At 45.4% G+C, this 125,131-nt stretch overlaps 1 protein-coding gene and 1 long non-coding RNA gene across 4 annotated transcripts; one reads left to right on the top strand and one right to left on the bottom strand.

Moving 5' to 3' along the window:
• Positions 1-22,366: 22,366 nt before the first annotated feature.
• LOC132655756 (uncharacterized) lies at positions 22,367-50,480 on the top strand. The gene is made up of 3 exons (XR_009593573.1): positions 22,367-22,773; positions 45,402-45,592; positions 47,537-50,480. It is a non-coding gene; the product is annotated as an uncharacterized LOC132655756 (long non-coding RNA).
• Positions 50,481-65,107: 14,627 nt separating this feature from the next.
• On the bottom strand, positions 65,108-122,931 carry Slc38a4 (solute carrier family 38 member 4). 3 transcript variants are annotated; one of them, XM_021632828.2, is made up of 16 exons: positions 122,780-122,931; positions 88,678-88,889; positions 85,265-85,355; positions 84,671-84,786; positions 81,892-81,965; positions 81,321-81,413; positions 78,929-79,010; positions 78,765-78,847; positions 78,595-78,653; positions 77,542-77,832; positions 77,339-77,418; positions 77,095-77,195; positions 74,568-74,692; positions 69,732-69,876; positions 68,783-68,880; positions 65,108-67,364 (listed from the first exon to the last, which is right to left on the bottom strand). In XM_021632828.2, exons 2-16 carry the CDS (start codon positions 88,800-88,802, stop codon positions 67,263-67,265), a joined length of 1,665 nt encoding a protein of 554 aa, XP_021488503.1. In that variant the 5' UTR covers positions 88,803-88,889; positions 122,780-122,931; the 3' UTR covers positions 65,108-67,262. The 3 variants fall into 3 exon arrangements, with proteins under 3 accessions (XP_021488503.1, XP_021488504.1, XP_021488502.1); XM_021632829.2 differs by lacking the exon at positions 122,780-122,931 and adding an exon at positions 119,551-119,707; XM_021632827.2 differs by lacking the exon at positions 122,780-122,931 and adding an exon at positions 98,436-98,558.
• Between the last annotated feature and the right edge of the window lie 2,200 nt (positions 122,932-125,131).

The raw sequence follows: 125,131 nt of genomic DNA, 5'->3' as shown, positions 1-125,131 counted from the left end.
GGAGCCTGTGCGGCAGCGCTATGCTCTGTACCCCCTGTGATGTCACCCTCCAAAACAAGAAACTTAAAACAACTGACATTTGTTGTCTCCGTTTCTATATACCCTGGTCCAGGGGTTGAAGTAAGCTGCTGGCTGAGGTGAAGCCATACAGCTCCACAGGCCGGGCTCACTCATAGCCAAAAAACTGACAAAGGATTGACCTCAGCTCCTAGACACACAGGCCTCTCCACATGCCTGCCTGTGCCTGTCTGTGCCTGCCTGTGCCTGTCTGTGCCTGCCTGTGCCTGTCTGTGCCTGTCTGTGCCTGTCTGTGCCTGCCTGTGCCTGTCTGTGCCTCTCTGTGCCTGTCTGTGCCTGTCCGTGCCTGTCTGTGCTCACGGTTTCTGGGCTTCTTCTAGAGTGAGGGGAGGGAGGAAAGAAAGGCTCGGGGGAAGATTACAGCAACTGCAATGTTCTTATGACTTACTTTCCGGAGTGACATTGACAAATTTTTTGATTGCCGGTGAACTCGTGGACATATCCTTAACAACGCAGTGTATGCCTTACAAAGAATTGCTGCACAGGTTTGCAGGGTAGAGTAACAATTCTGATGCCACACAAATATAAGAAGCCGACGCAAACCTTAAAAAGGTGCACTGGTGTCTAATAAATGTATCAAAGTGTGTTCAATATCACGGGTCACGGGCAGTCAGGGAAATCTAAAGGGGAACCAACATATTACTTACCAGGCTGGCTAAAATGGAAAGAACTAAAAATGTTATTAAGGGTTGTCAAGGCTGTGAAGCAACCAGAAATCAGTGTTGCTGGTGGCCAGATAAAACAATATGACAACTTTGTAAATTTCTTTAAAACGGTTCAACATATGCCTAACATATGATGTGGCCAAAAAGAACTTCACCCAAGAAAAGATGAAAATATAATAGTACAATGGTTTATACACATATGTTCATAGAAATTTGATTTACAATAGCTAAGAACTAAAAGTAACATGAACGTCTTTCAACAGATAATAGAGAAAAATGTGGTATATCCATTCAATGGAGCACTACTCAGCAATAAAAAGAACAAGCTACTAATAAGACAAAACAACAAAGGTGAGTCTCCTTGTTAACCAATATACAAAGAGGGACATGTTACATGGATCCAACTGTGTAGTTAAGAAATACATAAGCTTAATCGGAATGACCAAAGCAAATACACTCTGCCTTGGGCTACTGGTAGAGGGTTAAAAAAAAAGAATGCAAAAAATAATGATGATGATGAAGATAATAATCTTATTTATTTATTTATTTATTTATTTATTTAGTTAGTTAGTTAGTTAGTTAGTTATTTGAGATAGGAATTTCTCTATATAGTCCTGGGTGTCCTGGAACTCAATCTGTGGACCAGGCTGGCCTTGAACTCAGAGATTCACTTGACTCTACCTCCCAAGCACTGGAATTAAAGGCATGTGCCACCACTGCCTGGTGGTGATAATAATTAATAATAATAATAATAATAATAATAATAATAATACATTATCTTGGAAGATTGGTGAAAGTTGCCTCTGTCCTGGTTGCCAGGTTGCCTTTAAAAGTAAATCTGCTAAATCTTATTAATTTGTGCACCTTAAATGAATGGTATTTTCTGGAAAAAAAAAAAAAGGTGAGTGTCTTAGAGGCTGAAAGTCAGCTACTTTGCTGACTTTAAAACTTTAAAACTGCTGAATGTCACGTGGGGGGGGATGTTCACCATTTGTTTAACTTGTGGCATGGCAAAGCACTAAAACTGCCTAAAATTTTCCCTGGGTTCCTGTCTATGAACTGTGTGTGTTTGGCAGCGTCTTGAGCCAATGTGAGATGGGGAAGGACCGAAGGCATTTGATGGACATGAGTTATGAGAGAGGATACGAGTGAATTGTTTTTCTATTTCTAACCCTGTCATAGAGTTTTTTTCATCTTGGTGGAGGATAAGTACATAAAAATGCATTCGACAGGGAAAGGATGAAACCCAGTGTGAAGCCCCACAGCTTCTGTTCTGGATGGCCGCTCTCACTCTACAGATCACTGAGCTACACAGTCTTTGGGTCTGCTTAGTTTTGGTACGTAATTTTTTTTTTATTTACAAGGTTTTCTTAATAATAAAGTTTGTGAAATTGAAGATTATTTTAAAAATAAAAAAAGAAAATTAACAATAGTCCTGAGTGTTAGAACAGCAGAAACATCTGCCTGGGCAGACTGCATGGCGAGCTTTGCAGGCCAAACCGCTGCATAGATTCATAAAGAGAAAAATTCAGTAAGCGTTGTCCTTACTTTTGTTTTGAGCGAGTATTCCAGAGTCGAAAGGGACACGAATCACTTCCTCAGAATGTTCTGACAGTGCACTGAGCACAGACCATAAACATCACTTTGAAACAAGCAGAGCTTGGGACCTCCTCTAAGGTCGAGGAGGGTTAGAGAGCTGGTGTGTGAGGAAGTGTGTGAGGAAGCCCGGAGCCCACAGCCCTGCTGGGGGATCACAGCGGAGCCACTCTGGGCTGCTCAGCTCTTCGCTACATCCCCTCCAATGCTTCCAGGCTTTATTTATTTGTTTATTTGTTTATTTATTATGTTTTCCCCCTCTGTTTGACTTCCCAATGACTGCCATTGGGTCTTCCCAGTTCTGAACAGAACTCCACAAACCCGTAAGCCATGGTAATGCAAAAGCACGCAGTTCTCGTGGAGTGAGGAGGTAAGGCAACTAGTTTTAAGGTTAGGAAATTTTAAAAAGAACTTTGTCCTTTATTTAAGAGGACGTTAAAAAAGATGGCCTTCTGTTGTTTCAGTTAACTTTTGCTTTTGGCTAAGCTTGGAGGACTGTTTCCCTCCTGAATTTCAGCTGCCAATTCGTAGTGCTGCTCATTCATCAACACAGACAGGGGTTCTGGTTGGAGCAATAGCTTATTGTAAATCACATCAAATAACATTCGAGCCAAATAAATCGGAGTAAACAGTCCTTAGAACAAATTGAGCTTTCAGCAAGTCATCAGAGCAGGGAGTGGCTCCGAATGCTGCTCCTGCACCCCAGGTCCACTGTCCCTGTTCTGTGCAACCCCTCATGATCACTCATTTGCTTTTATTCTTTCTTTCTCAGAAAGCATGCTTCCTGGTGGTAGGGATTGAACTTACACAGCAATGGCTACCTTCCCTCCAAAGGTCTTGTGGTTCTCTATGGGGGAGCGGCAGCCAGCTAAAGCTCAGTTCTCTCCCACAGACAAGGTTTGCTGTATGACTTCTCTCACGTCCTGGGCCTTCCCATCCACACAGGAACGAGGTGTGGAAATGAATGCAGGGAGAGGTTGGGATGAGATCTGAGGTCAGGCAAGTGCATCCCGCAAAGGTCCAACTACTGATTTTTTTTTCCTGTGTTGGTAAGCACAGCCATCAGGTGAATGCCAGTGACCTAGGGCCCCTTGTAGGTCTCAAAGATTCATCTTCTCCAAAGTTCAGAACAACAAAAACATATGTTCACACCATACGACTCTTATTTTCCAGCAGTACAGGTATCCATTCCCTAAAACACTGAGGGAATTCAGTGGCTCTGTGAAGATATGCATTCAGGGGAGAAGCCTGAGCTCTCTGTTGCTTGCCTCAGCTCTGAGGAACACGCACTGACCCTTTCACTAATGAGAGCTGGACAGTTTGCTTTGTCTGGGTGGGCTAGGCACAGGTCTGCCTAGAAATTACAGAAGTAGACCAGATGGCCCTGGGAATGGCAGAACAGCCCAGCTTCTCCCAAATTGTCCCCGAACTAACCAAATTCATGAACCTCTTTCCTATATGTGAAGTTTCTGTTTCTCCCAAATTTATATTTTAATAATATGCTGTTCCTCAATTTTTAATGCATATATTTTCTTGTTTTTAAACTTATTTAACAAGTATTTGTAAAATATTATGGGCCTGCCTTGTCTGTTGGGAAACAGGGGGATGGGTCTGGGGGATAGGGGAGATGGAGTGGGCAGAAGAGAATAGGTTTAGAAGAGGGAGGGTAACTGTGCTTGGGATATAAGAGATGAGAGAATAATAAACAACTTATGGGCCTGGCAACGCTCTAGGTTTGTGGAATTCAACAGAAACACAAACAAATGACATTTCTTAATTTATGGAGTTGGAATTCCAGTGGAAGAAACAAAACAAAACAAAACAAGTGAATTAGATAGTATTTAGGACCAAGGAGAAGGTCTGACGTGACAGAGGTGATGTGACATCTTAGATAAGCGAGTCCAGACGACACCAAGGGTAGGGTGGTTTTGGGAAAAGACCTGAGGAAGACCCTGACATTTGCATCCTGCAGCGAGCCCATTGGAAGGGAGGGAGGAGGGAGTGTGAGGGTAGGGGTGGGGGGCTGTGAGGGGTGGAGTGTGGGTGTGTGTAGGGCCTGGGTTGTGGAGCCAATGAATCGAGAGTATGGGTGGGGGAGAGAGTGAGAGTGAGGATGGGGCTGGGGGTTGGGGACCTGGCCACACAGAGCCCCTGAGGTGGCAAGTCCTCAGGAAGCTCCTCAGGCAGGAGGTGTGTCTGTGCCCTGCCTCTGCCCTCCACACTGCCCGCTGGACAGACCCCCTGCCTTTTACACTGAACTTCCTGCAGGTGTCCTCTCTCCCCCTTCCTCCAAAAATTTTCTTCCTTCTTTAGTCTCTTCCCATTCCAGCTTCTTGAGGCCTCTTCTGGTTACCTGTTCTGTGGTGCTTGGAACAGGCTGCGGGATTTGTCGATCCGTGTGTAGGCCTGTGACAGTTCAACCTGCCAACATGCAAACCCATGAGGGGCTGCAGCATGTGCGGTCAGAACAGAGAGTGAAGAGACCGCAGCCCGTTTCCCCGCCCACCGCTGACATCAGCAGCCGGATGCGTACACCGGGATGGAGGCTTTTCCTTGCTCCTTGGCTCTCAGTCTTGGGCTCCATGATGCTGCAAAGGCAGCGATGGACCACATTCCCCACGGGATCTGGTGGGCTGACACTGCCTCATGATATCATAGTCATCTGTTGGTAAATGTATGCTCCAGTGTTTGCACAATGCCGACGAAACCGCCCCATGATACGTGGCTCAGAACAGTCTCTGTCATTAAGTGCTGACTGGCTGTAATTAGATTCTGTTGTGCTTCCCAGAATAAACACATCTAAGGCCCTGGATCATTCCCTTCGAAATGTTTTTCTTTATTGACACTTGGCAAACAGAGCAATGGCTGGAAGCTAAAATCTAGTGAATTCCACCTCTCACATAATTTTGAATTGGCTGTGATGGTCTGAAGAAATCTGAAAAAAAGTGCATTTTTATTTTATACACAGGCTTTCAATAAAACAGTATGTCAGTAGGTTTCATTCTTCTAGTTTACACGCCATTTTAGTTTCCCATGTGACTACAGGTGCCTATCTCTCTACGCACATGCATTTGCATTTACATCTGCTTGTATGTATAAATATTACATGTGGCGTAGCAAGATTCACTGGGAAAGGACAACATTGAAACGACTTGGTGGACTGTTTCTGATCGGCCTTATTTGATCCTAGAATTGGGGCAACACTTCCTTCCACACGAAGGGCGAGGGTTGTTCTGGTGGCCGGGTAGAGAGGGTTTGATGCATAGGCAGAGAAAAGTGGAGGAAAAGATCAGAAACCGCGCTGATGATTTCAAAGTTGCTTTCTGCACTCGGCGGTTAGAGTGCTTGACTGGTGTGTGAGGATTCGATTCCCAGCACTGCAGAAATATCACCACCAACAAGAGTGATGCTCTGGGTAAGGCAGAAGCCGCACCTTCCTTCCGTTGGTGTCTTGGGGGTGAGGATTAAGACCAGAGAACTTTGTTGTCCTGGGGACTGAACGGGAAGCTTGGCTGTGCTCTCTCTAATCCGCATTTCCTGGGACACTCAAAATGGCTTAGCTTGAGTTCAGGGAGGGGGATTTTAGCAGCAGAGACTTCATTTTGATTTCTAACCTCTCTTACTGGGGTCTAGTATAGAACCTTAGTCTAAAGCAGTGAGCTTTTCGGCTTTGGATTTAGTGATAGTATGATGTCACTATGTCCTAGTGATACAGAAATCTATCCAAGTCGGTAGTGAAAAGACTGAATTAGGGAGGTGCTGCTAGAGGAACTATTAAATCCTACAGGCCACCGCGACAGAGCTTTGGCTATATGTTAGAGAGTTTGATTTTCATTCAAGGAAGAAGGAAACTTTGGGTTTAAGAAGCACGCGGGGGGGGGGGGGCTGGGGCGGGATTAACAACAGAAACCTTGTCAAGGAGAGGTATTTGCTGCTGAAGTCTCAAGTCTGTCCTTGTCACTTTTCAGGTCAGCTTTGATCTTTCACTACGCGCATACATGTACCTACATGTGTGAGCCCGTGTGGTGGGGTGATGGTGGTGGTGGCGCCTCCGTGGGTGCACATGGAGGCCAGAGGTCACGATGGGGCACCTTCTTCAGTTGTTTCTCCACATTGCTTTGGAGACAGGGTCTCTCGCTGAACTTAAAAATCACCAACTGGCTACTGAGCCCCCTGTCTTTGCCCCAGATAAGCGAGGCACATAACCTGACTTTGTGTGAGTGTAGGGAATCCAAACTGAGGTTCTCCTGTTTCCTGTAGTGAGCTCTTTACCCAACAAGCCATCTCCTTTCCCCAGCCACTGCCTCTCAGTGACCTTTGAGAATGTAATCGTGAGGTTAGCTTTGAGCTAACTCTCCATCTGAACCCCTTCCAACTGCCTTCAGAAATTAATCTGATCAGCACTTTCAAGAAAACTTGTCATGGGCTGGGGGTGCAGCCCAGTGGTAGAGTACCTGCCTAGACAGAGGAAGGTCACTGGCTCCATTGCTGACACTGTAATGGAAACAAAAAAACAAACGAAAGCCGTGCCACAAAGGGCCCTGGGGTTCTTTGTTAGGGCTATAGAGACTTTTTGACCTTGTGATTCCTTGCTTGAAGATTTATGGTGGCGGCATGTCAGGAAATTCTTTAACTAAGGTTCCACCCTGAGCTTCGGGTCATAGCATTGTTTATACGCTGGCCACATATCGCTTCTCAGCCTTTGGTAGGATCCAGGGTGCGTTCGATTCACACCAGCTATGATGTCATCGCATCACAGTTCCTTCTCTAGTCTTGTATTTGTCTTTTCTGGAGTGAGGGGCATGCTCACTCACCTCTGTCACTCGCTCCCCCAATGCTCATCTCTCCTGTGATGCATCATGGGAGATGACAGAGATGAAATGACTCTTAAAAGCTTATGGCTCCAAGAGGGAAAGGCAGACAATTCCAGCCCTCTGTAAGAGCCTCACCGGAAGCGAGGAAGACCTGCCTGAAACCTGTGCAGGGGACCCTGGGGAAGGCTCTTGTAGAAGGAGATGAGGCTTAGCTAAAACTAAAAGAAGTTTTCCAAGTGAGAGGAGGGCTGGAGGCTCAGGCTGGCTTCCTTCGGGAGAAGCAGGCTGTGTGGACTGGCTGTGGTCTGGCGCATTGCAGGGGGAAGGATACAAGGTGAAGGAGAATGGGAGGGCACTAACCACTCCCCGGGAGGCAGCCCCTACACTCGATTATCAGTCTGCCTGGGTTTAAAACCTGGAAGGAGTCTTTGGGAGTGGTAGGATAGTTGTAGGGCAGTTCAGTTTTTTTTTTTTTTTTTTCCTTACTGCAGTTCTCTGTAAGGTTGGAAGAACATAGCCAACGGTGGCAGTCTCACGGCACGTATTTGTCTGGTTAAGTGGGTTGGTACAAGTTCTCACAGCGCCACTTGGCGTATAACTGTCCTTATATAAATGTTGGCAGCGGTCAAGGTGATCCTGACGCTGGTGAAGATAACGTGTCACTCACGAGGGTCCCCAAGGGAGGTAGCACAGGTGCAGATGACCCAGCACTCTCCGTTTCTGGGCTGCTGGGACTGAGGAGCTACTTTGGACAGAAAGGAGAGTCAGTTCTCAAGTTCTCCTGAGTGTCACCTTGACAGCATATTCGTATTGAGGTGTTCAGAACACTAGGCATGCCCCTGTCCAAAAGCAAGGGGAACAAAACAGGATCAAGGACAAGCCAGGCTTTCTCTGTAATGCGTTATCAGTCGTGACCCTACACCAGAAACACGTGAAGGCATTACTGCAGGCTCCTCTCCTGAATCTGCCATTCGCGGCGTCTGTAGAAGGGCCCATGACTCTGCCTTTTCTGACATGTTCAGGGCGGTGCTCTGGTCTGCCGTCCACACTGGGACACTGCCTGCTCCCTCACGGTAGACGGTGGGTCAGACCCAGAATTCTTGGCCTCCTGCTACATTCCCCATCCTCTCTCTGCTGAGCAGCCCGAATTCCCTCCCTGTTTGGGCAACACCAGCTCTGCAGGATCCCAGGGTGTCTGTGCTGCTTGGATCCCTTTTCTTTGTTTGTATAAACAGGAGATTGGACCAATCCCTGGGCCTTCTGAATCAGGATTCTGCATTTGTGTCCGGGTGGGAGAGAAGAGGACAGAAAAGCTGGTCTCCTGCCAGCCTGTCATTCAGTTCTCTAGTGCCCTCACGGGCACAGGAGTCATTTACTGTGTCTATAGCTCTGTTGGAGAAGGCGGGAGCACTCGCCTACATGTTAGGCTCTGACTTGGACTTTCCATCCCAGTTGACTAGTTGAGGTGATCACAAGACTAAGCAGTCAGCCTCATGAGTTAATCTGCTCCGTGAGTGCAGCAGGAAGTGTTTTGACAACCCACTGGTTCTCACAACAGTGGTCAGGCTGGGCATCATGGGTCTGTGTGTCACTCTCTAACTTTAATCTCCGGGATCTGGCGCCTACCACGAGGCTCTCGCTGGCTGCACCTGTCCGCAGCGCTGGGCTGCAGGATGAGTAGCTGGGATGGGAGCCTCGGAAGTGACTGGGCAGGTCTTGCGATGAAACAGGAGAGTCACAACCCTAGGCTTGGCAGGCGTCTGTCTCCAGCCCGTTTTGATGGTGAGGCAGGTAGGATTTCAGCGGCATGTTACATAATCACTCTCGGAAGGGACAGCCTGTCCGTTTCAGTGGCAGAAAAAGAAAGGCATCCTGTTCTACCATGGCTAAGTGTTGTTAATAATTTAAAGGCTGTTTTTATCAGATTACATATTCCCGCTTACTTCCCTTGCTTACATAAAGAAACCTTTAAACACTAGGCTTTTGGCTGATCTCTTTCTAGTCCATTCATCGACTTGCCTGTTCCACCAACAGGGATGCCTTGATTTTTGTAGCCTTTACAAGTGTCCTTGAAGCCCGACAGTTCTTATTCCCTTGCTCTCTTTGTCTCCTTCAATACGGCATCGACTCTTCAGGGTCTTTATAGAAACTTTAAAATCGGTTCATCTATACTCACAAAATAGCTTCTGAGAGTTTGACTGAGGCTGTATGGAATCCATGGATCCAACTGGGAAGAACTGACGCCTGTACACTATCAAGTGCTACTACCCACGAGCATAAAGCATCTTCCCATTTATTTTGTTCTCTGATTTATTCTACCAGGCGGTCCCCTCCTACGCATAGACTTGGTTAGATATAGGCCTAAACACTTTCTTGGAGTGGTGGGAGTTGTGTGCTACTGCAAACGTATTGTGTTTTTAACTTCAAACGCTACTCTTCCTGTTGCAGGTAAACCAAACTGCCGTCCTGAAACCCCACTAGAATGATCCCTTAATTAGTTCTAGGTGTTTTTTTGTTGTCGTTGTTGATTCTTCTACACAGGTCTTCTTCATAAACAATTGGGTAAATTTCTTGAACAAAAGTAGCTTTATTGCCTTTCCCCTCAGCAAATTCCTTTTATTTCTCTTTCTTACTGCATAGATAGGGACTTTTAATGCCACATTGAGAAGAAATGGTGAGATGGACAGAGGCCTTGCTTTATTTCTAGTCTCCATGAGAATCTTGGAGTTTCCCAGGCTTACGTGCGATGTCAACTGAAGGATATCGTTATTAGGTTGGCATGGTTATATTCCTTTTTTACAGAGAGATTTTTTTAAACATGCATTTGATTTTTGAACAGTGTTTTTTATGCACCTCTCAATATGCTCAGTGATCTTTTTTCATTATCTTTTTGATGTGGTGATTTATGCTGTGCGACACTTGATTATTAAACTATCATTCCATACCTAGGATAAAGCCTATTTGGTGGTGGCATAAAATTGATTATGTACAATACTGAAGTCATTTGCCAGTATTTTCTTGTGGATTTTTGTTTCAGTGTTCATGGGAGATACTGATCCATAATTGTTGTTTCTTACATATAAGATTTTTGTGTGGTTCTGATTGTAAGGCAATGGTGGCCCCATAGAATGAGGTAGAAAGCATACATTAGAAAGAAAGATTCAGCCTTAAGAAACTAGAACAAGAATGGGAAATTAACCCTAAGGTGATCATAGAAAAAGAGTGTGATAAAGATGATTGGACAAATCCATGAATTTTTTAAACAGGAGACCAATAAACAAAACTAATAAATCCCAAAGCCATTTCTTAAAAAAAAAGGGGGGGGGGGGTTAAATGAATTGTTTCTTTCCAGGCTAAAAAAGTGAAAGAAAACACAAATGCTGTTAACAGAAACAAAATAGAGGCCTGTGTGCTGATGATGTCCAATGAGATTGTTGAGAATACAGTTTCTATCTCAAATGGTTGGTAGCATTCACCAGTAAACCCATCTGTGCCCGATGCTGTTTTGAAATGATATTAAGCAGATTTAATTTCATAACAGAGATAAACTCTTCCAATTGTTCATGTCATCTTGTGTGAGTTCTGATAGCTTTTGCCTTGAAGGAAATGGGCCATTTAATCCAGGTTGTTTGTGGGCTTAGAGTCCTTCATAGTATTCATTTCTTATCTTAGCGTCAGTGGGATCTGTAATGATGTCTCTGTTTTATTTTTGACAGTAATTAGTGTTTTCTTCCTTTTTTTTTACAGTTAGTCTGGTAAAGGAAATATAATTTTTTAAAAAAATCTTTTCAAAGAATTAGCTTTTTATTTGATTGATTAAAAAAATCAATATCCTATGTTCAAAGTTTGATTAGTTTTTAATGTAATTTTTATTATTGGTTTTCTTTTTTTTTAATTATATTTTTCTCTTTACAGTTTCCTAAGGTGAAAACTTAATGAAGATTAGATTTTTCTTCTTTTATATCATATGCATTAAATTCCATAAACCTTCCTCTAAATATTACTTTTGTTGAACTCCACACATTTTGATAAATTATTTAAATTTTATTTAGTTCAAGATGTCTCACAATCTTTCATAGTTGTTTGACCCACATGTTATTTAACAGTTCATTGTTTAATCTCCAACTATTTTTTTTGCTATCCTAACTGCTTTCTATTATGTTTCTAATCTAATTTTATATTGTTTTGAAATAAATAAATTGCATGAGATCTCTGTTATTTCTAACATTAAGGCCTATTTTTGTCTCACAATATGTAGCCCATATTGAATGTTTCATGTGAGCTTGAAATTTTGTATGCTGCTGATGGTGGAGGAAGCCATGTGTACATTACAGACATGTAGCTGATTAAGGGTGCAGGTACGTTTGCCTCTGTTGCCAGTGAATTTATTCCCTGGTGTGTTTGGGGGGAGGTGTCTATCCATTTATGATTTTAGCAAATTCATTTCCTTGAAGTTCTGCCAGTTTTTGCTTCTACACTTTGTTGCTCTGCCTTGTCATCTTAAAGCACTCTGTCCTTATGTAATGTCCCTTCCATGCCAGACAACATCCTTGCTGCGAGCTCTCCTGTGTATGAAGTTAGCCTAACCACTGCACTCCCTTGAATTGATGTGACTGATCTTTCTCCACTCACCTCTAATCTACATGAGTTCTACCCAATGCACTTCCTGTAGGTTACTTATATTTCAGTATTGTTTTCTTTTACCGACCAGCAATCTGTGCTCTAACTGATACATGAAGCTGACACTATTGGTGTCCAACCTGTCTGCCCTGTTTGTTGCTGTTTACAGGTATACACACAGGAAAAAACAAATTCATTCATGTTATGAGTCTGAACAAAATATTTATGTGTTGGACCAACAATAATTTAAAAAAAAAGAGTTCTGCATTTTCTTTTCCTTTTTCATTCTCTGTGTCTTTCCCATTTGTGGACCTGAGTTTCAAACATATCATTTTCCATTTCTTGGAAGAATTTTTAAAAATAATTCTTGTGATACAGATCTAGTGGCCACACCTTTCCAATGTTGGCTTCTTCTTTTATTTTGAAGGAAAATTGTGCAATTGAAAAAGCCTAGCTTCACGGGATCCCTGTTTCTCTTTCCAGTTCCTTCAGGGTTTCTGAGATATCCCGAGTAACAACTTTAAAATCACATTTCACTTATTTTGTGCCTGGTAAAGGTCTGCATGACAGAGCAGATTTGTGGAAGTCAGAGGGCAGCTTTTCGGTGTCCGTTTCACCGTGTGAATCTTGAAAACTGAACTCAGGGCTGCAGGCTGGAATGGCAAGCAACTCCACCCACGAGCCGTCTCGTCTCCCTTCAGGTCTTCATCTTTGGTCTGTGATGGGTAAAACAGTTTCCCTCTTGCTTCTTCCAGACACTTCCCCTCGATCTGTGATATTCTGTGGCCCAACTGTGATTCATTTATGAGACAATTTCCTTCTCTTTTTCTTCGTTCCTTTCTTTCTTTCTTTTTCTTGGAACTTTCTGTAGCTTCATTAGCTGATTTGTTGATTGGCTTGTTTTATCTTTGGAGAGGGTGGGTGTTTAGGTTTTTGAGTTCTTCACAGATTCTTAGACATCCTCATTCAGATGTCACGAGAGCAAAGTTATGGAACCAGACTGCGTGTCCATCCACACATGAGTGGATAAAGAAATGTGGCATACACACAAAATGGAGTTGTATTTTTCTATAATAAAGAATAAAATGAAGTCATTTTCAGGGAAGCAGATGCAATTGAAGATCATAGTGTTAAGGAAAATATGCTCAACCCAGAAAGACAAACAACACACCTTCCCTCATACATGGGTCCTGGATTTTACATGTGTAACTCATACACATCTATAGCTATGTGCATTTACGTAATGACATGAAAACAAACGTGAGGCTGTCTGAGGTTTGGAGGTGAAACTGGCAAAATGAATGACATACTTGAGTGAAAACCTCTTTATGAAATCTATCACCATATCCAATGTATGTACACCAATATGGAGTTTAAAAACAAGTTACACAGAAAAAAAACAGTAGTTTTCACTGCTGCTGTAGTTTTCGATCTATAGCATTTTTCAGATTCTTTGTTGGAATTATTCTCTGCTTGCTCACAAGGGCTGTTTGCTCTTGGAGCTGTGAGAACCTTTAACGTTTCACTGAGAGTTGTTTTAATCCTCAGTCTGGTGAGACCATTGGTTCTGTGGATGCCCCAGCTTGCTCCCAGTGCTCGTCCTGACTCTTCAGAGGGGGTTTCCTTCTTTCAGTGTACCAAGCAGTCATTCGGGATTACCAAGTGTGAGTCTGGGTCAGGAATCACTGCCACACGCCTTCAGCATGTGTGGTAGGATGTGCCAGACATGTTTTCTTGTTCTGCAGTTGTGTCTGTCTTTAGTGAGCCTGTTCCCTTGGACTGTGAACTTCAAAATGCTGTTGAGTCTCCTACCCACCCCTTAGTGTGAGACAGGATGTCTTGAAGAAACTCAATTTGGGTATTTTTTTTTTCCTCTCAAGTATAAGGCTAGAACTAGCCAGAGTTGGCAAAAATAGGTTGGATGTATCCTACCCGTACCCGTAAGCAAGAGGAGACTTTTCTCCCAATAACCACCTTTATCGCAGGGCTGAACCCCACAGAGCTCCCACTCAGATCCCACAGAGGGGGTTCCCCCCACTGACAGTCCCCTGGATATTTTAACTCTCAGACTAGTCCACACTGAACTTTCTGAAATCCACCAGTTGTTTGGGTTTTCCAGAGCTAGTTCTCCTCCTGAGTGTGTCTGCGAGGGTGTCTCTGTTCACAAGCATCTGTTTCACTCTGTGCACACCCGTCTCCCTCTCCAATTTTGAAGGAGGCGGTTAGCATCACGCACTGACTTTGAACACAGAAACTCAGCTTGTCCAGGTTCTTTACTTGGCTTTAGGCTGAAGAAGTCACTTCTGAGCTCCTATCCCTGAACCGTGAATTGAAAGTCACTATTGGGTTTTTTCAGTTAACTTTATTTCAAAAGACAGGTTAATTTTAACTCAAGTATTCTTGAAGAAAACATAATTCTCTGACATTTTTTCATGTGTGACTTTGATTTCCACCCATGGTTAGTTAACATAAATGCTCATAAACCCAAGTCTATCAACATTACTTATCTCCTTGCTGGATGGGAAACTATTCTTGATAAATGAGTGATTCTTATGACAGCATAACTAAAAAAAGGGGGGGGGGGCTTTGGTCACTGGCCAGGAGATGGTCAATAACAAAGGGTCCAGTGGAGTAGAAATGAAAAGTATTTCCTACAAAAGAGCTATTCTTTAATTAATCAGTGCCTGGTTTTATATCAGTTCTCTTTGTTCTCAAAACAAAAATAATCTGGTTTTACAGTTTGCTCTGAAGAAAACAACTTAAGTTACCTATTTGGAAAAAAAATTCAGAGTTCTGTCCTGTTACCTAGATTTAACAGTCAAGTGAAATGTAATCCCAAAGCTCTCTCACACACACACACACACACACACACACACACACACACACACACACTGGTCCATCATTTATAATGTGTTGAAGGGAGAGTTGAGAAGCAGCTTGATATCATCCTCTCATTTCCCGGACTGTCACTGGTTGACAGTGGCCTGAGCCCTGGCACTTTTGCAGGCATTTGTGTTTAGCTAGTGAGAACCAGGGATAGAGATAGCATCATTCCCACGGCGCCTGATTTAACTTGGCCTTGGATGATAAAACAGACCGGTTGAAACCTGCCATAGCAGATTACATTGATTTAACCATCATTTCAAGATTTTTATCTTTTTGTTTGGATAGGTTAGCTCCAGAAGATTCACTTGATGGATCTTCTTCTAAAGGAAAGTTACTGTCCTGTGGGCCTACCCTACCAACTCTCCCATCGACTGTGGCTTTCCCTGTGACACTCACTCTGGATTGTGTCTTTCCTGACCTTCTCCGGGTTCTTTGTGAGAGACCCACGACCACCAGTGAAATTTCTGACTCTTAGCTATTGATTTCATCTGTGCCAGGCAAATCATAGCAGAGAGGGAGGAAGACTGACAGAAATTCCTTGCCACTGAGCAAGACTGTGCCACCGAGTCCTGGCGGAGGCTGTGTGAGGACTATTAATGTACCTACAGGGCTGAAGCTGTTGTTGGCATCTGGTCCCCATGGCGAGGTCAACACCAACACTGTTTGTATGTGATAAACTCTCCAAAGTCATGTCTGAAGCATAGGCAAGTGATAAAACAGCCTTGGTTGGCCCTTTTGGGCAGATCTCAGCAAGCGTCTGAGGTCAAGGCTGCAATAGGCCGTGACACTGTCCCAACTTCCGCATCACGAAGATTTTGTTCATTCTCTACTTTTAATTTGGTATTAAAAACAACAAAACAATGAAAAACAATCCTATTGGTACAACTGAACCACAGAGATTTCAAAAGTCAAAATTTAATATATTTAGATGGAGAAAGGAGAGCCAGTCTAGACAAGTGAAGCACAGAGAATATTTTCTTTGAATATAGGCTGTCCAAGAAGACTCAGGTTCTGCTCACGCCTATGCTATTGTTTTGGCTGGCTGGCCTGTAGGTTCTGGCGTTTTTCTCTACTCCCCAAAGTAAAATATTGACATGAGTTAATTCAATGAGCTGAAGAGGAGAGAGTACAGGGTGGGTCGCTGGTGAGTAGATTCTGATTCCATCCTGCTGTTTGGGGGAGGATCCAGAACCTTCTAAAGGGGAAGTGAAGCATTCTGGGAGGCTGGCAGAGTGTTTTAGGTTGCTGCACTCTTACTGCCTTTGTTTGAGAGCTCAGGATATACCTGTGTCCCTTCCCATGAACTGACACCTGTGTGCATTCTGGCTCTCATGTGGGGGCCTCTTCCCTGCCATGCTAACTAGGATTTAACATTGCATCGCTCCTCCAGCATTGGGAAGTCATGCCAGGTTTTCCTGGTCCTCTAATCACCTGGTTCAATCTTATATAAAGGTCTAAACAGAGGAGGGTGGTTGTGCTCTGTGACCCACAGATCATTCACCGGATACGGGAGCTAAGACAACCAAGTTCCCCTCCCAAACCTGCTTTGGATTGAGGTTCTCCCATTCAGCATCTAGTTAATAAGTGTTACATTACATAACCAGCTGTAAAACTAAGCTTTATCTTTCCCCTTCTACCCAGTTAACACAAGAACACTGAACTCCAGGAACCCAGGCTAGGGGAGGCAGCTGCTCCCTGCTCAGTGTGGGCTCCTGGCCATAAGATGTGTGGTGTCACTCTCCACCTGCCCTCTACCTCACAACACTGAGGTAAGAGCGGGCAGCTTGAGTTCTCCCCACCCCTCCCTCCCTCTTCCGGGCCCCCCACGCTGAGCTGAGGTCCAGGTTCTTCTTAGAACCATCCTTCCGAGAGGCCCTGCCACAGGAACCCGTGGGTCCTCCACCCTGAGCTGCCTCCCCTCCCTGGCCTTGCTCGGGAACAAGGCTGATGGTTTTTGTTCTTTCTGTCAACATCTGCCAGGTTTGGATGCACACAGAGAGGAAGGGGAGCATAGAAGGAAGAGGGGAACACCCCCGTGAAAAACACAGACGGGGACTAGTGAGCCCGCTGCTCTCCTCCGTCCATCTCTGATATGACACTGGTAGTTGGTATCTTGGTTAGGTAACTATGACGTTTGCACAAAATGACTATGTAAATGTAACTAAGACATTCACATAGTTTATTCCACTATGTCCTCAGAAACTCGGTCGTCTTAAAGTTGTGTATAAGCACATAGCATTAGTGTGTGCTCCTGTGGAGGCCTGAGGCTGACAGTGCGTGTCTTTCTCCGTCCCTCTCGCCGTACTTTTAAAGAGAGGGTCTTTCACTGAACCTGGAGCTCCTCTCTCTCTCTCTCTCTGTCTCTCTCCCCTCTGCAGTCCTGAAATTGCAGGTATGTACACCATCACACCCCAATCTTCACGTGGATACTGAGATCTAAACTCAAGCCTGGCAACTCATTGAGCCAGGTCACCCGTCCCAGAGAGACACCCTTTCTGAGGTGGCTCTTGGTGTTCTGACCCTGTTCTTGGTTTTCTGGAACATCAGTGCCTTCGTAGCAGAAAAAAAGAAGAATCCTCCTTATGAAAACGCATAGCTAGCTGGCAACGCATGGCCACATCTCTCCCCAGACTCCTTAGCTGTCTTTTCTGGTGCCACCAACATCCGCCTTGCCCTTTCTACATGCTGTTCCGTGTACGGTCACCCTCCTACACTTTCACAGCACTTTTTGCTTCCCACAGGCCTCTGCCAAAGTGGCCTCACGGCAGGAACATTCCCGGATTCCCTTCTCCAGTGGGAACCCCATCACTCCTTCATCTTTGCTATTCTTCAAGACCCAACCGACATCTAACAGGATGCACAGTCACACCTCTGCCTCATTACCATCTTCCGTCTGAGGCTTCCTGTTATGGAAGCAGCCCTTGAGAGGAATCAGAAGTACAACTTGGAGAGTGAAGGCGGGAGGAGGGCGCTGGTGAAATAGCCAGGCCAGGATGTGTTTCAAGAGGGTCTGGGCTGAGAGAATATCAGCTGGAGGCAGGCGGGCGCCCTGCGAACCCTCACACAATCAGCACGTGGGGTGTCACTGTGTGGCCAGCTCCACCTGGTAGCCTGTCTTCCCTTGGAGGGATGCGGCTGTCCTCCCCAAGTTTTGCCAGTTTGTTCTATTCTCCCATAGATCAGATTGCACACATGCTGTAAGATGGTCCATAGCATGGGTGTGTGCTCTGTGGAGGGAGCTGTGCTCTCTAGTGCGAGTGTGTGCCCACACGTGAGCTTGCGGACATTCGGCTGGGGGAAAGGCCAAAAGAGTTGGTCTGGGAGGCGCCTTCAACTCAATGTGACTTTTAATGTTTAATAGTCGTAGGCCTTTAGTTTAGACATTTTCATAACTCACCTTGGAAAACAAATCAAAATAAGTTCTGGTAAAATATAAAAAGGCCATTGAAATGTCACCGAGTGGTTACCTAACAGCGTGTTATGTAATACCTGAGGGCTGGGGCAGGAGAGGGGACTGTGCTCAGTAACCTGAAGACATTCAAAACACCAGCGTTCCCAGGCGCCGGTGTGTGCTCGCTGCTTTCATCACTGCTGCTCCGAGGATTTTCAGCCCTTCCGAGCCCAGGCAGTCACTCTGAGCTCAGGGTGGGTCTCTGGCTCGGCTTGTCTCACCTCTGCCCCACTCTTCTGCTGGTTTCGCCCTCGAATGGGCACCGCTGATTGGCTGCTCGCTCAGCCACCCCTCGGAGCCACCCCACAGGCGCTGCCATGTTTAATGGGTTCCATCTGTTAACGGGAGGTGTTTTAGGATGACAGAAAATCAAGTGATTTGATTTATAAAGTATTATTTTTCACAAGATATTTCTTTAGAAGAAGCTATTTCCTAGATGTTTTATTTGGCGGGGGAGGGGTCGCTGAACGTTGGAATATTTGTGAAGGCCGTGGAGCCGCCCACCGCAGTGGTTCACAGAAGTAAACACAGCACAGCCTGACAGCAAAAGCCTGGGACCCAAGGCAGGGGAATGGGTTTTAGTATAGCTGGCTTATGACCTTTGACATGGAGTACGACCTGTCTTGGCCTCAGTTTCCCAACAGCCTAGAAAATCTTTCAGGCTCTTTGTGATTCCGTGAGCAAGTTCCCAAAGTCTGTGGATCTGAAAAGCTGGGCCAAGTCGGTAATGATATCTGTTTTCATTTGAGGGACTATCGGGCGCTGGCCTCTTCAGAACGTTGGGTCAAATTTGGGCATGTGAAAAACTAAACCGAATGGTAAAGCTTCCAGCTTATCAAACACTTAACTTAATTTCGATCTAATGTTGTTGTTTCATGGAATACGTTACTAAGATAAGCATGTGCCGGGTGGTGGGTATTGGCCCTGGACGGAGGGATTGCTTTTCAGCTTGGTCAGTTCTCATGAGGGAAAGCTGACACTCTCATCGGAACCGGGGTACCATCCCCCCGCCCCCCACCCCGGCCCCTGGGAAAGCTCAGCGTCTGATGAGCCATACCTTGCTCTTGGGCTTGACAGGAACTCTGTGTGGAGACAGCTAGAGGCTCACACCTTTCCCTTTTCCTTGAGTCAGCAAGTTTGGAGGGGGCCATATCTGAGCAGCTCTCCTTCAGAAGTGTGTGTAGCTCTGCATAAAGGGAGGAAGACCCTTCCAGGGCATGTTCTGTCGTGTTTTGGTAGAAAAGAACCCATTTTAGGGCCCAACGGTCATAAAACGTCATTTCTAATGTTATTTAGCCCATAGACAGGGCTGGCCCTTGCAGACAGGCCTGTCAAGCCATGGTCTTTGCGCGATGACCCATTGCAGGGAGAGGCAAATGGCAGTACAGTTTGTTAGTTGTTAGCTACACTGGCAGAATAGAGAGGAAATTGATAAGAACCAGTCCTGGGAGGACTCTCATGCTTTTTCTTTTCAGCCATTAAAGAGGACGTTTACAATGGCTGAGCAGTTAGAATGGTCTGTTTGTCTGTCTGGGATTCTGGGATTTTTCCATCTGCTCCAGGTTAGCTTTATCTGCAGACTCTACATCCTCTGAGTCTCCTTGGACACCACAGTTAACGTGTGCTTGGCCTCAGCTCCCCTCAAAAGGAGGCACCCTCACGTCGGAGGCTATCTGCAGAGGAGGGCTTATCATCAGACAAAGGGCAAGTCCCAGGTTCGGGTTGCTTTCTTTGTTTCTTGTGATATGATGAGTTTGGTGAGATGAATAAAATCGATTTTAATGACTGTATTAGGTGGTGGACGTTGAACCCTAAGTGTCCTTCTGGCCACTCCTGCAGACACAGATACTTCAACCCTGACATGATACTGGCATGTGAAAGGCTAATGCGCTGCAGGAAAAGGGTGCAATTTTTCCCTCAGGAGGAAAAGACTCAGCAATGGATTTTACTTCCCTGCTCGAGTTATTAGGTTTTACAGGAAATTTAACGTGGTGCGTCCTCCGTGTGAAGCCACTGAACAAGGGCAGTTCACATGGAGGAAAGCCTACACAGGAAGAAAGGCCTGCAGGAATTAGGACCGTTCACACCAGCAAGCGTTTCATGACTCCACAAAAGGCTCTTCAGCGAGTCAGCACCAGCGCTTTAACAAGAACATGTTAAGTGGGGAACATAAGCCTGTTTTCTGAGTAATGACCTCAGGTAAATGGGAGAAACACAGGCAAATACTCCGGGCCGGGCGGACCCTGGAGAATCTGCTAATCCACAGCCATGGTGTCCAAGTGCCCGGAGGCCAACTTCCTGCTCTTCGGGGATGCCAGACTGGACCGTAGCTCTGGGGAAGATTCTGTTTTGCTTTGTTTTTGTATTTCTAGACCACTCCGAACCTCTGACAGAAGGCTCTTTGGATAACACCTCTATTCATGAGGAAAACATTTGAGATCTTTTGGGCTTGTGTTTGTTTAACTCAGCCTTTGCCAGAAAGTAAGGGGTCGCATACGGTCTATTGGAGACTAATTTAACTAACAGGGCCTCACTGTGGATTGTGTGTTCTGAGGAAATGTTTGGGAACTGAAATTATAAACAGAAGTGCTGTGTTCGGGGCCCCCAGAGAAATACCAATGACTCCTGCTCACTGGACACTTTGTGCTGCTGGACGAGGCAGAGGAAGGAGGCGAGGAAGGGACAGCCACCACTTGTGTCTAAATTGGGCTGGTGTTTAGGCCAATCCAATGGCACACTATGATTTTTACCATGATATACGCAAGTTGTTATTTAGGACAGCTGATGAAGTCATCTAACTAATATATCTGTGGGTGATTGGGGTGGGTGAGTGACGGAGGACAGCCCAGGGTGACTTGGGTGGGCGACTGAGGACAATCCAGGGCTGGCCTTCAAATTGCCTTGTCCATTGAGGGGCTCCATGTGGAAGGCAGGCTATAAGTCCCTCACAAGAGCTGGCTTCCAAATCGGAGAACCCTTTGTATCTCTGAGCTGATGGTCCCAGAGGACGTTTAAAAACTGTTGTGATTAGAGCCTTCTATTTTGAGCAAGCAGGCTAACCAAGCCGGACTTGCAATGCCTGTTGTTCAAGAAAGAAAATGTGTGGCTTAGGAAATCAGGAACACAGTTTTTTGAAGAAGAGGTTTGGTTGTACTTTTCTGTTATGTGTGTGTGCGCATATCCTATCTATCTATCTATCTATCTATCTATCTATCTATCATCTATCAATCTATCATCTATATCTATCTATCTACTATTTATCATCTATCTATATTTATCTATCACCTATATATCAACTATCTATCAATCATCTAGCTATATCTATCATCTATCAATAATCTATCACCTATCATCTATATCTATCATCTATCTATCTATCATCTATTTATATTTATTATCTATCTATATTTATCTATCATCTATCTATATTTATCTATCATCTCTTTCTCTATCATCTATCTATCATCTGTCTTTATCTATCATCTATCTATCTATCATCTATCATCTATTACATCTATCACATCGTACCTCATACCCAAAGTGATCAAGACACTTTTTTAAAATAAAGGACACCCTAACTTCTATTTGCATGCCCCAAAAAAAGGCTAGCAAGTCATTCCCTTGCTTCTTGTCTTCATAAACCCCTTTCCTTTATTCACCCCTCTTTACTTCCTCATTGAGTTCTAATTTGAATAATCAATATTTAAATGGGATTGTAAAACCCATCTCTTTCCGGTGGGAACTTCCTGTAAGCCTGCTGATTACCTGGCAAAGGCCCATAGGTTGGCTGTGCCTGTGAGGCTCTCTGTACATCTCTCACAGGGTGCTGTCTCTCAGCAGCTAGAGCTGTACTTCTGTGCTCACCTCGGACATGCAGAGGCAAAGTTTCATTCATTTGTGGGGATGTTGCCTGAATATTCACAGTGACAGTTTTCATTATTATGAAACAGATCATAACCATTGCTTAGAAAAGGACATTGATTAAAAAAATATATTTAAAAACCCATAGAGATGTTTTCAAACATCACAGAGAAAATATAAGCAGAGTTGCCCAGAATCTGTCTAAGAGGTGGGCGCCAGGGGAGAGAGCCTTTTAAAAAAATATATTTATTTTTATTATTTGTGTGTGTGTGAGAGAGAGCTGCACCCATCTCCTCGGAGGCAGATGCCACTTGCCCTGGGAACCAAGATGCTCTTGTCTGTGCAGAATAAGGATGAACACTTTCATGATAAGGAAATTTCCAAGGAGGCCTCTTTCCTCCAAGCAAAATGTTAAGACAGTAGATGTCTCAATAGTTTCTGAACACGGTGTCACACCAAGGGATCAAAACGTGCTCTATATGAATATCCAATTTTGTGCTCAAAAATGCCTTGGTTTGCGTAATGAATGATGCGGATATACGGATCAAGATCGGCCTCTGGGTATGCGACCTTTCGTGACTGAAGCGTTTTGTAACCGACTCCCATCTTTGCTGTGAAAGGCTTTTGTAATCTGAAACAGAGCGCTTGAGGATCTCCGCGTGGAGGGAGGAGATGCTCCTGTGTCGTGTTAAGGAAAAATACAGGAGTGACGTCACTGCAGTCTCTGCGAGAGCTCACCTTTCTCTCGGTAGGGTCGGGAAGAGAGAGATGAGGAGCCTGCGGACACAGCTTCCCGCTGTAGGTAAGGGGGACACAGCGCATGCTTCCCTGTCAGGGAAGGGAGAACACAGGGCGTCTGGGATCCGATGGAGCCCGGGACATAACCTCACTCGAGGACTCCGCGGCTGTTGAGAGGATGACGAAATGGGCGCCCCGCCCGCGGCGTGGGACCAGGCCTCCTCCCAGGCTTGCAGAGCTGGGTGACCTCCGAGGATGCTGTTCACCCAGCCCCTCCAGCGGCGCAGCGAGAGGGCCGCAAAGGCGGTTCCGCTCTCTGCAGAGCCGGGAGAAGCCACCAACCAGCTCCCGTCTGTGCTGGTTCAGTGTCCTCTAGTGGCCACTCATAAAACAGCGAGCTGGGGACAGGCAGACGGAGGTCCCAGCAGAGCAGCCCGTTTGCAAATCCTGACACCCCAGATGTTAGGACCTCCTTCTGCGTCCCTGAACAATCATACGGTCTTGCGGGCCAGAAAGCCGAGCTTTCTGGAGCCTGGCCGTAGCGAGAGCCAGGGTTTGAAGGAGACTTTCTAAGCCCGGTCTTGAGTCGTTTTCTTTTACTGTTCTGATCCCTCGACATTTTCCAGGGGCTGAGGGGACACAGAATCAGAAGGGTAAGGAGAGGGGCCTTAGGAATGCCAGGCCTCCCAGGCCTCGCCTTCGTCACTTCTTACTTTCCGAGTGTGTGTGTGCCAAGAGGCCACGCCGTAGAGTGAAGGAAGAACGGATGGGTCTGGCCTCCGTCACCTTCCAGCTCTCTGCTCTATAGCTGCTTGAGCTCTGGTATGCTCCTGGCCCTAGAGACACGGCGGTGATGTAGAGAGAAGATATCCTCGGTCGAGTTTCTAATTCTTGCTTATCCCTGTTCCCAGCTCCCCCGTATGTAAAGTAGGGGTGGGGACACAACTGAATACGGCTGGGAGGTAAATGCTTAGTTACCCGGTGTGCTACGGAAAGAGCAGGCAGCAAGGCAGGGCAAAATGGAGGCCATGTTGGCCCAGGGCAAAGCCAGCTGGGCCAGCTGAGCATTCTGAGGGGCTTGGTCTTTGGGCCAGTTCCCCGCTGTGAATTCTGTAACATCAAAAGAACGGCCTAGTCTTCACCTGCTCCAGGCTCTGGAGTCCTGCTGGAGCCTCCAGCAGCGGTTGTGGTTTACAACTGTAAAACTGGGGGTCAGAGAGTCCCCATGTAGGCAAGGGAGGTATTTGCTCTCTTTCCCAACAGAAGGCTGGTGTCTAGATGTTTGCAATGATGTTGTTGAAGGATGTATTTAGAATAAGTGATAATGAGGTTTTGTCTATTAGTGTCAGTTTGCTACATAATTGATAATATATTTACTTAGAATATATAGTTTCTTCCTTGACACACTTTTTAATCTACTTAAATATATATTATATAATATTATGTGTGTGTGTGTGTGTATATATACAGTGATTGGAGATACTGGCTTAGAAAACACACAGACAATTAATGAAAGTTAGGACACCAGAGGAGGGTGAAGATTTTCTGACATATTTGACAATAGGGAACAAAAATAAATGTATGTTTTGTCCAAGGTTATTCTTTGATTTGCTCACTCAGCAAATGTTTGCTGTGTGCCTGCCATGGGATACTCACTGTCCATGTTGAGGTTACCAGCAAAACAGACCCAGCCACTGTTTTCATAGAGGTTAAAGTAAAAAGTGTTATCATGCAAACCAGACAAGTATATGGTCAATGTTAAGAAAACACAAGGCAGGTAGGGGTGAGGCTGGAGACGGGCGCCCTCCTTTAGACAGGATGCTAAGCAAAGGTGATTTGGGCAAGCCTGAGTAAAAAGAAGAAGTAGACCTAGCTTTCTGGGGAGAGAGCAGATGCAAAGGCCCTGGGGTTGATGGACGCTTAAAGGTCAAAGCTGTCAGAACTTGTAGCTGGAGAGCGAGAGAAGCAGGGACAGGGAAGGAGCGGGCGTCAGCTGGGCACTGTCAGCCTGATAGGACTTAAACAGGAACTTGAACAGCGGACAGAGAGCATCTGGTTTATGCTTTAACAGATCGGCGAGCCAGCCACGTTCAGTCCGGAAGCTGGGTCTCTTTAAGGTGGAACCCTCAGTATCCCCTATCACTCTCTGGAACGGGTAACTCAAGATCAAGAGGGAATCTTGGGGACCCCAGTCAATCCATGCATTTTAACTACCGTGGAGACTGTTAATTTCATGTTGAGTGCAGGAAACACCAAATGACACCCATCATGTTCCCGTCTTCTCCTTTCCCTGTTCCTCTGCAGGAGAAACGGGAGTGTCAGATCCTTTCACAGACCTTCCTTCACGGACGCTGTTACTGCCCTCAGCTCTCTAATGTTTGCGTGGAATAGAAAACTGCTGGAGACTTAAGTGAGCCCAGAAGGAGCATCCCTGGGAGAGGGGCCAGCTGTTCTCAGCTCCCAGCATGCTTTTCATTCCTTCCTAGTCAACCTGTTTTTGTTTCCAGCCAGCGATGATCATGTGATTCAAGCAAACAGGCGTTTAAGCAGCTTTAAAATGGGCACAGTTTAGAAGGATGCCACGTTTATTATAAACAAGCCTGACAGAGTCCCTAAATCTGAGGTTGCCTCTTTTAAAGTTCTCCCTTGACTTAGTGATGGAGGGGGAGGAGGAGAGATAGCACGAAAAGAGAGGCACAAACACAGGAACCGCTCATGAATGAGGCAAAGCGGTTTTGGTTTTTATACAGGAAGTGTGTTTATATTGAAGATAGAATTCAAAATACCTTGAAAATCTTCAGCAAAGAATGAAACCTTTTCCGACATCTTTAAAAGGAGGTACCATAAAGATGAGTGCTGGCCAATAGTACAAAACGAAATTTTACCAGTACAAGATGAGAAAGGGTGACGAGTTTTATTAGCAGGAACAGCAGGAAAGAGGCCAGGGCTTAAGTCACTGCTAAGAACACAGTAGGTCAGCACTTAACATGATCTATACTCAGGAGTGGATGCGTGGTTTGACCCCAGCAAGAAAACCATCCCACAAGACAGGATGGTGCTCTGCAGCGCAGAGGGAACCGTGCCTTACTGCTAATGTTGTAAAAAGGGCCAGGCCATCTCTGCAGTGGGTTGGTGACAAACACGGGCCCTCTCGGCTTGTCACCTCGATCTTGGCTGGCAGCAAAAGTTGCCCAGGGAGGAATGTGGGCTCCCAAATTCTTAAAAGCCTGGCCAATGCGCTGTTTTACTTTGAGTTTTTCCAAATTTTCTAGTATTCGAAACAAAGTTGGAAAGAGAGATTTGAGCAAAATCAGTGAGTTCTTTGAGTAGCTCAATTGTGACAAGAACGGGGAAATCTTGCAAGGGATTTCTCTGCATTCTGAGCGTATGCATTGTATGTTCCGACTGTCAAGTAGAGTTGACCAGCAGAGGGCGGCCTGAAGCCCGGGGCTACTTCATGGTAACTGGCTTGTTCAACTTACACTTCTGAGCTGGAAACGTGCGTGCACTTTTATTTATTTAGGAAGGAAAGACACCACAAAACAAATGTTGTGTAGGGAGATACCTTCTTTTCTTATTTTTATTTTCTTGAGATGGGCTCTGTCTGTACAGTCTTGGCTTCCCCGGAACTGTCTGTGAAGACCAGGCTGACCTTGAACTCACAGAAATCTGCCTTCCTCTGCCTTCCAAGCGCTGGTGTTAAAGGCGTGTGCCACTGCTCCCTGGTACTAATTTGTAATAATTTTAAAATTAAATTAAAAAACCCCACAGGAAATTGAGTGTCATGTCATTATAACTTTTAAAGGTTTATCTTATTTAATGTGAGTGTTTCATGGCATGTATTATATGCACCACGTGCATGTGCATGCAGTGCCTGTGGAGGTCAGCAGAGGGCATCGGATCCCCTGGAACTGGAGTTATCATGGTTGTGAGCCAGCAGGTGGGTGCTGGAAACAGAGCTCAGGTCCTCTGCAAGAGTAGCAAGCGCTCTTCGCCACTGAGCCATCTCTCCAGCTGGCCAACACTTATTTTTATTATTTTTAATCATGCGTGTGCATGTATGTTTGTGTGTAGGCTGAGCACAAACATCCTACAAGATGTATACATGATATATAAACATGAGTGTATAGGTGCCCCCAGAGGCCAGGCACGTGAATCTCCAGGAGCAGTTGTGAGTTGTCGGATGCGTGTGCTAGGAACTAGACCCAGGTCCTTCCTCTGCAAGGGCAGTATGAGTTCTTAATGCGGAACCAGCTCTCTGGCTCCTGCTAAGTTTAATCTAGCTGGAACTGCAACACAGTATAACACCTTCCCATCAGCTTCAACTAGGTCTACTGATGGTTGCTGTTAGTCTATTTAATATCCTTCGGTAAAGCTTGTGAGAGTTGCTTTCTTAAAAATGTGCGGCTTGTTGAACTTACTACAAAGATTCGATCACATGTCTGCTGTGATAATTACATTCATCATATTCTCTGAGTTTTGTTGGCACACACAAAAGCACCTTATCAGGTAAGCACTTGTCTTTGTAAATTCTTATTGTAACTTTTAGCTCATTTCCTGGGATTTTACAGCCAGGTTTTAACAACCGCAATTTTAATAACTGCGGCGTGGTCTCCTTTCTGCTCACAGGCACAGTTTCTTCTCTACAAGCCAGTTAGGAAATGCAGAGCTGTGCGTTCTGCAAAGTCTGTGAACGAACATGAATGGGTGTGAGGCCGTTTCCAGTCCTAGCAGTCGTACTTTGTGTAATCACTCGTGGAATTTAATGGAGAAGTGTGGTTGATACAAAATGTTGCCCAGGTTCCTGTTAGCACGCAATGTATAGTAAGTTAATGTTTTCCTGAAAGCTAAAAGCTTCCAGACTCTGCAAAACACCCAGCTCCAGAGTCGAATTGGGAATGTGGACACTACACATCTCGTTGTCTTTCGTCTTTCTTTACTCAGTCAGATAGAATTTTCAATGTTGAGTGGTGCCTTGTGTGTTTTTGATGCAAATATAATGATCATGTATATTAAAATTGGATACATTAATGGTGAAAATCAAGACTCGCCATCAGAACAAAAAGAATATCACTTTCCTAAAATTAGAAACAAAAACAGATTTTTCTTGCAGATGTTGACTCAGTTTTGCTCTCATGACCTCTTTCTGCTTTGATGCCTTTTGCATCGTGGGTCACAGTTTTCATTCTCCGGGTGCGACCATGGGCTTCTTCCACTAGGAGGGAAGAATATTGTTTTTCCGGCCCCTGACTTTGGATTTAATTAAGTAAGGACCACTGAGTGAGGTGGTGAAGCTAGGAACACTCTGGAGGAAAGTAATAGCGATAATCTCACAAGTTCCTGAGTTCTCTTAAATTGAACCTTAGCGCTGACCTATTAATTCTTTTAAGCACCAATGAAGCATTCACACACCGTTCCTACTGTCCATCGTATAGAAAGACTTTAAGGAGATTTCCCTGCCCCTCACCAGCTACAACACTCTGGAGAGCAGGCCCTGAACCTGTACCCTAAGGTGTTTCCCCAGGGCACACCTGCCACCACGAAAATATTCTTTAGCTCACTGGTCCAAAGAAGCTGAGACACATGTAGATTAGGATATTAGAGCCATACAATCATGACAAAGCGCACCAGCTGATCCATTAAGAAAAAAAAAAAAAAAAAAGCTCTCAGTGTCGTTCACACAATGGGGAAAATACAGGAAGTGCAATGGGCCTGGAAGTCTAACTTGGTTGAACTTACGGGGACCTTCTCAAGTCTGGGATCGGATGCTGTCCGTGTTGTCAGTGTTTGCTTAGGAAATGGTTGTTCTGATAAAGCCTGAATGAAAAAGGACACTTCTGCAAAAACAAAACCCCCAAACTGGCAATGGCATGTTAGTTCTTCCAACTCTGCTCTAGGAGAAGCTAGGCATCTTGTGATGACTGTGCAGTGGGTTGTATTTTAAAACCCGGAGTCCTTCCAGACAGCGTAAAATTGTGGTCACGATGGGCTTTGAGCTGAGTGACTTTTATTATTCCTCCCCCCTCACCCATTACACCCCTGGCTTGCAGGGCTGGAGTGGGAGGAAGATTGTTTGGGTCTAGTGTGACGTTATGTGTTGCAGCGTACAGAGCACAAGACTGTGTGCACAGTAAGTATCAAATATTAACTATTATGTTGCCAGTGTTTTGGTATTTTTCTCTTTAGTAACATGTTCTTTATTCTGTTCTTGACTTAATTTTAAAAGATATTGATTGCAATATATATATATATATATATTTTAAAACTTACAAACTCAAACGTAGGGCTGAAGAGGTAGCCTAGCCCTTGCTTTGGCAGAGCGTGAGAATTTGATTCCCGGCGCCCACACAGTAGCTCAGCACCATCCATTACCACAGCTCCGGGGATCTGACATCCTCTCTGATGTTCTCCGATATTCTCGGGCTCCAGGTGTGCATGTGGTGCACATACGTACATGCAAACAAAGCATTAATACACACAACATTAAAAAACTAAAATAACTCTGAAAATGCATCTCTTGGTAGGCTAAAACATCCTCTACACACTCAGGCAAGCTCCAGCTCTAAACCAGCCTGCATTTCAAGAACAGCCAACACCACCCAGCACCTCACTGGAGAAAACCGTCAATCTCTGCAAAGCCCGTACTACCTGCGTTTCTAATACCATCGGTTACTCTGCTTGTGTTTGACATTTCAATTAATATAGCAATATATGTTTATATATACACTTTGAATATGTAAGAACACACGCATATTCTTTTTAATGGCGTCCTTGGCTTCAATGTGTATCAGCAGGTGTAGACCTTTGTAGATCTTTCATCCTCTATTAATTGTGCTGAGCAGTGAGACTAGAACAACCACTCATTCCATTATTGATGGACATATGATTTTTTTTGCAGATTCACAATGCATCATCAAAGGTTAAAGTATTTTTCATTGTCCTTTTGAGAACCAGCTCATGAATCTGTTAGCATAATGCTCATTTAGCCTGCTGATTGCCCTAGCTACTCAAGACCCTTTTCCTTTGTGAAAGCCTTTTACTTCCTTTCCTGTAATCTGACCATCAAGCTTAAGCTGACGCACCTGATCCATTTATGTTTACCTGGTGAAGATGTGTTTGCTGGTCTCAGGGAGATAAAGTCTAAAGCTGTCAACGGGAAAAGGCAGGCACATTATTTTTGTTCTTGAATGTTATTAAATTCAAGAATTTAAATGTAGATCAAACAGTAGTGTGTGGTACTCTTAAGAGTTCACATTTTTTCTTTATGTTCTGATACACTGTGGACAGTGATCAAACAGTTTCGGAGCAGCTCTTCAGCGGAAGTGTGTAAGAGGCTGCTGTGGTGGAGTGTGTGTGGGGCTAAGCCTGGACTGGGCATGAAGAATAAGAAACCAGCTCTTTAGAGATTGTCGACAGAGTGTTATCCTGTCTTCTAATAAAAAAAACCATCAGAAGCAAGCACATTTCTAGCTAGAGGAAAGTAATAGCGATAATCTCACAAGTTCCTGAGTTCTCTTAAATTGAACCTTAGCGCTGACCTATTAATTCTTTTAAGCACCAATGAAGCATTCACACATCGTTCCTACTGTCCATCGTATAGAAAGACTTTAAGGAGATTTCCCTGCCCCTCACCAGCTACAACACTCTGGAGAGCAGGCCCTGAACCTCACCTGGGCAGCATAGCTGGGCTGGGCCTGAAGGAGGGGCTCAGGTAAGCCAGTCCTTGAGGGGATGAGCCCTGGAGAGCAGACCCTGCCATAAGGTGGGCGAGGGGGTGATACCCTCCCCAACTCACCCCTTGCCACCTGCAGCAGCCAGGAGAGCTACCCCTGCCCCTCATCCACTGGGGGAGCGGGCTCTGCACCTCACTGGGGCAACACAGTGGAGCTGGCCTTGATGGTGAAGGCACTGGTAAGCCAGCCCCAAGGGCGTGAGAGCAGAAGAGCTGGCCCAGTCCCTCACTGGCCACAACACCTCGGAGAGTGGGCCCCGTGCCTTGACTGGGCAGCACAGAGGGACTGGCTCTGCAGCCATGGGTGTGGGTGAACTGGCCCCTAGGGCGTGAGAACGGGAGAGCTAACCCTGCCTCCTGCCACTGGCAGCATTGGGTAGCCTAGCCAGAACAGTGCTAGAGAGTTTGCCCTGGTGCGGATAAGGGAGACCATACAGTCTGACCAGATAAGCTTCCACCCAGGTTTTGAGCTGACCCACCCTAAAATCTATGTCATCTGTGGACTGTGAACTCTAGGAGCACATGGAAGGGCTAGGTCCTGCCAATCCAAAGCTGCAGGATCTCCATGACACGGGGCGACAACAGGATAACAGGAAGACGTCCCAATGACTCAAACCAGACCAATGACTCACTGCAGTGAATATTTGCAAGTGAAGATGTGTGGACAGAGGGGGACACTGTGAGACGCACTGTGACACACTACAGCTCCCAAGACGAGATGTTTTCTATGCTTTGGGTTTTTTTTTTTTTTTATCTGTTTGTTAGCGGTTTTTAAATTTTTATTTTGTGGGGAAGGTTGCAAGGGTGGAGGTCAGATACAAGGGGACTGGGAGATGAGTGGGACTGGGTGTCTGATGGGAAACTCATAAAGAATCAGTAAAAAGTAAAGAGAGAGAGAGAGATGACACGATATTTGACAAGGACAGGAGAAAGGTTTTGAAGAGGAGCGTCTCTGGGTAGGCAGCCCTGTCCGGCGCGCTGGTTTCGGGAGGAAGGTGACGCTGAAGTCTTGGCTCTTGAACGGATAACCCTGTTTGTGTGCGGAGGCGGCCGGCTGCGCCCGGCACAAAGTCAAGCCAGGGGCACCGGGAGCAGGGGAGCTGAGTCAGTGGCTGCTCACAGCTCTGGTATGGCAATTGCAGGCCATGGGCTGTTTGGCATGAAATCATGGAGACGGAAGCGTTACTCCCAGCCTTTGAAATGTACAGCGCGTTCACCGACTCATCTGCGTCCTCCCAAGGAGGGAACCCGTTTATGGCTTGGTGTCAGGACTTTGCTCCCTTGCCACGACAGTTAGTTAAGATGCTAAACCGTAGACTCAGGAGACTGCAGTTGCTGACTGGCTGGAAAGGAATGCGAAGTCTCTCTCCGGGCTCTGGGTGGGTTTGGGGGCAGATGGGAAAATGGGGGCGGAGGGGAAGGAAGGAAGTGGCATATTGGAGCAGAGGCACGGAAGGTGTTTGATTTCCTCAGGTGAACGTTGTCTAAATTAACGGATCACTGAAGGTTACTTTGTTGAGCAAGTCTGGTTATCAAAACCAAACGGAAACCTAAGAGCTTTATCAGTCTACTCCTATATAAACACTCTAAAATTCTTGTCTTTTTTTTTTTTTTCAATTTTTAGTTTCAAGAATTGTAAGTCAGAGGTGAAGTATTCGGTTTTTTTTCCAGGACTTAAAAAGAAATTATGGAATCAAGGCAATCATGGGGAAACCGTGGCTGAAATGAAAAGATTTGAATTCTCAAGGCCATTTAAAAATCGATTTTCCTCACCACGCAGTACTGACAGTTTCCAGCAGAGGGCGATACAGGGCCGGCTGATTTGAGTAAGATCCGCTGGAAAATTCAATTTAAAACCGGCCCTCCTCTCTCTCTTTACCGTACCTAGTTCTTGTTTAATTTCTTGGCTTAATGGGCTTAGCGGACAGGTTTGTGTCATTTGCCGTCACAGCCTCACCCGGGGAAGCAAGCTGTGATCAGCTGTCCTTCCAGAATGCTGACCAGCGTTCCAGGGCGAGGCGCTCCGGCCCTCCCCCGAGCCCACCGCTCGTTAGACCTAAGCCGCACGGACGGAAGCCACTGCCTGCCCCAGTCCAGAGAGAGGCAGTGTTTAACTCACGAATAGCTAGCTGCGTGTCCGAGCGATTTCGAAACCACAGAAATGCTATTGTTTTATTCATTACGAGTCTCCACCGTGAGAGACTGCCCAGAGCAGGAATTTATTGTATTACCTGAAAAACATGCATCTCCCAAATGAGGTGAAAACCTTCATTCTGATAGCACGACCCTGTGAGCATGAGATAAAACTGCCTTCTTTAATGCCGTTTCCCTCACTCACATACGTGGTGTCTTACACTTTTTAATGCATTTCCAACACAAAATGATGCCTTTTAAATTTAACAGTTAAGGGACATGACTCGTTGTAAAAAGCCAAGGAGAGAGGTCTGCCGCGCTGTCTCTCCCTCACTGAGGAAAGCATCATAGTGTAAACACTCCCGAATACAGCACAAGTCTGGGCATGCCCGCTGAGCTCAGCAGAAGGCTGTGGGGCTGTGGAGGCTTTGGGGTGGGGTTGGGGAGGCAGATTCGGTAATTAACAATATTGATCTGATAAGTATTCACTTTTTGGCTTAGGAAGAAAAACTAGCAGCCATGAGAAGGCTTTTGCATGGAAAGTGGAGATATAGGTGGAAGAAAACCCGAGCTGGTTGGATGATGTTATTTCCAAGGTGGCTGAGCAAGCCCATAGTCCTGTTCCCAGGCTTTTTGCTGAAGAGGAAAATGACCATTAAGTCCTCTCTACTCTAGGGTCAGTCTTGATCTCCTTAGGGTAGCCAGGCATTCATAGACTGGGGCCCCTGGCCCAGCAAACCCACCTACCTAGCCTTGAAATGCACACAGACTTGTTCATACTTCACACAAACTACCCAAACTGAAATGGCAGGTTTAAAATCAAGTGCTCCACCCAGGTGTGTTTTTAAAAGACTTTTTTTTTTCTTTCCTTTTTCTTTTTTCTTTTTTGTTGATTAATTATTTTTTACAATTTATTCACTTTGTATCCCGACTATAGCTCCCTCCCTCATATCCTCCCAGTCTCACCCTCCTACCTCTTCTTCCCTTATGCCCCTCCCCTAGTTCACTGATAGGGGAGGACCTCCTCTCCTTCTATCTGACCCTAGCCTATCAGGTCTTACCAGGACTGGCTGCATCTCTTCCTCTGAGGCCTGGCAAGGCTGCACCCTTCCCCTCAGCCCCCAGGGGGCGGTGATCTAAGAGCCAGCCACTGAGTTTATGTCAGAGACAGCCCCTGCTCCCCTTACTGAGGTACCCACACAGAGACTGAGCTGCCTATGGGCTACACCTGAGCAGGGGGTCTAGGTCCTCTCCATGCATGGTCCTTGGTTGGAGCATGAGTCTCTGCAAGGCCCCCTGTGCCCAGATTTTTTTTTTTTTTTTTTTTTTTTTTTTTTTTTGGCTCTGCTGCTCTCCTTGAGGAGTTCCTGTCCCCTCCAGGTCTTTTCTATCTCCCCCTTCTTCCATAAGACTCCCTGCACTCTGCCCAAAGTTTGGCTATGAGTCTGTGCATCTGCTTCGAGACCCTTATACAAGGGACTTAGGAGAACAGCAAAGAAAGTCTTGCTTATGAAGTTCCCAAGCTGCGTGATGGAATTTTTTTTTCCCCAGAGGCCCAACTGAGACAAAAGGGATCCGACCGATCACAGGTAGAGGCAGGAGACTACTGTTTTAGGAATGACTCAGAATGGAGGCGGTACCAAGCAGAGCTGAGACCCCTGCTGGAGATGCCCAGAGTGCCTGTGGGGATGAAGTGGTTCTGAAGCAGCTAGAAGCTGAGCATCTGTGGAAGGTGGGTGAGAGATACAGCACCAGAACGAGAGAACTGGAAGACGGGATTCAGCTCAGTGTTTGCGGGAAGGCCAGCAATGGGTGTGGATTGAGATTAGGAGGTCTTGAGGCTCCTTTGGCAGCCTGGTCACAGTATGGGGTGGGGTGGGCTGTGTGTGCCTCCTCTAGGTACTTTCGTTTACTGACTATTGCAGTTTTAGCATTTGTTGAGCGTTATAGAGGACTCAAGAGAAATGTGACTCTCCTTGGCTCATGGGCTTGTGGTGTGGAGGCATTTGAGCACAAACATTGATTGTTGGAATTGGTAAACAGGCATCTCTGCGGCCAGCCCCCAGGGGACCTGACAAGCAGGCCATCAGGCATCCGTGAGGCCACCTCCAGGAATTCAGCGCCTGTTCATTCTGCGCACGCGTTGGGTCAGCTTAGATGAGCACTCACCTCCCTCCCCTCTCCAATCCCTCTCACCCAGAGACAGTCTCTGCGGCCCCTTCCCCTCCCCTAATAAAACCTCCCACATGGAACCTGTTGCCGGTCACGATCTCTGAACCCTCCGTGTGACTCCGCCGCACAAATCCTAACACCGATAATGTAGAAACACCGTGGGAGATGGAAGCTGCCAGCACGTGTCATTAGTCCGGACACGTAGAACTGTGGGAACAATGGCCACAGGCCACCTTGAAAAGGCTGGCGCAGTGCTCTCTCCAACCCATCTCCTAGTCACTTTGCCTGACTTCTTCCGTTTGTCACCCTTGCTGAGCTTCGAAACACCAACTGTGGGCACTGACTTCAGAGGTACCTGCAGGCTTGTGTGCTCGTGCCAACTCCTCGGCGTCGCTGCATTCAACCCCCTCTGCTTGGGTATGCTTGATTTACGCCTGTCGACTCTAAGAAGGCATTTATTGTAAAATGCGCTGTCATTTCATGTACACGTGAGACAAACCCTGCCAATTCACTTATGTCACCTTGCTCTCTCGATGCTTAGAATCTTAAACGCGCATTTACTGAGGGCTCTTAAAGGCTCACCTACGCTGGCAATCTAATAAAAAGTCCCTGCACACACATAAAAGGAAGCATATAAACTTAAGCCGGTGGTTCTCAGACGTCCTACGATGTGACCCTCTAATACAGTTTCTCGTGTCGTGGTGATCTCAAACCGTAAGATTATTTTCATTGCTACTTCATAAGCGTCATTTGCTACTGTTGTGGACTGTGATGTAAATATCTGATATTTCCGATGGTCTTAGGCGACCCTTGTGAAAGAGTCATTCAGCTCCTGCGGGGGTCTCCGAACCGTTTCCCACTCCAAGCCTGATTCTCTTGAGTTGACTTTCAGCCCGGAAGTGCTGGAGCTTTAATATAGGATACCCTCTCTGTGCATAAGAAACAGCGGGGTCCTCCACGGGTTCTTTCCTTTTTCTTCTATTTATGAGTGTGGGTAGGTGTGAACCATCGAGTGTGTGGGGCATAGGGAGGCAGAGGACAATCTACAGGACCTGGTTCTCCCTTCCATTGTTCTGGGGATTGAACTGAGGCTCAGGTGCTGTGGAATGGGTCTTTACCTACTGAGCCATCTCACTGGCCCCATTACTTCTTTAAAATGCTGTTTTGAGAATGCAAAGCATGCTATACAATTTTACAGCTCATTGGGTTAGCCTAAAGCTAACACCCATCGAAATACTGCCCAGATTTTTTTTTTTTTTCCAAAGGAAAATCTGGTCAGATATCCAAGAAGTCCTGTGTGCCTCCTGCTGTGGCACTGCCTTGGGTCTTTTAGCACTACTGTTCCTAATATATCACTGTGAACTAATATTTATCAACGAGGTTGCCTCTTCATAGGCATTTATGTAAGTGAAATAATTCAATACGCATTTCTTTGTTGGGCTTCTTCAGCATTATAAGTCATATCTTTGTCATAGGAAGCATAGTATGCTCCTTCTTAATGTTAAATAAAATTTTCTTATTGACTGTTCATCATTTTATTAATCCATTATCTAGTCAATGGGCAGTAGAACATGTTTCCTTGTTGTTACTGTATTACCAAGAATGCTATGATCTATCTATCATCTATCTCCCTATCATCTATCTATCTACCCATCTATCATCTATCTACCTATCATCTATCACCTCTCTGTCTACCTATCTATCTCTATCATCTATCTCTACCCATTGTCAGTTAAGCTTTCCAAATTTGTCACAAACCTTCTGCATACTTTTCCACATATTTTTAAAACAGTTCTCTGCCTGAATCATTGCAGTGGTGAGGCTTTCCCCTAAGTTAAAACCAGTACAAAGCAATAGCAACCGAGTTATTAGCTTGAAGCAGGCACTGCCTGGACTCCATAGCACACGCGGAGAATTCCCTAACACTGGGATTGTCATTCCCTAGCTCCCGTCCCTCACTGACCCCTGGGGCATTGACTTCCCACATCTCTGTCCTTTCTACTACAGGAGCATCAGCCCTGAAGAGAAGGTCACCTGTGCACAGAAATGCCTCCCACAGTCACATGACCTCTAAGGTACGGGTGAGGATTGGACACTAATGGTGTGCACTGCAAACACTGGGCTTCTGTTCTGCGCACTTAGCTTGCTCCTACTCTCTGAGGGTTTCCCTGTTCTTTCGGTCACCTGTTAGACATTTGTTCCACCAAGCAGATGGACTGACACTTTAACATTACTTTCTTTAGGAGTTTACTAAGGCAAGGTGACATTTCCATTCCTAGCCTAGTGCACTTCCCTCTGAACATACCAGGCAGCAAGTGACCTGGAACTTTGCAGGAGCTTGGGTAGTTTTTCCAATTCCTATTCTCTTTGTTTCTTTTCCTTTGAACAGTAGTTACAAAGTAATGAAGCCTAGATCAATAAGTTTGGTCTCCAAGCAACAGAGAAAACACCAATCAATTTAATCTTAGGCAGAGCCCTTTATAAATCCAAGTCTTTAGAAAACCCCTGGACTTATAAAATGATAAGTATAACAAGCTTTAAACATTTTCTTGTTTGATTCTGCTTTATGTTCTACATATGAGATCATAGGTGCATAAAATACTTTATCACATTGAATTTAAAAACTTCAGTATTAAGCCAATCAATATTAAAACTTTATCGAGTGCTGCTACACATTTCATCTCTACGTTTAAGGAGGCTAAGGATACATGAAAACTATGTTCAAGAAGAATTCTAGAATAGGTTTCTTAAATTATAAAAAATTTTGAATTACAAAAAAAATTCTATAAAGAATACTTTATAGAATTGTTGAGAAAGTTGGAGAGATTCAAATAAGAACTGAAGATAGAAAATTAACAGTGTGTATCGTGAAATCTGATTGGCTGGTGTTTTAGATGTAAACTCGCAACAATAAACATTTGGTGGGGAGATTGAGAGAAAAAGATAGAGATAAGATATGGTGTGTGTGTGTGTGTGTGTGTGTGTGTGTGTGTGTACTTCAATTCAGATGTTAGAGGAGGCCAGATGAGGGCATCAGATCCTGTTGGAGCTGGACTTACACGCAGTTGTGAGCTGCTTAGTGTGGGTGCTGGGAACTGAACTTAGGTGCTCTGGGAGAGTAATTGCGGTCTTGGCTGGCCAGCCATCTTTCCAGCCTGAACAGTAAGTAACAGATCTGAATTATATTCTAGGGGTCTTTATGTGTTTAGAAAATCATTTGGTTTGCAAATTAGAAATAGCTAGTTCCAGACCAGACAATTGTTAAGAGAAAGAGACAAGCTATGGGTGGCCAAGGCCAGTCCCTGGATTTGCACATGTAAAACACATTCCTAAGCAGCGGGCCCCAGCTCTCTGCCAGTACAGAACTAACAACTAACAACTGAAAAAAAAGAGACACACCTTCACACGGTGAGAATGAAAGTCACCCCAACAATAAGTCAGCTTTACAATGGCAAAGCACACCGGAAAGGCAGAGAATGCAGCCGTTGCTTGGTTCTTGAGGCCGCAGTGGCTGTCTCCAACTGGGGGGGAGAATGGGTGACTCGCCTCACAGGTGGCATGCCTCAGTTGTCCTACTCTGGAAGCCTGGAAGCTTCCCGGAGAGCTGCTGGTCCCGGTGGGTAATAGTCCAGAGGGCAGGCCGCCGGGGCAAAAGGATAGAACACACTGCCACAGCCTTTCACCTGAGCAGCTACCTGCAGGTGCAGCCCACAACCAAGGTCTGTCTTCCCACACCAACCAACACAGTCAGGACAGGTCTTCGGGTGCGACTCCCGAACCCCGCTGATTCTAACTCATGTCAAAGTGACACTAAAACCAACTATCACAAAAGGCGTGAAGACCCCACCAATTTCTCAGACACACAAATTAAAAACCGAGCTTTTCATCAGTGGACCTACCTCTCTTAGAGAGGCATCGATGCCTTCAGACTGAAATGAAAGGGCATGAAAGGAAAGCTGAGCCCTATGAGGAAATAAGGAACACCGTTAAACCTAACACGTGAAAACATAAAGGATTGTAAGCATTGACAGGAAAAGCAAAAGCATGAAGCAATAATTTTACATCTTCTCGTACATAAAAACCTTCTTCCATTAAGCTCCATTCTTATTCTCACACACATTTATACGTTATATGCCCATAAGCACAGAGCTAACTTTATAAAATATCAGAACTTCGGGGATATTGAAAAAAACAAACAAACAAACAAAACGCTTAGGGGACAAAGCAGAAAACTGTGTAACTGCAAAGGTGCACCTATACCAGGAGGAAGAGCTGGCCATGTGTGGGGGTGCACACCCGCAATCCTAGCTCTTCGTTATTCAGCCAAGGACAGTCTGAACGGTAGTTTGAGGATGCCGGAAACAATCCTTGCAGTCCTTTATGAGGCTTTGAGCGCAGTCAGGAGCCTTCCAAAGCAGTGGTTCACAACCTGTGGGTCTGATTCACGGACAGAGTTTCAGTCTGTCCTCTTCCAGTCTGTTCTCTGTCCAGTTTGCACGGGACAGAGAACACTCAGAGAGCCTGTGTTTCTGCCATGCTGTTCTCCTGGGGTGGATTCAGCGCTTTCCATGCAGAAGAAATAAAGCGGCTCTGAGGGGCTTCGGGGGACACAGATCGTAGTGGTAGGCGATGAAACGAAAGCAAGGAATGTGATTTGCAGTGAGGAGGATGGTTCTGATTATGTCCTTTGCTGGCTGAGTAAGCCTGGGCAGGCTCAAGAGAACCGGTTCCTCCTCTGTAAAGTGAAGTCTGGGACTAAACGTCGTACAGCTGTGGAAAGCAAGAGCAGTTCTCTGTGACGCGGTTTTGTTACCCAGTATTAGATCCGTGGATTTTTAAAAATTCAAAATAGATTTTTTTTCATACAGTATGTTCTGATAAGGATTCCTGTTATTTTGTTGTTATGCGGTGCGTTTTCCCCATCATTTTAATTTACCGATCCGGGGTTATTTATTCCCTATGTTATTTTGAGTATGATAAACCTCCTTGACTGAAGTTTTCCAGAGCTTTCTGTAGAGCTGAATTTGTAGATAGATACTGATTAAATTCGGCTAGTGCGATTGAAAGTTTTTCTGGGTATTGTTAGTGGGGGTATAGTGGGCTTTTAGAGTCTGTAGCACATTTGTTCAGACCCTCATGGCTTTTAGAGTCTCCATTGAGAAGTCAGGTTCCGTTCTAATGGGTCTGCCTTTTATGTGCTTAGACTTTTTCCCTTGAGCTTTTAAGAGTCTTTCTTTGTTCTGCACATTTAGTGTTTTGATTGTTATGTGCTGGGGAAAATTCCTCCCTGGTCCAATCTATTTCGTGTTCTGTATGTTATTTCCCCCCACCCCCGTCAGATTTTCTCTGCGTGGTACATGATTTAAATGACTGCCAATTTTTTCTCTCTCCACCTTCATACTTATAACGTGACGTTGCGGGCCCTCCCTTAAATGGGAGCTAGTCTGTAGCTGTACGACGCTCTGAATATGTGCTGTCAAGTGACTCACTTTGGCCAATACAACATTAGCAAACCAGATATAACTGGAGGTTTGCAAGAGCATTTGTACGATGGTGCTCACTTTCTTGCTGAGTTTGAAATGCCAAGACCCATCCTAGGAGAACAACCCCAGTTAAGCCATTGAAGGTGGCAGGTGACTGGCCAGGTGGTGAGCACTAGCTATTAGATGAGGACGGAGCCATTCAGGACCATGAAGTCACCATCAAAAGCAATAGCTTACCACAGAGCCCTAAAGAGCTCAGGAAGGATCAGAAAAAAAAAAAAATTGCCCATGCCGAAAAATAATAGAGCTGACTCACAGAATTGCAAGCTAAGTCATAAGGATTCAAATAAAGGTCCTCCCACTGTGCTACCCATCCACCACGGGGTAATAAATCGCCCCTTCCTGGCTTATAGTTTACAGCGACAAACACTATCCCCTCTTTTCTTGCACTTAGGAATAAGCACATGGGTGCTCTGGGCTCAAGGTCCCGGAAGGCTGAAGTCAGGGTGGCTGATATTGCAACCATCTCAATACTTTAGGCAAACCTCAGGTCTTCACCGTCTGTCTGTCTGGAGGAGGTATCCTTTTTCTTGCACATACATCTCTCCAAAAGTTTTTTTATAACGTGGCAGCTCGCAAAAGCAACTGGGAGGATTCCCGGAGTCAGAAGTTGCAGGCTTTTTAGAACTGACTCATAGAAGTAATGCCTCCTCATTTCCACGGAAGCTATTAACAGCTGTTAGAAGTGGGTCACAGAAGCTAGCCTCTGAACAAGGTATGGGAGGCCCACAGGGCAGGCAGGGTTGGGTAGGCACACGGGGCATGGCAACGGGAGGCAGGGGTCAGTCTCTGAGGCTGACTATACAAAAACTCTTAGAAAAACACCGGGTTTTCTCTAAGTGCAGGAAGAAGTTGCCACAATTCCGGCTTGTAACTCTGGGGTTTGCCACATGCTGCTCAGTAACAGATGACCAGGAAATCAGTGGCGAGAAATAGTCTGAGAATCGTAATTGAATTTCATCAAACCAACCGTATTAGCATGCGTTTAGCTTTAAGACATAGTACATGCCGAATACAGAAACTGCCAGCACCAAGGGGTTACAGCGGGAGATGGGATCAAGCCGCGCTCATCTTTTTAGAAATTATATTCACTTATTTTTATGTGTACGGAAGCTTCATCTGCATGTATGTATGTATACTCTAGGTTTGCCAGGTTCCTGAGGAGGCCAGAAGAGCTCATCAGATCCCCTGGAACTGGGGTTTCAGGGGTCGTGAGCTCCCATGGGGGTGCTGGGAATGAAACCCAGTTCCCTGCAGGAGCAGCCAGAGCTATTATCCACTGAGCGGTCCCTCTGGCCCCAAGGCCTAGTCTTAAATGTTGTAATAGGAAATTACAAGTGTATCTTCAAAAAACACAGGTAGCTTTTGTACACGGCTACATGCTGCAATGACATAATCAGTATGAGTGTGTGTGTGTGGGGGGGGTGTGTCTCTTCAGACATCACGGCTAGCACAAAGAGGTGAGAATGGAGACTCAGCTCAGCCTGACTAAGACTGGATCAGACTTCAGGAGTGGTTTCTTGGCCAGCGTGCTTCAGCACAGCACTAACTGGAAAAGGGTTTCCTGGTGTAATACAGTCCCCTGTGCACAAGGAGGCACAATTACACCAAAACTCAACTCGACTGCATGTCATTTCTTTCGAGAAGATGTGTTCTAGAGCTAAGCCTAAGGAAGCATCTGGCTTGGGTTTGGTCATACAGATAACATCAAGGTCTTTCGGGTTATTAGCCACATCTGTTTCTGCTTGTGGGAGCTTTGGGAGCCTCTGGCTGTGCAGATAAGGTAAGGGTCATTTAGATTCCCAGCTTCCTGTGGTCCTGGCTCTGAGAGCTTGATATGGCCTGGCTCAGTGGATAGCAGTGTTCTGACGTTAATTACTAACAATGCCATGCCTTCTGGATGGGTTTTATGTCCTTTTTAGGTGACAGTTCTGTGAGCTTAGCCTTCCTGGTTTCCCTGGGGATCTGTGCACAAAGGGCCCTTCATGCTCTCAACAAACCAGAGCCCTGGCTTAGGAGTATCATGAATGTGGTCTATGTGGAGGATGGACGGGATGAGATGCTGATACCAGCTTCAGCACTGAGAAGCATGAAGTTTGAATTAATCACTCATCAGAGTTTTCTATGAGGGAGTGAATTCTCTGGGGCCAGCGGGGGGAAAAAAATCTTTGTGGCCAGTGAAAAAGGAGGAAAACACACACACACACACACACACACACACACACACACACACCACTCCAACAAGCTCAAACAATTTTATTTTCTCTCCCACAGCTCACATATCCTAGCAAAATCTTTCAAGTGATATAAAAATTACAGTTAAATTACATCCTTTTTTCTTTAAGAGAATAATTACAATGAGAAAAAAGAAAACAAGCTCCCTAATACATTTACATGATTAGACATTTCATGTACTAAAGGTAAAGAACAAATTATTCTCAAGAACGCAACCTATCTGAGCAATTTGTTTTAGATTAACAAAATATAAGCAAGATATATATATATTTTTTTCTCAGCTAGTTTCTCTTACTGGAAGGTTGCAATTGACAGTTGAATCAATTATTTTATTATTTATCTTAAAAGGTAGTCTTATAAAAATTGTAAAAGAATCACAAATCTAAACTTTTACTAGAACAACAACAACCAGTCATTTCTACTTTAAGTCCTCGGATGCACACCTACCCATTAAAAATATTTTTTTTGAATCATATTAGGAAGCCAAGGGCAAAAATGGGTACAATAAATTAAACATCACCTTCATCACCAGTCAGACTGCCTCTGTTCTTGTTCCCAACCTCAAGAAATCATTCACGAAATTATCAAGAGTGTACCTTTCTGAACTTTAAATAATTCCCAAGATTTTCCGCTTCAAGGCCACTAACAGTCTACACATCTAAGGGAGGTGGGTGAATCAATCTGCTTCGGCAGCAGTGCTTGAAAAAGATCGATCACTAATATTGCAAGTGCCAATGGCACTGCCCAGTGAGGGGCTGGGAACCTCCTTAGAGTTTTCATAGGACTCGTAGATTATGAGAGGAGTGGTGGCCAGGAGGGCACCAGCAGCATGAAGTCCTCTGGACGGGTAGCCTCAGGGGCTCTGCCTCTGGACATGCACGCCCATGGCGGTTCTGCTAACCAGTGGGCCACACCCCATGAGTTCCTCAGCTGCTTTGCTGTTCCTCTTTCCTGGCCTCCAACCGTGGGAAAGGGCAGGCAGGAAAGGGCTCGTAAAGATAAAGGAGGTCCAGATCGTAAACTCCTGCTGCTGCTCTGCCCCTTGCCAACCACGAGCTCTTCAAAGCAACTGCCAACTGCCCGAAGCCGCTACAAAACAAAACAACAATAACAACCAAAAAGTGAGGTTGCAATGTATGAGTCCCAAGGTGCTTTGTGGAACCCTAGGAACAGAACCACTTACCTCTCTGGGTTTCTGGGAAGTAAAATTAAACATGTAAGAGTTTGGGCCGCTGAAGGAGCAAAAACAACCCTGTTGATTGTCAGTCAAGGGCAAAGCCCCTCTTTTAATTCTGCCAACCCCTAATGCAGAAATCCCACCTGCAAAATACTGCAAAATAGTTGACAGATGTCCTCACACTTCTGCTTTACTATCTCTAGTGACAGCTTATTCTTCTGGAAGAGAGCACCATTCCATTCCTGGGTAGTTCTAATACTGTTCTCGTTTCCTTTCGTGTTAGGGTAAAGTTTTCTCACGATCCAATCTGTATTCTTTAGAGTTGAAAGTGACTGGTCATTGGATATGAGCCTGGTTCATTTATGCCAAACATCCTGAAGTGCCAGGGGATGTGAGTTCTTGTGCCTGTCACTATTTTGGACATGCAGAAGAAAGCTGCAGTTTTTGCGACTCTTCAAATACTTCTGAGGCAACTCCTGGCTCCTATTTGCAGTCTGCATCTCTCTTGGTTCTTGAATAAGGGGCGCTCTCACTCAAGATCAGAATATGTGGTTCTCCACTGTGCAGCTCCAAAGAAAAGGCTCACAGAAGGACCCTGAAGGGGTTAGCTGGATCCAAGCCTCTCAAGCTCACCCGTAGAGAATGCATGTGAGCTGGACTTGCCAACGGAATGGGTGTGACCTCTGGATGGGTCTTGGTGGGAGAGGCTGCAGGTGCCCATACGCTCCTGATTTCTGCAGGTTGTGTACAACAAGCCTTTCTCAACAGCTCCCAGAACGGCATACAGTTTCAGTCACGTTCAGGGCATGAGTCCCGAAATGTTTGTTGCCTGTACTAATAACCTCCGCCCCCCATTCAGTGTTCTCAGAGGGTTAAGAAGCGGTTTAAAATTCCCGCCTCTGCGATCCAAACTCGTCATGTAGAGTGGCTTGGATCTTACATGGCCCTCAAAGGCTTGTGCATTGAAGGCTTGGCCTCAGTGCATCAGTGGTCAGAGGTGGGGCCTTGAGAAGCCAGGAGCTCATCACTGGGTATATCCATTGATGGACTTGTCATCCATCAGGCTACTGGTCAAGAGATGTAAGCTTTAGGAAACAGAAGCCTAGCTGAGAGATACGGGTCATTGGGGGTTCCTTAAAGGGTGTGTCTGTCCCCAGCTCCCTCCCCGATGCTTCTGGCTTCTACAAGGTAAGCAGCTTTGCTCTATTGAGCGCTGTCCTATTCTGCTATGCCACAGGGCCAGAGACAATGGAACCAAGGGACTATGGATGGAGATCTTTCAAAACAAGCCTTTCTTTATCTAAAGTTGTTTCTCTTGGTTATCTTCGGTCACACACGGACTACTGACACAGTCTTGGGCCACACCACCCTGGGTCCAGTGTACCCATCTGAACCCCAGGTCTCCAAAACTCCTTTTCCTTACCCCCGTATTACATACTGTCTTAGTCACTCTTTTACCTGTTGCTCATGCTGAAGCTGTAGCACCCACCACACCCACCTCACTACAGTCCTGTAATGCGTGTGTATGCTCTCACACATGTGACACTCGCCGTTTCTTTGCTGAGTGAGCATGCATTTCCTCATCTCCAAAACCACGCAGAGTGGATTTTTCTCTCACCAGGTTTACAGAAAGGACATTATTAGTCCCCATCACCCACCTTTTCTCCAGGCTGTTTTCAAAGGATGACTGTTGCCCGCAGATGTACCTGCCAGCTGGAGATGAGATCTGGAGAGGGAGCTGATGAGTCCCCCACCACCACCAGGCCTCCTGGAAAGCTCTCTTGTGGGGAGGATCTTCTCGTGAGCCAGCCTCTGGACATCAGCCAAGCAGGGCCTGCCAGTACACAGCCCTTATCCCTGAACCAGAGTCTTCTGTCACTGTTTTGTGGAGGTGAGACTTAACTGTTCCTGAGACCTTGGAGAACTGTCACTCAAATTCATCTCTTGTCACCAAGCCTTCTCTGTTAGCATGCTATGATGGCATCTTTACTCATGACAGTGGTTCCAGGGTGGCCGCCTTTCCAAGTTAGAAATCACGGTGGAGCTGAGACAGCTTCTGTGCGTCAGCCAAAGTACAGGAAGGCTAAGGGAACAGGCCACACTCACTCTTCATCTTTTGCTATGAAGTTACTGAACAGGATACTCAGCTGAAGAGTTTGGGCTATTTCTCAGACCTGAAAGATCCATTTACCTTAGTGTAGCTTGAGTACTCTCATCTAAAATGTTCGAGAATTTACATATTTTGGATTCAGGCACATTTGCATGTCCGCAATGTGACAATCTTAGGGATGGGACCAAACCAAACATGAAATTCACGTAGGTATCAAAAACTTTACACATTGGCTGGAAGTAGCTCAACAACAACAACAACAACATAATTTGTTTTTAATTGTGCATGAAAGTTTCCTGCTGTGGAATTTTCCACCGAGGACACCATGTCAATGATCACAAAGGTTTTGGAGCATTCTGAGTCGCAAGAGTTTGCTCAACCTGTGAAGGCAAGCTTGGTTTCCTGTGTTTGGGGCATTCGTGGCATGCCCTCTGGCCAGGGCCCTTCAGGATGAATAGTTCAGCGGGCTAAAGAGCTGGTTAGTGTTTATTGGGTGTGCCAGGCACACTCCTACTTGCTTAATAAAAGCTAAGTCTTTTAATCTTCAGGGCAGGACCACCTCATTGTTAGCCTCCGCTGACAATGAGGGATCTCAGATGTAGACTTAACACCAGCTCTCGTTTACAAAAGAAACAGAGTTTGGACCCAAGAGACACAGCTCCAGATCCCAGGCTTACCCGCCCTTTCTGCCCCCTCACACACCACTTCTCTTCGGGGTGTCTCCAGCTCACCCTTTCTTGCCCATCTCTTTTCTTTCCTTGCGAAGCAAAAGGAGCTAATGCTTGCAGAGGCCCTGCTGCCTCCAGGAAACTCACACCAAGCGTTGGATGCAACCCTCAACCTAACTCTGACAGCAGATAGTCTGGCCTGTTTTCCGGCTGGGAACAACTTTCAGGATGAGTTCCCTCCTTATCCGGAGGAAGTTGCAGACGGTCTGACGGCAGCGCGCACCACCCCTCTCCCCAGCAGCGAGTGTCCGCTCCCAGGACACTCACACTTGGCTCTGCAAGTGTCCCTCACAATACTTCGGGGTACTTGGTGTTGTAGGTAACACGTCTCTGTGCTGCTGCTTCTGAGAGCAGGAATTGTGTCGCATGCCTTTCTTCTCTTGGGCACCCCACCAGGCCCTTTATACTGAGTCAAATGGTGAATATTTGTGTGGGTTAGATGAAACCGAATCAAGAACCAGGAGGCAGCCTTCCTGAAGGAGGCAGGGTCATTCTTGCCAACTCTGACGCGTCCAAGTTCTTGAAACACCGAGCTGTCGGTTTCTTTGGTGCGCTAAGCCTTTTGGGAAGGAAGAAGTGAACCGAAGCAAGCTGCTACGTGCCTGGAGCCCCAGAAGAGGAAGCTCCTGCTTCCAGACATGACAGGTCCAGCACAGGTCGCCACTGCACAGGCGTGTGCAAACAGGCTTGTGAGCAAAGAGACATCCTCACTCAAAGGTACCAGCATGCATTAAAAAAAAAACAAACATAAACCTAATATAACTTGAATCTGACATGGCTCCTGCAGAAGAAAATAATTTGCTCAGTAGCTCTCTCTTATTGTGTGCCATGTTTTCCTTGAGTGTGTCTGTTAATTAGCCAGGTTTGCCCTGTGCCAGCTGGACAAGTAATCCGATGAAGAGCACATGAGGCATGGTAGCACACTCCAGAATCCCAGCACTCCAGACGCACAAATAGGAGAGACAGAAGTTCAAGGTCATCTTTGGCTATTTTGCAGGTTGAAGACCAGTCTGGACTGCATGAGACCCTGACTCCCCAGTCCCCCAAAAGGAACAAGATCTGTGCCTTGTTCAGCCGTCATCAGAAAAGCTTCTTCAAGTACAGAGAGCCATAGCCAGACAACGTGCAGAGAGTGAGAGCCGTTTAGAGAACTCAGCATGTGCAGGATGCCTCCATCAAATACCTCAGGGAAGAGGAGGAAGAAAGGGTGTAAAGGCCTGAGGTGATGGAGGAGACAAAGAATCACCGTCTAGACACAACAGGGCTGGCACACACATGATGGCCAATGCAAAATGAACTCTACGGTATGCTTGGAGGCTCTTTGTGTCATAATGTTGTTAGGCGGGGTTTGTTTTGTTTTACTCCTGCAGGTTCTTTGCATATATTATGGCTTCTGGTGTGAGGGTCTCTTTGGAATTTCTGTGTGTTCAAAGCCTGTGCGTCTGTGTCTGTCTGTATTTACTTGTGCTTTTTATTTGGCTCCTTTTCTAGTCTGGTTGTTTTGTCATATTTTAATTTTTGGGTTTTTTAAATTCATCTTACTGTATTTTATTATTATTCCTGTAGAAGGCTGTTTTTCTTCTGATGAAACGTAAATGGGATGGACCGGTGGGAGGGGAGGTTGGAAGGTTATGAGAGGAGTAGAATTAGGGGAAACCATAATCAGAACATAGATGAAAATTAAAAAAAAAAAAAAAAGGATAAGAAAGGAAGAAAGAAAAAAAGAGCCCAGGCTCCATTCTATCATTGCTGGGACTCTAAATAAATAAATAAATAAATAAATAAATAAATAAACAAACAAACAAACCAAGAGGAACAGCACATGTCTGTCATGATATCAGCTACCTTTCTCCAGCTTTTAAAAGCAGCAGCCCAGACCCTTTATCTCGCCTGATTTCGATTGGGTGAAAGACAGGGGTGACTGTAACATACACCCAGCTGGCGGTAGAGTCACCTGTGAAATACTGGAGGAACAAAGGCGAACTTAGCTTACCCTTTAGCCTACACGTCAGGGGTCATGCAGGCAATATGGCGTGACTTAGTAGAACCCGGGTCTGAGCTGGCCAAAAGGCTGCATGCGTGGGTGATATGTTTGAAATGTGTGTGTGGAGATCCATTCGCTAGGTGTATGGAGGCCAGGAGAGGCACTGTCACAGAAAGTCTCTGGCAGAAACAAATTTGAGAAGAGAAGGACCGTGAGGCGCTGGTGGAGAGCCGAAAGAGCCTTGGGGAGGATCTGCAGCTTTGTGGGCGGGGTGGGTAGTTGCAGGGTCCAGGAGCAGCAGGGGGTCCTGTAGGGGAGAGGAGGGTACGGAAACCGTGCAAACGTCAGGCTCTTGCCTATCTGGTAAAGAAGGGCTCAGGAGGCTGAGTGCGTTAGGAGGCAGAAGAGATGGGGCTTTGCAGTGGCACCCACATACAGAACGCGGGCTGGAGGTACGGATCAGCATGAAGGGCAGAGGTGGGGCTCGGAGGACGCACACCGGCGGAGTAGGCGTCCAGGCCTCGCTTGGCTGCTCTGCTGTCGGGTGTGGGAGCACAGCTGGGGACCAGCAGATGCGTCGAGCTTGAGGGCACAGTTCATCACGGGGCCTGGAGCATCCTACCCGCTCTGACCTTGAGGTGGCCATCACTGAGGCGGTTCCAGGGTGGCTGCCCAGGTGATCCGTGTTGTAAACTATGGCTGCTAACACTTGTAAAGTAGGCAGTGAGAGAAAGGTGTGTGGAGGTAGGACTGGAGGCACGTTACAGATGAGGGGCTGACTGAAGGCAATAATTCAGATTTTAATGAAGGAAACAGGAATGATTTTTACCTTGTTTTTCCCCCTCCATGTTAGTGTATGACTGAATGCTCAGAAAGAAAAAAAAATTCTCCCGAAGTTGTGTACTTGAGCATCTTTTGGATATATGCCTAGGAGAGGTATAGCTGGATCTTGAGGTAGCACTATTCCTAATTATCTGAGAAAGCACCAGATTGATTTCCAAAGTGGCTGTACAAGGTTATATTCCCACCAGCAATGGAGGAGGGTTCCCCTTTCTCCACATCCTCTCCAGCATGTATTGGACATTTGCTCAACCATGTTCATAGCAGCTTTATCCATAATACCCAGAATCTGGAAACAACCCAGATGTCCCTCAGTTGAGGAATGGATACAGAAATTGTGGTACATTTACACAATGGCATACTACTCAGCAATTAAAACAAAGAAATCGTGAAATTTGCAGGCAAATGGTGGGAACTAGAAAAGATTATCCTGAGGGAGGTATCCCAGAAGTAGAAAGACACACATGGTATATATGCACTTATAAGTGGATATTAGACATATAAGATAAACATACTAAAATCTGTACACCTAACGAAGCTAAGCAAGGAGGAGGACCCTGGGTAAGATGATCAATCCTCATTCAGAAAGGCAAACAGGATAAACATCGGAAGAGGGGGAAAACAAGGAACAGGACAGGAGCCTACCACAGAGGGCCTCTGAAAGACTTTACCCAGCAGGGTATCAAAGCAGATGCTGAGACCCATAGCCAAACTTTGGGCAGAATGCAGGGAATCTTATGAAAGAAGGGGGAGATGAAAGACCTGTAGGGAACAGGAGCTCCACAAGGAGAGCAACAGAACCAAAAAAACTAGGCACAGGGGTCTTTTCTGAGACTGGTACTCCAACTAAGGACCATTCATGGAGATAACCTAGAACCCCTGCACAGAAGGAGCCTATGGCAGCTCATTGTCTAAGTGGGTTCCCCAGTAATGGAAACAGGGACTGTCTCTGACATGAGCTCAGTGGCCTGCTCTTTGATCACCTTCCCCTGATGGGGGAGCAGCCTTACCAGACCACAGAGGAAGACAATGCAACCAGTCCTGATGAGACCTGATAGGCTAGGGTCAGATGGAAGGGGAGGAGGACCTCTCCTATCAGTGGACTTGGGGAGGGGCATGGGAGGAAATGAGGGAAAGAGGGAGGGCAGGATTGGGAGGGGATGAGGGAGGGGACCACAGCTGGGATACAAAGTGAATAAACTGTAACTTTAAAAAACAAAGAACACATGCTCTGTGTGTGTGCTGGTTAGTTTTGGTCAACGTGACACCAACTGGACTCAACTGGGAGAGGCAACTTCAAGTGCATCCTGTGGCCATGTCTGTGGGGCATTTTCTCCATTGATGGTTGATGTGGGAGGGCCCAGCCTGCCGTGGGTGGCATCTCCCCTCTTCCCCACCTTGTGTAGTGATTGATTGCACAAGTTAAGGATGCAAACTGAGCAGGTGCCTTGAGAATCAAACCAATAAGCTGTGGGCCTTCATGGCCTCTGCTCAAGTTCTTCCCCCCAAGTTTCTGCTCTGACTTCCCTTTATGATGCTGTATAAATTATAGGATGAGACAAACCCTTTCCTCCCCGTGGTGCTCATGAAAGCAAAGGAGAAGACTCAGGGAAATCCCTAGAGTCAGATCTCTTCTCTACCAACTTCATTTCTTTCTCCCAGCTCTCTGGCCAACCCCCTTTCTTTCTCCCCCCTCCCTTCCTTGTCCTTCTTTCCTGCCTTAAGAGTATAATTTTTTGGATTGTTAGAAGCATTTGATATTACTCTCTTTTGATTTCACTGTGAGTTAAGTTTGCAAAGCGTGTTAAGTATTTCCAGACCCGCTTGTGCTGACTTCTTTCCAGCCTTTTGTACTTCAGCCACACTCTGGCCCTTCTTGCCCTGTAACGATTTTCTTTTAGCATTGCAGGAATTACACTACTTTGGATGTTATCCAAAAGAGACCTATTTTCTTCTCCACCTTGCTCGTGAGTGAAAAACACTGCAGGGGATCTTGGCTTTAGGACAGAGAACCTAAATCTCACCAATGCAGTAGATAATGTATTACAAGGAATCCAATCAACGCTGAGTATCGGGTCTGATTTCATGTAATTAAAGGTAAACATTGTAAATGAAAGCAACTCCAGCGCAAAAGGGAAAAAAAGATTTTGTGCTTGCATGTACTTCTACTTAACAAGAGTGGGTCTTGATACATGAGGGGAAAAAAACAAGGAATACATCCAAACCGAGCTCACGACGGTTAATCACACATACATTTGTACTTAGACATTTCAAATCCGAATATAAATGCAAGGTTTCTTTTTTGAAGAGTGTTTTCTGGTTAATCTTATTGTCAGCTTGATGGGATTTATATTCAACTAAGAAATTGGTGACATGTGTCTGTGGAGACATTTATAAACAAGTGTAACTGGGAGTAAATAGAATTACCCTCTCAGTGAAAGTGAGTGGCACCATCCCAAGTGACAGAATAGAAAGACAATCAAAGAAAGAAAGAAAAGCAGAGGTTGGCACCACCCCCATCCCAAATTTCTGCTACTTGATCCACCATGCTGTGGATGGATCTATTCAGCCAAGACCTCCCTACTATGATAGATAGTCTGTACCTTCTGGACCCCTGAGCCAAAACCAACACTCCTCTCTCGAGTTGTTTCTAGCAAGCTTGTTAACTACAGCCACGCAAAAGCAACTAAAAGATAAGAGAGCAGAGGGCACACTGGCAGAGATAAGGACCTGAAACTCTGTGCAGAGTTGCGAGAGTCTGCAGGGCTCATATGCTCACTTGCCGGCCAGACACGCCCACCAAGCTATCCTTTGAGATGTGGAGTGTGTAGGCTCAGGATTCTGAGCAGGAGCCCCTGAATCTAGTTCCCCCGTGGTCATCACAGCTACCAGCTATATTTTCTTTTTCTGCACTTCAAGTACAGTTGGCCTAGTAGCTTTGTGGTTTTTCTGTCTAGACAGTAGTTGCCATTTTTTTCTCTGCTGGAACTGGTCAATGTGACGGCCACAGTGTACAAAGCTCTCAGACTCTGAGACAGCAATGTCAGAATTTCAGTTACAGTCCATCACTGCAGAGAAGTTGAGGCAAGACTTGATGATGCCAGATAGCCACATCCACGGTTGAGAGCTGAGAGAGAAATCCAGGTGTAAGGGGACACACCTTTAATCCCAGCACTTGGGAGACAGAAGCAGGCAGACCTCTGTGAGTTTGAGGCCAGCCTGGTCTACATAGCTATCGTAGGACTTCTAGACCTGCCAGTGGTATAAATGCTGACACAGAGGCTTTTTGATATTTTAAAGCTCAGGTCTTTTAGGTAGGGTAGTCTCCCAGCTAACTATGTAGCTTACCCCAGCTAAGCCTGGCACTATGTCCTGCCATGTGGCTAGCTCTACCTTTCTGATCCACTACGGTTTATTCATTCACCTCTCTGTCCATTGGTAAATCCCTGCCTTTGCTCTCTTCTCCCTGAGTCCCTTTCTCTCGTAGAAGTTCCTGCTTCCTCTTCCTGCCCTGATGTTGGCTGTTGGCTCTTTATTACAACCAATAGGCAAGGAGGAAAGATGACCATTTACAAAATACAAAGCCGTGATGGGCTATAGAAAGAACAATCTTAAGGTCTGGCTAAGTACTTAGCTCTCTGCTGATCTAGCAATCGACAACCGACTACTTCACACAATGTACCCCAACATCTTCCCCCTTTAGGTCAATAAATAGCTTTTTCTCTAACATCAATAAAGAACAACTATGATAACTATTAGGCAAGAATTACAGTCCTGATGTCCAGTCCATTTGTGTTTGGCAACCTTGGAGAAAATACTCCATTATCTATCCTGTCTTGGTGTGTTCAAAGTTCTGAACCTAACTCACTTTCTTATCATCATATAAGCTTGCACACCCTCTAACCTTTACAACTTGTATTTACCAACCTTAGGACACCTTCTTATAGCTTAAACATTCACATCCTCCAACTTTTACAACACCTTTTAACAACTTTCATTTACCAACCTTATAATTTCAACTTTCATGTCTTCCAACCTTTATAAACTTTACACGTCTTTTTTGACTTTCTCTTTTTTTTGAATCTTGTAACAAGGAAAACTGTATAACTCTAACTATCTAGTCTTGAACCCAATCAGAGACCCAAGAAAGACAAATTCTAAGTAAACAGGAAGGGCAGAACAAGCTGCTTCTGAATCTATAAAAATGATAGAGACTAATAGCGGCCTGGTCAGTCACCCAGAGTACCTCTCTATCAGTGGGGTATCTGTCTTTGGCCACCAGGGCCAAAATATCTGACAGACTTTTCTGTGAAGCAGGAATGTTGAAGGACTGTGCTTTCTTGTCTTCGAAAAGTTGAGCCATCAACTTCCCAGTGTCCTGCTCGTCCGTAATTTGGACAGCATGCTGTTAGCAGTTAAGGTAAGGGGCAGTTCCTCGCCTCCAATGCAGCTTTGCCGCATTTGAAACAAGCTCCATGTGGAGGTTCTTCAGTGCCCATCATCTTCTTTGAAGTAGATTGGGGTGCTGCGAGAAGCTGATGTGTCTCTCTGTCAGAAAAGCCTGCTATCATTAAAACATCTTAAATGCCGTATTCTTTAGATCTCTGAACTGTTTTAGGACCATCTTTCTATTTCAGTGTACAAACATTGCTTGTTTCTACCTATTTATTTTCTGCTTAACTTTGAGAACATATATAGAAGTCTAAATAAAGCTTATTTCTGTAATTAATTAAACTAGTTCCTAACATGGCTACAAATTAGGATTATTTATAGTTCACTAACTACTAACTTGCATTTCTAAATTACCCTAAACAGTTTTTAATAGTATCTGTAGAGGGATTTTATTTCAGAACATGGATGCCTTGGCAAGAAAAAAGCCGAGGTCCAGATCTAATACGTGCCTTTAATCCCAAACAATAAAGGTAAAGTTAGTTTGTAGTATGTTTGAAAGTGATGTCTAATTGAGTGGCAGAAAAAAAGTGACGAATCAGAGAAAGATTTGGCAGAATAGGATACACCCAACTCTCAGGAGAAGAGAGAGAAAAAGGAAGCTACTTAAGGGGCAGAGAGAGAGGGGAGAAAGTTTTATCAGGAGAGTTTTACAGAGATGTTGAATGTGAGAACAAGCTAGAAACAGGTGAAGACAGAATGAGCCGGAGAATGAGAAGGATCCAGAAAACTAGAAAAGATCGCTGGAATTAGTCTAAGGACAAGCAGAACAATTCAGAGGCTGAAAGAAAAGCCAGACTGAATAAGTCAGCTAGGAGAGGAGTCTGAGACAGAACAGCTGAGTTGAACCAGCCAGCCCAGAGTTCAGAAAGAACAAGAAAGGGTGAGCTTATTAAGCAGTAAGTCTCAGAGGCTAAAAACATTCTAGGTCTCCATTAGATTGTATGGAGGCTAGAAGCTTCCAGGACTAGGCTTAGGTTAGCAGACAGAGGCAATAAGCCTCAGAGACAATTACCTCAGGAAAAAAAAAGTATCTTTCAAGGCGTAGAACTTTACATTGCATTTTTTTAATTTTAATTAATTACACTTTATTCACTTTATATCCACCCATAAACCCCTTCCACCTCCCCTCCTAATCCCACCATTCATTACATTTTAAATGCGTTGTGTATGCACAATACCTTAAGCAGGGGTCGGACTGTATATGCAGTATGTTGTAGCAAACACAACTTTACATTTCTCTCAATATACAAAAGTCCATACCAATCTAAAACATTTGAGATTTGTAGCTTTCTTAATCTAAAAGGACATACACTGATCTACCTTTCTTTTTCCTATCAAGGAGATACACTAATCCATCCTTTTTTCCTTCCTTCCCTCTACTTCCCCCTTCTCCTTTTTACCCCCTAACACTAGATAGGAGAGAAAGAAGGATAGAGGGGAGAAAAAGAAAGCGATCCCTGAATCTAACCACCTTGACTTTGTTTCCTCCCTGACCGGGACTAATAACAACTTGTAAACAACCCCTCCCCAAATGGCAACAAACATCCATTACCCACCGAAAGACTCCACCCCTACAGAATAAAGGCATCTTGTTCTTTAAATTGTTTCCTGCTGTCTGGGAATGAAGGTTTCTCTTGGGGACCCTAAAAAAATTCGGATATTGGCCAAGTTCTGGAAGAGCTGGCTGTTTCACTTGCTCTCCAGGCTCTGTAGAGTCACCTGGGCCAGGAAAGGGCAGGTATTGACTAAATTCCTGACTGAAGCAGTCTGCCCTAGAGGCAAATTTGAGAAAAGAGCAGCTGAGGCAGCCTGTGAGACCCAATCACTTGGCATACTTGTCTTCGTTGGTGTTTGGCCCTTCTGCTTTGAAAACACGCAGACTTCCAAAGGAAGGATTATAGGTACCTTTCTGTATAAACACAAGTATGTGTAGTGTGCACAAATCAGCCAATGACCCTCTCCTGTGTGTTTGAGCAGGGGAAAGGCATTTGCCGATCTATACGCAGTGTGCACAAATCAGAAAAGATGACTCTCTGCTCTGTGTTTAGCAGGCGGAAGACATCTGTCAAACTTTAAGTCCCTTTGGACCGTATAACCAAATGTTAATATAAATCTTTATCCATGTCATATGAAGGAATGGCATGAAATAATAAGTCACGAAGACCCTGTAGCCAACATGATTCATGGACTGTTCCAGAGACATTCATGCCTCAGGCAGTCTCTTGAGCTGTTGTTCCCATATAAGGGGATCAGTAATCATGTCACCTGTTTTTGTTATTCTTTTGGGGCCTCTTCCTTCATGTCTGCAGCCAAGATTTTCAGGAGGTCTCCTGTGATCAAATCTAATAGTTATTAACTTTGAAGGAATCCACAGTTTTTTATGTCCTGTGGCGATAAATGTATAGCTTCTTCCCCCAGTGCAATACATTTCCTGATTTTCATTCTGAGGTTAACACATCCTTAGTCTATACAGGTTGATTCAATTCAGCAGTCCTTTATAAAATCTAGTTTGTTTGTTTGTTTGTTTTCCATCAGCTGTGTTACCTATTTAATCTATTTCTGGGAGATCCCATATTCCTTCTCTGTTTTATGAGCATTTCCTTTAAAGTGTGGTTAAATCTTTCCACAATTGCTTGACCTGTAGGATTGTAGCACATACTTCTAGCATGCTTCATGTTATAATGTTTACAACTTGTTGCATTTTGCTGGATACATATGCTGGAGAATTATCAGTTTTAACCTGAGCTATTCCCAAGGCAGGCATCATTTCTGATAAATGTGCAATTACAGAGTCAGCGTTTTCAGAACTCAAGGCAGAAGCACTTGGGATCCTTAATAGGTATTAATTGTATGGTGTACATGCTTTACTTTTCCAGACTCTGCAAGATGAAACATCCGTGTTCACCAGCTCATGCGGCCAGCCGTACCTTAGCCACTCTCCCCACAGAGTAGTGTGCCTCCGCTTGGCAGTGTAAGGTCTGGAGAGAATTGGATCTGGCTCCCATGTCAGAAACTTTTTGCCTAAGCCTGAAATTTCTGTCTAACTCTGAATTCTGTGCCTCGCATTGGTATGCCAGATATAGCGGGATTTTCAAGCCCACTAATGGTACAAATAAGGACAGAGGCTTTTAAATATTTTAATGCGTAGGCCTTCTAGCTAGGGCAGTCTCCCAGCCAGCTATCCACTATATCCTGCCTTGTGGCTAGCTCTACCTTTGTGCTCTGCTCTAGTCCACCCATTCACCTCCACGATCACAGGCAAAGCTCCCACCTTCGTTCTCTTCTCCAAGAGTCCCTCTCTCTCCTGGAAATTCTGGTCTCCACTTCCTGCTCAGCTATTGGCCATCTAACCAATAGGGAACCAAAAGCAGGGAATCATGCTGTCCCCAAAGAGAAGGTCTTCTCCCCTCCACTACAGTTTCAACACAGGCCAGCCTGCTCTGACACTCCTTCCCTGAGACTCTCTTCCCTGCTGAGTCTCGATGGTGTCAATTGACAAGTAAACCATCACACTGGCTAGTAAATGTATCTTCTAAATCTAGACATATTTGAGTGAATGGGTATGTTAACAGAATACAAGCACAGACAAGCCACAAACTGGGACTAGCCTAGAAAATGGGGATGTGTGGTCTGCTCCCCATTAAAGCAGCCAGCTGGCGCTCATGCTGGCTGTACTAGATGGAGTTCTGCCAGGTCAGACAAAGGCTGAATCCTCAGTTGATCACAGATCACTTATAAACTTTCCCTATCTCACACACACACACACACACACACACACACACACATCGCTCTGCAATAGGTACTTTTCCATGAAAGACACTGCAAACCTCAGAAAGTGACAGCCGAGGATGTAAGATCACTCTCAGAGATCTGAGCCTCCTCCACCATATCACGCCTCCAGATGAGGAGTGAGGGCGATTGTTGAGGGTGAGGAGGCACCACGTTGACTAACTTATGTGCACAGACTCACAGTAGTTACTGAGTCTTTAGGTTAGAAGGTCAAGGTACAGGCAACCTAGCAACATTTTCTAGGCTTATAAAGGCAGGAGGGTGGAGTCAGCATTTAAACCAGGCCAGCGTCTGTGTGTAAGGTTAGCGAAACCCATGCTCAACCACAGCCTCCTGTTTGGACAATATGGTTTGCTCATCTGAGCAGTCTCCTTATGGAATGCCTCTCTCTCTCTCTCTCTCTCTCTCTCTCTCTCTCTCTCTCTCTCCCCTCTCCCATCTCTGCCTCTCTCTGTCCCTCACTAGTTTTTTCTTCTCCACCCTCTTCCCTTTCTTTCCTCTTCACTGCTTTCCCTTCCCAAGCTTTTATACTTCTTCGCCAAGTCATGTCCTTCTCTACATTCTGAATATCGCTCACGATTTCCTCTTCAGGAAGCTACTCCTGCTCCCCGATAGATGACACAGCACTTCTGCACATGTGCGTGGCTTGTGTTGCTGCCGTTGTTGCTCTTTATTACCATTAAGTAATTACCTGACTGTTTTATAGCTCCCAAGTCGATCTTAATCTCTTCATAGGAAGCCTCTGTGTTCTCATTTATTTCAAATCCCTTCTTGGGTGTAATTGGGATCATGATTGACTTTGCCCACTCAAAGCATTCATTGATATGCTTGCTGAAGGATTGGAGAAGATTATGTGGCTATTTCTACTCACGCTCAGAAGGCTGCAGTCAATACAACTGCAAAGAAAGCATCTGCCCTATGTAAGAAGTCAATGGGACAGAAATGGCATTTTCAGACCAGAGAAAGACATCTGATTCCTTAGAAAGAAAACAATTTCTTTTTAGCACCACATTCAGAAATAAATTAACTATAAGTTATCTAAATATTTTAGGAACACTTTAAAGTTTAAAACACAATTATTTGATGTCCTTGTGTTTAGAGGAAAAAGAAAGGATATAATAGAAAGGTCAAAATACAGTGCCTCTATGTGAAAAAAACAAAATGTTATAGGAAAGGCAACAGGAATCAGGACCAGCTTGAAGAAAATGTTCATAATAAATGGATAATTACCTTCAGACACATTTGAAGTTATGAATATATAAGAACCAAGTTGCTATGGATGTGAAATGTCACTGCCACTATGGAAGATGGGCTGGACACGGCTCAAAACATTAACATGGAATTTTCCATGTGACCCAGGAGTCCCAGGAATAGACATGTAGCCAAGAGATGAGGGAGAGGTTCTCAGACATCTGATATCTGTAGCCCATGGTGACTGCAGCCCTGACGGTCAACACAAAGCAGAAACGGCCTACTGGCCCCTGGATGAGGCCTGGATAAAGAAAAGACAAAGTGCACAGGCGTATCACTCAGCCTTAACAAGGAAGGACATCCCAGCCAGCAGGAAGCGGAAGCAGGAGGATCCCAAGTTCAAGGCCTGCCAGAGCCACTTTGCTTCAGAAACAAAGAGGAGACAGGGTGGGCTTGAGCTACAGCTTAGGAGAGCACTGCCTGCCAGCTTGTTTATGTATGTGATGTCAGGGGTTCAATCCTGGATCTTAAAAAAAAAAAAAATCCTGTCAAATACATGATTACAAAAAGGCAAGTATTCCACCTTTCCTCCCCCATGAGGTTTCCACAGGAATTGGTGGAAGTTAAAAGCAGAACGGTGGTTTCCAGGGGCTGGGAAGGAGAAGAGTGTTGTCAATGGATGCATGTAGAGTTAGCTGCATGCATGAAGTCTGGCGATCCATGCCCTGCATGGCTGGGTCTTGGAAACCTGATAGGAGCAATAGAGGAATGAAGAAATGACACACACTGAAGATACGGCAGACAACAGATGCAGAGAGGCTGGGACAGGGTGGGCGGTGCTTGCTCTGATGGGGGGCACTGCTACTCTACCAGGTTACTTGGGGGGGTATCGTGAATGGCACCAGGAGGAAGGGTTAAGTAGTCTTGGTAGGGTGTCTCAGTAGCGGCCAGACTCAGGTTGCTGTCATCTGGGAGCACAACTTGTCAACATTCACATAAGGACCAAAGGAAGGCTTCGCCAGTTTCCTGAACCTGACCTGGAAAAAGGCTTCTCTGTTCTCAAGAGTCTGTGACATTGGATGGCCCTTGGCTTGGCTGTGCCCATGTCAATAAGACATGTTCACTCAGAACTCCAGTCACTCCCCAGAAGGATGACTCTTTGTGTCACTCTTGTTAGCTGACTTGCATTACTGAAAACAAAACAAAACAAAAATCAGAAATGGTCAATTGAGAAATATGGAAAATTAATTTTGGCTCACAGCTTTGGAGGTTTTGATCTGTGGTCAGCTGGCCCCTTCACTATGTACCTGCGGCAAGATGATCATCCTGGCAGGAGTGTGTAGCCAAGGAAGTGGCTTCCTTCATGGCACCTGGGAAGTGAGCAAGAAATAAGGAGGGAAGGCGCTAACCTCCCAGCATCCTCTCCAAAGACATACATACCCTTGGTGACTTAGCATCTCACTGCATCTCATTGTATGAAGATTCCACATCTCCCAATAGTACCATGGGGTGTCGTTATAAAAAAATGAAAATCCCAAGCAATGAACTCAGGAGTCAGATGTTGGGGTGAAAACTTACTAGCTCAGAAAGGCAGAGAAAGCCCCCAGCTGATCTTCCTACTCTGCTCACAATCCAGTGGGAAAAACCCAAAAGCCCAAAAGACCTTTAGCCTGAAAGGCCTTTAGCCCGAAGCCCAGAGCTAAAAGCTCAGCTGATGGTTCAGGGGGAAAAAGCCTGCTAGCTCACCCAACAGCCAGGAGGAAAAAGCCAGCAGCGAAAAGCCCAAGAGCTAGAGAGCTAAAGGGCTAAAGAGCTAATGCTCAAAAACCTCCTTCTTCTCCATTATGTCTCAAATACCCTTCTCTCAAAGTCCCTCCTTCATGCTTACTCCCTGTCAGCTGGCTTCTTGCTCCACCTTTGACCTTCATTAAATCCTGTGTACAGAAAGCTCTAGGGTTAAAGGTGTACGCTAGGGCTGAACCACATCAAACAAAAGATAGGGTTTCACAGTTCACAATCTCGAGGTGCACATGGGATCAAATATCCTGCAACAATGGGATGTGATCGTGCCTTCAGTGTGTGGATGTTTGGGGACGCCTGTTTTCTACAGCATTGATGTTCTGAGGATATGCCTCCTCTGCCCACATTAGCAGGTCTGTGGTGGTGCCTTGTCCTGGTCATGTTGAGGTTCTTTGCATAAGAGCCTCGGCAAATGTGGATACATTGGGGTAGCCTCCTAAGAGGGTATGAGGGTGATTCTAGCTGAGGCTTCTAGCTGCAGGGGCCATGGAAACTGAAGAGGCCACCCCTTAGCCAGGCAGGACTTCCAGTGGAGGGAGGGGGACACGAGAACACCCACAAAGCCTTGGACCCAATTTACCCCGCCTCCAAGATGTGCAGGGATAAAGATGGCGCAGAGATTGAGGGAATAGCCACCAAATGACTGGCCCACCCAGGGACCCACAAATGTGCTACACGTGGCTACATTTGCCTCCTTTCCAGCATAAGCTCTACCCCTCCCTCTCGGCAGTGCCCAGGTGCACCCTGCATGTTCTGAGGCTCTAAGATGTCATTCAGTTCTATATATTATCACTTTTCCTTTGATAGACATTCTGTGCGCGGCAGATGATGTGGGTGTGTGCTGTTTAATTTCCATGGGTTTGGAGATCTAATCTCCACTGCTTTTCTGTTGTTGATTTTTAATTAACTCCATTGCGGCCAGAAAACATACTGTGCATGGCTATATGATTATGATCTTTTAAACTTACTGAGCTTTGCTGTGTTTCTTAGGATACGGTCTGCCTTAGCAACGTTCCAGAACTCAAAACCAGTATTTCCTGCTATTGACAGTAGAATGTTCTACACCTACCAATTAGAGCCTGTTGGTTGATTGTCTTACTCTTATGTTTTCATGTCTGCTTCTTTCTCTTTTCACACATGTATGTGAGTGCACAGAGCTATATGTTTACCTGGACACATGTGCAGAGGCCAACATCAGGTGTCTTCCTCATCACGTCTGCCTCATTCACTGATACAGGTGTTTCTCAACTGAACCCAGAGCTGGCTGACTCGGCTAGTCTAGCTAGCCAGCTTGCCCTTGGCAATCCCTCATCTGAGCCTTCTCAGTACTGGAATTACAGACTGGGCATTGGGCACCTGGCATTTGTGAATTTGAGCTTGGGTCCCCACACTTGCACAGCATTACTTTACCCACTGAGCCGTCTTCCCAGGCCCTTTGATGACTGCGTCTAGTGGTTCTATTAGCTTCTGAAAGGTTCAGGTACTCAGCTGTAATGGTGGATTTATTTATTTCTCTTTTCATCTCTGTCAATTTTTGCTTGAAAGGTCTTGAGTTCTGTTGTTGGAGTAGGATATGCTAGGATTGAGACAATGGTCCTCTCTGCTGAGATGATCTTTTTATCATTATCATGCTATGAGCAAAATGATACTCTTTGGCTCTTCTATATCTAATTAACACAACATTCCTTTCTCTAGCGTTGATTTTTATATGCATATCTTTTAAAACACCTTTTCCTCCTACCTACCCAGATCATTGAATTTGAAGTCAATTTCTTACGAACAGCACATAATTAGTAGGTTGTAGCTTTTATGTGCTCTTCTGATCACTATTGTTTGGAATATTTAAATCACACTTGTTAATAAAGTTGCTATTCAAGTGTCAGCCCCTAAGTCTGCTACTTTATTATCCATTCTCTCTCTCTTTTTTTCTTCTACTTTCTTGGATTCCACTGGGTTATGTAAACATTATTGAAACCCCCTAAGTTTATTTATTTATTTATGGTGTCAGATATACCTTCGTATTGCTGTTATAAAGCAATTGTTCTCTGTGTCATACTTATGTGTGTTTTATGAGATCTATGTGACTTAATACAGTCTACTGCTAGCAATATCCAAACTGAACGTAATATGAACCATCACTTCTATTTCAAATATTTACCTTCTCTATTAAAAAATTGCCTTTGGTATCAGATGATGATTCATTTTTGGTAAAAATGTATTTATGGCCAGATGCAGCCATGCATACTTTTAAACCCAGAACTGAGAAGGAAGAGGTATATGTATCTCTGTGAGTCTGAAGCCAGCCTGGTCTGGATAGTGAGTTCCAAGACAGCCAGAGCTATGCAGTGTGAAACTTAAAAAAAAAAGTATTTATAAGTTCACAAAAAGATACATTGTAGTCACCTGTATTTCTTGTTTTTCCTTTGTTTCTTCTTTTCTGTGTTCTAATATTTGTTCTTTTATCATTGTTCTTTTCTTATTGAAGAACTTGTTCCTTTTTATTTTTAATATATTATTATTTTATAGTTAATACTTTCAGAAGGTCTGGAACAAGGTCTTTGTTTCTCTTTTTGGGGAGTGGAGCTATTTTACTTTGCTGCCTGAGATACACTTTTGCTTTGTACAGAAATAACAGTGCCGACTCTCTTTCATGCCTTAAAGATGCTAGCGTTCTTCTCTCTCATCTCCATGAGGAATCCTTAGACTTTTATGCTAGTGTTCTTCTATAGTTGGTGTGTTATTTCATCTCAAAATGTTTTCAAGATTTTTTTTTTCTTGACATTAGTTTTCAAAAGCTAGACTATTAACTTAGCACAAATTTTGAAACGTGTATACTACTTGAAATTTACTCAGCTTTTTCAACATGTATGTTTCGGCTTCCAGCTCCTTCTGGAAATCCAGTAACAGAAATGTTGAATTTATTGCTGTCTTTTGTCCCACAGCAACACAGCCTTATTGTACTTTGAGCAATTTATCTTTTGTTTTTCACCTTCTTTCCTCCTACTGTTCATCTACTACATTTATTTGATTTTGTCTTCCTTTGTCTCTTACCATTCCCACATCCAGTGAATTTAACTTTCTGCTACTATATTTTTCCATGCTACATTTTATATTAGTTTGGTTCTTAAAATTCGCTTTCTTTTTTGGAACATCTTAGTTTTTCAGAAGAGTTTATGATTCATTATTAAATTTTTAGATGACTACCTTACAAATCCTTGTCTTTTGATTTGTTTTAGTGTTAGCATTAGTTAGCTTTTTTTTTTTCCTCAGACTGTAGTTTGATTGTTTCTTGATGTGACAGGTGATTTTCAGTTATATATTGGGCATTCCATGTCACATGTCTATTCCAATTCTTCATTGGAGCACATAGTTTAGGGCCCATCTTGTGTCAGAAGTGCTGACTGCAATGAAATGATCTCCTAGGAAGTAGACCCCAGAAATCTCAGTGTGACAAGACAGGATCCCAGGCACTAGATCTCTGAGCAGCTGCCAGTGGCCGAACTCCTGTTGTCCCAGAGGTTAGTGGAAGAGGCTCCTGCCCACAGGAACTAGGCTCTCTGGCAGCCTGTTGGGGAATAAAGACATCTTCCCACACCAGGCTGCACTGTTCTGTAGATTTGGAATTTAAAAAATTCTAATTACTAAAAAAGGCCTTTTAGAAGTTTAGACAGAGGTTTTAACTTAAAAACTCTTGTATATTGTAAAATACATGTATATATAAATATATGTAAAGGCATTTGTTAAAGTGTACTCATATTGTTTTTAGTATGTAAAGCACAACTCTTGCAGGCCGATGTTTAATCTCTGCTTGAGAATCATAGATGTTTGTTTTCCCACAGAATCATCATCTTTCTGCCGCAAGTGCTTCTTGATGCAGAATTACTAAGCCAAAAGGCTATTGCTCCCTGGGATGTCCCCACAGTGGAGTCACACGTGGAGAAATGCCTCCTGGCCTCCAAGATGTGAAAGGTCTTAGCATCTGTACATCACAATATTAGTCAGCTGATGTTCCTTCCTCGAGTTTAATCTTCATTTAATAAAATTAAGAAACAAAGGATGAGTCAAATGTAAGAAAGAGCCCAGAGAGATGTGTGTCCCCCAGTCTCCTGCTCAGAGCACTTGTCTAACTCAAGACAGAATGAACTTCCACAACCGTAAGATAGGATGTTATTTCTACCCCTGACTTTTCGAAATCGTGCCTCACTGGGCAGTCCAGGGAGGCCTCAGACTGACCGTTCTGCTCCTGGTTCCCAGCGCTGGATTACGGGCGTGTGACACCATGCCTGGCTTTAAGTTTTCCATATGTGTTCACACCACCAAGTGTGCAGTCATTTCTTATGGCAGCAGTAGTCTGCGCACATGTTAGACCAAGGTGTGGTGTCTGTCTTCGGTGGTTGAGGGAATTATACTTTCTGCACACTCAGTGAAGACAGGTCTATTAAGACTTTCAGTTTTGTCTCATGGACAGATAACCCACAGCCTTCTTTACTGACGAGGAAAGCCACAGCCAGGTCATTTGAAAAGCTCATTTATTATATACCAATATACACTTTCTGTAATAAAAAAAAATCCTCCCAATACATTGAACCGTCTTATAAATGATATAAGAAAATAAAATTTGTATCTGCTTACAAATGGGATAAATCTATCAGAACCAGGCGCTCAGCGAATCTGCCCTGAAGCCTGTGTGAATGCTAATCCTAGAAACGGCCACACTAAAGAACGGTGCTGTGTGTAGTCTTTGGCACTGTTGTATTGCTCCTGAATATTTATATAATTAAAAATGGGGAAACTTTGGAGTTAGTCGTTCTAAATGCAAAATATTCGAAATATGTACAGACTTGTACAGGTTTCTAGTATTTTTGGATTGATCTTTCATTTTTACGTTTAAATGTGTTCAAACTGAACATATTTAATATTTGCAACACACCTTTTCCACTTTCTGTCTTTCTTTATTTGTTGGGTGAATGAAAATGGAAAGATATCTTAAAGATGCTATTTGGTGATTCTTTGTTTTTTTCCTCCCAAATCATAGTAACTTAAAAGTTATGATAATTTCTAGTAATGCTCAGTTTCTACCACAAGGCATACCATTTTATAGTTTGTAACTCCAGAAAATGACACAAAAACATACATGTATATTTCCTAGGCACATGGCAGAAAAGCTGTTTTAGTATGACCGTATGATCGCTGCTGGTACGATATTTATATCTCACAACGAATAACTGAAAAAAAGAAGTAGCAAATGCCAGAAACTCCAGCCAGTGACTGGCAACTGAACTCCACCCCCTTCCATCCAAGCATCTGTGGATGGGAATATGAACGGTAGTCCGTGTTTCCGCGTGTCATGTTAGTGTGCTCATTTCCAACCACTTGACAGTATATTTATGGCAGAGGGATGTCAGCAAGTTCCTAGGGGAGCTGAAATGAACTGAACCCTATTCTAGACAGGCTAAGTTCCTTGTTAGTACTGAAAATTATTTTCACATGAGGAGCCCCTTTCTTTGCTACTTATAGATCATTATAGTATTGTAAACAGTGAAGGGCATTACTGAACTACGTACAACTTTGGATTTAATATTCAGATGTCTCCAATGGACAGATACAAACACATGGATTTTTGAGCCCACCAGCTAAATACCCTGCCCCACCCCAATAACACAAACATTTTGTCTGTGAAGGAAGAAAACTACACGTGTAAAAAATAAAAATCCAATGTACCACATGTCAACATTCTGATAACCACAGAATGAGATTATATTATATACACAAACATATAGCAAAATCACAGTTTCCTGCACTGAATGTTTATCAAATAAAAATGTATCAAGCAATACTGGGTAGTATGTCTCCATATAAATTGTGGTCTTCTGAAAATTATGAAATGAGAATGGAAGACAAGAGGGAAAGCCTTGTTCAGAGACAAAGTGTGACGAAGCTATCAGGAACAACATGAAAAAGCAGATGCTTCCTCTTTGGGCAATTTAGCTAAAAGCATTGATTTTTTTTTGTAGTTGTTTCTTGATAATTAAATCTATATTTAGTGAACTGTTTTAACATTTACCATTAAAAAAAAACATCGAATGAAAGAGTCACTAATTCATTTTAATAAGTGGGTTGGGCAATCTGCTCCTTTAGTATTGAAAAGTACTCTAGGTAGCCACCCGTTATTCATGTACCTCACAGGGACAGTTCCCAAGACACACCCCTGTCTCAGTCAGTCAGCAGACCTTAGTGTTGGTGCAGAGTGGGAGACGGCCTTCAGTGGTAACAGCCTTGCCAACCACGGCATTTTTGCTCTGTGTTCTGAGAATACCATTATTTGTTGACGTGGGGTTGTGAAATGTGGGGAGCAGACATGGGGACAGGGTATTGTCTGCTGACCAGGACAGGCAGACAACTGGATTCTGCTTGCACAGTTGTAAAACATACCATACCTTGGGCATCACACACTGCAATAGAAGACCTGGGTTGAAGACCTACGTTTAATGCATCATTCCCCCATTCCCAACAAAACCCACCCTTTTCTCTTCCACAGGTACCAGGCAACAGAGCTAGAAAATGTCTTTGGATATCTCCTCTGACTAACATCCCGATCAAGGCAACTAAGATGTCCTCTGGAGCGTAACTGCAGCCATTTCCAGTGGAAAAGCTTTTCCCCGCAGGTTCAGTGATGCTTGGGATGCGGAGGGTTGTAAATCCAGTCGATGATAATGAGTGCCATGCTACCCATCATGAAGATGATCCCAGTCACAAGGAAGACCATGGCCTGAAATTCAGAGGGGGCAATCAGTGAGCAGACACAGAGCAGCATAGTTTGCTTCAGGACATGGTCACGGGCTGGTTATGTGCCTTGTATTGTCTCAGTGAAAAATGGCAAGTCAGTTTAGGACCCTCGCTGGGAAAGGAAGGGAAAAAAAAAACAGTGAAAACAGATAGCCTAAGGGTTGAGAAAAGAGTAAGAAATATGGGCACTACCAAAAATTAAGCCATAGGAGAAGATTGAATGATGTAGGAAATACTCAGGACCTCTCGAGTGGAAAGAGCCGAACTTTGTAAGGGAGCATGTATGATACAACTGATAAATTGCATGAGTAAAATGAAAGCCCAACGTATGTTGGATATTTCTGAAAAAAAAAAAAAAAAAAAAAAAAAAAAAAAGACCAAGCGCAGGTATCTGTACGTAGGAATATTGAGAACACGTCTATAGTCCATGTTTTTAACTGGAGGAGTTCTTAAATATCCCACAGAGACCTGTTAGAAAGCAGCAGGTGAAGGCTGGCACTAGCAGAGGCCTACAAGACAATTTTACTCACTTTACGTCCGGTCAAAATGAAAATGAAAATGGTTAGAGCCGAGGCAAGTCCTTTCCCCGGCGCACCCTGCTGCGGATACTGAGGCAGGGTGGACTACACAGAGTCCAAACTTGGGGAAAAGACAACAGGAGGGGTTTGCCCTGTCAAGCTGCCCTTATGCTCCTGGGTACCTCAAGAGATGAATAACTTCAAAACTCGAACTCGGATTTAGAAGTATTCTTTTCAAGCCTTAACAGAAGACCTATTTTAACTGGTCACCGATAATATTTAATTACCAGTAAAACATTTTTTGTAGTGTATGTTTCTGTAGTATTTATTATGGGAAAAATATACAGCCCATAGTTTAGTAAGATTATCTTTTACACCTGAAAAGATTAACTGGAAAACAATTGCTTCTATTTTTTTTTTTTAACATTGTGATACAAACAGCAGAACCTGTAGAGTATGATAGAAGGCAAGTGAAGCCATCTTTGCCCTTGTGAATCTAGCTGGAACTAAAATGGAACTAAAATGCTGGCGTTACCCCAGCAGTGGGAGGGAGCCCAGTACCTTACTGTGTCACAAAGTATATCCAGCCTGGCACTGGATATCTGTGTGCACGTAACACACACGCCTGTGGGAAAACTTATAGAGCCAGCATCTGCCACGTGGAAGAACTCACCACAGTATTTAGAGACTTGCTACTTGAGGGAGGGAAATCCTCGGGTCCTCAGAATGTCAGAAACTCTTTCTTCCCCAACCACTGTGTTAACTGCCCTCGGCTTTGGCATCTTGCTTACTGTTTCAGCTTTCTGCACCATGCATGTTTTCTGGTGTACTCTGAGTAGCTGAAGAGGTGTTTATGGTAGGGGGTATTGCAGATCTTACTTACCCCAATCTTCTGGGGTGATCTAAGAGGTTCTTTCTTGACGAGTTTGAGATAAAAAGCTGCTGGAAGAATGAAAATCAGCATGGTGGCAGAAGAAGCCCCTGAGGAAAGAGATGCAGAAGGGTTAAGGTCGCACAAGGCTGCCTGTCCTGGAAAAGCAGGTATCCGCAAGCACTCGCTTCAGGACAGGCAAATATAATGCTATTTTGTTATTCCTAGCATTAAAAGCAACATTCAAGTCATAGTTCATCCTGATGATGTATTTCAGAACTGTGTCTTTCTTGAGAAAATTAAAACATGGCTCACACATATTAAAATGTGTCTCATAACTATAACAAGCGGCAAAAAGCCGAACAATACTTGTTGGTAAAGACTTAGAACTACAACTACACACTCAGGGGACTGAACCCATCACACATTCTCACTGTCCGCTCTTCCTCTGCAATTTGTCCCCACCTGATTCTCTTCTGCCCTTAAAATCTAGTAACGCCCCTGCCCAGACTGAGAAATTAAATGTGCCAACAGACCACGTGGCTAAAGGAAATGAGTTGTTTTGGGCTATCAGCCTCCTGTTCCGCTAAAGACGTCCTGAACACCCAGCTGGCACTCACGGACTTGAGGGGCTTGCGGTAGTTAGCAACTGTCCTCCTTATTCTTCCCTCGAAGACAGAGCTCAAATCCCGTGTCCACCAACATGGCTTGATCTCTTTGAAGCTCAGTTCCCTTATCTCTTAAAAAGGCCCTTGGACTAAATGGCTAGAGGTGACTCCCACGATGGGTTGGGAGCAAGAGAACACAGCCAGTGCCAGTCACTGAGCCCAGCAGGGCCTGGCGGGGTTCTTAGGAGCCTGACAGGAACCGGGAGCCCTTCCTACACTGCATTGTCTCCGTATTTGACAGTTAAGGTGGTGGAAGTCTGAGCTGACCAAACAAAAGCTTTTCTGATACCCACCTATGAATCCAAAGATGTATTTGATGGTAGGTACAAGGATGACCAGCACATTGTTGAGTGCAATGATCATCGCGGCGATCAGAAAATGCTTCACCCAGCTGAAGGGTCTTTTGGGAAACAGCAGCGTGATCACTGAGGTACGAATCTGGGACAAAGATATTCAAAGGCACAGTCACTTCCTGGTTTTAATTTTTGCGATGATTTTAAGCATTCTAATCTAAAGCGTTTTGTTTTTATTTTACTCCCCCCATGCAGTTAAAAATACCTTGATGCTTTCTTCCCCTCACTTTCATTGTGTTGAAACACACCCAGTGTTGCATTTATAATCCCTACCGCTCCTAAGTTTGTACAGTTCAGCAGAATTAAGTCCGTTGGTATTGCTGTGCAAATTTCATGCTCATTTTTCATGTCTGGGAGCGATATTTTTCCTTGGTTGCATATCATGCACTCACTTTCTTGGACCTTAGAATCTTCGTTTAAAAAAAGAAGCTCAGGCAGAAGAGATGAGCCAGCAGCCGCGTGCGACTAACAGGCAGCAACACCCTTGCTGACGGTTAGGTGGGTCTTAATCTCATCAGACCGGCCTAAGCATTGAGGACAAGACCCAGAGACAAAAGCCGCAGACCGTAAAGCAATTGCCACAAGCTCAGCCCTTTCTTAATTTCCCACTGTGTTTAGCTTTCTCCACTGGTATTTTGAAAAAGAAAAAGGCGATACATTTTGTGTTTCCCCCTTTGTCCCCACACATTAATAGGTTACAGATCCACAAAAGGCAACCAAGGGGGCTTAATAACCTCAACATTCCTCAGAGGCCCGGCTCGCTCCTTTGCATGTAGCAGGCATTCAGTAAACACTGAGTTAAACTGACAGCAGGAATCTTTCCACTCCCTCAGGCTCCTTACAGCTTCCAGCCCTATTTCAGCAGCTGAAATAAGTGCTCGAAGGCTCAGATTGCAACAGAGCTCCGTAAGCAGGGTGTCAGGAGATAAAGAGGTCGCTGTGGCAGAGGGACAGAGAGCATGTGGGATAGGACAGCCTGACACAGAAACAGGCTTATCTCTGGAATCCGTTTCTGAGGACACTCTTTCGGACTTAGTAGAATTGCTCTACCGGCCTTTCCGAGAATAAGCCCTTCAGTTTAGCTGGAGCTCCCCATGTTCAGAAGTGATGGGACTGGTTTTCATGTAAAATGCTCAGTCCCGAACTCTCATACTGGTATGGAGACGGGAACTCACCACAGAGACAACATATGCAAACTCCACTTTGAAACATGTATGGACAACCAAAAAGAAAAAAAAAACCCACAATTCCAAGCTAAACCGTCGGCAGTTTCTCCTGCGGCATTCCTTTCATTCCATCCTTGGAAAATTAAAGCCATCTGTGTAGGTCAAAGGGAATTTCATTTCTAGAATGGCAAACTAAACAGTCCAGTCTTGCAAATGGTTCAAGAGTGACTTTGTGAAAATTCTGAAAAGTTGGATTAGTGACAAGTATGAAACTTACTGTGAAAAGCACCCAGAGGGACGTGGGCAGCTTGATGCCGCTTTGCCCAGTGGCCGGGCAGTCTCCACTGTGACTTGTGAAAGCGACTGGCTGTCTGTCTGACCACTGTGGTGGCGTCAGTAGGCATGCAGTAAGTTTTCTAGAGCGGTGCTGCCCGAGGGTGTGTCTGACTCTGGCAAGCAAGCTGAACGCAGACTCGTGTTTGATGAAGACGCTATGCTTATGTATTTTGTTGTTAAAATGATGCCCTCAGTTAAAAAAAAAAAAAAAAAAGCAAAAAGCAAAAACAAACAAATAAAAAACTGAGTCAAAGGCAATCCTGCATGACCAGGGCCTTTGGGAAGAAATACGGTTTCTGTAGGCCACATGGCAGATTAAGGTTCTGCCTACTCAAATGACAGGACAGAAAATGTACAGGTATAAATGTAGCTTTGCTTTCACGGTGAGTGAGCAGGAGAAAACCCCTCACAGGACGGAGGGAACGTGGAATGTCAACCGCCCCTAAAGCCAGCAACCACACCTAGAAGACAGGCTGAGAGGAGGAAACTCTGCTCATTCCACGTTACAGCGCGGCCGTTAGGAGGAAGAAAGCAAACAACAGAGTTGACTCAGCCCTATTACCCACAAAGCCCCGGTGCGCTTCCCGGTACCTGCGCGTCCCTTTATGTACTGATGCAATCGGATAAGGATGTAAAAATATGGGTCAGATGCAAGCCGGGGAAGTCCCGGGCCGCAGCCAGGGCCCCTGACCTAGAATGACGTTAGGACCGGCGAAGTTCTAGGTAGAATGTCAGCCGTCCCCACACAGTGTCTCCAGCACAGCCCCATTAGGAGGCGCTCTGTACTAACGCGGGGACGCAGGGTGAAAACCATAGATGCTCTGACAGCCCTGACTGACACCCTCAATAAACGCAGATTCTCCCGCTGAGCAGAAATGACTCCTCCTTCCGGTTGCAGGATGCTATCGCCCAGGGAAGGCATCTTTGGAATAGCAACTCCCCTGCAGTTTCTGACAATGCCCGCCACGTTTCCATGTCCGTGTCTGTACGTGCTTTGGAACGGGAGACCGTGACTGAACGCAGGGAAGCACAGCTGCAAATATTATCACCCGTCCTCTGCAAGGAGGGACATCCCACAGTGGATGGCCCACCCCACCCCTAAGGAGATCCGCGGTAAGCAGCTAACGGATAGCTAGCCCCCATTCGTCTGACTTCCACAACTGTCCGGCGACCATCACAGCCGGCTCCCACACACTTGTGACAAGAAGGAAAAACCCAACCTCACTTGAGATGAGAAGTGGCATAGGACGAAACTGAGCAGACAAACCCTTATCCTATCGCCTAAGAAAAGCTGGGGTGCCGTTTGCTGCAAGAAAAAAAAAGTGCAGAATAATAATAGCTCAAACTGGTAGATTTGAACCCAGACTAGGTTTATTTTGTTGCTTGTATATGGGAACCTTAAGGCCAATAGAGAAGCTTTTTGGTGCTTGAGTGTTTCTGAAGGCAAAGAGAGCTATCGGGGAGAGTCATGGCATCCAGATAAGCCTGTGCCATCCCGGAGAGCCGCGCCCAGCATTCTAGTCTCTGAAATCCTGCCCCCAAGTTACAAGAAAGGAATAAAAACACTATCTATAGTAGCTACCACTTTGTCAGAAACACATGAGGGTTTCGGGAAGCTGAAACTTCCTGCCACGGCCATTTGATTTGCTTGTTCACATCCTCACTCACATGGATTAACGGCACATGATAACCAGTTCATACATTCCAGGCCAGGCAAGAGTCACCCAAAAACCGTTTTCCATATCCGGCACGGCTGGTGCACCCCCTCTGATGGCCTTTCACTGTCCTGCCTGTGACCACTGTTGACATTCCCCCATGACTGTGGTAGCGAAAGGCCATGCCATGCGTGATGTCAAATTGCCAACGTTGAGTGAAAATACACAGGAAACGGTAGACATTGGTTATCATTCTGGACACTGGCTCTTACGCCCAATTTTGATCCTAATGGCATCCAACACTGACAAACTGCGATAGCCCTGATGATCAGATCTAGTCCGGGGCATTTGCTCTTCCACAAGATAAGAATTTCTCAGGGAGGTTCGGATTGTCAGCGTCAAGATATATTATCTCAAAGCGGCCTGTAGCTGCCCATGTCCATCAGCTCAGCAGTGATCTACTAGCTGCATGGCCACACTCATGTAGCAGATCCCCTTGCACAGAATACTTAAACAACCATGCAAGTGTCCCTGGTACCCTGAAACCTAGTGACTTCCTGACTCACAAGAAGGACCCCGGACAGGCTTGGCCCAGAGTAACCATCTCCGAGAAATGTTATCCTACAGCGCTCCCCGCTCAAGCCTGAGCTCATTTTAGGCTAACGTTCCACATATGACATCCAGAATGCTCACAGATATATCGGAGGCCAGGCGCTATTTCAGAGTGGAGGATCAGCCACGATAGTGACAGGGATTTGATTTCATGCACTCATGAAAAAGGAATGTGCCCAAATACACCCTCAGCACACAAGCTGAACTTAAAGGGACCGGGGCAGATTGTTCGTGCAGCTCTCCCGGGCCAAGTCTAGCGGGGAACATTTTGTTCACAGCGAAGCTGGCTACTGTGGCCCTTGTTTCTGCATCCCTAAAATGGATGAGTAAACTCAGTGTTTACGAAAGGGACAGAGTTGGCAGGAGGGTGAAGACCGGTGTCTGTCTGTAGGTGGTGTTTTAACTCGTGCAGCCCACACCCTCACCTCCAGCCCAGAGCCCTGCGACAGACCTATACCCTGATGAGAGCCGAGGAGCAGGAATCTCAAATGCCAGAGGGCAGGAGCTGCTTTTGGTGGGAGAGGTGAAAAAACAAACAAACAAACAAATACTCTCCTGATTGGTCATTTACTTAAAGAGTCTCCTTCCCATTGGTCGTCAAGACGTCGGGTCCAATAATCTGACCTTTTAGATGTCACCTCGGCACCACAAACTGAGGAACAAACTGAAATAAATGCCTTCAAAACTATGGCAAGGTGCGGCATGATCTTGAAGTTTGTGTGGCTTTGGCTTCCACATATTCCGGAGACAGAAGAACTTCTCTGACTTTCACTAGTCTGTAGATGACAGCCCAAGGTCTGCTTTTTTTTTTTTTTATTTGAATGTAAAAGTAAAGCTCATGGTTTTTGTCATACCTTAAAAAACACTATATAACGCTGCTCGCGGTGAATATATATTCTATATATTCAACTTTAAGTGCCTCCTAAATCCTGTGAGAAAATAATAATTGGCTGGACGCACAAGTGCAAACCCACAGCTCCCTGGATGAACACCGAGGCAGTACTCACTGGGAACAGGACGATGGGCACGGTTAATGTCACCGCCACCAGGACTGCCAGGCGCACCATCAGGAGAGGGGTGTCGAAAGTGTACACTCGGCTGTAGGCGTGGAGCAGCTCGTCTTCAACCTCCCCTGAAACAGGAAGAATTGGGGTTGGGGGGAGGTTGCCAAGTCGACACTGGCCACTCACAGACACACGTGACGGTCATGGGGGAAACAGGACGGTGGAAGCAGCCCAGGCCTGGGGATGCAGATGGCCCTGAGGCTGAAGAGCTGCTAAGGAGCTTCACGGGACTGTTTGCATCGTGTGTCTGCTACGAAGAACGGTTGCAAAGCAGGACGATGGAAAACAAGCCGTACAGGCTTGTCATGCCCACACCATCATCATCCTCTGACCTGCCTGCCCAGCTAATCCTGGTTCAGCTTCTTTGTACCCAGTGTGGAAACTCTAGGACTGCCATCTCTCTCCTCTCTCTCTCTCACTCTGTGTGTGTGTGTGTGTGTGTGTGTGTGTGTGTGTGTGTGTATTCACCTTTGAGCACATGTGAAAGCCAGAGGTTGATGTTGAGATATTTTCTCCAGTCACTTATTCCTTGAGACAGGGTCTCTCAGTAAACCCAGAGGTTGCCATTTTGGTTAGACTGGTCAGCCAGCAAGACCCTGGGCTCTACCTTCCTGCTCCCTAGTGCTGGGTTTCTGACATATGCCTCCACACCCAGCTCTTTATGGGTGCTGGGGATCCAAACTCAGCTCCTCTAGAGGTTTTTGAAGGGGTTTGTCTTACAAAAATCATTTAAAAAACATGCAAGGATGAATTACTGTGATATTTCTTTCTTTCATTGTACTGCTCTCTCAGCCATTTTACTCTGATTTATCTGATGCCTTCTTTGAGGATGACCATTCAGAATTCCAGACGCAAATGCCCATAAGATATGTATGAAATCAAGACACAAATGGCACATAGACACATATGACATCATAGATAGCCTGGTTTCCCCTCTCTTACTCTCAAGATGGGACAAAGAGGTACAAACGCACTCAGTAGCATTGATCTTGACTCTCTCTAATGCACAACCACTGAGAAATTAGTGCCAAAGTGAGAGCAAATGCTTGGGTAACAGTCAAATGTCAGTCAAATAGAAAAGACACCTAAGCAAAGAATGGCCTCTTCCAGAGTCCTTTCCTTCCCAATTGTCATGCATTCAATGTAATTTACAAATCAGAAAAAAAAAAAGTTGAGGTTCCAGGAGGATGAAGAATTACCTTTATTTACAACTTTGTAGACAGCCTTCGAAATTTCATGTGTATGTATTACAGGCACACCTCTTTTTCTATTTTAAAATAACTGAAATGTTTTCCAAAGCGCTATATGTCTTGCAATAAACACGTTAACAGAACTTAAAAAAAAAGTTGAAAGTTGAAGGTGTTTATTAAAAATGTCTACGTGTCTTGACACCTTGACTAATGTGCAAATATAATAACATACTTGCAGTTATTTCTCTACTGGGCTACACTTTTTGGAGGGAGTAAATAATGCCAACTTCTTTGTGTACTGCTGATGCCAGGTGGAATGTTCAATACATACTGTGGCCATATCATTTATACATAAAGATATACATAATATGTATACACAAATATAATAGTATAAACAGATACATATTTATATGTATATCATTTAAATAAATATGAACATATAAATACACACATACACACACACACACACACACAATTTAGACTAGTTCCAGATTGAAGGAAAATTTTTCGTATCTTTTTTCTTAGGACATTTTACTTAATATACCGGGATGCCAGCTTTAACTGATTGGTAGAGAAGAAGCGGGTTCAAACTTAAGGACTGTGAGTTCTGCCATTTTCTGGGCAGCCACCTTTCCCTAAAAAGAGTTTTACGGTATACAGTTGGATTAATTTTCATTTTTTTCTAGCCTGAGCTACAGCAGGAAACTAGACAAAGAAAGATCATCTGTACGTGGAGGAAATGAATTTAATTTGATGGATCTGGGATTTGGGAAGGTGAACTTACATGCGCACGTGGAGAACAGAGGCTGATGTTAGTAACTTCCTTAACTGCTTTCTCTCTTATTTTTTGAGGTAAGGTCTCTTACTGACCCCGAGCTCACAGATATTAGCTAGCTTATAAGACCCAGGGATTCTCCTGTCTCTGCTTGTCCAGAGCTGAAATTATAGTCATGTACTACCGTGCCTGGATTTGTACATAGGTGCTGAGGGTCCCTCAAGTTCTCAAACTCAGATGTCACGTGCCTTACCTACCGAGCCATCAACCTAGCTGTACCTTGAGAGATTTAAAAAAAGAAAATCAACATGGCTTCTCAAGCTGCTGGAATCTCTTAGCCAGATGGCTCCAGAGTCCATTTCCTTCGGAAAAGTGGCAAAGCTAAATAGCAAGAGTGCCCAATCTATAGTCATGATACTCACAGAAGGAACCAGAAATAATTTTATGTATCCAGATGAGTTGTCAGTCTAAGCACATGGAGACTGGCCGGGACGGGGTGACCTACCGTAGAACGTCAGGTAGCCGAAGAGGGCGGCCAGCAGGTACATGACAAGCATGCCCGTGATGGAGATATTGGACACCGTTTGCATCTTCCTCCGGGAACGGCTGGGAAGAGAAAGAACATCAAGCTTCATTTTCAAAGCCTCCCTGTGCAGAAAGCCACAGGGCACACTTCCTCGTGAAGCACCTCTGAATAAACGAACACGTTTGCAAATCAAATTAGAATGCCGAAACGACGGCTGCCTTACTCTTTCAGCTCACTGTAGATGGGAAGGACCTCGGGATGGCAGACAAAGGCAAACGCTAGGATTGGGATCGCGTAGGCCGTCTGCAGAACAAACACAACACCAGCAGTTTAGAGGTCCAGCACAGATGCCGATTCCAGAGCAGCTCAGTTTATGAGGTAAGATCCAGAGGTCGCGGTGCTCAGCCCACGAGGACTGTCACTTACCCGGGAGTTGAACACAAAGTATTTGGGTTGACACTTGTCACCGCTGTGGGCCTCATATTGCACTCCATTGCTGTGGAGGGGGCCGGTGGCGGTGGCGGTGGCGGCCTGGCTCTCCTCCGGCCCGGCAGGGTTGCGGTGAGCGTAATCCATCATAAAGTTCACGCCGGTGCTCTCCGAGTCATTGGGCGGTGTGATCACGTGCATTGGAAGTGTGCTGTTCAACGTCAGACTCCCGTTACCGTGATCCAGAACAGGCAAAGGGCAGGGGATTTGAAACTTCTTGTAAATCACCTAGATGCAGCCATAAGCAACAAAACCAAAACCAAACAAACAAAAAATCAAGCGCTGAGGGGGAAACAGAGAAATAAAAATCCACCTGTGTGTCCTGAGGGGTGCAGGGAGAACTCAGCTGAGGAGTCCCCTGGACTGCCTGGCCGTGAAGGCTCCTTCTCGCCTCTGCTCAAAGAGCAGGAACAGTGCTGCCTTCTGGTCAACAGTACCAGGCTGTGGTGAGCCCACTCCAGGCCTCTCTGGCTCTCCCATGACAAATATAATGTCTTGCTTACATTTCATGCCAAACTACTCACGATGAGTCACCAAAACTACCCCCCCTTCCTTTACCTCTTTGGGGGAAATTATTTACAAAGTTCACATCTATGATGTTTCGAGGAGTTTCTCCTTTGTCAGAACCACAGTTATCCTCTCCAACTGGGTAGCAGGCAGGAGAGAGAGTGGCTGGTCCACAGAGACGTGGTCCCAGCCACTCACGTATGCTACTTCCGCCTTCTTAAGTACTGGGTCACTACTGTGGTCCTTTGTTTAAATGCTCCTCCAGAGAGCCTAGCATATGCCATTTGCTACGACCTTGGCATTCTAATTCAGCTATTTTTAAACCCATGACTGTCCCTTTTTAATTCCAAATTAGAATACAATAAAATTGCTCGTGACGCAAGAACTATTTCATGTTGGTGAAGTGCTTGGGCGAAAATGAGGACACTAATAAAACACGGCGTGCTTGCCAGGCTGCAAGGACCGTGTCAACAAAGCACTTACCACACTGACAAAAAACAGCATGCACGTGAGGGAAAATCCGCTGGTATAGCCAAGGTAACCTAGGAAGTAGCAGGGAGATTTTGCAAGTGACTATATCATCTAAAAACGGCTTCCCTGTTAGAACAGGAAGTGAAGATAAGCATACTTTCAGTCAGAGAGTGAATTAATACCTAAATTTTTAAGGAGAGACAGTGGAAGGATGATCCCCACAGACACAAACACGACGAGGTAGTTGCCATTGAGGTACCATTCCCTAGAAAACAAAGAAAGAGGGTGTCGGGAACAGAAGAGGCCGCAGAGTCTCTGAGCATCGTGGGGAGGAGATCAGGCATACCCAGTGTTTTCTTCAAGCCCCATGAACGCTCTGATCACTTCAGGTAGCTCGTACTTGATGATGAAGAGGTAGCTTGACATGGCTGAAATGGGCAAAGGGACAGGTGAGCGGTGGTGCGCACCCCATCATCCCATGCAAGCCGTAAGGAATCACAAGTATTTGGGACATCCATTCTCCACGGGAGGGGGGGGCATCTCATCCCTACAGCAGAATGGGAAGGCCACATGCACTCTGGGTTCTGGCTTCTGGGTTCTCCTCAAGAGCAGATGCTTGTCCCTCCTGCTCACACACACGGGGCCACTGCTAAGTGTCCACGAGGATTCTGGGTTAAAGCCAAACGAGGGCTCTAGGGGGATTCCCAGCGCCGCATTTCCACTCTCTAGTTAGAGATCATCACCGACTGCGTTGCATGTGCCTGCAGGTAGCGGTCTCACAAAAGAAGGCGGAGGCCGAAGCCAGGAGAGCAGAATTGTGAGGCAGGCCTCCGGGCACTCCAGTCACTCTGGCTTTCCCTAAGGGACACCTGTCCCTCTGTGGCCTCCCAGAGCTGCACAGAGCATCTCAGAGCAATGACCACCGGAAGTCTTCCAGACTGATAATGGAGTATAAGAGAAAATAACTCCCCCCACCACCATTTTGTCTGTTACGGATTTGGGTTTCCCCCCCTCTCCTTCCGGTTTCCCATCGGTCAATTAAAAAAAAATACAGAAAGGGTCAAATTTCATCAGCACAATTTTGAAAATTTCATAAAATCTGAAACTTCTGACTGTGCACATGTATGCACACATATGTAAACCATGACCATTTTGCCTCCAGTGGGAGGGGTTTGTGCAACACTTCTTTCCCGGGTCCACCATTTGGTGGAATTTGACACTAATTTGTTATTTGACACACGGTGAAGGGTACAATTATTAAAAATAAACCCAGCAAGGTTGAGGCTGTAGTTCAGGGGTTAGAATGGCAGCCTGGCATGCACAGGGATCTGGGTTCTGGCTCCCACACACTACAGTTTTACACAGAAGTTTTAAGCATGTGTTGGGGGGGGCAGTGGTGTGAACAGGCCTTTAAGCTGTACCCTGAACTCTGACTAATTTCAAATCAGTCCCCAAGCTTCCATGGAGGTAAGAATGGTGCCAGGCATTTCTCACACTGCTGAGTTCTGTGGGTTACATCTTTTGATCACCTGAAAGTCTTGAAGAGGACAGGTGTGTGTCCTCACCCTCGCCTGTAGCTCGGGAGTTTGAGAAATTCAGTGACACAGCCAAGCTCGTACCTCAGGCAAAGGGCGGCCCCCCCGGAAGAAGAAACAGAACCTCTGTTACTTCCCTATTGTCAGAATGAAATGATTTCCCCAAATACCTGCTGCGTCTTCCGTCCACGTGGCTTGGTTAATCTTTACAACGTCCTTGGCTACAGCAGAGTCTTACAGAGCATAAACAGGAGCTGTTTCTGATGAGCTAGCTCGCTAAGGGACCGTTCCATTTTAGAGCCCTTAGCTGCTGAGTCTCGGTGATGTCACCACCGTTAATGTGTTTGGTCTTTGGAAATTCAGGGTGCTACAGGCCTGTTCGGGTAATGTCAACATCACCCTGCTGATGTTTAAAACACAGGTGGTGAATTGCCAACTTCTTAAGGGGTTGAAAAATTAAACTGTTCTAAATGTGGGGTTGCTAATTTAAGCAGTACAAGTGGCTCCCCTTATGTCAAACTACTAATCACATGGGATAGCCAAGGCGAGAGCATTTTTCTGCGGTGGCAGTGTGCAATCTTATCTCTCTTACCGACACACTGCTGTGCTTAGCTTGACACAGAGCCTGCTTTGGTCCACACCTGGATAAGTGTCTGCACTGACACGTTGAACTCTTATGGTGCCATCACTCAGCCTGAGGAGTTCAGGGCTACACACATTCAGGCCCCCTTCCTTCAGTTGTCACAAACCAGAGCAACCATGAGATGGTCTTAGGAGCAAGCATCAGGTGATCTTATGAAATGCTTGATCATTTAAATCTCTGTAAGGTGGAAGATTTTAACCAAATGTAGAATGGACTCTTTGACAGGCTTGATGCTTACAGCCCCAAGCCAGTAAAAAAAAAAAAAAACAACAACTAACCAAGCAACCAACAACAAAAAAATAGAATTTTGGAGATTCTGGAGCTTTCTTCCTAAGACTTTAGTCTAAGAACATCAATAAACACTACAGGATCTGGGGGAACAGCTCAGTGTTAGAGCTCATGCATATTTAGTGGGTTCAGTTGGTGGTGGTGGAGGGAATTTGGTGAGATGAAGAATTAGAAAGCGGTTGTTCTGTAAGGTGCTTGGTTGTTGCCAGAAGTTGTTTATTTTTTTTCCTTTGAGCATCCTATAAACGGTCCGCTGCCAGCTGCCACCTTACCTCCAATGTTCTGCATTGTGATAGAGATAAAGGCTCCAATTTTCCCAGGCCATCCAAATGCCTTCTCCCCTAATTTTTCATAAATTAAAGATCCTATTAAGAGAAGATAAAATTGCTGTTAGAGCATCGTTTTCATGCCTCTAGCGTTTCTTTATATAACTCTGGGATAGTAAGCATGTTCCTAAACAGTACCGAGAAATGGGAAAAACCGAAGGACAAGACCCCAGAAAGCAAAGAGCAGTGTCCAATGCTCTCCAGACAGAAGCAGACTCCATTCGCTTGAGCTGCACAGTGCTAGTAACAGCACCTATCCCTTCCATTTGCCAAAGTTCCCCCACCACCACCTCGGCATTTGGCTTGAACTTGAGCCAGTCAGCTTTCATTCTTGACCCCCACTCATCCAATTAACTGAAAACCTTGAGAGACCGTATTGCTGGGTTCGGAAAATTAAATAAATAAATGAACTGTGAAGCTGCTTAACAGCCTCCTTAGCTTATGATGCTGTGTGAGTGGAGAGAATCACGCTGGGAGAGGAGCCTTTGGGCTGGGACATGGACGCAGGGCGGCCTACCTCCTTCCTTGGCTGTCTTTATTAACAGGTGGACCGAGTAGAGTGATAGCATTGCCACAGCGAGCAGCAAGATTCTGCAACGGAACAGAAAGCACACGGGACAGGTTGGTCTTGGGCTGCTTTTTTAATAGTGGGTGGGACATTGCTGTGCTAAACATTGCAAGAAGCTACAGCAACAATTTCTGCCTCTTCGATCATCAACTCTGCAACAAAATTATGCCTTTGGAGGATTTCAGGAAACTATTCACACTGCCCCATGTCGCCTTGGGTGCCACACAGCCAGGACTTTCTATGTTACACACGCTTCAGCGACCTCCCAAAGCTGCTTACCTCGCAGCGGAGACGCTGATGTGCATACAGTTAACACAGCACATCATTCGGCATCCGCTGCCTGCATAGCATGTCTGCATCCATGGGTGGCAGGGAAAAAACCAAAAGAGCAAAAAGCAGTAAAAGTCAAGAACCTGGCTAAACCTAGGCTTAGACACTCGGACATTTTGACTCCTGATCTTGTCCATGAGAAGGGAAGGTGCCTTATTCATGGGGGGCAGGGGGATGTACCTTAAAGAAAGCAGAGGAGGGTTGAGCACAGACAGCAGGACCAGCCCTTAGTCGTATTCAGAAGGGATGAAGCCTGCTGTCAGGAGCCTCAGCAAATGGCTTTTATGTTAGTGCTCATCAGTGTGTCTCCAAAACCAAGAATTGAATCACAGAAAGAAGAGTGTGGCCAGAGCTGGGCATGGTGGCACTTGCTTGTAATCTCAACTCTTGGGGAGCTAAGGCAGGAGGATTATTAGTTCAAGGTCATCCTGGGTTACAGAATGGAGACCTTGCCCAAACAAACAAACAAACGAATGAATGTGGATCACGTAGATAATAAGTGAAAGGGTAACACCTAAAACGGTAAAAAGCAAGCTTTCCCTCTTTTTTTTTTACCTTATTTGTGCACACACATTTCCCCGCAGCTTATCTGAAAGTCCCCATGAGACCCCTGCTGCATTGGGTACCTTTAGACCGTGGACAGCACACCCCAAGCTACTCTTGCTGAAGGTGTCCCTGTCTTCCGGAAACCAAGTCCTCCAGAACAGCCTAACCTAGATGGCTCACCCATAGGTGCAGCGTGGATAGCCCTGTCTTTAAAGACTTACGTAGTTCAGATTACGTGATTTTGTTCCATGGGGGGAAAAACTAATGAGCATTCCTATACCTTAAACGTGTGCCTGCCATGGTGTACATTCTGAAAAACAAAATCAGTGGAACGCTGTGTCGCTTGCTTAGAATTAAGTTCCGCGTCTGTTAGACGGGCAAAGCACATTGCACGGGGTTTAGCAACGTGACTGCTCTGGTCAAGTTTAACCTGGTAAAATGGAGGCTTCGTTTTAAAAGTGGAATGCAATGTTCTCCGGGTGCTCCGTGGCCCGAGGCTGAGGAAAGTGTTTTCCGCTCCTGCTCATCAATGCACTGGGATAATTTCTTAATTACTCTTAATGGCACGAATGATTAATGAGAAGGCAGTCTTTTTGTCTCAAAGGTTGTGTTCATTACACAGGCATCAAATGTATCATGAGCCTACTATGCAGATGGTAAACAGCTAATTGGGTTCAAACACGGCTTATTAAAGCTAGTATAAAAACCCGCTCAGCTAGAGACCGTTATACACCACACAGTTCATTTGACACAAGATAAATATTTATAGCTCCGATCCTTGGTCCTTAAATAGCTGTGTGATTACCTAATCGCATGTGCCATCAGACAAACAGCATAGATTTAATAAAGTGTGAGTGTTACATTCTTAGACCGTTAGCTCTCGAGCATTGTGTTGGGGACCAGGCTCCCACGTCCACGTGATTCCTAACGTGCAACTTTACACTTGTGAAGAATGTGACCACAGACAAGCGTGTCTTGGAAAATACCGAACTGAGGGTAATCATGCAAACGCCTGTGGTTGTCCGTCAGAGGCAAGGCCCCTGTCCAGCCATCCTATTGGTCAGCTGCGCGACACTGCTCCTTTGAGGCAGGCTTTGACCAAGTGTGGCGAAAGCGCACAGGTTTGGAAACGCGCATGAGTCATTCCACAAATATCCTCCATGCCAGGCACCGTGTTCAGGTTTAGGAAAGGGTACACGATGAGACACGGGGAAGCTAGACACTATGTAAATCAGACAGGCACACACAGGGGTGTTACAACCAAGGTGTGTGTGTGATACATTGCCCCTGTCACAGAGGTCAAGGAGGGCTGTGCTGACGTGATGCCATGCTGAGATGTGGGAGTTAACTAAATAAAGAAGGGAGAAAAGGCTCCGGCGCCATGCACAAAAGCCAGTGAGCTGGTGCCCGGTGCCCAGAGGCACAAGGAATAGCACCAGGGCACGCAGAGGGCTCGCAGATGACACGAGCTATTTTTTCCTAAGATTATCCGAGAATCCAGTTTGCTTTGGAGAGAGATTATTTCTGATTACTGAACGCTACACTATTTCAAGCATCCCTCAGTGCTGAGATGCTCCGAGGAAGGGTTTACTTCTTTCCGCGGAATGATGGGCTGCACTCACATTTTGGTGGTTGGATACACAAGCATTCTGCCACTTGATTAAAGATGCTCAAAAAAGCAGCACTGTGATCAAAGCCCACCGGCCTTCGCTCAGGTGGCAGGTCTACATAAGCGCAAGGGCAATTTACCATTATCTCCTCACGTTACTCTTGTTCGCAGAGAGCCTGCATCAGGTGTCAGGCTAGACACAAACCTGCCTGGCACTAAACGCAGACCCGTGTGTCCACTTACATGAAAAGGACAATCCCGGTGTTGGCCATGGCGTAGGACAGGCCCAAGATCCCGCTGCCCATGATGGCATTGCTCAGGTTGAAGGACGACATTCCGAAGGACGTCGTCCCGGGGTGCTTGGAGAAAAGAAGGGCAGCATGAACAGACGTTTCCCAAAGGGGGGGGGGGGTTCTTTTCTTTGGTCAGCCTGCTCCCATGAGGCCGTGGCCCCAAACAGGAAGACAAAACTCATAGCGAGTAAAAGCCGTTAACTACCCAGAGCGTCGAGATGGACTGCAAGGCTTGGCCTCGGCACAGGCCGCAGGAAGAGCTGAAAACTACAGACAAGCAACGAAAAGAAGGGAAAATAACTTATGGCTGCAGATTACGTTTGGGTTAGGATGATTTCTTGAAAAAACAAATACATTTCATAAATGATTCATGCAGCCATATGGCCAATGAGAAAAACAAGCCTTTATTCCAGTAAGGGCCTGAATAAACAGAGAATGTGCTGATGAAGGGCTGGAAAATTTCAGTCACGCTGTTTTCCCACCGAGACCTTGGTCGGTCAGACGCCCTCCGTCCTGTTTACCTCCTGAAAGCGGTGGCACTTACGTGTTCATCCCCATAGTCGGCCAGCTTCTTCTTCCCCAGAAAGCCATTGGTCAGGAACTTCTGACTTTCGGCATCTTCGTTAGCAAATTGGCTGAACGAGCACAGAATCGGAAAGGGGGAAACAAGGGAGGGGGTGTTTCAGTAAATGCTCTGACGGGCATTTAAGAAGCAGAATCAGGGAAGACAAGGTCCAAAATGTTCTTTCTTCTCTTCCTTCACACTAGTGGTCCTTCTAGACCAACCCCTGAACTCTCAATGAGTAGTCTTGGGGAAGGAGAGAATGTTACAACGAAGGACATACTTTCAGTTGAAATTTCTGGATGCTATTTTCCCCCCAACACTGACTTTAAAAAAAAAAAGAGAGATTAACTGAGCTTAATTTTTTGTCCCCTCTTAGGAGCCCTTCTGAAGATGTGGTGCAGAGCCACGATCCTGAGATTTTAAAACTACTCTCATGCCACAATGAGATGATACTTTTATCATTGTTTATTATTATTATTAATTTGGGGTGCTAGAAAGGAACCCTCTGCCACACCCCTTCTGATTTTACCAAGGTAACAAATGGTCAGGCACTCCTCTTATCTGATGTCCAAAATATCTCTGTGGGGAGCCGTCCTTGGTGAGGTGACTGCAGTCAGGAGTGGGAAGGCATATGTGTCCCCCTACCAAGCCCTACCTGTGGTTCTTCCCAGCAGCACACAGTCCCGGGAGGACCGAACCGCCACTGCTTCCACCTTTTCACCTGCACCTGCCTTTGCCTGTATTGCTTATTGGAAAATGGCTGCAGTATAATTCTGGGTGATTATATGGTTACATGTCTGTGTGTGTGCATGCGCGTGTGTGCATGCACTAATTACTCAGAAAGTGCATTTTGGTTATTATTAGCTAATAGATGAAAGTTTTTGATGAAACCCAGTGGATTGGCAGAAAAGTTGGGAGAGAGAGCAGAATTCAAAAAAAGCATGAACCACAGGGCGGTGGTGGCACACACCTTTAATCCCGGCACTTGGGAGGCAGAGGCAGGAAGATCTCTGAGTGGGAGGCCAACCTGGACTACAGAGCATCTTCCAGGACAGCCAGGGCTACACAGAGAAACCTTGTCTTGAAAACTAACAACTAACTAACCAACCAACGGAAGGAAGGAAGGAAGGAAGGAAGGAAAGAAAGAAAGAATGGAGGGAGGGAAGAAGAGAGGGAGGGAAGAAGGGAAAGAAGAAAGGAAGGAAGGAAGGAAGGAAGGAAGGAAGGAAGGAAGGAAGGAAGGAAGGAAGGAAGACAGGTATGGGCCATAGAGGCTCATGATGACGATGATGATGATGATGATGATGTGCCTGCACTCAGGCTGGAGGCTACACAAGGTCACTGAAGCCCTCTTCCTGCTCTGGTCAGCCACAGCAGTTGCATGCCAGAGCTCTGAGGCTGTGGCCAAGGGGCCAGTCTCCCTTTCAAGAGGCCTGACCAGCAAGGGCAGCTGACAGCATTATAATCTCACCCACGAAAATATAACCAGCCTCTGTTGCTACATCGCACTCTCAGTTCTGCATGAAAAGGCTTCCTAGCTGACACTTGACGGATTTTAAGGCATCTCTCACATTCAAGAGTAAGATCCAAACAACTTGAGGAAGACAGTCCTTAGAAACACAATGAAAAGCAGACTGCAGGAGCGGAACCCTTACAAACTGTCCTTTCTAACGGAAGCTAGTCCTGAAAACACTCTGACAGGGACAAGGCACAGCTATTGGGTCTGGCGGGAAGAGGCACGGCCAGGGGACGCTTGGACAGTCCAATAGAAGGTACATCTAGAACAATAGACACGCACAAATCCTTCCATATGTTTCCAGGAACCACAGAGCAGTTCATGCTGAGCGAACATGGGAAGAACACGCCCTAGCTTCGCCCCATGCTTCTCACAGGAGACACGGTGCCCTCGGCAGCTGCCCCTTCCATGTCCACGGTCCTCCTACCATCTTGATGTGTTTAATGTTCTAAGTGTGTGGGGGGTGCGGTTATTACACAATGTTCACAGTTGGAACCTGGGCTGACAGGATAAAAACGGGATGAAGGACTGTAAACACAAGTGCTTCTTCCAGTGCAATCCAAACCGAAGCGTGTCCAACACTTAAAGTTCACTTTCCTTAGCAAACTGAAATCCCCACTGCACGGCTGGCTCCTGAAGCTGAGAGTTTGAAAGTAAGCACATAACTTGTGTCTGCAGGTTCTTATTTTGGCATAAGATGAGACGCAGACATAAGACAGACTGAGACTGAAAGAAATATGTGAGAAATGCCCTCAGCATGTTAAATATTTTGATACCGGGCCCAACATCTATTGCAAACATAAGGGAAATACAGCTACAGAGTCATGCCCACACCAAGAACAAACAAAACCCATCTATTAAAGGTGAATGTAAAATCACAAAAATGACCACTGATGCCTGAGCCAGCAGCTAGAAAGGATGACGCTGGGAGCTGAGCTGTTGCGGGTGAAGTTGAACAGCATCCCCTCTGAACCCTAGTGACCAGATCCCCTTTCCCCTTCGCCACATCCACCCTTGCAGAGCTCACACCTGAGTGCGCTCCCCTCAGGAGGAAAAGAGCCTCAGACTTGGGCCAGCACCTGCTGAACATCCCTTTGTATTCTGAACACTTAGTTACGTCTTGGAAAGGGGGGGGAGGAAGGAGCACAATTTGCAATTTGCACAGAAGCTCAAAAAAAAGATAAGTCACCCCTAACTCAAGCAACAGCCCCGCAAAGGCTGCTGCGCCGTGCTTTAGCACGATCAAGAGCCACGAGTTTAGACACTGTCCTGATTTACTCTTGACTAGCCCAACGAACCCAGACTCGCTGCACGGGTGGGAAGCATGAGAATTTGGCCTCCCCCTGACTGGCCCTCCCTGGCAGTGTGAAGGAGCCGAGAAGTCCTGAAACCACCTGCGGAAGCTGCAGGGGTCCTGCAGAGACTAGCAGCTGGTGGACGACTCGAAGGACCTGAAGCTATGAGGAAAGGTTTTAACAGGCTCAGAATATGCCATAGACTTAATGGGTGAACCCCGTGATAGTTTGTGGATGAGATTGTTCAGGACATGCTTTCGGAGCAGAAACCAACCAACCAAACCACCACCACCAACAACAACAAACCTCTGTTGACACATGGCATTGAAGGCATAGTCAAAGGAAGACGGATTTAAGGGAGACTCTCCCAAAGATAAAGACAACAATAGGCTGATGCCAGCGAAATGTGCGTCACCCTGGAGTCAAGGACATTAAACTTCAGTTTCCAGTCAGCCACGCAAGAGCTAATATGTTAAAATCAACACTGCTATCTCACATTGATCCGCAATAAACCCAACCTTTCCACCAAGACCCTGGTTTTCCCAGCCCCAGGTCCATCTTCTTTTTCCACAGAGCTGTACCTGTTCATGGCTTCCTTCTCGGAGTTCCCCAGTATGCTCTGAATACTTTCTCCGCTGCTGCTGTCATCGTCAGGTTCAATGTTGACATTTCTCAGTTCCACGGGGTCCATTTGCCCAGTCATCATGCTCCTGTCCACACAAGAGCTTCTTCAGTGTAAACAATATGGAGCTTAAGGCTCTTCCACTTCGCGTGATGCTCAGCACGCTCTGTTCTGAAAACAGAGCACAAGACTCATCATTACAGTTTGCTTTGGGTTGGCGCGGTGAATCTGAACCCCCTGCTCTGTCGACGCTCGCTCGCTCGCTCGCTCGCTTGCTTGCTGTAAAACATGAAGTCCTTGGAAACCTCACAAAAACATGCCCTGAATGTTTCCCTCACTGACTACAGAAAGAACAAAAGAAACAAAGAAGGAAGGAAGGGAGGGAAAGAGGAAAGAAGGAAGGAATGAAAAGAAAAGAACATGCAGATATTTTGCAACCCGCTATGGGAATTAAAAAAAATAATAATTCAAGACGTTGGCAGCAGTCGTCATGAAGATTTAGGTCTTTGTGAGCTGACTGTATGCTTTTGTAAAATGGAGGGGGCAGGACAAAAGTAAATTATTGACAAAGGAAGGTCTGCCAAGGATCTCCACGAGCAGTAACTAGAAAGAACATGAGTGCTTCAATTTAGCTGGGTATGAACAAGTCCAAGCCACCGAAGTACTTGATAATATGCAGCCCCGGACAGGACCGAGTTCAAAACCATGTTCTAGGCATCTGGAATGCAAGCCACAGTCGAAACTATTAACCAAATAGATGTGGAGGTTTGTCTTCCAACTGGCATTGGACATTCGTCTACAGCAAATCAAAATGTACAGTAACCACAAAGAGATTTGTCTTTTATGCTGTGCTCTGGCTTTGCGGCATTGGGTCTCAGCACAACTTTGGGTTTTATTCTCACTGTAAAGGGAAGAGGAGGATTGTCTGGCCTTGACTTCTCTGAAAACACCATAAAGCATCCTATGACGTTGATGGATATTTCCTGAGACACCGCTAGATGCTTTCAGCAGAAGGGAGTGAGGCTAGTATGTGAGCTGCCCACCTGCTAAGCACATAGTGAGCAGAGGCACAACCATGGAAAATGCTCCAGAACTGAAAAAGCAACAAGTCCTAAGAAACATGAAACATACACTCGAGAATGCCCCCCCCCCCCGCCGCCAAGCCCAACAACCAGAAGTACGTGTGGGGGAGGACTTTGAGCTCAGGACTCCAAACTGTGAAAGTTCGAAACACCTGTGGAAACTCCTTAGTGTGAATGTCAGTAGGCCCAAGAAATGACCAGCATCCCAAGTAATGTAGCAATATAAAATAGGCTTTTAAAGTTGTATAATAATAATTTCAAAATCCAAATAAGAAAATAGCATCTATGAAATAAGAATGTTGTAAAACAAGGAAAGTTTAGTTTATGCAAAATCAGTTTTAAAATTAAGAAAATAAAAAACAGATTTAGAAACAGGAAAAGTAGGCTGAAGGAAAAGTTAGGAAAGTGGGAGCTAGAGCCACAGAAATCACTCTGATTGTGGCAGCAAGAGATAAAGAAATGTGAGGGAGAGGTTAAGAGATTGAACAGGGTCTAACATTTGCTCTCATGTGACAAAATCTCAAGAGTAGAGAGACTGAATAGAAAGAAAAACTGATGAAGAATTGGCTCAGAATTAAGGAAAGACAGCAGACCCCAGAACTTCAAAAAGGAGGTGCATTTCAAGCCAGAGGGATGAAAATGAATCCCTTATTAATACAAGACAGAGTAAGTGTGTAACATGAGAAGACTTTATAAAGTTACAAAGTTTCTAACTTTAAATGGTACAATCTCCGTCTACCCTCACTAGAAAGTATACTTTGAATTTTGATCTTTTGTATGGCTCCTTTGAGACACTAGGTGGTAGCAGTGAGCTCCAGGGCCCAGCCAGCCATGCCGCCATGATTGAAAACAGCCAGTTCTCTACCATTTGCCGTGTTTGTAGTGTGCTTGGACAATCTGGTCTTGGGTGTCCTTCAAAGGCCCATGTATTGAAGGCTTGGCTGTCAGCCTCTAGCACTATTAGGAAGTGGGGGAACCTTTAGGTCACTGAAAGAAGGCTTTTCCGAACTCTTCCTAAAGCTGTGGGGTTGGCATCTCCAGAATTCCCCATGTGCTCGCTAAGTTCCGCGTTTCATTGGGAGAGTCTGAGCGTCTGGAGCGGCCCCCACCCACTCCCACAACCCTCCTTGCCCTCTGCTTCCGGTGTCCTTCAAATGCTTGTGATTGTAGGCGGTCTGCTGCCTGAAGAACTGTGTCTGTTGGATCAGACAGCTGGTTTTCCGGTGCTGGGGGCGGGGTTCCGGGCTACCTGCTGCCTGGCTGGTATTTCTGGCTCCTCTGAAGTATGTGCAGCGTCTGAAGGAGACGCTGAGTGTAAGGGAGGAACGCCTGCAGGGGCCACTCCTAGGTGGCTTCCATTCCTGCTTGGTATACTCCTTCCTCTGTTGTCAAGGCCGTGACGCTCACCAGAGAGTCCTTTGCAAGTGCTCTTTATGCACTAGATTACAGAATTAAGGACCAAAAATGGCAGACCGCCATCTTCTTAAAAACAACATAATATCTAACTATATTCTAGATACTTCTACCCACTCGTAAGCATAGCTCTCACTCCTCATCAAACAAGCTTTTTTTTTTTTTTTTTTTTTTTTTTTGCAACATATAGTGGCTACTACAGCAATTCCCAACTGGTCAAAATGTAGAGGATAAATGAGCATGAGATGCACAGTCCAAACTACAATGAAAATCCTAGATGTAAGGTTCAGGGAGCATCACTGAAGAAGGGATGGGTAGGAAAACTGTAAGAGCTGGAGAACCAGGCCTCCTGCAGCCAGAAAGTATCTTTAGATGTGGACAGGGAAAGCAGTGCACCCATGAAATCTCAACAGTAGGGTTGCCTAAACAGCACGTGCGTAATGGCCACACCAGCTGCCGTACCAAACTCAGGGGAAATCTCACAGGGCCTATCCATCGACGAAGAGCTACATGGCTGCTGAGATAGAGAGAGAGAGAGAGAGAGAATCAGTCTCCTCCAGGGATGGACACACTGACAGGCTATCGAACCAAGTGGTCAGCCCTGAACACACGTGCTTACAAGCAACAGCATTGTAAGTGTCTGCATTGATGTGCGCCAGTTGTAAGTATAGAAGAAGGCGTCACAAGCTTGAGAGGTGGGGCCACGGGGGGAGTTGGAGCAGGGGAGTGGGATGGAAGGCGTGGAAATGTGGAAATGATGTAAATACAGTACTCATATATGAAAGATGACCGTCCAAACAGAGGACAGTGCACCAAGGCGAGGTTCCTTGGTGAGCACTGTCCCGGGCCACCTGCGACCTAAGGTCCCCTTTGAATATGCTGACATGACTTGATGTTGCTACAGAGCCCCTCTAGAAAAACAACACACTTAGCCCGAGGCCTGATCCCTCTCAGATTTCCCAACGCTGTCTCTGCTCTGGCTTCTTTGAATTCTTCAGAGTTGCGCTGAGTGATAACATCACCAGCTACTGCTTGCTGCACCTCCCACAGGCTTGTTTTCTACAGTGTTTCAAGTCTCCTTGCTTAAGTCTCTAGAGGTTATGCCCCCTACCCCTCTGGTAAGACTTTGAAGTATGTTAATGGAGTTAAGGGAGAGCCATAATGCGGGTAAGATACTGTCCTGCAAAGGGAGTGTCTGTAGATACCTTTCTGGAAAAAACAATAGTATTAGCAGCAATAGGCCCAGTAAAGAAGACTGTTCTATCAGGAATGCCCGTGAACAGAACAAAAAGGTGGAGGAGGGCAAATTCAGCCTCTTTCCCTACCCTGGAGCATCCATTACATTCCCAGCTCAAGGGCCTTCTAACCAGTGGCTTATGCAAATTACTGCCTGGCTCTGAAACCCGCAGCCTCAGAATAAATTCTTCAACCAGGCTTTCTGGTTCTCTAACTTTCACGTGGGACCTCTAACTCTTCATTATCTCATGGGCCAATTCCCATAATATATTGTGATCACATCTATTAACTATTTGCCTGCTGTTTACCTCCTGTTTGCCCAGCTTCCTTGACTTTTAACACATAGATTTTTGAGCTACAGCCATGCCCAGGCTTCTCTTTTAAGTTGTGCTTCCTCGTGACCAGAGGTCTAACTGACGCCTGCATATCTCAGCGTTTAAATTCCGTGTGTCTAAAATCTTCCTTCTTCTCTACCGCAAGCCTCTCTAAGAATGTTGCCGCATGGGTGCAGCTATTTGGACCAGAAGCATGAGTCTGCTATCACAAACACCCCTTTTATCCTGCCTTCCGGTCCTGTACAAAGCCCAGACGGCTGTACAAACAGCACAAGCTTTTCTCACACTGGTCTGCCCTGTTCCATCTTTTCCACCATCACTTGTGCAAGAAGACATGACCTGACTGAGCTCCCCGAAGCCTCTCTTGTCTGCCCCACCACAGAGGCATTCTGCATACACTCACATACTCCACACACAAGCCAGAGTGAACTCCTGGAGTTGGTCGTATCCTTTCTTTGCTGAAAGCCCTCTAACACCAACCACATTCTCACAAGCATAACCCGGCTTTGCCATCCACACGGTCTGCTTCTCCAGGTCTTTCCGCGTTTCACACTCCTCTCGACTCGAACTGTAGCTACACTAGTCTTTGGTTTGGGGAACACACTGCATTCTCCGTCACCTCGGGCCATCTGCACATGCCAGGCACGTCGGCTGAAATGGTCTTGTCCTCTTTCCCTCAGCTTTCCCGTCTACAGAATTACAAGAAGATCTATCACGGGGTCCAGGTTGGTCTGAGAACCAGGGAAGGCACCTCTGTGGGACTTTCAGCGAAAGTCCATTTCACTTCACTGTAGGGGCTTCATTCCATCATTCACCTAAAAACACGCTGATCTTGGGATTGAAACCAGAAGGCAGCAAACCTCACGTAGCACCCACTGTGTATGTATGCAGAGGGCCAGGGTCTCCTTTAAGGCTTGGATACATCACCCCAGGTAATATTCCCAGCAGCCTTCTCAGCCGGGTACCAATCTTGCTCTTATTTGCATACACAGATGAGGAAGGGACATATGTGTTCGGTGGCCTTCACCTACTACTCCTTCTACACAGAGAGCTAACGCCTGGATGAGGAAAGAGCAGGGACTCAGGCTTCGGCAACAAACAGAACTAGGTATAAATCTTGCCCACATTACCTAACTGATGACTTCCATGTTTTTGGAAAATGGGAGTAATATCATTTACCACCAAATTATCACCATGAGAGTTTAAGTATGATAATGTATGTCAAAGGTTAGCATGCAAGAGGTCTTCAATAGACTCCAGTCATTTTCCATCTTCCATTAATCAGAAACCCATCAGTGTCTATATGTACATTTGAACATACGTATTAACACGTATATTTTGTCTTAGACACCCTGAAAGAGGGCTTTATGTTTGCAGAACTCTCACAAACAATGTAAGGAAAGTGGGGGGAGGACCTTTATTTTTTAAGAGTGCTTTTACTATATATAAAACACCTTTTAATTCTCTTCGGAGAGTGATATGCCCATAAAGTAGCTTGAGCCCTCAGCATCCAATCCTGATTTTGGCTACCGCCAGGGAACAGGCACAAAATGTGTAGCCCATTTTCATTTCTGTTACTGATCTAGTTTAAAGGACTGGCAGTGACAAGCACAATTTAAACAGCATTAGGACACTATGATACACGAAACACTTCAAAGCAATTGCCTGTAACACAAAGGAAGCGTCTTAAAGAATCTTGATCACATCATTCTTGCCAGTGTGTAGCCTCACGTTAACCACATAAACAGACTCCGCAACTTCCTCATTCAACAAACATGGAGAATGAAATGGAAAGCAGAAACATTGGAAATCACAGGGAATGACATAAGACAGAGCCCTGAACTCAATGAACTTCCCCTGTTAGAGAAAATAGATGGAAAACAGAAACCTTTTACACATGGTACAGTGAACATCTTTGCTGTTTTTCTCTGACTAAACATTTAGTAAAACAACCAGCACGGCAGTGTGTAAGTGAGCTAGAAAAGAACGAGGCTGGCAAGCGCCAGGGCTGGGAGAGCCTCTCTCTGCGGGTCGCCACTCCGCTCCCTGACTCGGCACAGGACCACTCTGTTTACTGGGTGCTTGCTGGATACAGATACTCTTCAACCTGGACACCCCCAGTCTTTGTTCTCTGTCTCCCTCCTCAGGTCTGAATATAGCCAACTCTGGTCGGTCTCCCTTTCAACGTCTATTAAGAATGCCTCCACTCCATCGGGGTTCCAGCTCACTGGCCTGAAGCGGGGTCCCATCACTTTCTAGACTCCATACTCCTTAGCACCAAAATTCAACCACAGCTGCCGTTCACAGAGCCCCTGGGTATCTCGCACTTCCCACTGCCACCCCAGACCCTCTTCACCTGCTGTTCCCTCTGCATGGCCGTCCCTGTGCTCCTAAGGAGGGGTCTCTAGGGCCTAACAAGGGCAACGTGGCCGCACAGCGCCTTTGAGGCTCACACATCCGAACTAGACCTCCCCCCGCCGTCGTTTCTCACGGTGTGCTCTCCTTCCCTTGCAGGACCCATCCCATCCTGTGCTTACATTTTTCACCTGTGTGGCTGGCACACAGCCACCTGAGAGGAAGCTTCACGCGAACAGAGCGGGTGCCAGGTCTGCAGACTCCATACTCCTGGCACGGTGCCTTGCTGTAGTCGGCAAGCACCAAAGCAACGTGAAACTGTGTTCGTTTCAGACCTGAGTACTTATGCTTGCTAGTTTGGTGGCGGGAATGTACACTTCAAAATTAACAGCAAGTTTATCCGATCACCAAGAGAAAGAACAGCTCGTTGCCTACCTCCCCACCCCCAAATGCTCTGAATGCTTCTAAAAGTCATGTTGGCTGCCCTTTCTCTTTGTACCTTGGTCCCCTAGTGCTCCCTCTGTTCCCCTACCTCCCCTCTTTAAGCCGTCTCCTGTACCATTCCCAGGAGCAGCCATGTTCTTTCCTCACATGCCCTTTTCTTCATTCGGTTAGCAAACTTTCTCTTTGGCGCACTCACTAGCAGGTGCCTCAAGCAGCAAATTCCTTTTGCCCAAACCCCACTCAGGGTTTTCACCTTTTGAACTGCCACTAAGAAGCTCGTGGTGGAGGATCTCCAAAAAGAGAAATGTCTCAAATGTCGTGGCTGTGGCTCAGCACCAAACCAAGACATCAAAAAGGAGCAAACAAAACTGTCCTGAGCCAGACCCTGGAATGATGACCTCCCGCAGGGACTGCAAACATTTGTTCTGCCTGATAAGTGAAAGTGGAAGGGGATCTGGTGACATCAGGGCGGACTTTCCACCGCTGCCATTGGACTGGTCCTCCAGACCTTCTCAGTGTTGACGATTCTACACCAAAAGCCTGGCACGGGCAGCGGACGGCCAACGTGGCAGTGACCCTTGTTGGGCAAGTGCTAGCAGCTGCTCATGCAACTTCAAACCAAATTATCTTCTATCTGAGGGACTGAAGTGAAGTCGCATCTGAAATGCGCCTTGGGTAAATGACTATAGTGTTATCCTGAAAGCCAATCTTCACATGAAGGTGCCTCAGTTTGCCCCCAGTAAACCCTGACTCACACTTTGGTTTCTCATAGAAGTTACCTTCCGTGGAAACGTCTCGGGGCTGGGGAGATGACTCAGTTCATAAAGTGCTTGTTGGGAAAGCACGAGGGCATGAGTTTGATCTGCAAGTGAAAAAGCCAGACGTGCTGGGGTGGGGGCTGGAGGGCCGAGTGTCTGCAACCCTAGCACCATGAAGGCAGTGACAAGAAAGCTTGTGGGATTGACTTAGCGGTCAGCCAGTCTAGGTAAATCCCTAAGCTGTGGGTTCAGTACGTAATCTTAGCTAAAAAATAAGGTGTGGAATAGATGAGGAAGACACCCAGGGTTGGCCTCTGGCCACTGTGAATTCTCTTTTTCTCTCTCTCTTTCCCTATGTCTCTGTCTCTCTCTCTCTCTCCTCTCTCTCACACACACACTCAAAGAGAGAGAGAGTCTTGGAGGCTCTTAGAAAAGAAGAACCTGCCTATACTGACTTCAGTATTTTAGTGTCCCTTCTTCAGTCCCATACTTAGACACAGCTTAGAAATAGCACCTAGAAAGAACTAAAGCATCTACAATGAACAGCACTATTCTGAGTCTTTGTCCTCCAGCAAGATTACATGCTTAGCCAGGTGAGGGTGGGGCATGAGGCCAGCTTAGCCTACAGAGTGCGTTCTCTGCCAGCATCGACTATTGTGTAAAACAGAACAAAGCAACAAAACAAAAATACCACAAGCTTGCTGATAGTAGGGATAGAGGACCATTCACAAAATGGGAGTATGCTTTCTTCCTTATATCTTTTCCAGAACATGTCGTCACCTTAAGCAGAAATCCTTGACTAGACTTTAGTTCTTATTTTCTCATACAATAGCTGGCTTACAGAACATACAGGGACACATAGCGATGATAGCCTTCTCAGAGGAAATTCTTTATGCCACTCACTTACATTAGTGATGTCTAAAGACCAGCCATGACTGTAAATACACTAAAATCCCAAACCTCTACATTCCCTAATGGATTCAAGGCCACCTCCAAAGACACCCTTTTCATTTTCTCCCCCAAATAAGTGATTTTCAGTTCCTTTAAAGCAACTAATCTATTAAAAATAACAGTCTCAATAGCCTTCGACATATACTGTAAAACACAGTTAAAGAAACCCTGGAAGCCTGACTATCACAACCGATTCTAAAGGATGGTGTCATACGTTTGAGGAGAGTAAGCAGCATCATGAGAATTCTAGAAATAACTAAAGTATAAATCTGGACCGGAGGCCCTTATAAAAGAGCTTTACAAATGCACGGTTATAAAAGAACTGTAATCTTTTTAGGAACCGTGGCTGGCTTCATTTACCTTGTCAAGAAGGTTCACTTACAGCCTTGTGGAAGAATATGAACCATGCCTTGAGTTTGGAATGTTTCCACTGGGTCACAACACTCCTGGTTTGGCTCTAGCCTTCCTAATGGAAACCATCACCAGTTTCTCCATCAGTTGCTCAGGGCATGAATGTGTGAAGCCTCTGCCCCTTCGGCCATTTTGAGACGTTGTCTCCAGATCACCAATCTTCAAACTACACCCTATTTGTATTTATTCAATCAGGTTCTTCTTATGATTTTGATCTTTTTTAAAAAATATGTTCTTTTATAAACTGTTAGTTAAAAAGACAAGGGAAGACAAAAGTCTCTCTCCGGTAGCTAGAGCAAATACTTATCCACTCCCACCTTCATTCACGAGATGTTTTTTCTTTGAGTAACTTTCTGTGGATTTGGTCTAACAGTGTCACCTGAAGTCAGGACTTTTACAACCATCTTTTCCTAACTTTTATTATAGTCAGCAGTTTACCGGAAGCCACAAGCAGGGAAACTGCCTGCTGGTTTTACTGTGTTTCCTTTTCCTGTTATCAACTGTCCAATTTTCGGAACTGACCTAAATCCATTTGCAAAAGAAAAGAGCAACCGGAATCTAGAGAAATAATTCGAATGTCTGATAACGCCTTGAACTGATCTTTTAAGAGAAGAGTTATCAATGTAGTATCTCCAAACATTTTAATTTGTAATGAATAAGCAATCAACACACTATAAAGAAGAATGCTAACACCACTGTCACTTGTGAACACGTATGTAAAGCCAACTGTACCTTAATTATTTATCCAGTCCTGTGCAGTCTTTCATGAACTGTTTGGCATGGAGGACCCTGTCCCAAAGGTGACTTATCTGAACTTTTGGAAGGCAAGGCAGGGATTTAAAGGCCAGTGGGAGTGAATGACAGAAACCAATCAACGGTAACACCTAGCCCCAGCGCCTCCCTCGGTCCAGCTTGCGTCAGCTTACAAGAGCGGCGTGAACTCCGCTTGCTGTTGTTCACTTGGCTTAAACACTGGTCACACCAATTTCTATTTGCTTTTAGAATTTTGGCTTTTACACAACAAAGTTCTTACTGAAAGTTTTACCTTGGTGTCACACTGAATTAAAAAAAAAAATCTGTTGTGTGGTTAAAGGATCGATCTAGAAGCATTAATTTCTCAGGTTTAATGAACTGCCAACATAAAGCAAAAATAATAATAAGAATAATAGACATTAACAGTCACAGTGTCGAACGTCAGAGACAGAATGTGAAGATGACACTGGCCACACAGGAGGGTTGTTTTCCTTTGCATTGCTGTCCCATTCAGGAGAAATTTTACACAATGACAGAGCCTGCAGCAGTCCGAGTGACAGAGCCTGCAGCAGTCCGAGTGAGTGACTCAAGGCACCAGAAGGTAGAGATTGAAGGCCACTGTCAACCACTGCTGCCTCCTTAGAGGCAGTGTTCTAAGCAAGCAAGCTGTGGGGTGTTCCAAGAGAATTTCTAAAGGCATACATTGTTCTCTTTAAAAGAAAGGAACCTACTTTGATGTGCTGTCCACACATCAGAGGAGAAGTTCAAATGTGTTGGCAAGTAAGTCACCTGCAGTAAAAATTGATCAGCTACACATTCTGAAAGGAAGATGAGAGAGAACTAGAAACCAGCCCAGATTTAGACACTTTGCCTTTTAAATATTGATGATGTAAATAATCTCACAACCAATCAGAAGCTGTGTTCCAACAGTCCATCAACCCCCATGCTTATAAAAACTAAACATTGTCTGTCCTCTGGTTAAGAAATTCCCAAGTTGACGCAATACACGAAACTCTAGAGGCACACGGATCTACCCGTTCCTCTCTCTCTCGTTGGTGTGCACATCCAGCTTTCTAACTCTAAGATGGTAGCTGTATTCTCGCCTGTACCAGCTTCTTCTCCACTTGGAGAGTTTTATGTTGGTTTTGGTTTTCTTATTCTTTTTTTCTTTCTCTCTCAGATGAGAGCTATTGTAATCCAGAGAGGAACAAATACTACTCATGAATTTCAGGCAAATCTAAAAAACAAAAAATTATCCTTTTCAAATGAGTGTTTCCATCACTTAATTGTACTGTTTCCAATTAAGGATTTCACCCTGTTTGCAAAGTTCCCAAATGAAGATGAGAATAAGCAAGCAAAGGTTTGCAATAACTGTTAGAAAATGAAATGCGTCTAGCAAAATTCTGTTTCCTAGAGGGCCAACTGAGCCAACATAGATGTGCTCCCGATAGAATTTTATTGTATGCTGTCTTCATATTAAACAGGAAGCTGATGAATTTGTATATACTTCAAGCATTTTACTTTCCTTATTATTTTATGTTTTAGCCTCCTCATCATTCTTATTTTCAAGTGTAATAAGTAACTATAGCAATTAGCATGTTAGGTTAAAATTACAAACATACTTCCATGGCCTTTTTTTATTCCAATCTACTCTACGTAAAAAAAATTCTAATCACAAAATTTCTAAAACCTTAAAATCAAACCCACGTACATGGAAATGGCTTAAATGGCCAAGGCCCTATTTGTTGTTAGTGAGCATTTGTTTTTTGTTTGTTTGTTTGGTTGGTTGTTTTTTTGTTTTTGTTTTTGTTTTTTTTCAAAGACCATTTTCACACATTCAAACCTGGCCAAATTAGTGAAGAAATTGTATGGTCTGGCCTTGATAATAGGCAGATAAAACAGACCCTGCTTATTTCTTACAGTCATGTCATAGTGTGATTTCATATATATCTCGTGATAGATTTACAGTTTTGACTTTTAGAACATAGTAAATACAATATATTCAGTTGGGTTCTCGTATGGTTGGAGTGTCGTTATAGAATGAGTTAAGGGAACACAAACTTGGTCTCTTAAAAGTGAAAATGATGGGGAGGCATGATGGTGCACACCTTTAATCCCAGTACTTAAGAGGCAGGTGGATCTCTGAGTTCAAGTCCAGCCTGGTCTATAGAGTGAGTTCCAGGACAGAGGACAGCCAGGGATGCGTAGAGAAACCTTTTAAAAAAAATGTAAAAGTGATATAGGTTACAGGTGTGGCTAAAGGAAAAAAATCTGAGTAATGAGGTGAGAAACACTTTAACCGGGTCCTTTTAGAAGGACTCATCAGTTGATGATTCCACAAATGAGGGCAGACGCTTTGGTCTACATGGGCACAGGGTCGGGACCGAAGACACATGTCCACATGAAGACATCCCAGGCTTCCTAAACTCTGTCACAGATAACAGCAGCTTAGCTGCATGGTGTTCCCTGGGGACCTGTCAAACCAAGAGTTCCTAAGAGCTGAGGTCATCCAGGAAGTTCTCAGGGAGCTCTGGGGCCTCTGGCTGAGAGGAGAGGGCATGTGAGATCCCAGCAGGCAGAGAAAAGGCAAATGGCCTCCTGAGTGAAAAGCAACATGTTCTGACAAGTGAGAGCCCTGCTGGCCAGAGTGGAGGCGCGACCCAGACCTGACAAATGAAGCAATCCAGACGGAAGGAGCCCGAGCCTGGGAGCCCGAGCCTGGGAGCACATTTGTTTGGGATGAGGAGCTCCGAGTCTTCTGAAGAGCACAATAGAGTAGTGCCAGAGAGGCGATGGGTGGAGCTGGGAGTGGGGACAAGCATGACTGACAGGACAGGCTGGGATTCCTGCAATTTGCCTGTCTGAGGACGGTGAAGGAAAGGGAGACAAAGAGAATTCAAATGGAAGTCAGTAGGAGTCTGGCTTTTTTTACCTTAGAAGTTTTTTTTATCATTTTTTTTTTTAGCTCACAATACATGCTTTGAATTTTATATGACTGTATTATGAGAAACAAGAATCTTGAAATCAAACATTTTCCTCACATAGCAAAGGGCTTCCAGTCTTTTTTTCTGGCTGTTATCCTCACACAAAGAAGACGCTAGAATGTACGTCCCAAGAAAATGTTACTAATGGAAAGCACAAATCATGGGGAGGAGGGAGGGAGCTACGGGGGGGGGGGGACGGATATAAAGTGAATAAATTGTAATTAAGAAAAATTAAAATTAAAAAAGCACAAAACTATCAAATCACAGGAGGTATAGAACACGTCAATGTGTTGAATCAAAATTTGCGTCAGCCATGTTTAAAACAACTAAAGTATCTTATTGGAAATTTTAGCTTCAACGGTGTCCTCAGAGGGACCTTAGCAGGAGTGGCTTAAAATCAGTCACCAATGAAAACACACGCGCACACACACACACACACACACACACACACACACACACAGAGCACTCTCAGCCTGATCACCTCAGCATTTTGCAATGGCACAAGATGATAACCTCCTGGTCTCATCTTGACTATACCTGAATTTCTAATTTTAGTCATGGAACAAAATAATACTTGGAAATGGACTCCGGTTGTAGCCGAATTCGGGGAAGACACACACACCAGCAGTGACTAAGAACCCAAGTGGTTTACTTTTTGGTAATTTTGCAATATTCACATGCTTTCTTTTACTTGCAAGCACAAACTTGTTTTTCTTGCTCCCACTTTAATTTCTCTTCATGCAATATCTTGCTTCTGTTTTTCATTATAACTTTCCTATGCTATACATTATGCATTTAGTTATCTTACTTATTTGTTTCTAGAGACAGAGTTTCTGCATGTTCTCTGGGGTAACCTTGAACTTTTACCCTCCTCTCCTACTTCTCAAATGCTGGCATTATGGATCTAAACCATCGCGTCTGTCTTAACTTCTCTACGGTGTACTCACGATGAGCCCGTCTTCAAGTTGAGGTCATAAACTCGAAATCTAACGAAGTAGGTGACCAGCTTTCTGGTATGCTCTCACAGCGTTTACCTTAGTTCAATGGGGGCAAATGACTCCTCAGTGTACAAATGTGCCGTGTCTCTCCCCACCCGTGGAAGCTCATGATATTCAGCAGGAAACATTCTGCCACTTTCAGGCACTGGGGCGCTGCAGTTTGAGAAAGGATTTCTCTGTGTAGCCCTGGCTGTCCTGGAATGCGGTCTGTAGACCAGGCTGGTCTGGAAGTCACAGAGATCCCCTGCCTCTGCCTCTCCAGTGCTGGGATTAAAGGTGTGTGCCACCATCACCTGGCATTAAAATTTTTTTTTCTCCATCCTGATCCCTATTATCTACCCCACTGGTTCTGTAAACGTGAGGAGCCTGGCTCCTGCTGCTGCATCTTCTTGACCGAGGACCTTTCGCTGGTTTCCAGACTTAGCTTATTGAAGAGAACACTGATCTTTTTTGAGACCACAGATTTGGCACTCCAAATTCATCATTTTATCACTTTGTAAAATTCGGGCTCTCACAAAAAGGAAAAAGAAAAACCCACAAAGAAATGCTACACAAATGTTCCCGCAGCGTCCAGCTTGCGGAGCCCTATGCCAACCACATCAACACAAGCGTGAAGCACGCTCTTCCGTGTGTGCCCTCCTCTCCACCTGCCCGGCAGTGAAGACGCACACACATGTGTGGGTATCTTCTCCTGGTTCAACAGTCTTTGCTTCAGCTTAAACTAAAAAACAAAACCGAAACACAAACCAACAAAAAAAAGTAACAGACGACAAAATTGAATATTACCCTCAAGAGCCACATACGTCACATTAATTGTAAACACAAAAGTAAGGTTGTTTTCCTTTCTGCCTGACTTCCTTTCTTTTCTTTTCTTTTTTTTTTTTTTTCCTCTTTGCTTTTTGAGGCAAGGTCTCATGTACCCTAGGCCAGTCTCCAACTCGCTGTATAGTTGAGGGTGACCTGGAACTTCTGATCCTACAGCCACTTCCCGGATGCTGGCGTTCCAAGAATGTGCCATCACGCTAGTTTGGTCAGGACTGAGGTGGAACTCAGCGTTTCTAGCCGCCTAACCGTCACTCCTCCAGCTCCACTCCAGGTCCCCTTTAGCAGAACATGCTGTGTGTCCATGGCGTGTTGGCCTACTAGATTTTTTTTTTTTTAAGCAGAAAATACATTTAAACCTAACGCAGTCCGAAACAGGATTTCTAAACTGTAGTGCACTGCTAAGGCTTCTATTAAGATTTAGAATTTCAGTACATTTTTTTTTCATTGTAATCATCCGTAAGTTTCACAGCTTTGTTAAATTTTTTCCATTGGTTCTTCCAGATGCCTGACGTATCTGCCCTGAGGAATTCCGCAATGAACCGGAGTGCTTTCACCACTGTTTGTAAATGTCTTAGCACACATGCATTGTAAATGACTGTATGGATAGCTTCATTTGATGAAACCTTCAAAAGTCCCAATCTGTGATTCGCCCAAATACGAGACCCTAAAGGGCTTCTCAGCCTAGGTCCCAGGATGGGAGAGGGCTGGTTTCCCTTTCTAAGTGCTCCAGGGGTCCAGCGGCCCCCTGACCCGAGACTTCTGAGGAAACTGTGAACTTGACAGCCTCTCCTCAACCCAGCCACGCCACCTCTAAGGTTATACAATGGGCTATTTTGGAAATGTTTGAATAATCAACAGCTACATTGCAAAATTAGCAAACAGGTTTGGTAAAGGTTGACAAACGGTGACTTTGCCACTGACCACAGGAGAAAATAGTGCTTAGCCTCAGCTGACAGGAGAGTCGTTAGAAGACAGTGTATGACCTTGATATTTTTGTTTTCCCCTTTGAAGCAGATCTTCCTGATCTGTCTCATTTCTCGTCACATTGAAACGACACAGGAAAAAGTGTCACAAATTCACTCTAGGCTTCCACTCTAGTAGACAGTAAATAAGAGCAACAAGACCCTTAACTTTTGTGGGAATTAAAAACAGACAATCTGTGGAAATTCTAAATATTAAAATAGAGTTCTTAAGAGCCTGCTTGAAATGGTGATTCTGAGCCCTTAGCATCCCTACCAGAGGCCCGTGGGGATGTCTCCGTAGGCAAAGCACTTGCCATGCAAGCGTGAAGACCTGGCTTCACGGCTCAGAAAGACGGGCACGTGCTCCTGTAACCCCGGTGTTCCTCTGACAAGATGGGATGTGGAGGAGGGAGACCCCACAGGAGCTGACAGGATAGCTGGCCTGGCATATGCAGCAACAAAGAAATTGCCTCAGACAAGATGGAAGGTGAGGACAGACCCCCAAGGCTGTTCTCTGACCCAGCACTTGCACACACACACAACGCAAACGCACCACGAACATAGATTACACACACAGAAATGCCTACTAGATAAAACAGCACGGCTAGGCTAAAGGTGCTCAATCATAGCAATCTCTGCGAACAACTAATCGTCCTGTCCATTTCCGTTCTTCATACCGGTATGGATGAAGTTGAACTGAGTTGGTTGCCTATTCTAGCTAGCGGCAACTGGTGGTTTAAACAGGGATCAAAACAAAACAGATCACATTCCTCTGGGTCGCAGCGCGCCGATTTCCCATTCCCATCCGTGTTTCCTCGGCGTCTCTCCCAGCTGTGGCCCGACAGGCTGGCACTGAGCGGGTGGACTGGGAGCTCCCAGCGGGGCTAGAGGAGGGAAGGGCCCGTCATACTCTGTGCCAGCGTGGATCTGTGCTGTTGAAGAGTGGGCGTCTCTGCTGGGCTTGCTGGCATCCCCTCTGGGATGCTGAAGGAAGGAATCCCTGCTGCCCCGCCCCCAGCGAGGGCTCCTGTACCGAGGCCGGGTCCTCGGCGCAGTGTTTAGAGGTAGGGGCTTTCGTGAGGCGCTGACCTAATAGGTGGATTAACCCCTTGACACCACAAATCATAACTGAACGGATTGCCAGGAGGTAGTAGAATGTGTTTGCTTGTTGAGGATTTTTTTTCTGGTTTTCTGAGGCAGGGTTTCTCTGTGTAGCCCTGGCTGGCCTGGAACTCCCTCTGTAGACCAGGCTGACCTCTGACCCGCGGAGATCCTCCTGCCTCTGCCTCCCGCAGCGAGGTGAACCGCTTTGCTCTACTACACAGCCCCCTGCACGACACTGCCTCGCTGTGCGCAGGCGCAGAAGGCCCAGCGCTGAGCTACCACAGACTGAAGCCTCCAGGGAGTGTGAACAGTAGGGGTGGGGGAGGGAGGGGAGGGGTGGAGGAGGGAGGGGAGGGCTCTTGATGCTTCTTCCGAACCGAACCGGGGAGGACGGTTTCGAGGGAGTCTCTGCCGTGGGAGGAGCACAGGACACGGAGCTCACTCCCAGCGACCCCAGAGTGTGACCGCACTGCACCCTGAGCCCTGACGGAGTGGCCAGCTGACACGCCGTTCCCTCCTCCAGGGCTTGGGAGTGCCCAGGCTGGCGACATAACTCAGCTCTTCCTGCTCTGTGGGTTACTTTGGATAAGAATTCTAACCCTGGCCCGGTGGTGGTGGCTCACGCCTTTCATCCCAGCAGTGGGAGGTAGAGGCAGGTGGAAGGCGGATCTCTGTGAGTTCAAGGCCAGCCTGGTCTACAGAGTTCCAGGACAGACAGGGCTACACAGAGAAACCTTGTCTCAAAGTTATTTTTAAATTATACACACACACACACAGATATATATATATATATCCATAACTATAACTCTGGAGGCTGAGGGCAAAACCAATATTAACCTTCCTTTAAGCAGGTATCTTGACCTATTCAGTGACACAGCAGCAGAAGGGAGTCATTCAGACAGATGGTATATTTAGGCTTGAAGAAGGGTTTAAACCTGTCTAGACAGCCAATTTACATCAGCTATAAACAACCCGCCTTGTTTACTTCGATTAATAATAGACTCTGCCTGGCCTCAGTTGGCACTGTATAAATGTTGAATGAATAAAAGTTTTTTTTTATTAAAGGTATTGATTCAAGTTGTCCATCCAAACTTGTCTTTAGAAATCATTTATAAGGCAAGGAGACACACAGTGACAGTTCTAACTGTCGGGTCCTTCCATGTGTTAAAATGTAGGAATTCTCTAGGCTCAGAGATCCCTGGGAGGTGCTCGACCTAGAGAGGACTGATGAGCTCCATGAGAGGAAGCCCCTTCCCATATGTCAGCAACCTTTCAAACTGTGTGTTCAGAAAAGGGGAAATTACAACTTACAGACTACAAGAATGAAAAACCTAATAATAGAATGCCAGGTCCCTAATGCCGTTTTAAAACACAGAGGCTGGAGAGATGGCTCAGCGGTTACGAACGCTTGCTGCTCCTCCAGAGGACTCAGGTTTGGTTCCCAGCACACATATCCAATGGCTCACAACCAACTTTAAACCCAGCTCTGAGTGATCCAATGCCCTCTTCTGACTTCCTCAGGCATCCAAGCATCTGTACAAACACACATACCAATTTAATAATAATAATGACATAAAATAACAAATTCTTCTTTAAAACCTTATAAATGTAACATAAAAATATGTGCAAAGGAGAAGGCATGGTGATACATGCCTTTAATCCGTACACTTGGGAGGCAGAGGCGATGGATCTCTGTGAGTTCATGGCCAACCTGCTCTACAAAGTGTGTCCAGGACAGCCAGGACTACAAAGAGAAACCCTGTCTTGAAGAAACAAACAACAACAACAAAAAGAAGCAAAGAAAATACCAAAAATGATGTCTATCAAGAGGTTATCTAGCATGTAAATGGGTAGGTTATATTAATTTCGTCTCATGTTTACCTTTGATCAACCTTTTAAAAAACACAGATTATTTCTGTTTTCACAAAAAACAATTAGAAACAAAAACAATCAGAACCAAAGGGTTCCTCTCTTAGATTTTTCAAAACCTGCTAATCACCCCCAGGCACCAGCCACTGCACCTCTATTTTTAGTGAGAATGTTTCAGGTTTTTAGCTATCCAACTTTCTTTTAAAAAAATATTTACTTCTGAATGAAGTACCTGTCCTGTTTTAACTCCAGTTGCTGTGGTAAACAGCTGGCCAAAAACAGCCTGGAAGAGGAAAGGGTTTCAACTGAATACTGCTCACTGGCTTGCTCCCTATGGCCTGTTTAGTGTTGCTGTTGATGAAATCCAGAGGCAGCAGGCACCACAGACATCAGACTGAACCCTCCCACCATTAATCACCCAGGAAGAAAATCCCTCAGAGCTGTCTACCAGCCAGCCTGATGAAGGCAATTTGTCAGTCGAGGTTCCTCCTCTCCAGATGACCCTAGCTGACAAAAGCCAATCAACACAGCATCCGAGGGCAATTTCAAGTCTAGATAACATGGTACTCCTTCAACTTTTTCAAGGCTGGGTGGGCTCCCTACCTATAAGCCGTCCTCTGGCGGGCCTCAAAATACTGTACAAAAATGGAGATCACTTTTTTTGTGTGTGTGAAACTACAAGACAATCCCGTTTCCGTGGTGCATAATAAGTTATTCCTCTCCATTTACTCATTCAGTAACTAATACTGAACAAAAACAAAAGACCCAATTTCTGTTCTCAAGATCTGTTCTCTTAAGAGAATGTGTTGCTGACGTGGTCATGATGACATAACATGGTACAGAAATGCCCACTGGAGGGGAGAAGTATGGCACCCAGCCTGACTTGGAAAGCACAGGATGAACATTCTAGAAGAGATGGCAGATTGGCAGAAACTGAAGGAATCAACAAGAGTGGTCAGAAGAAGCTGCGTGGAGAGCAGGTGGCAAGCAGAAAGCACAGCATCTACCTTCGAAGGAACCAGCAGGTGCCATTCGCTGCTAGAAGCATCCGAAGTATTGAAACACAGACGGAGAGCTCACTAGAAAGATCACATGGGACTTGGGTTATCAGGTGTGGTGGTTGTTACTCAACTAGAATCGTTGCATCCAAAAGCCGGACCCACCTGCACGACACTGAGTCTGAGGATTCGGATATGCCAAGAAAATGTGCTGTTAGAAGCTGTGCTGATGAAAATGATTGTGGATTATAAGCACCACTGACACAGCCTCAATCTGTCTTACTTGTTGCTGGCTGGATCTCTCCTGAGAAAGCAAGCTTGTGCTGGCTTGGGTGTCTGCTCTTCGTCTGGACAATCAAGATAGTCATGCTATCTACTTAGTCAGGAAGAAAAGAGTCTGGGTGTATACCGTGGAAATGCCCTTTAGGGGGAGATACAGTATGTCTTGATAAGCACACAGTAAGCTGAAGATGTATTTACTATATTATTTGTATTATTGAACATCATAGATTAGGCATCCACCTTAAACCCTGCCAGAATTCTTCAGTCTGCAGCTGGATGTTACAAAGGAAGAGGGAAGGAGGTAAATACAGGGGAGTGAAATAACAATGAAGATGTCTGCAACAGTCAGAAAGAACCATGCTATTAACTATTCGTCCAAAATACTTACAATACCTGTAAACCTGTGTATAAATATACATACACAGCTTAAGTGGAATTTTCTTACCTGGGCTAACAATGCTCTCACCAGGATTTGTAGACTGTTTAACAAAAGCCCCGGCACCAGGGATAAGAAGCTGTCCTTTGAGTGGCTGGTTAGGGTTGTCCAAGAGACCCCAAAACATTCCAGACTGTTGCTATTGATCTGGTTGACCCCCAGAGGTGGAAGACAAGTCCCTGTTGCTGAAGACATCATACAATTCAGGCACAGAGTCTCCTGAGATGGGTCTGGCCTGAATGTCTCCTCCCTGAGGGTGGGCTCTCATGGTGCCAGAAGGAATTGCACAAGCTCCCGAAGGAAGAAAGCAACGAATAGTCATGCGCAGCTCTGCCTATGGACCACAACAATTGACGGCATGGCACAATGACCCACAATGGTGCAAGAGTGGCACTCACAGCTTGGTGGTAGGCAGTAGCTCTCTAACTAGACTGAAGACCCACTCAACAAGCGGGAAATTGTGTCTGGTGCCGTAAACCTAGCAACTACCCAGAGCTAGTGAAATCATAGATCTTGGAGGAAAGCATACAGCCGCCACATCACTCAGCCAGCCTAGTCCCCAACTACATTCCAAATAGGTGTCCTTTTGCCCAGAGATTAGTGTGGGCTTCATCGCTTACCAAGGACACTCCTCCTTCCAGCGGACAGAGCCGATTACAGAAAAGCACAACCCGTGGAAATGCATAGCTGTGGAGTCCAATCCCAGCCGACACAGCTACAATACAGCTCCTGTACCTACGGCCCAGGAATCATTTTTAAAAGGGGGCCTGGGGTGGCAAAACTCTAAGAACCAGAGGATCTGGGAGTTTGCTGTAGGACTGTGTCTCCTAGGAATTTCAGAGACTACACCCACAAAGTCTCACAAACATGAGTGCCTATAAACATGAAGGGAAGAAGGACAAAAGCAACAGACATGCTGATGTGGGTGGGCAAAGCCCGTGATGCCTCAGCCCTGCACAGAGAACCACGAGCAACTAAGGATGCTGAGATCAAGAAATAGTTTTCCTCAGTAAAAGTACATCGATCAGTTATTCAGTACCAAATGGTCAGCCCTGAAAACACACACACAAGCAGACTGAGCAGCTGTACTTACATATTTAGGAATATACGCAACAACAATTAGTGAAAAGGGGTCAATGAATTGAAAAGAGAGCAAGGAGGGTATACAGGAGGGCTTGGAGGGAGGAAAGGAGAGGGAGAGATGATGTGATTATATTAGAATCTCAAAATCTGAAAGAAATCATTTTGAAAAGATGTGAAAGTCCTAGGGCGACAGACAGAACCACTGTGAATAGGAACTGCATTCCACACTCGTGTATCAAGGGCTCACTACGTGAAGAACTGAAAAAAAATTGAAATTTTTGAGTCTAAAATACATGCTACACATAATGATAGCTCAGCCTGATCCTTCTTCCAACGAAGCGCCTTTGCCACCACTCAAACTAATGTTCTACCGTGAGTAAGGGGCAGTTGCGCTTACACAGAAATCAAAGAACCACCGCCAGGCTGGCTCACCTGAAACAGCTGGCAACACAATTGTCTCATGACACAAAAAATCTCCATTTTTAAATACTTCAACTTAATTCTCCTATTCAAAATGTTCACCAAAGAGAAAAGATGAGTGGTCTTTAGTGCTTTATTTTTCTCCCCTGCTTCTAGCCGCTCCAACTATCATTTCGTTAGGCTCCAGGCAGATAGAGCGGTGCTCCTTGCCTCCACAGCCCTGGCTGGCTTCCTCTCTACTTCCAGGTCATAAGCCTTGGAATTTTGGAGGAGCCTTAGAGTTGAGTTGATGTATGCAGAAGTTCTTTGACATTGACATATGTATGTAAGTACGCATGAGCATATGAAATTGTGTGTTGTGTTGTATGGAAGCTTCTGTATAGTACATGTTTCTGCATCTGTCTATCAGCTTCTCCTTTGCCTCTCTTCTGAGTGTGTGGCACGTGTGTTATTGACTTGCTGTATTCCCAAAAGCCTCATCAAATACAGATTGCCTAAGGGGAAGAGCGCAGTGACCCTGGCATGCACATTCAAGGATTCAATGGGAGTCACACACGGCTCCTCCTGGCTCTAAGAACAAAGTCTAAAGCCTTGTGCCATTGTGTTTCTGGTTTCTGCATACTTGCAGACAGACTCACATGCTGAGCTACATACATGTTCATACATGTTGACATGTCTGCCTTCTACAAGAGCATGGATCACACCACATTTTCCAGAGACGCCTGCCTAGACTTAACTCCAATCTAATGCTCATTACTGCTCTGACTTTGGGAACAGCGTTTGACATTTCTCTTTGCCTTTTCCCTTGCCTCAGTTTCTTCACCTATGAAAAGGAAGCAATAATGCCAGCCTCACACTTATGAGGATGAACAGAGTTAATGTCTGCGCAGCGTTCAAATGGGCTTGGGGCACACAGGGCATCTAAAGAGCTGTCAGCCTTGCTGATGTCCCCTGGACACGCACTTAATTGGCCTTTGTTAAGCTGGACATGGTGGTACACACCTGTAATCCCAACACATGATAGCTCAAAGCAGAAAGATCATATGTTTGAGGCCAGCCTGGACTACATAGCAAGAGTGCATCAAACAAAACAAAAAGCCAACAACAACAACAAAAAAGCATTTCTGAAGTAAACAAAATCCCTGTAGATATTCTGAAACCCCAGTTGTTGTTTTTTCTTCATAACTGGATCTGACAAAGCTTATGCCAGCATATTTTGAGAGTTAGGCGGGATAACAGCCATTTTAGTGTTCTAACTAAGGTATTAAATTGTTTGCTTCTGTATGAGCTATGGGATGTTCATAAATTTGTCTGTAGGATTAAGTCAGTGTAACACCTCTTGCTTTGGAAGTGCTGCTGCTCCTTGCTGGGCTGCTATTTCGCTTGTTAGGCTATTGACTGGCACCCTAGCAAAGCTGGAAAAGGACAGTTTTTAGCCCTGACCCACGGGTCCTCAGAGAACAACCTTGTAATAAGACATGGTCTGCAATGTGTTTGTTTAATATTAACCAACATGCAAAACAGGACAGCACCATGGTACAAATCTATTTCTGAGCCTGTCTTTAGCAGTGTTTACACACACACACACACACACACACACACACACACACACATACACGCGCGCGTCCTGGCAGGTTTGGGGTGGGGAATGTTTGTTCTTGCTTGTGGTTATCACTCTCTCTGTTCAGTGACTCTGACACGACTCAAAGATGAATGGAGGCAATTTTCCGAATGCCGAAGAACATGGCGCTCGCATTCTGAGCTTTGAGGGCACCGTGCCATCAGCCCTCCACTTCCAGTGCCGCTGCGGCGGGACAAGTCCATCACAAGGCCCTTTCGTGCACACGGAAGACGGGATGAAGAAGAGGGCTGTGCGGGAATAACCGTCCACACCACGCAGATGAGATACCAGGCACGAACTAAGTAGAGCTGAGAGTCAAGATGACTTTGTAAAGGACTCTAAGAGGCTTCAGGGACTACTTCCGGCCCTCTCTCCACCCTCTGTGTGTGTGTATGGTAACAAAACGATTTATGTAAAAATTAAAACCCTGAGGTAGACAGAGTAAAAATTAAATACGTATCTATCGGTTATTGTTGGCCGCGTGGTTTAACTCTATGGGAACCATGTAAAGGAGCAGGCTTTGAATTGAAAATTGACGCCCGATGAGCCTTTACAGCACCCAGACACTGGCCTGATGAACTTCCTGAACAGTTAATCTCTTATAGGTGGAAAAATGCGTATTTGTAAGGGGAGTGCTACCTGCCCACCTGTCTGAATGCAGCTCTGGCTGCTGCCATGTGTATTTACTCTGGCCTGGCATTCAGCAAAACCTATGAACCTGCCGTAGCAACTTCAGCAGCTCAAACCTGCACATCTCCAAGAGAAGAGGACTATTTTTAAAGAAACATATAAACATGTTTTAGTTTATACGTGCAGAATAGAAACAGGTAGTATAGTAATATTTTACCATCAGACAATATGGTTTTTAAATCTTTATTCTATTTATCATTTTATTATTTTTAACAAATGGAATCTCAGTGTTAAGTATATCTGGATAGTGATAAAAAGCACATAGCCAGAGCATTCCCCTATTTGAATTAGTGACTTTCATTTTCAGAAAAAAAAAAAAAACCAACAAAAACAGTATGTGTAAGCAGAATTTTTTCTCCTAATGTTTTCTGCTACTTGCTAAAGATAAAACTTGAAGAGATTTTAAAAACAAGCAAGCAAAAATTTGATTATATTTATAAGAAGAGATATAGGATATTTCTTCCAATTTACCATGAGAAAATAATTTCTGCACTGTTGTCAGGACAGGCGGTTCAGGCCCCATCACTGCCCACCAAGGCCCACGGGCAGCGGAGTCTGACTGCTTCACTTCCGCTTTGTACATGCTACCGCTGTGGTTATTTTCTCCCCAGTCCATTCTGGTGATGAATAAGGGAGTCATTAGAATACGTATATTTTCACCAATTGATTCATTATTTTTTTAATGATTTTTAAAACATTTCACAAATATGGAAATTAAAACTCCAAAGTGGTATTTGGTGGTAGGTGGGCCAGTTATTGGACTTATCAGGAGAATTCATTTTAGTTTCTATTCTGAGTATGTTTTGAGTGACTTTGCAGGAAGTAAAGAATTAGAGGCTAAAGTTCCTGAAAGACTAGGGACAGAAGTACAGCCTGAGTTTTTCACATACTTCAATACGGCAATAATAAATACAAGTAATGCACTTTTCCATCTCTTGCTGGATAGAAAGTTGCTAGTCTCTCTCACCCAAAGCTTCAGAAATTCCAAGTTGATACTCAGGGACACTTTTAGGGTGTGGTCCTGCTACCTATTATCTTTCTGCTTTCAATGATAAGTTTGAACCCAGGGCCTTTGATATGCTGGGCAAGCACTCTTGCTGATCCACACCCCCAGGCCTCAGTGCTACACTGATCTTCATCCCCAGGCTCTGATGCTACACTGATCTTCATCCCCAGGCCCTGCTGCTACACTGATCTACATCCCCAGACTCTGGTGCTACACTGATTTTCATCCCCAGGCCCTAGTGCTACACTGATCTTCATCCCCAGGCCCTGCTGCTACACTGATCTTACAGATTAACACTGTTAGCTCTTGCTTGCTCTTCCTCTATGTGTGAGCCCAAGAACAGGGCTAAGTTGGTTGCTAATATGGAGAAATTTCTGGAAACTTTTAATTCACCTACGAGGCCTAGATAAGTAGATACTTGCTCCTTTGCCTCTCGAGGCAGGTCTTTTATTTTGAATGTGAAAAATGGCATCTTAGGCCACAAATGGCCAACCCTCCTGCAATGAGACTGCTCCCTCCTCACCAACTAAGACTCAGCCTGAGGTCCTAACCCCCCCCTCCGCCCCCCGGCAACTGTTATGTGTCCAAACCCTTCCTCCCAAAACATCACAACTTAAGTATAAGCTGCAACCAAACCTGGGAGCCACCTGTGTGAACCAGAGTCTCATCAGCCCAAGCCATTTCTCCATCTCAGGGTATTCACATGCTGGCTTCAAAGTTGAGATATGACTTGCTTTCAGGCGAAACACGCTTGGAGCGTGAGAAAAGCAAGTTCATTGATCCTTAGACGTGACTCTTTTTTTTTTTTTTTTTTTTTTTATGATCCATGGCAAAAAAAATATACATTCCCAAAACACCGCATTAATTTGGATAATGTGGTATGACTCAGCCTTACTTTTTAGTTTGGACAACTTCAACATTTGTGTGAAAATAGATCATATAAAATAATGTACATTTGTGTAGGCCTCACCGTGGTACATACCGTTCTCCATGGCCGGCTGACTCCCCCGCTCGTTATGATGAGGTCTGTATTTTCCGGACAAATGTTTCAGTAGTTATCAATAATAAACGTGCTTTTTCAACACGGCCACATGGCACAAGTCTTAAGTCAAAACAACACCTTGCGTTTACAGGTTGCATTTTGCAATCTTCGGGGGAAGTTTAGCAAACACCTCTGGTGAGCACATTTTGAAACCTGATTCAAAGTGCATTCCCGGTCAGCCCCATCCTGGAGGAAGAACTGTCAGGAAATGCACAAGCTTAACGCAGGAAGATTAGAATTACAGGCCAAACGGTCCTCCAGGCAACAAACCAAAGAAAGGAAAATCCTAGCTTTTCTTTAAAAACTCAGATAATGCCACGTGACAAATCACTAAGTTCCAGCATCAAATAAATTGCTAGGGGCGGGGTGCGAGGAAGCAGGCCCCACCCATTCAAAGAAACTTGAGAGGGATGTTAACCTTGCGCATGAGCCTAGCTTGGATTCTGACTCTAACGAAGGGGAGCTGGGCAGGGGTCAAGGAGAATGGATACCAGGCATATCTCAACACCGTCCGAAAGTTTGAAAGTTTGATACTATCAAGCAAGCGTTGACTCATTTAAATGGCAACACGATTTTAATTATTCTTAAAGGGCCCCACGGGCCCCACGGGAGCAAGGCTGCGCGCACAGCAGAGCTCCGGAGTCTTGGCGAGCTGAAACCTTTCATCAGTTGCTCACTTCCCCAGATCCCCTGCTGGCCCTCTAGCCTGTCTTCCAGCTCCCTCATTTTCTTCCTCCATCCACCTATCCAGGCACAAACAGGTTGTCCTGTAATTTGGTTGGTTGTAATTTGACCGCCATGAAAATGAGGATAGAGCCACCCGTCTGAGATCGTGACTTCAACTCTTGGGAACAGACGCCAAGAAGGGGGGCTGCTGCGCATCGAGGCAGACCGGTTTTTAATTTGGGGGAAGCCCCTCACTGTCTCCATAACTCGCACATGATCAGCAGCAGTGACCCCGTTTCCTTGGCCAGGACTCACCGTCTTCTGGGTTTTCCTTCTGAATCAGCTGTTCTGACGGCGGTGAGGTGGGACTTCACCTCGCCTCTGTGTTTTGAGGAGTGCGTAGGTCAGCCTCTTCTTGGAGCTGCTGCCCTACTGTGTGTTTCCTTTAGGGCACTGTCTTCAAGTGTCTGGCCCATTTTCAGTTGGGTTATTTCCTTTAGGTAGTCTGGATGCTGACACATGAGAGAGACGCAGTTTGCAAACGTTCTCTCCCGTTCTACAATGCCCCATTCTCTCACTTTCATTGGGGCACAGACACGCTTCTTCGGCTGACGCAGTCCTGCCTTTTCCTCCATTTTTCCTCTCTGTGCTTCTGATGTCATTGTCAAGAGCAACGTCAAAAGCCTTCAAGCTATGCTTTCTTCTAAAAGTATAGTTTCATGCCATATGGTCATGTTTTTTAAAGCCACTTTGAGGGTATTTTTGTCAGTGTATGTGTGTGTTTGTGTGTGTTAGTGTGTGTGTGTAATAGGAGACAGGAACACAATTTTATTGTTTACTGTGTAATTACCAACTGATGCTGCACGGTCAGCATCAGGCAGTCTTACCTACTTAACTTCTGAAACCAAGAAATGTGATATCTCTATTTTGTTCTTTCTGAAGGTCACTTTGGTTATATGGAGGTACCATCTAAATTTTAGGTTTTTTTTTTTTTCTATTTTAGTGGGGGGGGGGTTGTTTGGTTGGTTGGTTTCTTTAATTAATTTACTCTTTTATTAATTCGTTTATCCACTTTGTATCCCAGCTGTAGCCCCCTCCCTCTCCCCCTCCCAATCCTCCCTCCCTCATCTCCTCCCAGCCCCCTCCCCGTTTGGTTATTTTTTTAAGTGAGTGGGGGTTTGAGAGGGTCAGTGTTGACGGGTACTTTGGGTCTTATGAACTTTTTAGCACCATTAAACGTCCCAGTCATGAAAGCAAAGTTTAATATTCCCATTTATTTGCCATCTTTAATTTCTGTCGTCAATGTTTTGTAGTTTTCTATGTGCAAGCCTTTGATCTGCCTAATTTTATGCCTACATACTTTAGTCAGGTGGCATTTTAAGGGCAATTTGTTGTTATTGTTAAGTTTTTGGGGGGGATATTTCAGGTGTAGCATAGTGAACAGCTGATGTTCGCACGCTGACTTTTTAACCTGTAGCTTCAGGGAAATTATTTAGTAGAAGTAACACTTTTTGTGACGTCTTTGGGATTTTTCTGTATATACGACCATGAGAGCCAGAGAGACAGCTCAGCATGGGAGATGCCTGCTGTGCAGGCCTGGCAGCCTGAACTCAGTCCGTAAGAACTGCATGGAGGAAAAGAGAGCAGAGCGTCCCCCGTCCCCCGAGAGGCCTCCCACTGATCCCACCTGCTCAAACCCACTTCCTAAGGATTCTACCAGCTTGAAATAGTCCCAACAGGACTTAACAAAGCCACTAGCCCCTGGGCCTTCCAGGAGGGTGGTGGGAAAAGGGTGGGCACTAAGATCCAAACCCTAGCAGGTACTAATGCATACAACAATATGTCTCTGTGGTGTGTGGAACGGAACTGGGGGGCTCAGCGCGAGAGCTGGGCCAGTGGAGCAGGCTTCAGAGGACAGAACACTTTGACTTTGGGGAGAAAAGTTGGGGTTCCAGAAAGAGAAACGGAATAAGAAGATTGATCCTATTATTGCCAAAATATTAAAGGTCTACTTTGCCTAAAATGGAAGGCTTGCATTGGCTGAGGCTGATTTTAACTGCCAGGTTTAAAAAGTTTAAACTTTGAAGGAATTTTTATGATGTAAAGAATCATAAAAAGCATCATATTTTGTTTCCCTCTCCAAAGTGTGGCTATCAAGATAGAATCACAAAACACTTTGAAGGTAATTGCACAGCCTATTACTTGAGTTTGCTGTGAAATTTCAGGTTTACGTTGGGAAAAAAAATTTTTTTCTCTTTAAAGAAAATGATTTAGAAGAAAAACCAACCATTCTCCCCATCATGTTCAAGACAAAACAAAGCCTGCAATGTTAGGAACTATGATCAATATATTTGTGTTTCTTATCATGTCTTTCTAATGACTGTCATCATTAGTCAAGTACATAAGGAACTGAGCACAAGAGACATGGTACCAAAATTCAGTGGGCCTTTTGTTCAGTCTCTGACTTACCACATGTGTTCACTGCTGCAAGATTACAGGGCTGAGCTAACGACCCTGCCACAGGTTGAGGGTCTCCTGAGCTCACACACACACACACACACACACACACACACACACAGACATACAAACACACACGCATAAATACACACAAATACAGACACACACATACACCCAAAGGACACACACACACCTCAATAATTATGATCCATCCAGAAGAGCAGGACAAAATGGCCAGGACCTAAAGTTTACTTTAAATGAAACATAAAAATAAGACAAAAAGTGGATAGCATTTAGAAGGGCTGAGAAAAGGCAGCTTTGCCAGTGGGAGGGCTTAGGTATTATCTGGGAGGCGACAGTCGGCCATGTTTAGGCCTGCAGCCCACTCCACTTACTGTTCCTCCTCTTACAAGGCATAAGCTAAGGACTATTTGTCTGACAACAGGAACCGTCATGACAGAGTCCTCCGCTTGTGAAAGGGCAGTCACCTGGGGGCAAGTCTGGGCAAGACCCTAGACGGTCTCAGTCTGTGCCTCAACAAGAGTTTGGAGTCCACGTGTGGAGTTCTAAACCCCAGACTCTTTTGGACAGGACTGGGCAGCTTCTCCTCCCTGCCTCACTGGGGGAGGGGGGGTCTTAGAGCAGTATGTATGTAAAGCAGAAGAAATCAGTCTAGAAGAACACACAGGATGATTGCATTTATGTCACATCCCCAAAAAGGGCAAAAGGAAGCACCAGAAACTGCCTGGATCCCAGAGGTAGGACGGGAGAGATGGACTTCACGATAAAGGGACAGCACGGGCCCCGCTTTTGTGGCCGTGCAAGTTCTGTGTCTTGACTGGTTAGTCACGTAGATCCGTGTGAGAGATAAAATGACACAGAGACCATACTCCCCTACCGACACCAAGTTTCTGGTTTTGATGCCGTGTTAAAGCCTGTCAGGCGTAACTGCTCAAGAGAACTGGGACCTGGAAATGAGGCTCCGTAGTCCAGTGTTAAGCCCAGCACTGCGGAGGCCCTTTCTTCATCCTCAGCTCAAGGTGGGAGGAGGGAGAGGGAGGAGGGAGGGAAGAGTGATTCTGAGGGAACTATGAGGAAGATACCCAGCCCTCTCTGTCCGTTTGCGCAGGCTTCTGCCACTCTATCAATACAGATAACCCACAGGAGACTGTGGACTCCTCTCTACAGAAAGGATAATTAAATGAGGGCAAAGCCAATGAAGTGTCCAGCATGTTTCTAGAGTATGCTGTTATAACAAATTCCTTGGAAAGCCAGAGCAAAGTCGGTGCTTCCTGGACAAGTACTGTCAGTTCTGTCCAGTTCTGTCCAGCTAATACTATGTCAATTGAATGCTTTTGCAACACCCACAAAGCCCAGCTGGAAACTCCAACCCTTAGGTGAGGGTACCTAGGGGCACAGGTCAGGCTGGTCACCCAGCTTTTAGGGAGGCATTGCATGGTTGCAACAGGTCCTTCCTGTGTAGACAAATAAGACCCGACTCTGTGTACACCACCTAGAACAGAAGTTTCCAGCCTCTGTGCCCAGCGAGTACCTTCCTCGCCTTCCTCCACTGCCTGCCAAGTCCACCCCCACCCCCCAGGCTGGCCCCTCTCTCCAGAGCACCCAGTCATAGTGAAAGCAGCTGCCGAACCTGTGTCTGCAGTGTCCCAGACGGTGACTCTGGTCCTCCCGGCTCCACCCAGAGGCTCATGCTGGGCTGGTGAACATCCCAGATCCCACCAGACAGCCAGCAGGAGCCCTGCTCCTTGGAGGAGCCTGAGCTGCGTCTAGGTGAATTACTTTTTTTCCCTTTTCTTCTTCAACATTTTATAGCACCCAGAGTGTTCCCAGCGTTATAAAATTATGCCAAAACAAAGGGCAAAGTCCTTGTCCTGAGGAGCAGGAGGCGTAAAAGGAGCCAATGACGCAAGGTAAAAAAAAAAAAAAAAAAAAAAAAGGACAGGTCAACCAGCGGGCATCGCGGGCACAGTGGGCAGGTAGAAAGTAGAATGTTGGGAAGGAATGAAGGGAAAAGGGAAAACCAAGTCTCACAAGAAGTCACAGCCCCGTCCGTGGCCGACTGCAGAGATCTGGGGGCAAACATTCCAGCCAGTGTTCTGACTCAGTGAGGCATCCCTGTCATCTATGAGCTGTGCACCATTGTCTGTGCAACTGGAAAGCTAGATCTCTTTCACCTTCCACGACTGAGTGTCACAAAGCGCTGGTGCAGGACTCGGCGCGCTCTGCAAAAGTGAAATCGTCTGCTTCCCCCAAGACTCTGGGAGGCAGGAACCAGTGTGTTCTCAAGTTTCACAGACAAACAGTGCAACAGTCAGGCTCTCTTGCTCAGGGTCACACTAGTACAAAACGGAAGAGTTGTGGAGTGAACCCCGAACACCCAGGTGACACAGCTCTGAAAGCTCAGCCCTCCAACGGCCTTGAGCACCGACTCCCTAGCCAAGTGTACCAACTGGCCCTACGTGTCAGCATAGCTTATAAGCTCGCACACTTTTTGACTGTCGGCAATGCCCGGACCTTCAAGAGCTGAACGCCAAAGCGCTTATTTGAACAGCAAATGCTATCAGAAAAAAAGAAGCAAGGTTTACTTTTCTTCATTTGCCCCGATTATCTGGAATGTGTATGGGAAGGGAAACAGCACTCAAAAAGGGCCGAAAGTGAGAGGAAATGGAGTTGCTGAAGATAACATCCTTTTGAAAGACAGATGTGTTCCATCAAGGGCAGGAGGGGCCAGCCAACAGGACGCACTGCCTTTGTGCCATTCAGGGAATGACATCATCCTCCAGGCTGGACTGTCTGGCATGAGACTTAGTCAGTGCTCGCTCACTCGCTCTTTCTTTATTTCCTTCTCTTTCTTTCTCTCTCTCTCTCTCTCTCTCTCTCTCTCTTTCTGTCTTTCTTTTTCTTCTTTTCTCCTTTATGACCTTCACTTTAGCTGTGGTAGATTTTTTTTGTGTGTGTAGCTTTTCCCTCAGAATTGAAACACTCTCCCCAGAAGGGAACAGGGAGGCTCACAAGGTTCCAGAAACTAACAGAACTTTAATGCTTAGGAAGCTCAGCAACTTTACAAGATTTACAAAGCCCCCTGCCGGAGAGGGAGAGTATACCAAGCAGTAAACGCTGCCCGGAGGAGAGCCCTCAGCAGAACTGTCTACAAACTGAGCAGGGAGCTCCAGCCATACAGCTCTCAGGAGCCCACAAAGTCCACATTCCTCTAAGTACCCACTGATCAATGACTCATCCCAGACTTCCTGGTTTCCTTCTCTAGGCTGGGGTGAAATCGTTGCTTTGTCCCATCGCTGGTACTTATCTGAGGTGAATAGACATTTTTCACTTTTCCCCAGGAAAAGTCAGAAAACAAGAAAAACATGTTATCAAAAGCAAACACATACTCGGTGATGGTGGCGCATGCCTTTAATCCCAGCACTAGTGAGGCAGAGGCGGGCGGATCTCTGAGTTTAAGGCCAGTCTGAGCTCCAGGGCAGTCTTGGCGACACAAAGAAGCCCTGTCTGGGAACAGAAAAAACAAGCAAACAAAAAAGCAAATGCAAATCTCTCTCTCTGTCTCTGTCGTCTCTGTCGGTCTGTCTCTCTCCAATGGCGTTCATTTACCAACTCTAGGGTCACTAGTTCTTTCCTGACACTGCGACCCTTTCACACAGTTTCTCATGTTGTAGTGATACCCCCAACCATAAAATTATTTTCGTTGATACTTGTAGCGTCAGGAAGGGTGAGAACCCCCGATTTAATGCTTCTATCACGGACACATAGCCGACAACCAAACGGCTAGCGCCAATCTGCCTTGCTGGCAGATTGAGGACCCAGATTTCCAGGCACTTTATGCCCTGAGCCTCAAATCCCTCTAATCTGGCAACCATCCCTCTCTCCCAGACCTCAGGTTCAATGCCCCTTCTTCCTCCAACTGGGTCAGCAGAGCTGAAGCCTGAGGCTCCGGGGGCCCGGTGCACGTGAAAGGGGTAGTCTCTCCGCCTCTCCCGGTTAGGTGGCCCCGAGGGTCCGTTCCCATGAACCCCGATCCCCACCGGAAGAGCTACGTGTGCGGTCTACGGATCAAGACCGCGCGCGGTCTGGTCGGGTCCTCCCGCGCTCACGGTTCGAAGCGCGCATGCGCGGGGGGAAAAGTTGCTCCTTGCAGGGCTTGTCCCACCTTCTTTCCTCGGTCGTCCCCTCCACCCTCACTTTCCGAGACTACCCTGAGTCCCAGCCTTAGGCCCCGCGCTCCGGGAGCACGCTGGTCTTCCGGTCTTAAGGACTACCAAAAATCTTCCGAGACCTCGATTCTATTTTAAACTCTGCACCCCCCCCCCCCGCCCGCCCCACCCAGAGGACTCAGGCATGTTGCCAACGGCTCGGGTAACCTTGCGGGCTTGATCGCCAGGCGTCCGGAGCCAGCGCCCGGGAAGGGTCGGACCCTCCTCTGCCAGGCAGCCACCGTGGTACGTGGTGGTCCCAGACGGAATCCCAGGGTTAAGGGACCTCCAGCCCGGTCAATCGGTGCTTGACCGGAAAACGGTCAGGCACCCTTAGTGGGAAACACGGCAGCAGAACAGCCCGCTCAAACGCTCCCCTCCGTCCTGCCCTGGTTTACTTCTGCTTGCTTTCTGGTCGTTGAAATGACCCATTAAGCGGCTACTTTTTCAGAATACACGGAATTAGAGACGATCAACAAATTCCGACCCTAGATGATACGCAGACCTAGAATGCCCACGTGTGTTCGTCCTCCCACCGCGCGCACACGCAGGCTAAGATCCAGCTCTAAGTTTCTACGCTGACAAGTTTGGTTTTTTTTGTTTTTTTTTTTTTTTTTTTTTAATTTAAGAGAAAATATATATTTCACTCACCCTCTTTTTCTACCCTCTTCGGGCTGGAATCCAAGGGAAGTGATGGCAAGGGTTAGGTAGAGAGACCCTTCCTTCTTTTCTTTTGGCTTCCTAAAGAATGGAAATTTCCGTCCGGTGATAGGGGGCAGCAACCCCGATCGCCTTCCTGCAGACCCTCCCTTCTAGCCCAGCCACCAATGGGAGCCCAGCAACCTGAGCTGCCAACAGCATCTTTCCAGGTGGAGCAAGCTGTCCAGCTGTCCCCTCAGAGGGAAGCCTGGAGCCTAGGAGGCTCCCTGCACCCGCCCATGTCTTAGTTTAGTTTTGACGGGTTACGTTTCTTCGTTTGGGGGGGATTTTCCTGTGTGCGGGAATGTTTGGTCTCCGTCTTTCGGTAGGTGAAAGTGTTCAGTGTATTCAGTAAACAGCTTCTCTCTGTGCAAAGCTGTCACCACGTCAGAAAAAAAAAAAAAAGAACACAAACAGAAAATGTTGGTCAATAAAAGTCGCTTCATGCAAAACAAAGGTGACCTTGATGGGACTTGCTGCGGACCTATCCTGAAATACTCTTCTGGGGTCCTATCGTAAACGTGATTCCCCAGTATACGTGAAGCTACAATAAACCGTATCTTCAGCTTGTTAGGTCTTAAAAGCATGAATAGAAACCCATTTTTTCTGATACTAAGCATAGTTCTCGCTTCAAAGAAAGCTCATGTTTAATCAGTTGCCATTCTTTTTTTTGGGGGGAGGGGTTCACCAATGGACACTTGACCTCAGAGGAATTCACAGGGACACAAAGCGCTTTCTGAACTCTCACACGCCTAATGTAAATGAATTCAGAACGGCCAGTCTGACTAATTAGTTCCTCAGAAGGAACCCCTAGCCTTTCGCATTGTATAGCCCGTGTTATTATTGGAGCACTATTGTAATGTGGGTGGCACCTGAGAACTTAAAACGATGTAACAACAGAAATCTATGCATACTAATAAGGATCACTTAAAACACCCCCTTAGCGCGCTCTCTCTCTCTCTCTCTCTCTCTCTCTCACACACACACATACACACCAGATTATACAAAACAAATTCAACAGCAGTGTGGCACAATATTTGGGTTACAAAATCGTGCTTCTATCACAGTGTGATTTTGTAACCCAAAAAGAAAGCACAGTATACTCCGTGGATGTCCACGGAGCACTGGCCCAGGTCCTCAAGGGTTGTTGAAGCCTGTGTCTGAAAGGACAGAAAGCCGATTGACCCGTAGCGTGAATGCCCCTGCAGGATACTCTGAAACCACATTCCGGTTAACGTGAGATCCATTCACTGGCTCTGGAGAAGACAAGCCTCTACCCTAATCCCACAGTCACCCACCCTGGAACAAATTAGTTACATCCTAGTGACTCAGTTTCTCTGAAAAAAAAAAAAAAAAAAAAAAAAAAAAAAAAACAATTGTTGATACACTGCTTGCCTATATATAAATGTATAAAAAATATTTAGCTTCATGAGAGCCGGTTAGCAATCCTGGTCAAATACAGGGATATACACCTTTGTGGTCGCTCCTGGCAAGGAGTTCAGGTTTTGTGGAGTTGGAATGTAGCAGAATAACTTTAAAGTTCCTTTCAGCTTGTTGAAATTGGATTTTATTTAAACTGTGGTATTTCTCTGCTGACTCTTCTTTAATAAAGTGTAAGTATGGTGTAGCAGACCCCTAACAGGTCAGAGTGTCTAGACCAGCAGAAAAGGGTCAGCAGCAGAAGAAAGTAGGTCTCGGTGCTAACCCAAGACACAGCAGAAGCAAAGGTAGTCCTGTAAACAAAACATCAGTGGAGAAAACACACAAATGACGGCAAAAATCCTATTATCCATCTTTTCTTTCTTGTTTTTAATTTTTTTTTTTAATTATGTGCCTGCACATACGTACCAGGGGCATGCCTGGTGCCCTCAGGGTGTCAGACCCTCTGGACTCATGGTTACAGGAAGTTGTAAGCCATCACACAGGTGCTGGGAATGGAAGCCAGGTCCTCTTGCAAATGCTCTTAAAAACTGAGCCATCTCTCCAGCCAACTTTTTAATAAACTCTTTCTTTAATCGGTTCTTGGCATCTGTACCTTAGCTAGTACAAAAAAAAAAAAAAAAAAAGATCAAAAGCTGTGCTTCACTACCTGATTTCATAGGAAACTATGGGTTATTCATTTATATATGCTGGTGTAATATGAATCGGGATGTGGGCTGAGGGAAAACGATGCTAATTTCATCTAGAAAGCGTTGCCGTTCTGATTAAAGTGAGTATCTATCGCTCAGCCTTTGTGGTGATTGCACATCACCAGAGCTGCAGAAGGTCTCCCAGCAATGTGGAGGTGTGAGAGGCAACTGACAG

Source organism: Meriones unguiculatus, chromosome 8, assembly GCF_030254825.1.
Source record: "Meriones unguiculatus strain TT.TT164.6M chromosome 8, Bangor_MerUng_6.1, whole genome shotgun sequence".
NCBI lineage: Eukaryota > Metazoa > Chordata > Mammalia > Rodentia > Muridae > Meriones > Meriones unguiculatus.
This window is presented reverse-complemented; position numbering and strand designations above follow the sequence as displayed.

Coding starts and splice junctions, on each gene's coding strand:
- Slc38a4 (XM_021632828.2), bottom strand. CDS start 88,802: ATGATGACTGGGCAAATGGACCCCGTGGAACTGAGAAATGTCAACATT. Junction 81,414..81,891: donor AAAGACAGCCAAGGAAGGAG/GTAGGCCGCCCT, acceptor TTCTCTTAATAG/GATCTTTAATTTATGAAAAA. Junction 78,848..78,928: donor GGGCTTGAAGAAAACACTGG/GTATGCCTGATC, acceptor TTTGTTTTCTAG/GGAATGGTACCTCAATGGCA.